General features: G+C 40.3%; 5 protein-coding genes across 8 annotated transcripts; 3 read left to right on the top strand and 2 right to left on the bottom strand.

Annotated features, from left to right (window-relative positions):
• Positions 1–12,089: 12,089 nt before the first annotated feature.
• LOC118225301 (vacuolar protein sorting-associated protein 4B-like) lies at positions 12,090–25,063 on the bottom strand. Its single transcript, XM_035413478.1, has 12 exons — positions 25,058–25,063; positions 24,159–24,185; positions 22,263–22,374; positions 19,636–19,777; positions 19,094–19,146; positions 18,246–18,359; positions 16,955–17,108; positions 16,404–16,552; positions 16,015–16,096; positions 14,788–15,007; positions 14,289–14,429; positions 12,090–13,921 (listed from the first exon to the last, which is right to left on the bottom strand). Exons 1-12 carry the CDS (start codon positions 25,061–25,063, stop codon positions 13,820–13,822), a joined length of 1,302 nt encoding a protein of 433 aa, XP_035269369.1. The 3' UTR covers positions 12,090–13,819.
• A 2,749-nt stretch (positions 25,064–27,812) lies between these two features.
• Positions 27,813–36,420, bottom strand: ankrd29 (ankyrin repeat domain 29). 2 transcript variants are annotated; one of them, XM_035412464.1, is made up of 10 exons: positions 36,127–36,420; positions 34,843–34,953; positions 33,342–33,440; positions 31,677–31,775; positions 31,320–31,418; positions 30,763–30,861; positions 30,322–30,420; positions 29,986–30,081; positions 29,463–29,561; positions 27,813–28,314 (listed from the first exon to the last, which is right to left on the bottom strand). In XM_035412464.1, the coding sequence occupies exons 1-10, from the start codon at positions 36,136–36,138 to the stop codon at positions 28,231–28,233; spliced, it is 897 nt and encodes a 298-aa protein (XP_035268355.1). In that variant the 5' UTR covers positions 36,139–36,420; the 3' UTR covers positions 27,813–28,230. The 2 variants fall into 2 exon arrangements, with proteins under 2 accessions (XP_035268355.1, XP_035268356.1); XM_035412465.1 differs by lacking the exon at positions 36,127–36,420 and adding an exon at positions 35,916–36,076.
• Positions 36,421–36,432: 12 nt separating this feature from the next.
• cts12 (cathepsin 12) lies at positions 36,433–43,430 on the top strand. The gene is made up of 9 exons (XM_035412463.1): positions 36,433–36,526; positions 38,182–38,353; positions 38,967–39,118; positions 39,892–40,014; positions 40,137–40,301; positions 41,030–41,251; positions 41,623–41,791; positions 42,138–42,243; positions 42,769–43,430. Exons 3-9 carry the CDS (start codon positions 38,969–38,971, stop codon positions 42,866–42,868), a joined length of 1,035 nt encoding a protein of 344 aa, XP_035268354.1. The 5' UTR covers positions 36,433–36,526; positions 38,182–38,353; positions 38,967–38,968; the 3' UTR covers positions 42,869–43,430.
• A 3,186-nt stretch (positions 43,431–46,616) lies between these two features.
• On the top strand, positions 46,617–78,817 carry LOC118225654 (laminin subunit alpha-3-like). Of its 3 annotated transcripts, none has more exons than XM_035414418.1 (38): positions 46,617–46,846; positions 47,791–47,901; positions 48,882–49,000; positions 49,753–49,833; positions 50,534–50,637; positions 51,064–51,117; positions 51,499–51,650; positions 52,420–52,530; positions 53,564–53,675; positions 55,151–55,318; positions 55,568–55,764; positions 56,198–56,314; positions 56,591–56,745; positions 57,929–58,070; positions 60,078–60,177; positions 61,942–62,058; positions 62,857–63,027; positions 63,586–63,737; positions 64,438–64,626; positions 65,214–65,362; positions 65,693–65,858; positions 66,476–66,606; positions 66,963–67,107; positions 67,580–67,684; positions 68,155–68,306; positions 68,855–68,972; positions 69,401–69,541; positions 69,746–69,876; positions 70,249–70,383; positions 72,145–72,283; positions 73,403–73,533; positions 73,704–73,884; positions 74,525–74,680; positions 75,004–75,166; positions 75,555–75,691; positions 76,221–76,311; positions 77,437–77,553; positions 78,340–78,817. In XM_035414418.1, the coding sequence occupies exons 1-38, from the start codon at positions 46,670–46,672 to the stop codon at positions 78,483–78,485; spliced, it is 5,163 nt and encodes a 1,720-aa protein (XP_035270309.1). In that variant the 5' UTR covers positions 46,617–46,669; the 3' UTR covers positions 78,486–78,817. The 3 variants fall into 3 exon arrangements, with proteins under 3 accessions (XP_035270309.1, XP_035270307.1, XP_035270310.1); XM_035414416.1 differs by having other exon boundaries at positions 48,882–49,006; XM_035414419.1 differs by lacking the exons at positions 68,155–68,306; positions 68,855–68,972 and having other exon boundaries at positions 48,882–49,006.
• Positions 78,818–81,939: 3,122 nt separating this feature from the next.
• Positions 81,940–118,934, top strand: LOC118225655 (tetratricopeptide repeat protein 39C-like). Its single transcript, XM_035414420.1, has 15 exons — positions 81,940–82,532; positions 82,637–82,784; positions 92,538–92,586; positions 103,835–103,963; positions 104,418–104,532; positions 104,798–105,152; positions 106,872–107,040; positions 108,454–108,547; positions 109,892–109,999; positions 110,586–110,695; positions 111,093–111,216; positions 112,208–112,305; positions 112,964–113,068; positions 113,342–113,380; positions 114,240–118,934. The coding sequence occupies exons 2-15, from the start codon at positions 82,645–82,647 to the stop codon at positions 114,327–114,329; spliced, it is 1,725 nt and encodes a 574-aa protein (XP_035270311.1). The 5' UTR covers positions 81,940–82,532; positions 82,637–82,644; the 3' UTR covers positions 114,330–118,934.
• Positions 118,935–122,439: the final 3,505 nt, after the last annotated feature.

The following is a 122,439-nucleotide window of genomic DNA, read 5'->3' as shown; positions in this document are numbered from 1 at the left end:
ATTTAGAATATGTATCATTTTTGAGGTTTTCTCCTATGTACAGTGGCGCACCCTTACAAACTCAGGGCTCCTGCTATAATGTTCCACATGAAAGGCAGTTTCTCAAACAGAATTCCTCAACTCCCTGAAACACACTTGAACATCAAACCTACCCAAGCTTGCTTATTTATTTATTTATTTATTTATTTATTTATTTATTTAAATGTGGATTATTCTTAGGTCTGTTTATTTGTACTGTACAGGCTGGCAGCCACTTGGTAGAAGCTAGAGGACAAGATTTGCAATTGAAAGGTTGCGGGTTTGAAACATATTGAGTGGGACCTTGCTGTTGTACCCTTAAAAAACATGCATTCTGAATTGTTTCAGTAAAATTTCCAGCTGTATGAATATATTTTGTATTGCTGAATGTAAATAAAATACAGGACTGGTTAATGTGTGTTCAGTTGCCTCAGATAAAGACAAATTACATGCAAATGAATAATAACTAATGACTAAATAATAACTAAATGAATAATTATTGAAGATTTCAGCCTGGCTGCAGTGGCTGGTGTTTCCATTGTGAACATCACTGAAAATTTAATCTCTTATTTAAATAAATGAAATGGCATTGGTGAAACGAGTGCTGACTAAAAACCTGTACACATACATTGAAATAGTTTTTGTCAGCTCCTATATGTTGAGTTCTGGAAAACAAGTGAGGCAAAATGTACAGAAGAGAAGACAATAGCATGCATATGATCCAATCACAGCCCTCCGGTCTCAAGAGTACAAGGATGGTGAGAGGGGGCCCAGGGCATACCCTGAGTCTGTCCAATACAATGAGCACAGGCCAAGCTGGCGGTTATTTTAATAGGTCACCAACAGACACATTTCTCCTTGAAGTGCAGGAGGAATTTTTTGTGTGGAAGTGAAACAATGAAAATCTTGTTAGGACTGAGCACAATGCTGGAAAGGAATGCTCTAAATGTAACCAGAAAGCCAGATGATGATTTGGAATCCTCCACTGAAAATAACAGGGGGAAAACATGTTTAGGACAAAGAAGACTCCTGTGCAGACAGACACTGGAGTATTTCCTGTAGTTTCTGTTTATTTCTCCATTTGAGAAAATTAGTTGATTGTCAATGTCCTATGAGTATGCAATTGTAAAGTCAGTTTAAGATAAGATTTTTTTTTCTCTCCCTTCCCACAATCACTCCCCTCTAAAAAATAAGTTGTCATATGTTCTGCTATGTCACCTTATGGTCTATTCTGTTTGTTATGCATACACACAGACAAACAAACAAACACACACACACACACACACACACACACGCACACACTCCTACACACACACACACACACACACATAGTTTTTCTATTTAAACAGAGCATGGGGAGCTCATATAGCTTCTGTCAGATTAAAGACAAATAAACACAGCCAGAAAGAGATGCTATATGTATGTTTGTGCTGTTGTTCAGTGCAGTCGGTAAGTATTTGAACAGTGACACAATTGTCATTTTGGCTGCTTTGTACTCCTGCACATTGGATTAGAAATGAAATCATGAATATGATGCTAAAGTACAGACCATGGGGAGAATATGCAAACTTCACACAAGAAGGGTCTCACTCATGATTTTAACCGTGACCTATATATACATATAATTTTCCTCAGAGATGATGGACAGATTATGAGCCTGTATGTAATTATAGCAAAGTTGAATTGTGAGTGAAATGAGTTGTCACTCAAAGAAAAAATCATTAGGGTCATTGTCTTAAACATCCAGTTCCAAGAGATAATTTTTTAATTATTTAAACACTAGTTCTGGCCTGCTATGATAGTTCCTCAGCCCAAAAGGTCAAAAGTTTAAATATATATGTCTGGGGAAACTCACTGAGGTATAGGAAACTTCTTACTTCCTTTATGTTATTTAGTTACAATTTATAATCCACCAAAACTGGAACAGGCAATATGACAAAATGACACTCTAAACTGTAGATTAAAAAACCTTCAAGTTTCAGATAATGTAAAAAAAAAATCCATGCTATTCGGACTGGCTTAATGTCATCCCTGATCTATGCCAATGATTCTTTGGACCACTGACACAATATAATGTGTGAAAATATACATAACAACACAATTATATGCCATAGATTTAGCTCTTAACCTCCACCCGGAGACAGAGATTTGCACTAATCACTCCGAAACGTCTGGCAGGAAAGGGCTGTGCCTGTTTCTAAGGCTTTTTGTGTTCACCAATCGAAGCATACCCTGCTTCTGGATATTTCTGTTGGAAAAAGAATGCCTTGATGAGACAAAGGTATTCTGCATGACTCCAGCTGAGGAACATAACCAAAAGGAGCAAATATGAGCATTTCCTAATTAAAAAGTCAGAGCTGGAACAAAAAACAAGAAGAATATGTAAATGAGCATTAAAATATCTCTGTGGATTAAGTAAAACCATTTTGGTGAAAATTACAATTGATAATGACAGTTTTGTGTAATGCATGGGGATTTTATGGTGATTTTCTGAGATACAGAAAACAACATATAATAGAGCATATGCAGGAATAGTCTTAAATACATAATAAAATGCATCTTCTAGGAATGACTACTGTATGTGTGTGTGTGTGTGTGTGTGTGGGTGGGTGGGTGGTTGGATGTATGTGCATGTGTGTGTGTGGGTGGGTGGGTGTGATATAGATGGGTTTCTGATCTCCGGATGTACAGTGAGCTCCATATTGTTTGGCTCTAGAGGTAATACAGTTTGCATGCAGCCCGTAGATATTGTCTAATATTTTTGTACTAGGTGCATAGGGATGAAATTGGTACTGATCTTGTTGACTACTTACAGTATGGGCAAGTACTACTTATAAGCAAATTTTTCAAAAAGTTGGATTACCCCATAACCTTCATTTGGTACACTCACCGCATCATCAGTTTTCCTGAAATGATGCAAAACAAAAACAACAACAACAAAAATGTAAAATATATCCACAAACAATCTGTGAACCATGGGTTATGGCAAAGGACATCATATCTGCAGATTCAATTTTTTGGGGGGAGATTGCCTTATTGGATAATTCAACTTGGCTACAGCAAGAAGGGAGATATATAAATTGTGATTAAGAGATGGGTACAATCTTTCTAATTGTGCGCACGCCAAACCTGGGTCAAATACGTCTTTGTTTTGGATTCAAATACTTTTCTGTGCTCCATTGATTTTGCCTGGCGTAATTGAGCCTGCCAATATGACCAGCAGATGGGGTTTGCACTTTTTGAGAGTATTTCATTGGTTCCAATACACCAGACAAGATCAATAAAGCGTAGAAAAGTATTTGAGCTCCAAAACAAATACGTATTTGACCAAGGTCTGGCGCACACTCCCTGATCAGCTATAATAATACCTGAAATCTACAGAATAACATAAATTATGCAAACTGTTAGCTTGTGTTGATTAGGATTAATCCTCAAAGAAATAGAGTCTTAAAAATAATAATTCCATTCAAGATTTGTGCAAGAGTGTGACGCTGTGTTAAATTCAGTGAATTTCAGAATTCCTTTTCTGACTGGTGGAATAATGGTTAAGAAACCACCATCTAATAATAATAATAATAATAATAATAATAATAATAATAATAAAACACAGTGGATAATGGATAACTGTGAATGTGGACAGCTGATGGGTGAGTGTTTGCATTTCTAAATATCACTAGTTTCCATGGGAAACTCGCATTTGTATCGTAACATAGGGGAGTGTAAGTAATCACGTATGCTGCATGCATAATAAAAATGTACCCTCAGGCTCACAGCACTTAAGAACTTTGCCTCTCCCTCTTATCCTAAATTAATATGCAGGTTATGCACTCTGTCCTCATTCTGACCAAAACATCCATGTACTATGTGGCCTGCAAAACTATAATATTTGACATATAACACACAAACTGTAGCCTTTTTCCTTTAAATGCACCGCTGAAGATGTCTTGTCCTTGAGTAGGTGGATAATGTTCCCTCCAGCCCAAGTTAATAGTCATCTTTATGGATTCATGAAGTATTCACTTCTTCTCCCTGAATTCGGTTTGGCAGCAGATTGGTCACATTCCACACCCAAGCATTCCATTTATTTTTATTTTATTTTATTTCTTTTTTAATTGTATAGCAATTGCCTTTATCGAGGGAAATTCACATACATCAGCTTACATTTGCACAAAGGGCACAACAACCCTGCCCCAGAGCCCTCTGGTTTTGGCAGTACTACACACAGGAGCCTTCCGGTTATGAGCCTAATTCCACAGAAACTCCCCTACACTGGCTACTTCCGTGTTACCTGCCCTTCTCAGCAACCACACCAGACCTTTGCCCTGTTCTCATTTGATGGAGTTGGAGTTTTCCAACCCCCGCCAGGCAGAAATTTCTAGGGGGATCATTCAAAACACCCAAAGCCCTGCTCATCAAACGGCATCATGCCTCTCCCCTCAGTGGAAACCATTGAGCTTGAAACAGGAGTACACCATCAAAACTATAATGACTGAACCTTTTCTGAAATGTTTTTTGTTTTTTTCATATGAACAAAGCGATCAGCAGATGTTTGTTTTTCTTTAATTGTATCCTAATAGTACACGATAGTGTCTTTCACATTACTGTTATGAAACAAGGACTCTGACTGGCATACAAATCAGCATTATGATTATAGCTGAGAGATATAATTTAAACATTCTTTTGTTTTTGGTCCCCACTGATTTAATGTGAGGTGCACCATTGACAGTACTAGATCAAGTAAAAGGGCGAGGTTGATTTAAATGGACAGGTATTGCTAATCACGTGAAACAATCAAAACGGGCAGACAGCAGTTATGAAGTGAAGTAGCGACCACTGCTTCACCTGTTCTTCCAGATGATTTCCTTTCTTCCTTCCTTTGGCTCCAGTCTGAAGCTCACAGTTCAAAATTCCTAACGCACCACACTCTCAACCTCAACTCATGCACCTCCCCTATGGAACCTCTGCCCCTGTTGTTCTGGTCATCTGTCTGTTTTTCATTCTTGCTGTCTGTCCTTCCACACCACTGTCACATGATGGCACATCTAGGTCAAATACATATGTATTTTCCAATACTTACTGAGAATAGATTAATCTGGAATACAATATATTAAATTGCCTGGCATTTGAGTTTAATGAGGTATAAAATTTAGTTACTGTATATGACTTTTAGGGCATCATAAAAAAGCTCATGTACATTTATTTGAATTTGTTCATTAGATAATACAGCAAAGCAGTTGACATTGTTATTAGAAGAGTGACACTTCGTTAGCTGACAATTGTTGGACTACTGTTTGCTATCAGTGATTTGATAGATGAGTAGGTGAGTAGTACAGTGTTTCTCTGTGGAGCCCAAAAGGCATTTGATTGGCTCATCCAGGCAAGTGATTGACTGTGCATTTCCCTCTAGCTTAAAAAAAATTTGTTTGGGAGGTTTAATTAAACCAACAGCCAAAAAAAGAATCCCTATTTTCCTCCCAGTTTGGAAGGTAGCTTATCACTCTGTCAATTTGGGAGGTCAAAAACAAGTACATGTTCCTCTTCCTGAAATGTGATGAGAAGCTGCTGTTTCTTTTCGCACTGTCCATGATTTAAGTCTTCAAAAGATACTGTCTCAGAGAGGACCACTTCAGGTGTAGCTTGTACAGGCAGACTTTGGGAGCGTTTTACCAGACATGGTCAGTGGTGTGCATTAGGCTGTGACACGGACAGGCCCCGTGATGAAATCCTTCCCCAGGCGAAGCTGCAACAAATTACGTGACACCCTGCAGCAACTGGGCTTCTAGCATAGTTTGAATTTGATACTGTGGGACTCATCCACACAAGCGAAAAATATCTACTGGCCAGAAACCCACTGTAAATTACAATAGGATGAGCCACTCAACAAGCCGTTCAGTTGAGCATTTTAACATTTTACACACAAGTGTGTAATTATAATGGCATTCTTTTCCCCTGTACACTGAAATCGCACTCTATTCAAAAATATTTTTAAAATCCCCATAAACTCTATTAGTCCATATAGAATTATTACTAATTCAATAATATAATATTACATTACATTTATTTGGCAGACGCTTTTATCCAAAGCGACGTACAAAAGTGCATGCCAAAGGTCATTGGAATGACTACGAAATAACACAATAAGGTACAATACTAATTTTGTACAGTTATTCATAACCAAGAACACATAAATTCCAGTTCACACAGTGAACATTACTCTGACCTAACCTAAGTCAAACTAGGGGGCAATACAAGCTACAACATTAGGTTGATGAAACAAAGTACAAAAAGTGCTGGTATGGAGGTACATGTAACACGAGTGGCACAGGAGGTACATGTGTAGTATGAAAAAGGGGGATTTAAGTAATATGAATGATCCGCAGAGTGGTGATAGTTAGTTAGTCCAGGTATAGTTTGAAGAGATGCGTCTTCAGACCAAGGCGGAAGATGGGCAATGAGGGTGAGATTCGTAGAGGGACAGGCAGTTCGTTCCACCACTGGGACGTTACCGTGGAGAAGCTCAGAGATAGGGTTGAACGAGAACTCTTTACCCGGATGGCAGGAGATGCAAGGCGCCCTGTTGCTGCAGAGCTGAGTGGTCGAGCAGGCATATAGAAGTGAATCATGTCCTGTAAGTAGATGGGGGCCATCCTGCTGGATGTAGTGTAGGCAAGAGTCAGGGCTTTGAACCTGATCCTGGCAGCGACCGGTAGCCAGTGGAGTGACCTCAGCTGAGGAGTGATGTGGGAGAATGAGTCGGGCAGCGGAATTTTGAATTATCTGTAGTGGCTGTATGGCACAAGCTGGCAGGCTTGCAAGGAGAGAGTTGCAGTAGTCAAGACGGGAGGTCACCATAGCCTGGACAGGTAGCTGGGTGGAGTGCGTAGTCAGGTATGGTCGAATCCTCCTGATGTGGTACAGGAGAAATCTGCAGGACCGTAATATAGTAATAATGAATTAGTATTGGTCCAATACTGCCACCTATGGCTCTTTAGTATTTCTGCAATGCATCTCCCTACCTTTACAATGAAGTTTTATTTATTTTGGATTTATTTATTTTTTATTTACATTTTCAAATGTGTACATGAGTGTGCGTGTCTGTGTGTGCATGTGCGAGTGTGTGTGTGTGTGTGTGTGTGTGTGTGTGTGTGTGTGTGTGTGTGAGAAAAGGAAAGGAATAGAGCCACCACATGACATAAGCTTGACACTGGACAGCACTGATAGTCACAGTTGAATGGGTACCCTCAAGTTATCTGCACCTACTGTCATGCTCTGAGTCTATATAAAGCCATCTATTAAAACCCTAAATAAACAGAAATATCATTTTCTAAATCATTAGATAACTCATAAACCATACACACATAAGCCAAGCATCTTAGGGGAGCTTCACTTACCCTTCTCTTAGAATTAATGAAATTTCTAGTCATCTCTCAAGGCTTAAAATTTAATCCACCTTGGTGCTGAGCCACATTATAACTATTTATTGATGATATGAAAAATATTCAATGCTACATGCCACAAAACTCAAAACAGAAGGCCTACCATTGATTTGTATTTTTCAAAACAATATGTTAGAGGGAAATCATCTAAAAAGCATGAAATAGGAGAGAGACAGGGAGAGTAAGAGAGACAGAGAGCTAAACGAAGAGAGAAAGACAGTGAGAGACTTAACCCAATTCTGTTCAGTTCGTTATTCATAACACAGGAGGTCAAGACACTGAATAAGGGGGAGTAGCAAAGGGTACTCCCTTCCCAATTAAGCAGATATACTTCAGACAGCTCAAGATCGCCTAGCGCTACAGATGGAAAAAGGTAGAGAAACGGGCTGAAACGCTTCATCCACAGACAACATCAGAGACGCATTGTGCTGGCGAGGGGAGGAACAGCACGTTCATGCAGGCAGAGCCTGGAAGCTACACTGTGGAAGGTTTTTGTCCTCCTTACACAAGTCACATCAAACTCAGATATGAAAATAAAGTTATAAAGAGTCAAATGACTGCTTTTACCCCTCGACTCATCCACCACAAATGACTCGAGTAGCTGCAAGGCACTGTCTGAGACAAATTCCCTATCTCCATGGTGCAATTTTCACTTTCTTCAATCGTTTCTGTGACGTGATGTAATGAGCAAGATGAAACGAAAGAGCAGATAAAATAACTGCATTCATATTCTTCACATTTTTTGTTCAGCTTGGCTCAGTGGCTTTGCATCCTTGTGCCTCCATACGCAGTGAGCAAAAGCCAGAATCTAGACATCAAGAGTGGTAGAAATTTAGGTTGAGCGATGTTTTGATATAAATGACAGAAGACTAGGTTAACCTCAATATAGCTCAGGTTTTACCCAGATAAAGCCTGATTACATCCTAGTCGGCTGGAAAACTTTAACTTTTCAACCAAATTTAGCCAGGTTTTTAGCTGAATGCCTAGATGCCTTTTCACCAAAAAATATTCACTGGGTGCTCTCTCTGTTTCTAACTGTTTTCTCGGGATTGCTAGGAAACTACTAACTCTATCCATTGCCTAGGTAGATATAAACAACCAGCAGGAGATGAGAATAAGAAGAGAAAAAAAAGATTCTTGCAGACAATGGAAAGTGTTTTGTAGTCAGCAAAAATGACGTAAAATCATATGAAAAATAATGCAGAGAAAAACATGAACTAATATACAATAAGCTCCGGAACATGGAGTTTAATAAATGCAAAATTATAAGGGTCCCTTTTAAAGCCAGATTTAAAACCTCCATTTGATTGAGGATTGACAGTAAGCACACACCCTGCTTTAGGACTTTAGAAGGCCATCACTCATCTCCAAGGTCCCAGACATTCAGTGGTCCCAGACAGTGGGAATCCATCATACGTGGGGATTACTGTGCGTAGGTGGATGGTCTGATATGTCCCACCAATGGGATTGTTGAAATAATGTGCCCTACCTTTTTACAGCAAGTCTTTCTTTTTTTACTGCTATTATTACTGGAGTTCTTTTGGGCCAGAAATCGCAATGGTATGTGGACTTACAGGACAATGTCTGGGAACCAACTCAGGCATACAACTGACAGGTAACGACAGATAGGCTATAACTGCACCCTCCCCTACATAGGCGACCTTGGACCCAAGTTCGGCTCAGGATTTAACTGCTGTATAACTGTATAATCGCTATAATTTGTGGTTTGGTTTCTATGGTGTTGTAATGGAATTCCTCAGTCTATAGGGCTCACATCCTTGGACTGAATGTGTGACCTGTGGTGGAATAGCACTTCCAACAACAAATCCAGCCAATGAGAAGCAGCTGGAGGAAATTAAATGACGCAGATAAATCAATTAGAGAGATGTGCTCTGGGGGACAGACTAGGAAGTGATGGGATGGGTTTACTGCAGATTCTCATAAAACAGTCTGCCTCTAAAATCTGTACTTACTTAATAGCATCTCTGAACTAAAGTTTTGTGCTTAATCTCAGGTATTTCACCCCATGCTGGCTCTAGTTTGTTAACTAATGAGGAAATCCTTTTTTCTCAGATTCACTACACTTATTGAACTTGCTTGAGGAACAAAATATAAAATTGTTTATTTTTTAGTTCAGTGGTACTTAGTATAAATAAGATACAAAGCATCACCTGTAATTCATAAAAAAAATACTTTGCCTGGGGTATCATCTTTTAAAACCCCTGTATTTGAGCAGGTTGGCCTCAAACTACCCTTCCTACTTGTGTCCGCTCCATATATTAATATGATTTTACGTAAAAGATGCAGCTCCTCTGTAATTATACAGAACACCTGTGCACCTGTAAATAGGAATGAAATCAAAATTGGACCATTTAACTTTTCAATTTAACGGCTATTTTTTATTTTTCCTCCCTCTTCTGAATGATTGATTGTGTTCACTGGCCTGTGTCATTGCTGCATGTTCCCCATCTAGCTTAGGAGAACACGCATGCTTCCTCCTTCTTAGCCAGCCCTGCCAGTTATCGCTTCTCTTCTCTCTGCAGTCCACCAGCTGAGCTGTGCAGTCATTGCACTGCAGGATAGCTTTTGTGCTCTCAAGGGTTCCATATTACAGTAGGTCATGTGACACACCACGCCCAAAAACCCAGAATATTAACAAGTCCAGAGAAATGAGAATTCAAATACTGAGGGCCTCTCATCTGTTGAAATACCCTGCCATTCACTCAGAGACGGTCCACCTCCATGTTCTCTTCCAGGAGATGCTGGTGGAGACAGGATGTCATTCTGCAGCTCCCGATGGACGCAGTTTCTCCTGGGCCCGTAGGTGTGTTTAAAAATAGGACGTTTCCCCTGACTTTTACATTTTAATGAGCCCAGAGATGGTTCAGAGCAGTAAGCCAAATACATCTTGGGTTGCCCTATAAAAGAAGGATCACATACTTGGTGCTTGCACACATATCTGAAAATAACTGGTCTCTTGTTCAAACGTTTACTGACATAGTTAAGAATCATTAAATCTATCACCATGCTGTAATTATACATACGTGTAATGATAACTTTCAGATGAACTAAATAGCAAAAACCCGGAAATGAGCACATCCACCAAAAATTGGCGTGAGCGTGTACAGCTGTATGACAGTCTCCACTTGGAAACAGCCATTGGACATGATCATACGAATGAAGAACCACTTAAACCCATGCAAAGAGCACTGTACCTGCTCTCCCGACCTGGGTCAGATACAAATACGTATTTGTATATGTATTTATAAATGTAGTTAAATACATATTTGAAGTATTCGGAAATACATTTACGCATTAAATACTTTGTATTTCATTTATTTAAAATATTTTCATTTGGGAAAGTATTTGGAAAACCAGTTTTTCAAATAGTATTTAGTGCCGTTTAAAAATACATTAAAATACAAATACAATTTAAAAATATTTTGAAATATTTCTGTGATAGACAACAGAAATGACTGAGCCAGCAACTATTTAGGCTTCATACTGAAGGGGGTATCCCAGAGCTCTTCGTATAATCTTTGTGAGTGGCTCTCGATGTGATGTCAGTGAGTTATAATACTGAGGGAATTCCAGGGGAACTACTAGGGGCTAGGGGTTGAACTTGGATTATGGGCAAGGGCAGCCTACGCTGGCAATTTTAAACAACCCATGCACTGCCAGTACCAGCAGTCTGAATGACCGTACATGCCTTTGCATGGGGGTGATGGCAAACTCGTGATATGCTACTTGGCATCTTATTTGTACCCATGCAATCTTTTTAAAGCCTTTTACTGTATTTCCTCTTTTTTCTGTTGTCAGAGTATTCAACAGCCATTTGTGCAGTTCCATCTTTCACATTTTGTAAGGTTAGACACTGATAAAATAGAATTCAGCCATGCATATTCACTACAATTTAACAATGGAAACCGGTACAATTGGACTGGGGCCATCAGCAATCACTTGACACATTCTCATCAAAATATTAAAAAGTCTTTAAAGGTAATTAAAATACTTTAAATATGTATTTGACCCTGGTCTGCTGCTCTCACCTGTTAGCCAATCAGCGGCACATCCTGCACAGAGAAGCCTACTCCTGATGGGATGAGTGTGATTGTGGGTGTTCCATTGAAAAGTACCAGGCAAAATCAGCAAATAACATAACTGAGGCTTGAACCTGAGCCTGTTCTTATGGTGACTGTCTTCCTAGACAGTGACTCAGAAGCAAATAAAAAGAGATTATGTACCGGGAAAGTATGATCCATAGGTCCCACATTGTTTCTTTGTTCTTTCAGTCATCCAGATAGCTAACATTCTGACATTGCAAGTCAATCCACATACCACAAGGATCAGTACACATGCAAAAAGTACCATCAATGCAGTTCTAACCTTCGTTCCCTATTATGCATCTGCAATGCTGTAAGGGGTGCTGGATGTAATTAGGTCGGGAGTGTGTAGTTGCTTCCCCACAAATGGTGTGCTGTTAATGGATGGATGGATGATGATGATGATGATTATTATTATAATTATCTGCTATAATATTCTAACCCTAAAACTCTTTGTTGATGTTTACTTGTGGACTAAGTTGCTATATACGGACACAAACACACTCTATTTATCTATTTATGGTTTAACCCATTTGCCGGTAGCGATACAATAAATGCTTTTTTATTTCCAGAAAATTACGCACATCACCTGAACAAAATGTCTGGCACATGAATTTTCAATAATCATTTTATATGTGCAATAAAAATAAGAAAAGCCCCAGCCTCAAAGCCAAATGAACCTTTGCATTGTTGTGCTGAGCATGTTCCTTGACACTCACATTTTTCATGGACATTTACAAGCATCAGTGTGCAATATTGCTAACAGCAGATAGCACACCGTGACAAAGGCATACAGAGTTTCATTACTATCGTATAAAAGATAATTACACTCAGGTTTCATATGCCAATTGCACCATCTCCAACTGTTTTAATCCTTCAACTTTTCAAATTTCAAGGCTTCAAACCAAAAATACAGAAGCCTTGGCCAAGACATGTAAATTTATCACAGAAGGGGCATTTCATGGCATTAAAAAGCATGATATGTACAGACATACAGCTACATGCATTCAACACTGGAGTAAGGCAGTAAACGAAATGAGCAAGCTTTAACTCAGGAAGAGCCAACAGTTCAAAGACTGCAGTCCACGTAATGCAGAGACATCTCTCTCCCTATCGCTCTCTCTCATGCATTTTGGTAATATTTTTGCTTTATATTTTAGATTTTTTTTTCCCTTCATGTTTGATGTTGTGATAAAGGGCAGTAAAGGGCCTTATAATGTCAGTCTCACTTCCTCTCTCTGTCTCTCTCTCTCACTCTCTTTCTCCATCTCCTCCCCCAACAGTCCATATTAGTTTTCAGTTCAAAAGGGAACAAAAAAAGTACCATTTTGTGATTCTCCAAGGTCCCCGCTTTGAGTGGGCAACATCACAGGGACGGAGATTCACAAGAGCCCATGAAACAGTCTCCTGCGTGCATTACAACAGTCCATTTTCCCCATCGTGTGTTTTTCCATCTAAATCACTATGCCTCTGGCTGAAACAGTTAATGGATAACAGTCAACATATACATAGGCTACTCTCACTACAACAATCATGTTTCCACCCTCAGTAATGCTATGAACGTCCCATCCAAAAGGAGTACAGTTGGCTTATTTCTTTAAAAACAAATAGGAATGAACGTGGGGTCGCAGACAACCAGTCATGATCTGGTTCCATTTACCGTACTTTGTGACTGTTAAGAAAAATTACAATGCACTGACATGCAATACACTGTTAAAATGACATGCACTCACTTATAGCATCTCTTCTTCAATAGATAAATAAATACAATAATAAATTCAAATGAAATCCTTTGATAAATTTGACACTGAAACCTTACCCTGTGAATCACAGACAACCACTATAATTCTGTTTGCCAGGATGGTTAATTAACGTTAGCGGTTCAGTTACAGTATTTATAACGGCCAAGAGATTACAGATGCATACTTCAGAAGTAAACAGCTTCATAAAATCAACACGCATTGCTCCATCTCTCAAGAACCCATGACGCTAGTCCTGTAGTATTTCAAAGCAATATACAAAAGATACAAAAAATAACAATACACTGAAAGCAGTCTTCGTATTCGTATTCATCATTGTCCTCAAATAACAAAAATATATATTTAATTTAAAAGTAAAGTGAATGAATGTGCAAAAACAACACACTCATAAGCTATATGCAGAGATTGGCTTGTTGGACTTGAGACCAGCGGAAGGAAAGGACAGGCGGGAGAAAGCAGGGCCCAGTCCTTGTGTGCTACATTCGTGACCAAGGCATGCGCGCTAACCCTCCTGGCCAAAGTCTTCCATGAACTCCTTCAGCTTCTCCAGGTCCAGCTCGTCCACCGTCGGCTTGGTGTTGGACAGAGACTTCAGCACGTGCGACTGCGTGCAATCGGGGAAGAAATGGACTAGACGTCAAATTCCAAATTTAGACATCATTCAAAATTATTCAGAGCTCAATAAAGATATTAGATTGTAGTACAGCATGGGAACAGGGAAAAAGAATATTAATCATGGTTATTATTTGTTTTTCCCCCTTTTACCTCATTTTCCCTTTTGCTGCCTTGCGTGCCTTTTTAAACTACATGTCAGGTTAAGTTAGGTCATCATTATAAATCAGTTTGTTCTTAACTTGGATTTACTTAGTTAGGTAATAAAAAAATGAATTGGACTGCTTTTTAGATAAAGTTCTGTGGACTGTGCAGAACCAGCAGAACCATAGGCGAAAGGGCACATTTCCCCTCCTCACCATGCTGACGACTGGCTCATGTAACTTGGAGTCCTGGATGTCCTTCCAGGTCATCTCTACAGCGATGGGATCCTCTGGGGAACATGGGGCCCACAGGTCATCCATCACCTGACCAGGGTCGTTCCACACTGCCCCTCGAACCTGTGAAGGCAGACACGTTCAGTAATGGCAGGGGGAGATGTACCGTCACGACAACATATGCTGTTGTGATTGTATCATTATTTTATACTTACTTATTTTCACTTCTTATCCAGAGAAAAGTACAAGGCAAACATGGCATGTGGTGTTTAAACACACATCACAACAGCAACGTATTGGCTACTGATGTGCACAAATGGCCTAACCATCCATGAATGTCATACAACGGTAGTCCTTACAGTAAAAGATGCCCAACGATGATCCACAAGAAGCGACTAAAGACTGATGGCCGGTTCTGAACTGAACAGCTCAGAACCAGGCCCCACGACTCCTCACCAGCACAATCGCCGAGGAAACGCACCCGTCTGAAGTGCGTGGCATACTGAACCATCCGGACGGGCTGCATCAGGGCATCCCTCGCGATGATGCTGATGTCGGCCCCCGAGTAGCCCTCCGTCTTCTGGCCCAGGGTCACAAAGTCGGACTCGGTCAAGCTGTTTGGGCTGGAGCCCAGGTGCTGCTTGAACATAAAGATGCGGGCCTGCTCTTCAGGGAGGGGGACGTAGATACGCTTCTCAAACCTGATCACAAATAAAAGGGAGGGGTCAGTTGTAACGGTCACTGATTGGCACTGAAGTCTCCTCCCTTCTTTGACCATCCCCTTCTGATTCACCTCTAAATTACCAGACTTGTCTTATCTGTATTAGTGACTTCCATCCTACTGTACTGTAGGAACCCAGAGACTTTATAAGTAAATACAATGCAGGGAGCTGTTTGAAAATACTGAATAATTATATATCAGCACTGAAGATGGTCATATGCGACTGAAAGGTCTATCTTACTATCCTACTATCAATTTTTATCACTTTTTATCACTGTGGCACAATGTCTGCATAATAAATATGTATGTATTTTTCTAAATATCTCGGCATTTGTGTCTTTTTTTGGGGACATGTGCGAGTCCCTTTTCCCCTATGCTGTATTTGGAGTTTTTTGGTTTACTTAAGCACCAGTGATAACCACATTTGAGGACTTGTCTACAAGGCACACTTTCAAAAAGTTTTTTTCCTCAATTATATATCAGCCCTGCAATGTTCCCTGCATACAAATACTTACTGACCTTTTACAAATACTATCAAAATCATTTCCAAGTTATCCAATCAGAGTTACTAAATGATAACAATAAAGAAAGCCTTAGGTGTCTTTAATATCAGATAGGTGCTTTGGGATCAAAGCAAATTACGACGCAACAACCGAACGATCCAAAAACAGATTTGGTTTTGTTACCGGGTTTTCAGTACTGTTTGTGCTAGACATTGACTCAACTCCGCGCCCTCAATTCACTGACAGACTACATGGAAGAGCTCGGCAAAGACTTCAATCATGAATTATTCTCAAAGCTGTAAGTGGGTGTAACCAGAGGGGGTCATTCCAAATTCCTTTTGACTTTAGTTACTCATGGCATGGCACACATTGAGCAAATCGCTCTTTTCCGGGGAAAGTTTGTGTTTAATTGAGCAGTTACAGAAAACGATTAAAGAGCGAAATCCTTTTAATTCTTCTGGAAAATTCCATCGGAAGACATCACCTTCTCCTGATGGCAGGGTCCAGGGTCCAGGGGATGCTGGTGGCTCCCAGCACAAGGATTCCTTCATTATCATTCCCGACACCTGAGGAGAGGCAACGGGAATATTGTGAGAGGTGTGTAACTCACAAAAGTTTTTTTTGGGCTTTTATTCATGCTTTGTGAGATGCAGTTATAAGGTTCTGACTTAACACAGATGACATTATACACTGAACATTTATATTTAAGTTCATCGTTGATATAGACCTGCCTTCTCCCACAAATAATGCACTGCTTCAATGAGCTCTTTCACTACCACCCCCCCCCCCCCCCCCCCCCCACAGCCCCTGAGAGCTGAGGGACCAGCAACAGGGTCATGTGACTGCACCGTGGCAACCCAACCCAGCTCTCACCCTGCATCTGAGCCAGGAACTCTGTCTTGGCCTGCTGGGATGCCTCGCTCTCGTTCTCGCTCCTGGAGCAGCACAGTGAGTCAATATCATCGATGAAGATGATGGAAGGCTTGCGCTTCCGAGCTAGGCTGAAGAGGTTCTTCACCAGCCTGAAGAGAAGGGGAGAGAGGGGGAAAAGGGTAGAGTGTGGGAAAGAGAGACAGAAGAAGGGAGGGGGAGAGAGATGGTGAGGGTTGGGAGGGAAAGATGGAGAAATGAAGGATGGGAGAAGGAAAGAGATAAAGAGATGGAAATAGCTAAGAATGTATTTACAAATTTATGCAGTGGCCTTCCCAAACAACAGTAAAATCATCAAAATTTACACAACACTTAAAAACTGACCTCTCTCACCTCACATTCTACACAGCAAAGGGTACAGGCCTGAATGATTCATCCAAAAAGCATCAGCCATAATCAAGCTGCACAGTGTGTTCTTACACAAGCCCACAATGGAACACCAATGACCACTGAACCTGCCACCCTCTCTCCCCTCCCCCGTGCTGCATACTCACATCCTGTTATCCCCCAGCCACTTGGACACCAGGTCGGACGAGGAGACAGAGAAGGTGGAGCCGTAGGCCTCTGTGGCCACGGCTTTGGCGAGGTAGGTCTTCCCGGTGCCAGGAGCCCCGAAAAGCAAGACGCCCATCCACGGGGTCCTCTTCCCTGAGAATCGCAGGGGAAACACAGTCAAATGCATACAGGCCACAGGAGGGCAGCAAAATCTTTAGGATACACTTGCAGCCTGCCACTGCAGCTGGTGCCCAGACAACTGTCAGATCAAGGCACGGCTGAGCTGATTAAATAATTAAAAGCACAAGTTGTCAGAAAATCCTCAAACGGAATGGCCCTTGTTGTCCACCCCTGGTCTAGTCAAAGAAAATGCAAATATAGAGATAGCGATAAGACGTATTATGTAATAATTCAATGAATTTCCATCCAAGTGCATCAAACAACGCTTACGGTGAGGGTAGCTTAGGTGACAGGACGTCTAAAAAAATACTAATCGTGGACAGGGGAAGACTGAACTGTGTTTAATGCTTTGGGACAGCTAGGAGGGGGCGGATGAGAGGCTCATCCTGTTAAGGCACTGTTCCAGTGTGTGGATGGGCCGCACAGCATGGTATTGAATCCAGACTGTGCCAGTGCTGACTGGGTAGTAGCTCCACAGGGAGATGCACAGTTGGCTCTAGTCTCGCCCAGGGATGGGAGGCTTTCAGACAGCCAGGATTACAGCATGTAACCACTCTCTAGCAAACCAAGCTGGTCAATCAGTCACCCAGTCAGTGACTGATTGACCAGAAGTGTCTTCCTCAAACCCATGTCTGTGCAAGTCTGACGTGTAAACGTCAGTGTGACAAGAAACGGGGGTTGACATCACTGACATCACGGCTTAGAGCAGTGGTTCCCAACCTGATTCCTGGAGATCTATTATCCTCTAGGTTTTCAATTCAACCCTAATTTGGCACACCTGATTCTACTAATTAGCAGCTATCTAGCTGTTGAATGAGGTGAGCTTTGTTAGGGTTGGAGTGTTAACCCACAGGACGGTAGATCTCCAGGAACAGGGTTGAGAACCAGTGGTTTAGAGGACAGGATGTGGTTTTATGCTCTCCCTTGAATCATCAATGGCAGTTGCAGCAGTGAGCATTGATAAATATAATTGGTTACTCCCAATTGGGAGCACAAGAGGGAAAGCATTTAAATTTAGAGAAAGGAATGCCAGAGAACCATCTGCTTTTGACATGTTTGGTTCAGGCCCAGCCCTCAGAGCCAACGTGCTGTCTCTCTTGGGGGCGGTACCTGTGATGAGGTGAGGAAATTTGATTGGATGAATGACTGCTTCTCTCAGCGCCTCCTTCGCTCCCTCCAGCCCGGCCACGTCGCTCCACTTGACGTTCTCCATGACGATAGATCCTGCAAAAAACGAACAAATGCATGCTCATATTAATCCCCCACTGCCTTCTCTTTTACTGCAAACACAGATATTAGGATGTACGCGTAACCATCATCTGCAAACTCCAACTGTGACACCCCCTATCCACCTGCTCCATATAACTGCAACACAGCCTGTTGTGAATAAAATTGACTTCAAAATTATATTTAGCAGATACATTCTTTTTACATATAATGCACGGATACAGCCGAATATTTATAGAAGCAATTGAGGTACCCAGCTCGAAGATTCAACAGCAGTCACCATACCTGGGAATCGAACATTCAACCTTGGAGTTCCAGCTCACTCCCCTAACCATAGAGCCTGGCCTTTTTTAGTCTTTTTTGTATTTTTTTGTGGTGAGACTTTTTTGTGGTAGGAGTGTGGTTACCACAATTTCAAAAACTAAGCAGAAGTCCAGTTCTGTATTTGTATCATCGGAAGGTCTGTCTCAGAAATTGGAGCGGAAAATTAAAAAATGATGCATCCTCTGAATTCAAGGTGTGGAAAAGGATATACCGATGCCAGAGGATGTCCTGCTCTAGAGCACATCCCTCCCGAAAGATTCATAAATTGTAATAGAACACTGGAAAGCCCCATTACAAACTGTAATCTCTTACCATAAGGAGACAGAGAGGCCAGAAGGAATATGGGAACACACACAGTTGACCATCTGGTTACGATAAGAGTCTGCGCTGTTACTAAAAGGACTCACCCTGCAGCAGACTCTGGAACAACTTAGAGTCATCACTTTCATCACCATCATTCCTGTAAAGAATAATGCATATGAATGAATGAAAGAATTAATGAATATATAAGGGTGAAAAAAGAGCAGAGGTGAATCAGAGGTTATTGAAAAGGCCAAACGTGAGCAGAGATGTATTGTCATGGGATTATTTAACCAGTGAATTTGCTCATTAAGCTTATGGAATTTCCTGAGTGCCTGAGATGTTCAGGCTCAACCAATACAACAAGAAATTTAAAATGCACAAACAATGGTAAGTAGATATTGTAGGACACACTAATGAAGAAAATGAAATGCTTGCTTCAGGCTAAAAATCTGAGCATCATCTCACAACAGAGGTTCAAAGGCATTTACAAATATGGTTAACTTCTCTTTACAATTTAATTCCATTCCGGTAACATTGCATATATGGTTACAGGTAAAGTTTAACTTCATATTGACAAATTATACTGCGGTGGAGCCAAGAACTGTACACAAGGCACTTTACAGGCTAATATTCCATTTTTCCTCACTCTCTGTCATCTGACTGGTTCTCCACAGGCTTAGTGGGTGAAGCCTTTTCTTTCTGCTTCCGGTACTCCTTCAGCTTCTCCATCCTGTCCAGGCACTCAGCGTACTTCACGCTGACACTCTGTTCCACTAGGTCTTCCTGAGCTTCAAAAAAAAAATGTATAAAATGCATCACTAATCACATTGCACACACAAGTCTATTGTACAGCAAACATGAAATAACAAATGTACATTAAATGATCTGTCATGCAGAAATCAAATTGCCAGTCATATAAAATGTGTGATGGGTACGGAGTTGGTCAGGTTCGATTCGCCGCTAGGACACTACCGTTGCACCCTTGAGCAAGGTACTTAACCTGCATTGCTTCAGTATATATCCAGCTGTATAACTGGATACAATGTAAACGTCAACAAAAAAAAAAAAACGTCATACAAGTCACTCTAGATAAGAACGTCTGCTAAATGCCTGTAACATAATGCAATTATCAGTATTGGTTGCTATTGTATCAAGTAATACTGTACCAGTTGGCTCAAAGGCTCATTTTCATAAGTAGTCACTGGATATGGATGAAAATACTACATAATCCATATGGCTCCTGTCAAACAATACAGAGCTCCCTTAAAATAACACCCAATGCAAGAAAATTACACTGACTCACTGCCTGTGATTTATAAGACAAACCAGGAAGGACCTGGGCAATAAAGCTTTTTCATTTCAAACCATCCACCTAAAAGCTGTGGGGAACATGTTGTTGGTTAGCCAGTCGATTTCATGACAACCTGTCACCTGTCAGAAACACACATATTTCAAATGTGTCAGACAGCGCATGACACCTGCTAGGGGGCAGGGGGAACCATTGATGTTGAGAAGTGAAATCAACCAGACAGAAGTAGGCTTAGCCACAAATGCTTTGGAGTTCCTGCTTGTTGCTTCAAGAGTAGGAGTAGCAATGAAGGGAACAAGGGATGCGCATCAGTAAAAGCCGGCAGTAAGACTGAGACTCAGGTAAGGTTTCTGGGGCAGTTCCCCTGAGCTAAGTTACCAGTTGGCAGAACGTACCCAATACCTACACGATGCAGTTCAGAAATCTTAAGCGTTATTACAGTCCCAGAACTGATCATAATGACCACAGGCTCACAGTCATTCCAAACATTTTATAAAAACTCATATAAAAACACACGCAATTCCTAATATTCATATAGCCACATGATAAACCCCAAGGCACGAGTTCTTCACTTTCTGTTTCTCCTTCATAATTGTTTCTACCAAATACATGCTCCAGGCCACCAATACCTAATTCCACAGTACAGCTACTTCACACAATAACAACAGTCATTCCTATTTACATCAACCAAGAACAACATTTGTTCATAATTATCCAATTACACAACAAAAACACTTATCTAAAATGTATTTATTATAATTTTAATGTAGCCCTAATATTTTATCTGGCCCATATAACAAGATTGACTACAATACAGGCCATAAAATTGCTAATTAAATTTGCACTGAAAAGAGCAGGTGTGATCAGCTATAATGTTCCGTTACCTACCTACTAGTTGCACAGCATTTCATCAAAACACTTTATATCCTTACATTCTAAAATAAACTACTGATGTCTACATAGCTAGCCATTGCCTCATGCCATTAGTAACCTTTGTCAGATGGCTACCAAATATCATGGTTAAGATAAAAAGATGTTAGCTACTTACATACTGCTAGCCATTTCCTTTCTCTGTTCACATAATTGGCACGATATGGGGTAGCACTGCTAGGTAATATGGCTTGTTTATGTACAAAAACCGCTTAGGAAACATATTGGAGATTTTAATATACAGACAGATTTTAGGAATTATATTTTTACTGGTGGGTTAATGGGTATATGTTTTGTATTAATGACTTTTTGTTGAGTGACAGAATACAGTAAAATATGACTAAATAGGGCTCAAAGTTTCATAATGCGAGACAGCATACTGATTCATGACAGAGTTACATTAGAGTGACTTATCTATTCTGTGCTGTCATTGCCTCTAAAGGAGGAAGTCTCAAAACTGTACATGCAGGATTTGGCTGGACAATAGCTTGCTATTCAAAGCCAGTTAGCCATTTCAAGTTTCAGGTATTCAGGGGTGGACCCCTCCCTAGCGAATGAGGCGTTTGGAATAGCAGAGAAACAGCTGTTGCGTGTATCTAGAGAAGTGCAGGAATCTGAGAAGCCTGCAACGGGCCTATTCAACTGGCAGCCAAACCAAATGTAGCCCGCCTAGATGTGATCTTGGAGTATTTTTAATCATTGAAAATAAATTAATTGTAGATGAATTCTGAATACTGCAGAATTCATCTGCAGTATTCAGATGAATAAAAAATTGTAACTATTACCAGATCTGTATCTGCATGATGTCCGCACATATCTCACATCAGAATAATAAGTAATAGTCAAGCATGTTTTAAGAAGACATTTTATATATCTAAATATACTGTATCTACATGTGTACAATACATCTTATTCATCTTTGTATATTGCTATGTGAACAGTATGTGGAAAATGTTTGGAATGTATGGATGAACCATTTTCAAAAGGATATGGCCCCAGTTAGAGCCACGAGTAGTTGAAAAATCCGGGCTCACACTTCACCACATGAAGAAAGTGCTGCGCGGCATGCTGGTACAGGCGAACAGCCTCCTCATAGTTCTGTGCTTTGTCCTCCTCGGCCGCTTGGCTTGCCAGATTTACAGCTGTCTGTAAGGCAACGTGACAGGTTCATCCCGGCAGGAGAGCAAAGCACCTTCACAATACAATAACCCGGTTGCTTTTGTGTGATATGCACCTAATGGTGAGCGTTTCCAGCTCAGCTGCTGATTATTCTTGTTGGTAGAGCTCAAATAAACAGCTGGCCGTTACCTTAGCTTTGTTTATTCATTTATTTATTATTTTTCTTTTTTACTTTTTTAAAACTTTATTTATAAAGTACCTTTTACACATGAAAATTCAACTCAAAGTGCTGAACAAAATTGCACCAAAGAAAACAATAGTAAAATACAATGTTAAAAATAGAAAAACAAATAGAATATAACAATAAAAATATATTGAAAAATAAAATAAAGCAATACACAAAATATATAAAATGTAATAACAGGACATGAGAGAAAACTTTCAATTAAAAGCCAGAGTAAACAAGGATGGAGGATTTAAGCTGCTTTTCAAAAATGCCAACTGAGCCTGCCTCTCTAATATTTTTTAAAATACTGTTCCATAGTACTGGTGCATATAAACAAGTCAGTTTCTCCACTCCTTGCACATTGCTACCTTAAGAAGCCTAGCAGATCTCTGAGGAGTTCAAGTTGGGACATACAAGGATAGGAGATCAGAAATGTAGGTAGTGATGGATTCTGAGTGTTTCTCCTCTGGAAATAATGATGCCATATGGTATCAGGCAACACTAAGGGCATAAGTTGTTTAGGGAACAAAGAGATAGGCCCTCGCAGATAGGATGGACAATGCGTACCCAGTCAAGGCCCCAGAAGGTATTTAAACCAGGCTAGAAGACCAGTGAGGGGTGGGTTGCTGTACCGTGAACTTGTGTTGTGTTTCAGTGATCTTTCCGCTGGCCATTGTGATTACAATAAACTTTTACTTTCTTCAGTAAAGTGTTTGTTGTCTTGGTGAGCACCTGCATCGTCCTGACTTTGACTCCAAGGGAAGAAGCTGGGTCCTAACAGTAGGTGCTAAGCCATTAATAATAGCCTTTATAAACAAGTAAGGACCTTAGAATCAATTTAAAAAGACACAAGGAGGCAACTTTTTGGATATTTAGTAGTTTCCTCGTTGTTTTCTAAGGCAGACCAGTAAAAAGAGCAGTACTTGATATAGGCTAACAGTTTGTATGAGCTTTTCTGCATTTTGCTGTGTTAACAAGGTTCTCACTTCAGCTATATTTCTCAAATGAAAGAAAGCAGTCTTGGTCACAGTCCCATGTGACAACTAGACTTTTGACAAAAGCTTCTGGTTAACACGTATAAACAATAGCCTATTCACAGCCAAGAGAATTTTCACCTTGAATATACCAGAAAAACAGAGACAATACTAACATACTTTAAAGAAATTATGAAGTACCAACAAAATAAAACGTTCATCTTTTCTAATAACAGTAGTTTAATTTAGTTGTGAAGTTACCAATTAATAGACAGTTATGTATCATGTCTGAATTAGTTATTCTGTAACAACTAGCAAGCTAATTAGCTAAGGAACATAATTGTTGACTTCTTACAAACTAAAAGATATTGCTATAACTATGATAATGAACGCAAATGGTCCGGAACTCTAAAATAAAGAAACACAAAATTAATCAATGTAACAAGCTACCACTCCCACCAACATGACTGGCTATTTTAGCGTTAGCTAACATACCAACATACTCATAGCCAGCTATTAACGTCCGAGGATAGTAAGAATTAATGTTAGTAAGAAGTAACTCATGACTAACTACCTAGGCACCTATCACTCAAGCTGTCACTGAATCTTACCTGAAAATTGTTGTGTGCCAGAACTACCTAAAAGGATGAGACAACAAAAAACACGTGTCGCTGTCGTCACGCCAGAATATTACTGTAAGCTATTATTATTAACTCTAAACTATCTGGTCGTTTGAAATAGTTTTATTAATTGTTTATTTTTATACAGCTAGTTGAGATAATCGTGAGGATAAAAGCCACGGAACTAAATAAAACGACACTCTTCCGCATTGAATGTCACTTTCGCCTATGCAGTTCACGTGATCAGAAAAACAACGGTGACGTCGGTAAAAGTTACGCCCACGCTTGGTAGAACCTCAGTCAGCCGTACAACAGTGCAAAATACACCTGTGCCAAATACAGATACTAATCAAATGAATTGCATTTGAAATATTTGCTGTGTATTTAAGGTATTTTCAAATAAACGTGAGAAGACCAATTCCTTTTGTTTTGTTTGACGTATTCATAAATAATTGGAAAATAGAAGAAATACTCTTTTGAAATAATTGAAATGAAATTTCAATCAAATAATTGATTCAAATACCATTTTAAATGAATACTAAATCAAAATATCAATTTGTTCTGTGTAATTACTTCAAATATTTTAAAAATTATATTTCAAATGAAATTTAAAACATTTTTATTGAAATAAGATATAGCCATATGTATCCAAACTAGCCATTAACTCCCCCCTTTTCTATTGATCATCTGACTCCCACCCCACTCTTGCGAATCTGCAACTTGATGGCCTCCACTCTCTGTCAGTGGACGAAACAGCATGCCTGGTAACTGAGCATACCTGAGATTAATCAGGCAATTAGTAAGGTTACATAAAGGGCCTGCCTGAGTGCACCTGTGTGAAGTGGTAGAAACTGAGGTTGGTCAGGCATTGATGAATGATTGTAGCACACAGTCATTGTAGACATTTTGGGTCTAAGCAGATGAACGGTTTAGGAAAATGGAGTGCAAAGTGGGAGAAGGAGCAAATAAGAAAAGGAAAAAAAGAATTGAAAATGAAAAGAAAGATGAGAAATATGTAGTAAGAATGAAGGTGGAGTCTGGGTGTGGATGGGAAGCTAATGGCGTTTTTAATGATATCCATGAAATAGGGAAAAGAAGGAGATTGGGGAAGTTATGGCAGTGAGGGTAACCGGAGGGGAATTATAATCATAGAGTGTTAGTCAAAAAGACTGAGGGATAAAGCACTTAACTTCTATCAGTCCAAATCTTTTAATTTTATCTGTTTTTTAATGAGGGAAAGAGCGCTACGGAAAGGGGTGATCAGTGGCGTCCCGGAGTCGGTAGATGCTGACTGGTTCTTGGAGGTGGAGGGAGTTTTTGGGGCGAAGAGAATGAAAAGTTATCGAGAGGGGAAAGAACAAGAAAGTGGCTCAATGCTATTAGAATTTGAAGGAGAACTACTGGAGAGGATTTATTTAGATTGTTAGTTACAGGGTGAGGGCATATGAAAGGGTTTCACTGAGGTGTTACTGGTGTCAGGATTATGGACATGTGGCAGCAGTTTGTAGAAGAGATCACAGGTGTAAAAGGTGTGGGAAAGATGGGTGTTCGGACAAGGAGTGCACGGTGTCTAAAGACCAGGCAATATGTTTTCACTGTAGGGGAAATCATGATGTGGGGGCAAAACAGTGTGAAAGAAGGAAGAGGGAAAGTGAGATAGAAAGAACATGAGTGCAGAACAAAATAACATATGCTGAAGCAATGAGGGCAGAAACCGGAACTGAGGAAGGAACAGAATAGAACTGAAACAGAGGGAAAAGACCAAGTGAGATGTGATAGAGAAATGATGTATATGGAGAGAAGAAGGTTCTTGGCATTTATAGCGATGATGATCAATTGTGCAAGTGTGATAGAAACAAAATCAGAGAGGATCAAGATGGTGGTGGATGCAGCAAAACAGATTTTGGGAATAACGGATGTGAAGGGGGACGAAATACAGGAAATTTTGGCAAAAGGGTTTGGAGGGAGTCAGACGCCAGGGATATAGGGAAATAAAGAATCGCGAATCAGATATGGGAGGGTTGGGCTGCTGTTTTATTTATTGTTTGAGAAAACTAAGCTAGATAGTAATGTATACAGTAGGTGGTGGTAATGTACTTATTTAAGTTTTCTAACCGCCAATAAAAACCAAAGAAGAAGAAGAACCTGTGTGGAGTGATATTATTGGAAAGATGTATTTTGCTTTGAAACGAAATAATTTTATTGTATTTTCCACATAAATAATGGAAATAGATATCGGTCAGCTGTGCAATATCATGAAGATGGCACAAAGGTCAATTTACATTTGCTGAGTGTATAACTACCTGAATGAACCAATAATTATTATTGGAGACAAAATAAAACCCCGATACACAGCTATACCTAACAGCACTATGCCTTTTGGTAATGTAAGACGAAAGAAAGTGGAGGGTCTTCAGTCTGCGTCAGACGATGGGCAGGGTTTCTGCTCCCCTGACCACCCTGTGAAGCTCATCCAACCATCTGGGGGCCAGAACAGAAAGAATATGGGACTGGGAAGTATCTGCTTGTAGGGGAGGGGGGCTGGCATCCAAAGGCTGTAGCACAGCGAGGTTTGACTGGTGTTGATGTTGGGGGTGATGATTTTTTGAAGTTATAACAAAGCCTAGATAGTCTAGCACCAGGGCTTTGAATTTTATGCATGAAGATATCAGTAGGTGGTGGAGTGAAGGGAGATGAGAAAGGGTTGGTGAGGTTATAAATCAGGCAAGCTGCAGTAAAATAGTAAAAACATGTATGCATGTAAATGTTGGGAAAAATGGGCTAGTTGCAGATAATATTGCTTGTCTACCACCTAATCCAATTAAATTCACTTCCTTTGTTATGTAGTAACACACACAGTCCCCCACACCTTGTTAAACCAAATGTTTAACATAACTTTTACAAAACTTGTAATCGCCTCACGAAGAATCTACTTAATTTATACAGGGTGGAATTTATTTTGGTGCCATTTGTAGGGATGGTTTTTGGAAACTAAATGAACGGTCATATTACTGTATGTGATGGAAAATAATGGCAAAAAGAAAAATATTATACAGAGTACTTGTGAAGGAGGAAATCGACTTTATTCTAATCTGAAAGTAGATCTAAGGAATGTGCCTAAATTATTCTACTGCCAGATTTTGTGTAAGTACTATATTGCCCCCTAGTGTGTGTTTATTATAACAGTAATCAGAGCGCGATTGGCAATAATTACATTCTTAAACAGAGCCAACAATAATTCTGTTTAATTGCCACCTACACCCATCAAAATTTGATTGCACCCTAATAACCACTTATTAATCAAAATATATTAAAGCATGTAGATATACAAGACCATATACATAGAATAAAAAAGAAAAGAAAAAGTCAAGTTACTTTTCTTACAGAAACACATCAATTGAAAGATTTTTTAAAAGTGTATTGTCAGCCACAACCACAACAGCTGAATTTGTCTCTTTAGAGTCTTCAATTAGCCTATCTGCAAGTCTTTGGCCTGTGGGAGGAAACTGGAGTACCCAGAGGAAACCCACGTGGACACAAAGATTACATGCAAAGAGCCAAGGCTGAGATTCAAACCCAGTATAATGCTTATAACCTATTTAACAATGTTACATTATGAAAAAGAACATTGAAAAGAACACTACATAATTTTTAAATATATTTTATTTCACAAATGTACAGTCTGTGTCACATTTATTACAAATGCTGAAATAAGAATTTGCTAAATATTTAGAAACGTACAGCACCAGGAGAAAACATTATAAGAAAACAGTTTTAAGAACTGCACTTCAACAGAAAAACGACGCAAGGCAAAATCCTCATCCACTGACCGATGTGCAGTATAACACGCAGTAACCACCCTCCTGTCTGGTTCATATTATGGCTGTTAATTAATGCAGGTTAATCTGAAGCCGCAGCTGAAAGCAAACACCGTGTTTTGGGGCAAGATGTGGCCAGGGATTGTTGACTGTGCATATCTGTGACGCTCTTGGACCGGAGCCCAGTATGTTTCTTTAGACTCAGTAGCCATCGTTTGAGAGCTAGAGACTACGGATAGTCATCATCAACTACTCCCGTTCACCGCCTGTGTCTGCAGAAGTCTCAGGATTCGCTCGTTCTGTGTGAGGTCTCTTGGCAGTTCATTGCTCTGGAGGCAAAACAAACACATAAAAATAAAATAAGAAATTAAGTTTTAAAGTAAGAATACCTTTTACTTTGCATTTCATACAACTGTTGCATTACAAACGTCTAGCACATTTATACTGCTTGTGTATTGCTGGGATAAATAACTGCAAGAGTGAACAGCGGTAACTTCAAATGGCATTTGATGGCACAGCCCTTCAGATCTAACCACTGAAGTGTTTTAACTCATTAACACTGTCACATTGTATACAGTATGCTGTGTGCTAATATACAGTTCCAATACTGTGGCAAAAATATCTCATATTTTTCATGCATTTGATTACAATGACCACTGACACCTCCTTGGAAACGATGTAGTTGATGCAGCATGTGATGGGACAGGGCCTATCAGGGCAGAACCCCTGAGGGGGCGGAGCCTAATTTGGGTGGAGACTGAGAGAATCACAGCATCCAACCAGTCACAAGCCTAGCCAAAAAAAAAAGCTTTTGTTGTCACAATGAATGGAGTTTCCATGGCAACACAAATTTCAAATCTTGCCCCACTTGTTTGTGAACCAGACAACCTCTCAGAGCCTCACTCTGACAGCCCCCCACGGCGACAGCATTTAGACTGCTTTCTCTTCTTCTATATTCACCCTGATGAAGCTCCACACTCCTCCTCTTCATTTTCTCCCACTCTCCCTCTCTCTTTCGCTCCAGCATATAGTTACACAGCTTCACTCCCTCCGAGGGGAATATATACAAATGCCAGCACAGGACAGTTCTAATACCCATGTGCCACTCTCCTCTTGGCAGATTTTATCTTTCTAAAGCTAACATTCCAATGTGAATGCCGCAACAGTTAAAACAGCTTTCATCACCCTCAGAACACTATTTCCATAATTCCTGCACTTAAAACCCACACAATATGCCGCAATATTCTGAATGGTTTTTCCTTGGAGGCAAAACAAACCACAACATATTTGCCTGGTCATATGTGGAAATTCACAATGAAGTTAACAATAGTGCTTGCTACTGCAAAATAAATTCCACAGGGAGAAAAGATAGTGTAGCTCTGTCTCTTCCACTCTGGATTGAAAAAAACTCAGTGACCACACTGCAGCCAGGAAATTTAAATGTCTGTGATACTCTGGCTCTGTGGTGATAACCAACCTTGTTAGTTAAAACGGGATCTGCGTTGGCAGCCAGCAGAAGAACCACTGATCGGATGTTCCCACCCATGACTGCAGCGTGGAGAGCAGTGGAACCGTTCTGGGCATTGGGGTTTAAAACAATACCCGTGTGTCATGATTTTACCAAAGTAAGTACACATTTTCCACTGCTGTGTTATATAAGACAAGAAATTTCTTTGAGTGCTGCTTTGCTTCAAATTCATTAATTAACATTAAACTGTATACTGTACCTCTAGCAAATTATTATTGTCATCTTTTGCACTGCCTGTGGGATGTGTGCATGCCATGCATGTTTTTGTGTGTGTGTGTTTGTTTGTGTGGGTGTGTGTGTTTGTATGTGTGCATGTTTTGTGAGTGCGTGTCTGTGTGTGTTAGATATTTAATGGTGTGACAACAAGAGAAACAGGTAAGTAGAATTTGTGATTCTGGTTGTTCTTGGGCTAGTAAAGCTCCATTAACTCACTCCAGCGGCAGAAACCTAGAAGGTCTCCAGTATTCTGTACCTTCAGAACGCCGAGAGAAGGAGAGAACTTGAGCAGCTCCTCGATGACATCGGTGTGCCCTTTGTAAGCAGCCTTGAACAATGCAGTTGAACCATCCTGCATGGGGAGAAACGTGTAACTCGCACCCATTGTTTCGATCAACAGCAGGAGTGCAAGGGGATCACGTCCTATTTACAGGCACAATAACTGAATGCTTTTTAATACACCTTTCCCTCTGAACAGGGGAGCTCATTAATAATGCAAACCTGGTCACAATAGGATATTTGGTGTGCTAATGCTGTGCCTTCAGGGGGAGGGGTTTAGGAAACCTCTGGGGCGCGCGTGCATGCGCCGTACTTTTCTGTGGGCGTCCCGCTCGGCTCCACGTAGCAGCAGGACCTTCACGACCTCGCTGTGTCCCATCTGGGCTGCCATCCAAAGCGGAGCCGTACCATCCTGCAGTGAAGGGGGGGGGGGGGGTAAGGAACTGGGCTTGTAACCGAAAGGTCGCAGGCCCGATTCCCGGGTAAGGACACTGCTGTTGTACCCTTGAGCAAGGTACTTAACCGGAATTGCTTCAGTATATATCCAGCTGTATAAATGGATACAATGCAAAATGCTATGTAAAAGTTGTGTAAGTCGCTCTGGATAAGAGCGCCTGCTAAATGCCTGTAATGTAATGTAATGTAATGGGGAAAACAGGGTTAGAAAATGAAAGGAGCTGAGAAAATGGAAGGAATGGAGAGAGAAGGATGTGACCGTGGCTCAGCTCTGGCCTGTGCGCTGTGGCACGCTCACCTCCCGAGGGTGGTTCACTTTGGCCCCCGACGCCAGGAGGTGCCGTATAACAGTCACGTGACCTTCTTGGGCAGCGAGGAAAAGGGGAGTCGCACCATCCTGAGACGCAATGACACGGGAGCGATCACGTTACACGCGGGCCGAGCGGTTATATGATACAAACAAGCAGCACACAGCATGACACGCATACCAGAACATGCACTTGTAACATGACCTTGTAAGTTCAAAGCACTGGCCATACAAAGGAATGTTTTTTTATGTGGGCATTCATACTTGTCGGCTCAGAATTTACAGTTAGCCCATTTGCAGTTATTTTTTCCTCTTTAAATCACAGGAAGTAATTTCATAGTGAAATTTCATTATGAGTTGTTACATTCTGTTCCCTGACGTTAAAATTTTTTTTAACATGACAGTCAGCTATTATTTAATACACATTATTTTCAGAGTGACTCAGCAAAAGCTGTACATCCAGTCTTTCTACACATCCTCACACCCAAAGCATCATGGGAGGAAAAGCAGTGCATGGTGGGGAACGCAGTGCGTTGGCAGGCACTCACGCTGAGCTGGTCGTGAGCGTTTGCACCGTTCTTCAGCAGGGTCTCCACCACCTTGGCGTGGCCATGCTGGGCGGCGGCCGAGAGCGCCGTACCGCCTTCCTGCCAAAAGACAACAACAGCGGCAAGAGCGGAGAGTCTCATTAATTCAAGCCAGTCTCCCGAAAGGCCCGGGAGTTCTTGGCGCGTACGTTCTTTTGACGCAGCAGACGTTTTCAGACATGTCAGCGTGTTCTGAACGTCCTCTCACCGTCCCCTGAGTCACCACACTGGGGTAGAAAGATTTATTCACACTTCCTTTCTCCTAAAACTGTCAAATCTTTAGCAGCAATGCGAATTGGCCCCAGGCAGGCGGAGTACCTTCGTCTGCAAGTCGGTGGAGGCCCCAAACTCGAAGAGGAGCTTGACGATGTCGTTGTGCCCCTGCTGGGAGGCGAAGAACAGGGCTGTGGAGCCTGTCTGAAAAATAATATTTAGACACATCAGCTCTTCAGGCACAAGGAAATACCAAATAAACACAAATGTAATGCGCTATTCAAGGGCTCCGACAAGTTTGTGGGATTCAATTATTAGTGCACGCCATCTAGTGGTAAAAGGGAGGTCTCATTATGTTGGGGTGTGCGCTGAGTAGTGAGGGAGGGTGAGTAAATGAGGGAGTGAGAGAGTAAGTGAGTGAAGTAGAAACAGTACCTGTGACAACCAAAAAATCCCAATACACATTAGATATTTCTATTTCCATATGTGCAAAGCTAAACGTTTGAATATTTCCCAATTATTCTCATGGAAAATGTACAGAATTAAAAGTTATACCGTGCTTAAACTGAATCATTAAACAAACTATGAGTCCATGATTTTACGCTCTAATATATGGGAACACTCCCAGTGTAACTAAAGACCTCTCGCACAAATGGCGAGCATTGCTGGGCTGAATGACCTGTTCTTGTCATTAATTTATATTATGGCTTAATGTTAAATCTTGTGTTTGAAACCTTGACAGAATTACATGAACATAAGTCAATTGTGAGAGGTACAAGTGTTGCTCACTTTTTTATCCTTTCTTACAGTGTGACACAAACAGCTTCAGAAACATTCTGGAAAGAGCCAATGGAGGATAAAATTAGCGATAAAATTAACGCAGACCACTTAGAGAGCCATCACACTTGCATTTAGTCTCATCTGGTCTCGAGGGCAACGCACACATGCAGCAGTCACATGAATAATGCATCCGCCTCTGTTCCATACTCAATAAGCTGTTGCTGACCACAGCATATTTTCAAAGGGCTTAACTTCCCTCCAGTCTTGGATTCATGCAGGCTAACAGGGCCGGCCTGACAGTCTGGACACAGTGAGGGACAGTCAGCAGGAATCTGGCCAAAACCAGTCAATGTATTGACAACCGAGAAGTCTCATTTCATTCTACTGTTAGTCAACAAACATCTATCACCACTACCACACAACACAGTAGTAGTTACTTATTACATCACGCTTATAGGAATGTTAAAAATGTTTAAAAATAAATATATATATATTTATTTATTTATTTATTTATAAAACTAAACACTTTCATGAACACAAATAAAACTGGTTCACAACTTTGTCAGTCCTTTTCCTGAACTGAATAGCCAGAGGTTATCCTTTAGAAAATATTATAAGCATCCTGTCTCATGCTGGTTCCTTTCATCTAAACTAGCTGTTAACTTTCTTCTATCCGCAGACTGACAGGAATGTGAATCTGTTAAAGTGGGGGGCGGGGCGGGGGTTTGATGTGTTATTCCAGAAGAATCCTACAGAGGCCTATGAAAAACATATTTACCCTTGTAGAGACAGCGAATCATACGCACATTCAGCTAATATGGTGCTGGACTGAGAAGCGCAAAAGAACGGCAGGAAGTCCACACACTGTGCCATACAAACCTTTATTAGAGCCAAAGTTTCAATCCCAGTTATACCTGGCTTTGGTTTGGAAGTCTAGCACTCACATGCAGAGTCATCGTCATTGTGAGCCACACCCCCTCCCCACAGTACCTCTCTCTGTAGGTTAATTTCAGCTCCTTGCATAATCAGCTCTCTCGCACACTCATAGTGGCCGCTGTAAGATGCCACCATCAGCGCTGTGGTGCCGTACTGTAAGGCAGATGACATCACAATCAGGACAGTTCAGAACCACTCCACAACACACACACACAACCAGACAATACACACACACACACACACACACATGCATGCACACACACAACCAGACAACACTCACACACATACACACACACACATGCACACACGTACACATGTGCACACACACACACACACAACCAGACAACACACACACATGCACACACACACACCCCACAGATTTGTCATTAACATCTAACTATAGTATGCATGCAGCAGGGGCCATTCAAAAGATCATACAGGACATCTTGCAGTGGGGAGGGAACATGACATTTAGCCATTATGCTGCAGGTGAGACTCTCAGATTGTGCATTGCCCTAGCACCATCGAATGTAATAAATATCTAACTGTATAAACAGAACTGTTAAAATGTTTAAATCGCTGCTAAATTACCCTGGAGGGCATCCACTACTCAGCAAACGAGCTGAGCACTTGAACATTCTATACACATTGTTTTCAAAGATAACATATGGTGAAGCAGTTCCAATTATCCAGACAAATGAAAGTCTGTCCCGAAGCTAGGCGTGTCAACCTTGAATCAAACTATTGCAGTAGTTATCAGGAGAGCAAAGTCTTTTGATTGGTTCCAAAATGTAAGAGGCTGACAGCACATTGCAGCTTCACAAAGTCTCCCTCCCCCTCCAAAACACAACATTCCATCCTGACACAAATTTTGTTAACACTGTGTATTTCTGCATGTTCCAGTTTTATCTCTTCAAAACACACATTTATGCTAGCTCTACAATTTTATATGAGGAAAAACATCAATTCCTTGCTTGTACCTGAAGGTTTACTATCTGTGATTTGTTTTAATTTGTTTCAGTGGTATTCCTGGATTTCACAAAAAAAAATTATATTTCTTATTCTTTTGATCTGAGGGAAAGATGTTCTGAGGACTCAACAGATGTTCTATTTCAGTAACTGGCTGCAGACCTCCTTTCGATAATTGGAACAGACATCCTTGCCTTTTGAAAGAGATCAAATGAAATCCTGGTTATAGTACCGGTGGTTCTATCACTTCCTTTTCACATGGACACACAGCCACTCACACAGATATTCACACCAAACCACACCCACACATACACACACAACCACATGCACATACGTTTACATGAAATTATTTAGCGGTGCAAATATATCTATACATGAGCATGTGCACGCACACACACACCCACACACACACACACAAAGACGTAAAAGCACCCCCACCCAACAAGTGGAAATACACACATTAACACATGCATATGCGTCACAAACACATAGTCAGATACACATACACACATTTCTCTCTCTCCTACCACAGGTAGTTTATAGGAAAAGTGGGCAGACGTAGTGCCCTGGCATGCATGGTTCGTACACTATCTTTGCAGTCTGCATCCACCCGACCACTGTTGAGTAGCAGCTGAAGCAGGGCCAGGTTCCCCTTCCTCGCTGCCCAAAATACAGCATTGGCTAGAGGAGTTTCCTTCTGGAAAACACACATTTAGCCATTAGAGACTAGAAAAGGGGGATCCGCCCACCCTTCTGCTTCCACTCATTTGCATAACACTTGCTGCTAGGGTATCTACGGAACTATTTTGGCTTATGTCTGCATGCAGAGAGACTGACAGCACATTGGTTACAAGAGAATATAAAGAACAAACAAAAAAGTAGACTACACTCCTGTCATACAACTGGCTAAAAATCTAACATGGGACCATGTCAGCCAATTTAAACATGAAAGCCTGTAAAGGCAATATTATAGGCTAGTGACCAAACCTAAAAGTTGCAATCAGTAGCAACCAAAGCAAAAAAGGCAGACAGACATGTTTCAGGCATCCGTCACAGAATTTACAGAATACAGAATATACAAGCTAAGGAATTTGCCATTAGATACTGCCGTAAATCACGTGCTCCATTTTTCTGCCAAAAGCCATAATCAGTTACATGGAAACATTAATAAGACTGTTGTATTAAGTCGTGTTTTCACTGCAGCTCCCACTGAAGCAATCAGCCACTTGACACGATCGGACTCCTGTGGACAAACCAATACCACCCATAAAATATGAGAACCCCTTGCTTGTCCAACACGCCCTTTTTGTTGTCGTCACGTGTCTTCTTAATTTTAACCGATAAAACTCGAATTGGCATTTTATAAGGGCTAGCATACCATTAGCTAACAGTTCTCAAAACGTTGTTAAGATGGTCCTAAAGAAAATATCGCAATGCAACGCGTCAAATGCTGCAAAAGTCCGCATCTTTAACGTAGATGTAGTCTACTGTCTTTTCTACGTTTCAGGTTTCTAATATTTACCCGTAGCTACTATTATATGCAGCCATTGTAGAAAAGAAAACGGATTGCGCGGTTCCGATTTAAAGTCTATTTCTGCACGAACGACTTCTTGATAACATAACGTTTGCTGCCAGGGTATTGTAGTATCGATAACTCACACTTTCCTTCCTACACTGAAGGTCAGGAGACGGATCCCTTTATGGTCCATAGACAGTTTATGGCGCATATTGCGTCCCAATATACTAGAACATTACATAAGGTTAGACCACCCTTACAAGCAGGTATGTAATAGCCAGCGGGTTAGGTGTTAGAATGCACAGTGGGTGTGAGCGACAAAATTAGAAGAGCGGCAGAGAATACGTCGTTTACCTTGAAAGACATCCTGCAGAACTCATTCGTGACTCATCTCACTTTAACGTGCTAGCAGGGGACGGTGCATCGCCCTTTGCTGCAGTTAGTAGCTAATACCCACTCGTGCGATTTCGATTTGGAGTTCTAGCAGAGGCGCTGTAGGTACTGAGACCGATCCAGAGCTATGCCCTGCAGCCATCCACTGCAGTGCTGCACACGCACACCCACAAGCTGACACAAATGGGAGCACATCAGCAGCGTCGTACTCTGGCCACAGGGCGTGCACGCCCTGCACGGGACATCACAGTCAGGATATGGCTGCGTTATCGGGAGGTACAGCATGCAGTAGCCCATGTCCGATTTGCAACCTGGCCCACTTTTCCCCCGAAAAGAAAGGAGACACGTGAAATAGCGTTTTGTATGTATAAAGAGCTGAATTACTACCATATTATCTAACATTACTATAAAATTTACAAGTAAAGATTTTTGCCTTATTGGGTTTGCAACTTGAGAGTGTAAGTTTTGTTGCAGCCTAGTATGCATTTCGCTATTGGGGAAAAATAAAAAAGAACAGGTATGTGAACAGGTATATAATGTAATATGGGCAATAAAGAACAATCCATATTTCATTAACATGAGTTAGATTGCTTTCACACAAAGGGAATGTTCTATTTAAAACAGTTCGGCCTACATTTCAGAACGGGATAACATTGCTGAAGATGATACGAGCCTATACTTAGGTCATTTGTGAGCGACTCAAGGTGGAAAGCACTTTAGTCTTCTTCACAAATGAAATGACCCCTTATTATGCCACTATTTGTTGTGAAACTTTGTCCTGCGAAATAGCCACTGTCACATGCTTCCCTGCATGGATGACTTGTTGATGGCTTTGACTATTACATATATAAATATGCAGGTACATTCACAACATCAAAACAGGTGCAGCAGTTAGGTTAATGAGTATTTTTACATCCACAGGTGGGGAAGGATCAAGTCATGAAATGTATAATATATATTTTGAAATATCTCTGTGTCACAGTTAAACAGGATGTCTTAACTAATGTTCAAAGTGTGGGATATTAGATGAGTTATGGATTGACATTTTGGATAAACCCCACTATTATGGACTTAAAAAAAAAAAAGAAATACTGCACAAAATGCAGTCAAATGGCAAAACAGCATGAATAAATCACTGGTGAATTATGTATATGTGATTGATAATATGTTTGAAGATGCTCCACGAATACTTATGGATGATATTATCACTACTGTAATTAGCTTTAATATTTAATATTTAGCATTACATGCAAATGCTGAATCAAGTGTTCCTCTATTTTCATGCTTTTTGACTTGCATTATAGCCAAAATAATTGAATCGAATCATTTATATACAAAAAATAAACACAATCTTCAAACCAACTAGCCATTCTGAGGATATACCTGAGTGTGACCTCAGTTTACAAAAAAGGAGCTCACCACCCTGAGGAGTGTAATTTGATAAACATTCTGCCTAACTGCCCCATTGCATCATAGCTCTGATAATCAAGGGTTTGTGAAAACCACAGAAAAGCAAGATAACACACCCATAAAGATTTGATGATACAGTGGCAAGTTACACATTTGAATGCTGTAATAACCATCAATTTTTCAAGGGTGGCCTGTAGTTAAAATGCAGGCGGAGGGTGACACCTCAGAGGAAAACAGCTAATTAGCAGGTTTAGAATACACCAATTACCCAGCAGCTTAGAAAAACTTGTATTTTTATTTTAAATTTTTGCTTCCTCAAGGGTTCTGTGAATGTCAAAAATATACATATTAATGTACAACACGTATACATTTTACATTCCCTCGAGTTGCCCACAGAAAAATGTAAAAACACACCTTAAAAGCAAGTACTCTTGAAGGTGAAAGCATAATGGCACCATTGATATTTCATAATGTAATTCATTCAAGATATTCCACAATGTAGTGAAAATATTTCCACATTTACAGTAACCTGATTGCAGTGTGCAGTAGTGTGTCACTTAATTACTGCCCTCCTTGCTTCATGCCCCCCACGCCCCTTTGGTTAAGATGGCCAGCACTCGTCACAATTCTGCAGGCGCTGCTAAAGCACACCCACCAAAAAGAGGAATAAAAGATGGGCTGATAACACCTTATTATCAGTCTGTGCTGTGAACACACAAACCCAGAAACCAGCGCAACCATAGACTTTGGGAGAAGGGAGAAGTGAACAGCTCGGCAGGTGAGTATCGGCCAACAGATTGGAGGCATGTACCTGTCTGTTATTCAATAAACAAAGTTTTTCCTTTTGTGCTGTGACAATAATAATTTAACAATGCTTTAACTACATGTTTGTTTGTTTGCTTTATATAGTAACTCTGACTTTTTTCCGTACAGGAAAAGTAATTTACTGCTTTTCAACACAAATATTTAAATCAGTCTGTCAGCTATGGGGTGGGTCTTCTGCATATTATTTTAATTTGCAAGTAGAAGCTATAATTGTACAGGTGACATTGGCGTTTGAGTTATAATATTGTCATTTCTGCTGGGAAATCTACAGTACATACAACTATGTACAATAAGATAATTTTAAGCAACATTTTGAATTCTACACCAAGTCACATGTCTCCACAATAAACACAATATTTGGTACATATAAAAGTTTCTAAATCACTATTATTGTATTCCTGACTCGTTTGGATAAATGCACAGATGCATAAAAAGTGTATATGTGCATATGTAAAGACTATTTACACAATTTAAGCCACTCTGGATATGAATGTCTGTGGAACAAGAGAATAATGTAGTGTACTATATTTGTGGTCAATCAATGCTGTTTTAATGCTCTTTTGCAGACATGTCTCTGGAGTGGTTGAGCTCTGCTGTGGGGACTGCCCTTGTGTCCCTGCTCTTGTGTCAGTGTCTCCTCCCTGTGCTGTGTTCGGAGGAGGACATGGACACAGAGTGGAAGGCATGGAAGAGGAGCTTCGGTGTGTCCTACAGTGAGGTGAGACCCTAACCCACCCAAAGCATACTTCTCCCTGTGGTGATAAAAAACAATGTATTGCAATACAGTGTAAACATGGAATGTGTGAGATATGAACCAACCAAACCTCTGCTTTGTCAAAAGAAACCATAACTAGATGGCAACCTGAAATGGTTTATTTGAGTTAATCAATGGAGGTAAAAACCACAGATATTCTCCATGAGAGTACATTTTCATAACACATCCGTGTGTGTTTCCTTAAAATTGTATTACTTATGTGTCTATTTCAATATACATTTTGTGCATCCAGGGCATTGTATTGTACATTATGTGCAATTCAGTGTGGCTGGTGAGCACATAACAGTTTACATAGATAATTATCCTGGACCTGTTTCTCATTGGCTTTGCATGATTAACAAGAACCATTGCATCCATTCAACTAAGAGTCACCCACTGATTCCTTTTTACCATATTATATTGTGCTGCCACCATTTCTGATGAGCCGGCTTGCAAGGCTGGCTGCTTTCTCTGCAGTTTTGGTTTTTGATGACACCAATATCAAAACAAAAACAGTATCTCATCTGTACTAGCAAATCAGTAGCATTAGCTTGTAAGCTGACTACATTAGATAAAACTGACGGTAGAATGTGAACTCCAAAATGGATTAGAATGAAATTATGCCTACATAAATCATTAGAAACTGGTATACAAACTCATTTTATAAACTGTTTTTACAGTTGGGTCATTGCTACGCATCTTAAGCAGATACAGTAAGGTATTCCCTTTCGTTTCAGACTGATGATAATGAACGTAGGGTCATCTGGGAGAGTAACATGAAGCTAATCGAGGAAAACAACGTGCACTTCCTCAGAGGCACCAAGAAATTCAGTATGGCCATGAACAAATATGGGGACCTGGTGAGTGAGCAGTCCTAATGCTGCTCTACATGCCATTTGCACTGTCCTGTGCCATGCTTTTTACCTTCACCCAGAACCGGAACTCAAGCTCAACCTTGTGCTTCTCTGGTTCCCGTCGGCAGAACAGAAATGAGTACGGGAGGCTGCAGGGCACCAAGATCGACGCTCGGAGCATCAGCCGCGGGAAGCAGGTGTCCGCCCGGAAGCTCCGCGTAGCCGGCAAGAAATCAAAGAAATTCAGTTTAGACTACAGGAAAATGGGCTACGTCACCCGTGTCAAGGATCAGGTACGGGGGTGCGCCGAGAAATTATTTTCTGTTGAAGCGGGCAATCAAAATAGGTGCAGCAGAGAGAGAGAGAGAGAGAAGAAGAAGAAGAGAGAGGGAGAGAGAGAGAGTGAGAAAATATCTATTTGTTCTGTTGATCGTTTGAAAAAGAAAAAATATTTGTATATGCCTTTCTGAATTTATTTCACCATTCTTATTGTTATTCTTAATGCAACAAACCGAATATACTGTTAATTAAATTATAGTTTAGTTTCATTCATTGTTGCACCTAATTTGCACATGATGCAGCATGTACACATAAAAACATTCGTACATACATGAACATGTGCACAAGCTAACATACAAAAACAGCAGATACACATTCATACACACACATGCATTCTAAATATATTTGCAGAATTTTTATTCCCTGCTTGTATTCTGTTTGTGTTTATTTTATGTTTGTTGTATTTTGCATGCTTTTGCAATATGTATATATGTATTTCATGATGCCAACAACGTGAATTTGAATTTGAGAGAGACAGAGAAAGAGAAAGAGAATCAAACCCACCCAATCAAAATAGTGGTGGAGCAGCAAGGAACTCTCTTCAAGAACCCTAGATTCAGGGGGTACAACATTGTACAAAAGCAAGAAAATCACACCAGTCTGAAAAGGCTTGCCCCAACAGACTGCCTGCCTCAACTACCAAACCCTCCCAACGGATTTCGCTCTGGGCTCTGTTCCACAGGGCTTCTGCGGCTCGTGCTGGGCCTTCAGCACTACGGGTGCCATTGAGGGCCAAATGTACAAGGAGACGGGACGGCTGGTGCCTCTGAGCGAGCAGAACCTGGTGGACTGCTCCCGGGCCTACGGGACGTTTGGCTGCAGTGGGGCCTGGATGGCCGATGCCTACGAGTATGTGCTGAACAATGGGCTGCAGTCCGAGGCCTCCTACCCCTACACTGCTGAGGTATGCTCTCAGGTGGACATGCATGTGCACATGGCGTCAGGGAGCTGTGTGTGCTCAGGTTGCACACACACACACACACACACACACTCATACACACATACAGACAACATGAGCTTTCAATCTGATGCCTAATATTGATTCCTTATTTCCCAACATTCGCTCAATGTGCACAAATAGCCCTGCACCTCTGTAGATTCATAACAGTAACGATGCTGAACAATATTTTGTTAGGAAACAGTAGATGCCCAGGTAAAATCTGCACCGATGCACAAAAATCCTCCCTAGCTAATGAAGCACAAACTAGCTCTTTGCGATTACATCATATGCAGAAGGGACACAAAGTTCATCCTTGTAATTAAATTTGTCCCTAGGATACCCAGCCCTGTTACTATAACAGCAGAAAATCTGTGGCCAGGATCCGAGATTATAGGTTTATTCCTGCTGGGGATGAGCAGGCCCTGGCTGATGCCGTGGCAACGATAGGCCCAATCACGGTAGCCTTGGACGCAGACCACCCCAGCTTCATGTTCTACAGCTCAGGTATGTTTGTATGTAGGAAATAGAAATCATAGTGAGGGTGGATCATTTGGGCTGTGTTGTTTTTTGCCCCTCATGAAAAGAAAAAGGTTTGTCTCATAATTTTTTGATGGTACAGGTAGAAGCCAAGCGTAAATACAGGTTAGAGACAGAGTGTCTGTGTCCCCGTCTGGAGTGAGTTCATGCTTATGGCGTTCCTGAAGCATGCAATTTTCCAGACAGATCTGCTTAGACCTCAACCCTTAGGTAGCCATAAGTAGCAATGATCAGGCTCAGTTCTGGGAAGAACGCTTTATCCACATTAAGACCGGGCTGAAAACAAAAACAGTGCAATGCATTTGTCTCACAGGAATCTATGAGGAACCCAACTGTAACCCTAACAGCCTGAGCCATGCTGTCCTGCTGGTGGGATATGGAACTGAGGGGGGAAAGGACTATTGGCTGATCAAGAACAGGTTGGTGATTCCGTGAGCATGGTAACAGGCCCTTGCCCCCAGTCGTTACCTGCATAAGGATGCAAAAAAATAATGCAATACAGATCACATTTTAGTATACAGTTGAATCGTTGTTTATGCAATTTGGATGTAGATGAAATCAAACCTACGACCATCACATTACTGGGCTACCACCAAACAGGCTTAAATTTACAGGGCTCTGTCTGACATTTTTGTGTTACCTCATTTTGTTATGTGACAGGATAAACACCACCTATTGTCTTTTGAAGTGATCATATGTATGGAATATAAATCTGCTATAATATGGGATTTACAAAGGCTTAGCATACAGCTGCATTCATGATAACTGCCACAGTCTGTTGACCCTGATTAATTTATTTTATATAAACATTGACGCAGCAATCAAAGCACGTTAGGCCTTGTAAAAGTGTTTAGCTAAAATAAGCCTTTTGGGGAATTGAACCTAGAACCATGATACCATGTTCCCAAACCTACCACACACTAAGCGCTCCTTCTGCTCCCCAGCTGGGGTACTGGATGGGGAGAAGGTGGCTACATGCGAATGATCAGGAATGAAAACAATGCCTGCGGCATCGCCAGCTACGCTCTCTACCCCATCGTTTGATGGCTGCTACTGCTGCAGGCACTGGAACCTACTGCTCCTCTCAGGGACTCCTGATGCTTTTAGTGGTGGATCAGCTATCAGGGAAACGCATTACAGTATAAATCAATCAGATCATGTCCAGTGGATGAATTAATTGGCCACTGCCTACCTAAAACACCATGTTGCAAAGTCCTGGTAACCTATTGACTTATTTATACCCAATTCCATCAGTGTCACAAGGGGAGAAAAAAAAAAAATTCTTTTATATTTAGTTATTGTTTATCACAACATATTGTCCCCAGCAAAAAAAAAAAAAAAAAAAATTGGCTTATCTTGGCTGTTGTGCAAACAAGCAGGAAATGTGCTGGTGAAACAAAATAGATCATTTGGATTTCTTGTTATCTTGTCTTTATTCTTTTTTAACAATTGTCTCCCTATGGTAAAGACTTGGCTTAGTTTCATCATTAATATACAACTATTGTTACAAAACCAACCATAATTTCACATCCCATTATTGTTATCACATAAACACCAAGCCTGGTTATTAAATGGTTCTTATTTAAGGGAGAATTGTCACCTATTTCTTAAAATCTATGTAAATAAATACAAACTAAAAATTGATGTGTTCTTTTTTTTTTTAGATTATTAGCACTGCAGGTACCGACAGAGTTGTTAGATGTGTCAGTAGGATTATTATGGATAAAAAACTGAACTAGTTTTATAGTACCAAAGCACGCAGAACTGGTTTTTAGTTGGAGCCCGCTCTTCTTGATCCACTGTACCTGAGTGCCATTTATGAGGCAGGAAAGGGGGTGCAGTGACTGAAAGGGCATGACCAAAGAACTGAACCATAGTAAGTTTTCCAGCCTTTCACAGAAGACGTGAGGTTATAATAAGGGTTCCGAGTTTGGTGAAACTACCTGGAGATGGGAGAAGATAGCAGAATTCATACATGACTGCAATGATAATGATTGTCCAGCAGGGGGACACCTGTCCACATGTTCACGCAGACTGCAACCAGAGTCTGCAAACAAGAGCAAACGGATGATCATTTCTATTTGTTCCAGAACTCGCCGGTATCTTCCCCTCTGTCTATTAACACATATACCATTATCACAATGACATGTAATAAACTAAAAAAGGAAGCATCAATGTCACTTATCTGTTATTTCATTAGAGGTCTTCCTCATCTAAAATTTTAATTTCTCCATTTCGTCTATGCATATATTTTCCTAAATACAGGGGGAGCTTTCCAAAATAACAATGCTCTCATGTCATGTGTAATCGAACGGTTGCTTGAGGAATATGACACTGACAGAATATTTCCAAAACTTCACCAGACCTGAATCCAATCAAGCATATCTGAATGCCTTTCATCAACTAAGCCTTTCTTGTGGACAATCTTTTGATCAATAATGGTTTCTGAAAACTGTCATGTTTAAGTTATTTCTCAATTTAAAAAATAATAACCTGATGTAGGGTTGGCTCATTACCATTTGCTCTGTATTTCACCAATTTTATCTTCCACAACTGATTTAGTTTCAAAGACTAGACACCCTTTCAACATTTAGGACAATGTGACCTCTTTCAAAAGGTTTCATTTGCCACAGTACATTTCAACATTGAAAACATCAGCTGTTTGAGGACTGATCTAATGAAAAGTCTTTCAATTAATGTTTGTTTCTGACATGGTGTGACATTAGGACAAGTCTTAAAACCTTTATATAAAACTTCTTGGAATGATAGTGACTTTAGTATGGGGTATGTTTGAGTGGGTTTTGAATAACAGTTCTAGTTTAGTTTTGCGAGAAAACATAAGCCTAGATTTTGAAACCAGACAGATTGTTCCTCTTGTTTTAAAATGGTAATACAAAACAGTTTTGCTACATTTAAGTATCCGCATATAACTTTGTGTGTTGAGGTGTGTGCCAAACTGTGGCCTAAACCAAGGTGTCTCTGCATCCTGAAGGATCTCCTGAACTGTTACACACACCCCTGCTTTGTATTAACAATGTTTAACATCAGGCTGGTTAAAGTAAAACAGTGGCTTCTTTGCATTTTCACTTTCTTGCCTAAACTCTTATTTTGAGAGGTGGGCGTGGGGGCTAGGTGGGCAGTGCTCATTACACACTTATACCGCATGTCAGAATCGCAGTGTCTGACTACTTCATATGTGTTTATTGTAAAGCATGAACCCATGGCTCTCTCTTGTTTGTCTCCCTGCAGCAACTTTTATGAAGATTGAAATCTCTGAAGGAATGTTGTGAGAGAACATTGTTTTGGTTCAGCAGTTATGGTTCAGCTGTTTTTGTCTTTTCTGGTCCTGGATGTTTGAACCTTGAATGTTTGTAGCTGTACCTAGTCCAAGGGATTCATAAAAGGCATTTGATTTCATTCAGCTGTGGTTAGGAGTGAACAATTTTTGGAGTTTCACACACACGTATAGATAATTACTATAGTCATACAGATATCAATTAAATAATGTGTTCTGCTATATGCATATTAATCGAATACAGTCTGGATGCACTTCCTGTAGTTAGATGTGAGTGTTGTTTATTAATTAAAGTTATGTTCTCAGAATACTGACCTTTATGGTTCCTATAATTTCAAAAACAGTCACTTATCTACAAGAGAATTCTCATTCTCTACAGAGAATTCTGGATTAATTATTAACTTTCACTTGAAATTATATATTATAATTATAAACCCTAACATTTTCATCACTCCTTTCAGGTAATGTTTCATAATATATTATGTTTCAAAATATATGTCACTGTATGAAGCCGGTGTTACTGTATATTCAAGCATGAACATATAAAAAAAGCTATATGTTTGATTCTACTATATGCAATGATACACTGTAAATAGTTTTCACAGCAATATTACTGTATAATGAACAAATCTCAAGTATTTTGTTGCTGAAGAGAGAAGCTAATGCTAGCCTAATATAACTTCTCGTTAGTCTGCCAGGGATACCATTTCTATTCAGTCAATATCATGCAGTATATGTAATACTTAACCAGTTTCTGTGAACTAATGTACTGATAAGTTAAAGCACACCTTGATTCAATAATTACAGTATTTGCACTGTGGAAATAATTGATGAAAACGTTTTTAGATATTGAAAGAGGGCAGTAAAGAACTTCTAGCACTCATAAAAATAACTTTTGGGTTATCATAGCATGTTTTACAGTTATTTACTGTATTCATCATGCTTTTAATGAAGGCCTGTGGACCAGAGTGCCAATTTTTTGCAATGTTTTCAAAAACAGTGCATTGAGAAAGGCACACAGTGTGTGTGTGAGCTGTGCCCTTTAATTTATCAAGAATCTGAGGTGAAATTGGTCGATATATTCCTCAGAATCCGTGTCCTTATTTTTCTGCATGCTATATGCCAGCATGCCGTACAACAAGTCTAAGCAACATGCCACCATACATAATGGTTCCCTCTGATCTAATGAATGAAAAATCACAAACAAAATAAACAAGAGAACACAGCCCTGGTGGAAGAGTCTGTATGGTGTGATTCACGGCTGAATTCTGCCGAAAAATAAAATAAAACTACAGGATGGAGCAGCATGTGGAGGCAAAGACACAGCCCAGTGACCTTTGCTCATTGGCTCTTACTCAAGCCAGCACTGCGGAACTGCATGGCCTTCCACACCTCCATACTATACATATTCCCCTGCTACCGGCCTAACAGGAAGCAGTGGGCGGAGCCAGCTTCATTCTGAGTGGGAGTGCTTTAAGAAGCTGGGCCAGGTGAGGACTGAGTTGCTTTTCTTCCATATCCTGCCTGCATACTTGAGAAGAAGAAAAGGAATGGGGTGGCTGTTTCTCTTGTGTGCTATGTGGGGTCTCTGTCCCACCGGGGCCCAAACACCACAGCCTGACCAGCAGTCCGATTGGGGAGGCTACGACAACCACCCGGCCCAGGTTCAAATCCCCAGGATCCACACTCACAGAGGACTGAGGGTTTGTGTCCCTAAAGCAGGACAGGTAATGAGGAGGAATTTCACCTAACATATCAACAGCATATTCAGGAATGTTTGTCTGTCCTTTTAGAAGCTTGTATTTTCAGAAGTTTTTCTGTTGGCATATATTGCTCCATATATCTTTTCCCCTCATTTGTGATTGTATAGTTGCATGGCACCATTATTATACTAGACTGCTGACAGCAGGTTTGCAGCATAGTGTAAAGGTTACAGAACTGAGCTCCCAACTTGCATGTTGCAGATCTGATTCCCTGATTGGTTACTGATTTTTTATTTTCCTTGAACAAGGTATTTGTTCTGAATTTAATTGTTTCCCTAAATAATCATCTCATAAATTGACTGAATGTAATAAATTGATTGAATGGTTCGTAAGGCACTCCGGACAAGTGCATCTGGCACATGTATAATTGTAATGCAATGCTTTTAAGGACAGGACAACAGAACCTCGACAGAGCTGTGCATTATGCTGTCTCAGAGGGTAACACACCTCTATTTACACCTGCACTTTGCCTGTAACAGCTTCTTATCACCTCACTCTCGTTGGGTGTAGCCCAGCAGCAGGCCTAATTATTAGGGGTCAAGGTCGGTGGAGCGCAGAGTGTGAGGACTGGGGTGTGGGTGGAAGGAGGCTTTTGGCGCGAAAGACTACAGATTCTGGATTCAGTCCTCGTCTATTTTTCAGCTCATTTAGATTCTCTCAAGAGTTTGGATTGCGCATATATCTGCATTTTCTGCTTCTTCACCTCTTGCCTTGTTTCATGTGAAAAGTGCGTTCACAAGGACATACACATAAACACCTTCAAGATGTTTGAGATTATCTATGCAGTAAGCGGCATGTTTCTTTTGAGTGTGTGTGTTTGGATAGACATGAAATAGAAGGTAAATGCTGTCCCAGGCCTGTGTTGAAGACATGAGCTGCAGTAATAGCATCTCTCTTCACTTCTGCAGGACTGTGGCCCTGGCTTCTACAGAGTGAGGAGGGGGTTGCACTATAGCGACTGTGCGCCTTGCAAATGCAACGGTCTTTCTGAGTGCGAGGATGGCACAGGGCGATGCCTGGTATTTCTCTCTCTCTGTCACTCTTACACTATCTACTCTCCTTAAGGCTAAGCCTGATTTCAGTAATGTAACCACACATGAATGAAAGAGCTGGAGACAAGAAATACTCGTTTTCACTGAGAGCTAAAGTAGAACAAAAACAAAGCCGAACAAGACTTTTTTCAGGCTGTATCATTAAATACCGGTTTTTATTCTTTCTCCCATGAGTGCTATGATTTTGAGGACTTCATTAAGATAACAAGTGGCAGTCCCAAATGACACAAAAAAAGTTAAAATAATGAGTTCAGTTGGGGCTGGTTCAATTTTTGATGAGTACATGAAGCCTGTATTTTCCTGCCTAACAATAACAGAAAAGTTGAGGATTATATCTGCCAAAGGCATAGATTTAGGCCATTAAGTTTTCCTCTTTCACATTTTGCCACTGTTCTTAGTTTCCTCCCACACAAGTTCCTAACATGAAAGGCACTACACACGCATTTTTGTAAGGATGTATTATGTACAGCAAGTATGGAGGGGAAGGGGTAGTTACAGAGAGTTAAAAAGAGTTTGCACTGATATAACTTTAAATATGCCAAAGTCTTTCCACAAGCAACACCACTAAAAAACAACCGGATTAGGAAATGTTTTGTTTCATTCCAGTTTTTAGATTGGTACCTACAAATTTCCTAAAATGTTTTCTTTATAGGGAAGCACACCTATATTTATATTTATGCCTATAAATATTTAATTATATATAAGATGTTCAACTTGTTGCAATGAAAAATTGGAAATATAGAGCATATCAAAGACTGAGATACTAGCTCTGGTTAAAAACTGGATAAAAAAGTAAAATGAATCTGAACATGTTTCATTCTTGTACTGTATTTAAATAAAATGAAATCATGAAATTAAACATTGATATCAATAAATATTTAGTTGATAAAACTGTCCGTTCATACGGTCCAATTCTGGGCTCTAATGTACATCTTCTGTGTTACTAGAACTGCCAATATAACACAGCTGGTGACCATTGTGAGCACTGCAAAGAAGGTTACTATGGAAACGCCATTCAGAGGACCTGTCGAGTCTGTCCATGTCCCTACACTGTGTTGTCCAACAGGTCAGTGTAAGACATTATTTACTATATATACCAGTCAAAGTCGCACTTGGGTTGGACTGACTTCAGTTTTGATCCCACTTTTTTTTTTCCCATTTTCCTATTTTTAAATTCCCTGATCATGCACAAATGCCATCCCATAGTTGTAACTGAGAGCTGCATTGCCTTACGCCTTAGTCCACCAGCAGAGCTTCCTGGCCATTGCCATGAAGAGCAGACTTTGTGGTTGGCACAGAGCTTTCAAGTGCCTGATTGATCAATGGAGTCCCTCTTGCATAATGCCACAGAGATTACACTGCTAACATGATCCCTCCCTGTTTACTATGCGCAATGACATGCTGTTCTGTTGGGCAGTCAACCACAGTCGGCTCCGGTACAGTCAGAATTCAATATTGAACTATGTGTGGCGCATCACTAAACTGGAAACCAGTATTTTAGAAGGACCACTCAACAGGCCAGCAAGTCTTTTTTTGTATATCTTTCTCATAACAGCCAACATCATTTCAATAGTGTGTGCTAAGTATGCAATGATTTAATTGTTATCGTTGTTTTCAAATGTGTAATTTATTATAGTAATCCAGAAATTGTATCAAATATTAAACTGGGATTCAAGATTGAGTAATTTGTTATGCTTTGTTACTGTAGCCTGCTGAGTGCTGCAGCTTCATTGTTATCTGTGAAGGTGTGTTGAATTTTTACATTGGGGAATTCTGCTGTATTTCTGTTTGAATAAAAGGCTTGTCTTGTGTTTACAGTTTTGCTACTAGCTGTATGGAACTTAATGAAGGCTTTAGGTGTGTGTGCAGACCAGGCTATGCTGGACCGAGATGTGAAAGGTTTGTCTTCCACCGAACAACAAACAAGACCTGAGCACTTTCCATAAATGTGGGGATTTATACTTAATACACCACATTGGGTGTGGAGCATCATTTGCTCTAGCTCCAGTCTGTTGACAAAGCAGAATTAAAGTCAGAATATCTAATTGCATACAAAATCTAGAGTACAATTATGGACAATGATGCATCAAATGTAAATGGAACATTTCAGGATTAAAGCATAACAGGGTGTGGAGATATTCTCAGGCTACAAAATAAATTTTATGTTTACTTGTTAAATTTTTATTACTTTTTTCTATGATGGGTAAAGCAAAGCTGCCATTTTGTGTCATAATGCTCATAACAAATCAGTTGAGGTGAAGAGGGAAGGATGGTGGCTGATTACATGGCCAGATGGGGAATTAGTCCATTTTTTCTTAACACTCCTGTTGCCTCAGCACTGAGGCTTTTTTGAATACGGACACAGGACTTCTGCTTAAGTATTGTTCTGGTCCAACTGACGAGTTTTCACAGCCAGGTAGCACTGTGGTAAAAAGCTATTAAGCTATTAATGTGCTTAAATCTGACTCCACGAGGAAAAGAATACACATGACAATAAACTAGCTTTATACTAAATGGTAACAGTCAGAACAAAAGGTACTTTGCAAAAACAAGTATTGTAGTTGTTTCTCACAAAGCCATATCACTTCCTGTCCTGCAGATGTGCTCCCGGTTTCTATGGTGACCCTTTAGCATTCAGGGACAGCTGTGAGCCCTGTAACTGTGACAATGGCAACCCCAGCGCCTGTGACTCGAGGACTGGGGGTGAATCTAGAATGCACACCTGGAATGTGCTCATGCACTTGCGTGCACGCACACCCCTCACAAACACACGCACACACACACAATACAACAAAATGCAAGCATATGCAAACAAATGAAACTGAATTATGATAAGTCATAAGAATTATGTTGTACTTCGTCAGAAATTTTTTTTTCAAAAATCCACAAATTACCCAATGCCAATGTACATTTAATACACTCTTAGTCCAGATTCAATCTAACAAAGACTTATTTTGTCCTTGAAATCGAGCTCTGTATGTTCATGTTTCTTACTCATCAGCACACATCCAATAATTTGTCACTTTGTAAGTTTAAAATAAGGTCAGAGCATGTAGCAGTTGGATTGAACACAAAGCCACAACTGAATGCAAAGAAAATTATTATGCTCTATTTATAATTCTACTGTAGAGTGCATACATTCTCTGGAACCTAGTGACCCTGATCCTGGAGACCAATGCCAAGGTCTGTGATGTTCCTTTTCTTACTGATATTTTGTATTGTGCCATAAAACAACTCCGTACAAGGTCAGAAATCAGCAAAAGAGAATTTCACACAGTAGAGACGTGCAGTGTAGATTACGAAATAACAATCTGTGCCTCAAAGAACTGAAAATGTATTGTAATTGGAAGGCATGTTAAATGTAAGTGTGAAAATTGCAAAAAGATGCAACTGTTTCAATCTGTAAAATATTCTTACCACACACAGGCATAATTTAAAAATCTGTACTAGATATAGTATATTCTTGTGCACTAATGTTCCTGTCAGAGTGAACTGTTCCAGATCATATTATAAACTGCACTGGATGTGCTGTAGTGTGCCCTTACATACTGTTGTCACCATCAGAGTGCGATAGCTGCATTCAAGCCTTACTGGATGCTCTGGAGAGGATGGACATAGAGCTTGCGAGGCTGAAGACCCAACTGAAGAACCCCAGCATTGGTCCCATTGCCCAGGGGAGACTGGAAAAGCTGGAGGAGGCCATCACCACCACACAGGTACCAAGGTCCTAAAGTACTCTTTATAGGATTGACCCAATGGTAGCATGAATGCAATGCACAGTACAACTCTTTGAAGTTCACCAGAAGCAGAGTATTCCAACATTTTATAATAGACTGTCACTAAATTGCTTTCAAAGAATACACAGCTTTTACATAAAGCATTTAATTATGAGTGCACATAAGGCACATGTGCAGTACCACAGCAACTCACACAATCTGAGCCTTGGCTGAAGGGGATATAAAAGTAAAGTAATAAGCCTGATAATTATGCCCTGCTATGCCTACCACTGCATAAGTCTATCAATGACCAATACACTGTGCTGACCTCCCAGAAGTCCAAATGAGTACTAAGTAAATACATTAGCTACTGTTTTGTATGGAAGCTTTCAAGAATAGGGGAATTCTTCAAGCAAATAAATTGTGATAATTAATCAGGTCCAGGTTTTCAACCATAAAGTGAGACAGACGTGTGCAGTTCAGTCTTTTTTTCTAATTATTAAGAAAAAAAAAAAGATTTGGTAGAGCATCTTAAAGCTTTTCAAGCTAAGGTATGGGACAAGTCATTTGAGCTGTGAGCCACAGATGCGCGACAGATCTGCGACAAGCATATAGATGGTGTCAAAAATGACTATTTCATAAAATAGTAATATTTCTACATGTAACAGCTTATAAACAGCAGAGAAGAAATGTAGAAGTAATCTAAGAGCAAACGTAACAGGTGGCAATCGCATTACAGATTAATTAAAATTATCTTTTTTTGTTGCAGGACCTAGTCAGGAAATACAAACACTCCATCAAAATCCAAGGGTCAAAGGTCAAGGAGCTGCAGGCAGATGTCAACACTCTCCATGCAGATATCAGCCAGCTCGGGGACAAGGTTTCTGCTTCTCTTTATCGGGGTGTGCCTTGGGAAATTAGTCTGTTGATATTAGCCTTAAGTCAAATACAGTACTGTGGGTTTGATTTTGATTTTTACTGCTGTAAGCACGATGTCCATTTTTTTAGGGGTGATCTCGCCAAACTGGAAATATAATGTCTTTATATGTGTTTACATATTGGCTGATTTATTATGGGGTTATTATTGCCTGAAAAATAAATACGTAAATGTAACTGATCCACAAATAAATGTAACTGATGAACAAAACAAAATGCAGCGGATCCACAAATAAACATAACTGGTTTACAAATGAATGTGGCCAATCCACAAATAAATGTAGCTGACACACAAATAAATGCAGGGGATCCACAAATAAACATAACTTAAGCACAGATAAATTTATCCAAACCACAAATGAATGTAGCCGATCCACAAAGAAATGCAGCTGGTTCACGTTTGAATGTAGTCTGTTGCTTGCATTTATTTCTGTATTTTTGAGACAATTCTCATGGCATGATTTGGAAAGAAATCCACAAATAGCAAACTGCAGATTGATGTCAGGATTGTTTACCATTTTACAGGATCATGCTCAAGTGTTGAAAGTTGCTCCTTACAACTTCTTATATTTAACTAGTTAGCTTGCTAATTAGTGCACTTATTGAATACAATCCTAGATGAAGTTACATCCCACAATGAAGTAGCTACTGAAAATAACATTTTGCTGACATACTTAGCCAGCAGTAGCTAGCCAGCTAATGTTAGTGTTAGTCAAGCTGTAGTTTACTAACTTTCCTTCAGCACTATAATGAAACTCACCCCGTTCAGTTACATTTATTTGTGCAGCAGCTGCATTTATTTGTGGATCAGTTCCATTTATCTATTTTTTTTTGAGACAATAATACCCCAATGCTTTATTGTCTAAAAAATAAAGGTAAGCTGTTAATGTGTTTAAAAAAGGTTCCCACTGCATTCATTCAAGAAACATTGATAAAATGTCCATGGCTAAGGCTCACATCAATGTGTTTCTGTTCAGGCAAACAGGATTTTATTGAATGCACAGAGGGGGCGTGAGAAGACCAGAAAGACCTATCAGAGAGCTGAGCACCTGGTATCCGATGCTCGCCTTCTGTTCCTGAGTGTACAAGGTCCAAACAGAATTGTAAATTACAATAACTTATAAATGTAGCTGGTCAAGCTGGTGTACGAGACTGGTCGAGCTTGACTGAGCTGGTATACTAGCCTTGTCAAGCTGGGCCGGGCTGGTGTACCAATCTGGTCACGTTGGTTTTAGCTGGTGAACCAGCCTGGTTGAACCGGGATGAGCTGGTGTACCAGCCTGGTCGAGCTGAACCAGACTGATGCAGCAGCCTGGTCAAGCTTGTTATACCTGGTGTACCAATCTGGTCAAGCTGTACTGAGCTGGTGTGCCAGCCTGGTTGAGCTGGTTTTAGCTGGTAGACAAGCTTTATCATACTGAAGAACCAGCTTGGTCAATTTGGTTCGTACCAAAAAAGGTGGACGCAGAAAAAGCTGAGCCAGCTCAGGGTAAACGTCCAGAATCCGGGAGAGCCTATGACACAACAACACTTCCAAGCTGCTCTATGTGAGGGTCTGCCATCAGATACCCTGATGATGTTGAGGCACATTGGAACTTTCTTAAATCTGCCAGGGTTAATTCTAGCAATATAATCCTTAGCCTTAAAACAAGGAAACATTAAGACTGAAATTCTGGGATAAGGAGGAAATACAGAAAGAGATGCCGTGATTTGTTACCTTCTAAAAAAGGGGACAAGGCTGACAGGCAACTACAGGGGCACCTCCGTCCTGTTGACTACTGGGAAGACTATTTCCCATGTCCTTTCAAACCGACTCCTTACCCTATCCAAAGATATCCTCCCAGGATCTCAGTGTGGCTTCCGTCTAGGCAGATGCACAACTGACATGATCTTTGCAGAATGCCGAGCAAAGCATCCATTATACATAGCCTTCATTGATCTCACCAAAGCTTTTAACGCCCTAAACCAACAAGCTCTCTGGTTAATTCTGTCAAGAATTGAATGCACTGAGAAATATATCAGAATGTTGCAACTGCTTCATGACCACATGTCAGCTGCTGTTCTTGGTAGCAGTGGCAACGAAAGAGCCTTTTAGCGTTGAAAAGGGTGTCAGACAGCGATGCATCATTGCACCCATCCCATTTGCCATCTTCATTGCAACCATTATCTAAATCACCAGCTAAAACCTGCCACCTAGTGAGACAAGCGGCAATCAAATATAGGAAGGCCAAACCACCTTCCACCCCCAACACTACATATCCATTCCCACACTGCAGTAAAGTCTGTGGTTCCAGGATTGGCCTTATCAACCATATCAAGACCGACTTAAAGGGCCTCCCATGAGGAACATCACATTTGATTCTGAGTGATCGCCGATGATGATGATGATGATGGTGTGTGCATGCACATGTGTTGTACTTCTTGGGAATGTTCCTGCTTCTGTCTCTGTGGTGTGTGTGTGTGTGGGGGGGGGGGGCATGAGTGTGTGATATGGGGCATACTCAGCAATGAAGCACTGGATTAACTCCTTTCTAAAGCAAACACCTGCCTTCGACTCCCGCTAGACCTCCTGGAGCAACTGAAAAGGGCTAATGCCAGCAGCAGCATGGTGGACACAGAGGAGCTGTCCCGCATGGTGAGGGAAGCCCAGAAGATGGTGCAGGAGATGAAGCAGCATGATTGCTCTGCTCAGAAGGAGGCAGCTGACAGAGAGTGGGAGGAGTCAAGCAAATGTAGGGCTTTGTACCCCCCCAAAATCATTGACTTTCTTTGTCTCAACAGCACTGTTGGGACTCTCTCTCTCCTCCCTTCCTATCCCCTGTCTATCTTTCTCCCTGTCACTCACTTGATTTCAAAATCCTTTTTTTTAAAATATGAAATGCAAAATACAAATAAGAAAATAGAAGTTGTTTAACTGCTTTTTAACTGTGCATAATTATGTCATAAATGGTCACTTTCTCTGTTGACTGTTGGTATTTTAGTGTTGCGCTACATCAAAAACAACATCACCAAGCCGCTGGTCAGTAACCAGGGTGAGGTTGACAGAATTGCTGACTTGCTGAATTGGTCTATGTCCAAGCTGATGGATCTGGAGGTAGCCCTGAAAGAAGCAAATGACATCGTGGGGAGGGCAACCCTACAGAACAGCCAAAACGTTCCCATGTTGGAGGACATTCAGGTGTTTGCATTGCGTCTTATACTGGTGATGCAGTCAGCACTCCAGATATTTCCAGATGTTTCTGGAACCTCCCTTGTTTAATGCTCCTGCATTTAAATGAAATAAAATTACCAAATGGCTTGTATTTTGCAAACTTTCACTGTCTCTCCCCCACCCCTCCAACTCTACCCCTACTCGGCTCCTCATTCTGCCAAAATGTCTTCTAGACAAAGTTTGATAATTTAACACAAAGATTCAGATTAATGTCAACTAACGTCAATGCACTATTTCTTAATATTCTTTCATGTGTATACTATAGGAAAGGACAGAGGACACTAGAGTTTGGTTGGGACTAAACTTCACAAAGAATCTGACTTTTCACCTATTTGGGATGAAGCACTGTGTAAATCAAATCAGAAAGCTAACAATAATCATTTCTGTATGTCTTTCTCAGCACCGTTCAAAGGAATTGGGAGAGGTGCATAATTTGGTTACTGGGCAGATTGCAATGGCCGCGGATCAGCTGAAAGGCACAGCAGGCCTTCTGAAAATGCTGAGGGACTTAAAAATGGTAAAAAAAGAAAAAAGACAGAGACCAAAATAATGACACTGCAGACTGGTACAAAGTACAAACTTTGTAGTAATGTTGCAAACTTTCATCATTACTGAATAAGCCTAATGTATTTGTTGTAGTTTCTATTTCTTTTTTTTTTATTAAGCTCTGAACTGAATTCAGCCAAAACAGTAACTTTGGGTGGTTTTGGATTTTGTAGTGTTTAAAGAGTCAAGTGTTGATATTCTCACTACTGCACTTAAACAACATTTCCTGTCTTGTTGTTTATGAAAGGGATATGAAAGACTTGTTGCACAGTTTGATGGGGCCAGAACTGAACTCATCAAGAAGGTCAACACCATCTCCCAGGCAGCGTCCAAAGAGCCCATTGTTGTGAGGGCAGAAGAGCATGCCAAGGAGCTTGACAAGCTTGCCAGGGAATTGCAAGAGTGAGTCCACCTGCAGTCCTTCTGTTGGCTTTGAAGAGCATGCAGTAGGAATGACCAAGGCATTGATTGTCCCATCTCCATGGTTTTTCAGTGCTTCAATGGGTTTTTTTTTTTTTACATATTTCTATGTTTCAAATATTTGTTTACTTATGAAATACAATTAACATATTTCAGAGCTAATAATAATAATCTGCAAGCTAATAAAGTAGACTGAAGAGACACATGAGCTGGAGTTGGTAGTGTCTGCTAATAAATTCAGCCAATTGGCTTTATAAGATCATTTTATGTTTGATCAATTTTCTAGATAATCTACTGGTGCATTAGCTGTGCATAATATAAAATTCCTTCCACCTAGCTAATGATTTGTATAACAAAATTCTGCCTTCATTCCATCTTTAAAATTAGCCTAGCTGTCATACTATTACCTAGTAATTATTTATAACTCTCCGGATTATTTCACCTCACGTCAGTTTGAACATTTACTTACTAATTCATAACATTTACCTTGAACAAAATGTTTGTAGCAAACAACAGTTCTGTCTCATTGTTCCTTAAAAAGACTGGACTTGTTAACCTGAAGCCTACTACGTTTGTTTCCTCTCCTCACTTTTATGTTTCTTTGCTTTTAAAAGATTTTGGGAATTTTATAAAATCTTATGTTTTTGCCAGTACCAAACCTTTACAAACAAGCATCACACAAATTGACATTAAAAAAACCATCTAGCTTGGCTGGTACTGGCAACCTTATGTTGTGTTAATGGTGAATGAGAAACATGAAGGAAGGAAAATGGCACCAGAACCTTTGCTTACATAAATGGCGGCATCAATGAAAACAACCCAAAGTATTTCTATTCTCAAGTCTATCGGTGTGCGGCAGCGGAGGGTCACAGGTTCTGTTATCCTTAGTGGGTCACTGTTATGGTACTCTTCATTAAGTTTCTTAATCTCAAGGAAATTATTTTAATCACCCCTCAGTTAATAAATTGTTTTGATTTGCATGTGTCATGTCACAATGTAATGGAGGCATTTATTTTGCATTGAACCTGATGCAACAGAGAGATCACTGGCAAATTGAAGAAACCCATTTTTGTGCTGGAGAAAGTTCCACAAATTCACCAATTGGAGCAGTGTGCATACCCACCACCTGGAGCGAAAGTTCACCAGCATTTTTTTAAATTCATAGGCTCGTGAAGAACACTACCAACAGTTCAGATGTGCGGCACGCCATCAATGCCACTGGGATCTACAAGAACATCACTGATGCAGTCGCTGCGGCGAAGGAGGCAGCCAGACAGGCAAAGGAGGCAGCTGACAAAGCCCTGAGTGTAAGATATCTGAGATGTGACCATTTTTTCCCTGAACAAGTTAATTACATCTGGTCTCAGGGACCCACCCAGTGCTCTGGTATTCACTCCAAGTAACAAGCTTATCTTTCAGTAGAGCTATTTATTGATTTATATCCTTGATCTGTCTTGGCATTTCCAGTCATAGGACAGGTGAAGGGCTGGATGGCTCATCCTGTTAAGGCAGTGTTCTATTGCATGGATTGGCCCCACAACCTGACAGTGAATATGTACTGTGCCAGTGCTAACTAGGCAGCAACTATGAATCTCCACAGGGAGATGCACAGTTGGCTCTAGTCTCACCCTGGGATGGGAGGCTTTTAGCCTGCCAGAATTACAGCATGTAAAACCTGCAAACAGCATGTTACAGCAAACCCCACTGTTCAATCGGCGACCTGCATGTCTACCTGTTAAGCTGCACATGAAGTGTCTTCTTGTGACTTATGTCTGTGCAAGGCTGACTGGTGTACTGTGGTATGATGAGAAATGACGGCAACATCATATTCTTTGGAGTTGCCTATATGAGGTTAAAGTGCAAATTATCAGCTTTTAGTAAAGGGTATTTTAATACATTTTGGTTTCATACATAGCCCCCACCCTCCCCCTCCCCACTCATTTTTGAAGGGGGCCATAACATTTGGGACAAATGGATTCACATATGTTTCTGATTGGTCAGCTGTGTTCAATTGCTTCTTTAGTACACGTATAAGATAGCTTTCAGCATGTATTCTTGATTCTAGGCTTTTGAATGCCTTTGGAGTCTGTTTTTTGTGTTTGTCAACATAAGAACCAGAGTTGTGCTAATGAAAGTTAAGGAAGCCATTATGATGCTGAGAAATAAGAAATAATTTGTAAGAGACATAGGCCAAAATTTAGGCTTACCACAATCAACTGTTCGGAACATCATTAAGAAGAAAGAGCCCAGGTAAACCCAGCAATATCAAAGTGCCTTGTAGGCTAAGGAAGACCTCTGCAATTGGTCTCTGACAACACTTTTACTTTCTTTTCATTGACACAAACACACCACCAGCCTCCCAATAATTATTAGAACTATATTTCAACAGGTAGCATTCAATGGATCCAATCCAGTGTATCATTAATTTCCCTAATCTAACTGAGTAAGAGGAGCCTGAATTAATGCATCTATGTTTGGGAAGCATTGCTGTGCAATACAGTGTCATTAATTGTATTGTGGTTAGTCCATGTAAACCTGAGGTTGGCCTGTATGGTTAACTGTCACCCTGGCTGTCAGTTCAAATTCCAGCTGATATAGCCTATAGACGTGTGGGTATAGAGAACCACAGGAATTTCCTTGAATAGGGGAGTCATTTAAGCATACAAAACTTTAACTCTTTTGAAGCCAGTGAAATTTGAAAGTACTTCTGCACATCAGTGAGAGAACTGTCGAAGAAACATGTTACTTACTGCAATGCGGAATTTAGTTTTTCTGTAGTTTATTCAGTACCTGAAAGGGTAAAATCTAATCCCAGTGTAATATCTGTGCTGAAGCATAGCCTCCAGTATAGGCATCAGAAGACATTATGAGCAGTGTCACACCTATATTTTGACACCCTAATGCAGTACCAGCTAACACCAAATGTTCTCACAATTTTGCCTCCATGTATTGGCAATGTTATAACATTGACAAAACATTCAAGCAACATTGTGAGCATATATGTTTCCTGGGGTGGTGGCCAATTGTGTGTCATAAAGGGTCAAGAGTTTGCTGGTTTTCATTCCAAACATTCACGTCGACTGTTGATTTCACTAATCAGTTCCCTCCTCTCTGGTTGAAGGTGTGAAATTCACAGGTGTACTGATCTGTTGCATTGAAAACCTGCATACTCTTGGCTCTCCATGGCATGGCAAATGATCGGGTGCCACTGCACATATGAATACTGAGTGTTCTTTTCATAATGTATCATTATTGTGCAGTCTGGGCTTTTTCTTTCACTTCCTGTAAAGTGTATATTGGGATCATTTCTGCAGGATGTGAAGGGGGAAGACTTTCCCAAGAAAGCCAAGGGCCTGAAAGACCAGGCGGAAGGACTCCTGACCAAGGCCAATGATGCTCAGAATGAACATGAAAGTATGTTTATGCAAAATTATTTGATATTCCATTGATTTGATTTTTTAAAATTATTTTTTAGCAACAGTTTATGTTAAGGTCCCATTACATCACCATTTATCAATAGTAATAAATAATAATATAAATAATAAAACAAATAATCATTAACTGATATATTAATGTATTTTATTTGGCTTCTATTTCATGATGTTAAGTGCCCTGAGAATAAGAAAACATTGGACACGTTTTTAAGACAGCGGTTGAGTCAGGAGTTCAGGATGCGCCTTTACAACCACAGGTCCAAGCTTGGGCTATGCTCATTGTTGGACTATTATCACAAATCCACAAAACTGGACATAACTGCCAGGGGTAGGGTAGGTATAAGTGAAAGGTAATTTCTTTGGGTTCAGCAGCATTAGTTCCTCCAATGACATGCCAGCTGCCCACAGCCTACTAGTTGTCATCATGTGTTTCTTCTTCAGTGCTCTGCTACAGTATATGACTGTGTGGGCAATAGTCCAGTGTGGGAAATAGTCACGGCTCTGCTCTAAGACTGTGTGGGCTCTAGAGTGTAGTTGTTCCAATGACCTTGAAATTCACTTTTATACGTTGCTTTGGATAAAATTGTCTGCTAAATAAATGTAATGTAGTCATGCCTCTGCTATGGGACTGTGTGGGCTCTAGAGTGGGAGATAGTCACGGCTCTGCTATAGGACTGTGTGGGCTCTAGAGTGGGAAATAGTCATGACTCTACTATAGGACTGTGTGGGCTCTAGAGTGGGAAATAGTCACGACTCTGCTATAGGACTGCGTGGGCTCTAGAGTGGGAAATAGTCACGACTCTGCTATAGGACTGCGTGGGCTCTAGAGTGGGAAATAGTCACGACTCTGCTATAGGACTGCGTGGGCTCTAGAGTGGGAAATAGTTGTGGCTTTGCTATGAGACTGTGTGGACAATAGTCCAGCGTGGAAAATAGCCACGACTCTGCTATAGGACTGTGTGGGCACTAGAGTGGGAGATAGTCACGGCTCTGCTATAGGACTGTGTGGGCACTAGAGTGGGAGATAGTCACGGCTCTGCTATAGGACTGTGTGAACTCTAGAGTGGGAAATAGTCATGGCTCTGCTATAGGACTGTGTGGGCTCTAGAGTGGGAAATAGGCACAGGGGTGTTTGCACCAGACTGAGTGCAGTGTCTCAGGTGCAGAGCTACTGTACCTGTGTGAGGTGTGGTTGAACCAAATGAGGTTCAGGTACAACTGTCAAGAGATTCCAATAGGGATAAAAAAGAGAAAACAAAATACAGGGATGGTTGGAACCATGCATTTGAATGCTGTATTATCTGTGCTTTATCTGTAAAATCCAAAAAAGAAAGCTGATTTTTATGGTACTGACTGAAGTTTGCACCGTAAAACATGCTTCTGTCAATAAAAACAACCACTTTAACATTTCACTGAAAACTGTAAAGGTAAGTGATTCATATCAATGAGTTGCAACATAATCCCTTCTCTATGTATTTTTATTTGATTTATCTTAACCTTTATTTTACCAGGAAGTCCTCCTGAGATAAGAAAGCTGTTTTTTCAATGGAGGTGTGGCCAAGCATATCTCAGAGATATAAATGAATCATTCAGATTGGTCTTTGGCCTTAAGATTTAGGCTATGATTTCAACCAAGTGTGGAGAGTCATCTCTACACTTAAGTGCCCTGCTCTACAGTGCCCATGTGTACCTGTCCCCTCACTGTAACACTACAGTAACAGTCTCTCCTCGTTTTACGGTGCAGAGTCCGCAGATGAGCAGGCTACTCAGAGTAACCAACTGACCCAGGCCCAGAGAAAGACAGAGATGCTGCAACAAGAGCTTCTGCTAGCCCAGAACAAACTGGTCAAGATTGGAAGAGGCAAGTGTACTTATTCAGTGCAATGGAGTGGGTCTGGCGATTGATATTTCAGAATGCCTGGATCTCCTTCAACACTTCCTTTTACTGTCCTCTATGTTCTAGATATTTACCAGGTAAATGTGTGGTAAGAATGGCACATAACTGGGTAAATACTGGTAAAAAGGTAAATACTATGAAACTAAAACTGAAATACTTCCTCCACTATTACCTATTCTAACGTCTATCTTGCAATTATCAAAGGTTTAGCATGATTATAGCCTGTGTGTAATTGTGTACTCCCTAGGGAATTAGACAATGATTACATTCTAATAGAGCTGTTTTCATGAAAGTGTTATCTAAATTCCAAGGATGTACACAATTTAACTCAGGCTCTAACAACCTAAATCTCAACTACAACAGTTACTTGAATTGACAGGTAATAAAGAAGGTGTTTTTAAGTATTTCAGTTCAAGTGTCATAGTGTTTACCTTTTTTTTACCAGTGGCAATGACCCAATTATGTGATATTCTTACCATATATTTACCTGGCAAATACCTAGTACTTAGGTGACTGTAGAAGGAAGCAATTCCAAGACAACATTCAGTAATAACACATTTGAATTTATCACAACATTCAGGTTGAAAGCATTATATCAAACAGTCATCAGGTCCTTTAAGAGCAGACAATCCAGGCACGATGGTACATTTTACCTATAGAGTCATCAGTGAAACAATTAAGGCCAAACTGGCCTTTTGTCTGTGAAATGTTGTGTGTTATCATTGTCACAAGACCCTTATCCTTTGCCCTTGTTTTAATTAGATGACATTGGTGCCATCTTAGACGCCGCAAAGGCAAATGTGGCTTCTGCCAACAACAGCATCAATACCGCGACGGACAAGATTGATTCTATCAGAGATGACTTGGAGAAGATGAATGTATCTGTTCCTGATTTGAATTTTGTCAATTTTTTAGAAGATCTGAATAAAACAGGTCAGTCCAGACTTAGACATTGTCTTTACCAGCCCCACATTGGCACACACACTTTGACCCACAGCACAAACACCTCACTCGGTGTCTTAGACCTTGACCACGGCCATGCAAGGTATTGTGTTCCATACCTGGAACGATTTCTCTTTTAACCGAAAGAAGAACAGACAATCCACCCTCCTTATGCATGTCCTCATTTTGTGCTAATAGGGGGAAACAGAGAAAGATATAGGTATAGATGGGCTCACACCATAGAGAGATGGAAGATGGAACCCCCAGCCAATCAAGGGAATTTGTAAGGATTTGTAGTTGAGAGACTACGGACTTGACCATGTGATGTCCCCATGCCTTCAGTGATGTTAATGAGCACTCAGCACTAGATCATCGGAGACACCAGTAACCACCTCTAACACATTTCTTTAATTGTCTATCAGCATACTGCAGTCTATTTCCTCCATCCAAAAACATGGGATTCGATCCATGTAGGGTAGCCAAAGCGAAGTGCAGGGCGTCATGCAGAGGAAGCTACATTTTTAATCCTTTTCCTGCTCGTTTGCTCAGTCAGTAACCTGACGGCCAGCATCCCCTCGCTCCGAAGCCTACTGAACAGCACAGAGGCCGATAGCCATCTGCTGCCTCCGAAGAACAACGTTTCCCAGAGCATCAGGAGGATAAAGGAGTTGATCTGGCAGGCCAGGGACGCCGCCAACAGAGTGAGCCTCTGACACAGGACATGCAGTACATCACCTTATACTGACCCAGAACAAGAAGTACACCACATTATACTGACCCAGGACAAACTCTACATCACATTATACTGACCCAGAACAAGCAGTACATCACATTATACAGACCCAGGACAAATACTACATACTGACTCAGGACCAACACTATTTCACATTTTACTGATACAGGAGAAACATCACCACATTATTCTGATCCAGGAAAAAACAAGAGCACCATACTGACCCAGGACAAACCACACCATCTATTATTATTATACTGACCCAACAAAAACTTACAATATGTGCCATTGACGCATGACAAACAATTACGTACATCTATTATATATAGAAGGACACTGGGTTCTCCTAATCCTATGTATTTCAGCAATACACTTTTCCAGAGTATTCCTATACACAGCTGCCTTGCTACATGCTTGTTTATAAGCAAACAACAGATAGATTTGTGAAAGTCCAGTTCTCTAACCACTCCACCACTCCACTAAGTGAACCAATCTGGTTCATGATAATAATTATAGAACTACCTGTATATCTAGAGTGGTACAGATAATTATTAATTTTTGTTTTAAACTTCGTAGGCCAGCACTACTCAAATTCACCCCTGATTTTGGGGAACTGCACCTGTTAAAATAGTTTTCTGTATGTATTTCTCGCCTTTGTGTGTCCGCAGATCTCGGTCCCTGTGGACTTTTCAGGCGATGGGTTTGTGGAGCTGAGGCCCCCTTCTGACCTGGAAGACCTGAAGGCCTACACCAACCTTGCCTTTTCCCTGCAGAGACCTGTCCTCCCAACACGCATCCCCCGACAGAAACCTGCTGGCTCTGGAAACATGTTTGTGCTTTACCTCGGCAACAGAAACGTGAGTGGCCACCTCAAAAAGCCCCCAGAAATGACTTAGCAGGCATCCTTATCCAGAGAATCTTATGCAACATATGAATGTATATATGTGTGTATATGTATTTCTTATGTGTTATCCATCAAAAACTGACAGATACAGAAGTACACCAATATGACAGTGAAGATGTCAAGTGTGCTTGAACCTGTAACCTTTCAAACCCTGTTTTACTTTATTATGCTGCCACCCCTTTTATTGGTCTCAGAAACATCACAGATTTCAGGTTTTTAACAAAATATACTTTTTTATCAGTCATAGTTCAATTACTTCAATGAAAGTAGGTACATTGTTTTCTTAGTGAGTAGTATGTTGTGCGTGGCTGATTTCAGTGTGTTACACATAAGCACATATTTGAAAGCACAACAACACATTTTATGTTCATACTGTGAGTCTGGGAGAGACTTGAGCAGGTACTGTCTGGTAGTAACAATAGCGCCTATTTTTTGTTGCCAAACTCTGAGCCATAATCTGCTTAGTAACCTGTTGTAGCATTTAGCTTTCGCAGTAATGGTGGGTAATGATGACCTGACTGGCTTGTGTTTTCCTGTCAGTCGTCCAAAGACTACATTGGAATGGCCCTGAGGGACAATGTGCTGTACTGCGTTTACATGCTGGGTGGAGCCGAGCACCAGATCAAGTCCAGCTCCATCACAGAGTCCCCTGCAGAGGCGGCATTTTTCGACAGGGTGAACTTCCATAGGTGCATGAAAACCTTTTTCACAAAGCTTCGGGGGTTTTGATATCGATGGGGCTTCCTGTACTGTTTTTGAATGTTGCAAGTTATTGCATCCCTCCTTTTTAAAATCACTTATGGTCTCATGGTCAAAGGTGAAAATGTTACAAAATGTAAATATAAAGTCCTGATTTCTTGTTTGAGAAACAGATTGAAAACACTCAGGTCACAAATCAGTCCATCCAAACCTTTTTCTTCTTTTTTATTTTTTGTTCTGAATTTGAAATGAATTTAAATCCAAGCTTCAGACCTGTTGGGAAATAACCCTATCCTTAACCAATCTTTTGATCCCATCAGAATCTACCAGGATGTAGAAGTGAATCTCACAAAATCCTTCACATCATCCAACCCCCACCCTCCGCAATCCAGCAGTTCACAGGGGGATTCTACTGGAACACTTCTGGACTTGGATCCTGGAGATGTGGTCTTCTACGTCGGTGGATATCCAGATAAGATCTTCACTGTAATGAAGCTATTTCCATTATTTTTTTTTCAATAATTGTAGTAATAAAGGATTGGATGTATGTGGCACTGTTCATCTCATGATCTTAATGTGCTTTAAATCACCTAAACCACCTCTAATAGAATGTATAGCATCTACTTAGATGATGCACAATAATGAACTTTCTTCAAAATGCTCATCATAGATCAGCTGAGTCCATCAATCAATCACTCAGTCAGTCAGATCAATACAAATCATTAAATATATTTCAGATGCAAAGCCTTTAAGACATAAAGTTTTGTAGAACACTTCAGAATTCACATTTGGAAATACAATATAATTTTTGCAAATATCACTCTAATAAGACGACCTGAAATAGTACTGTACAGTTGTTCACAGAAGTTATGTGATTTAAAATGTATTTTTATAATTATTTATATTTTTATATTTATATTTTTATTTATATTTATTATTTGATTATTTATGTAATTTATGTATGTATGTATGTTTTACAATTTATGTAAGTAATGTTACTTAGTATGAGCAAACTATTTTGTTTTGTATGAAACAACAAAGCAGTCTTTTACTGTTCTGTCACCGCAGTCACCTTAAACAAGATCTTATTCTTTACCCTCCAGCCTCCAGCATCACTACGTGACCATGAGAAGTACACAGGGTGTATCGAATTCTCCACTTTCAATGATCGATTCATCAGCCTGTACAACTTTAAGAATGTCAGCAACATAAACAGAAAGCCACCTTGTGGAAGGTACAGTTTTTAATGAACAGAAGCATATAATCTCAAAAGCCTAAATGCCATTTGATGTACCTTTTGAAGAAAAACAGAAAAAAACATGGGTATTTTCATTTTGAAAAGCTTTCACATTGGACTGCTAAGCTTGTTGTGCATGTGAGTCCAGTGTGGACAGTGAAGATAAAACCTGGAGCAAAGATAAAAGCGACTGAAATCCCTAAGTTAATTGCATCTCTTGCTGTGGTGCTGCAGTTGCGCGTACCAGTTTCATTCCCACATGGACTGCAGAAGCTACACAAGCCTGAGGCAATATTACACAAACATACAAACCAAGAGTGCTGCCGAGATCCATTTCTTACTTTCTTTTACAGATATTCCCAAGGACATATCTCTAGGTACTTTGAAGGAACTGGGTATGCAAGGGGAACCATCAAAAAACAACAGGATTTATATGTATTTTTCCAACTCGTCCTTAGCCACTCAGAAAATGCAATGATATTTTACATTGGAAATGAGGTATGTCACATCCCTATATACTGTATCTTAAAAAGTACCTTCATCAGTTGTTATTGGTGCAATAAATTGTGTATTCAGGTGTGTATTCATATAAGCACACATACTTTCAATTTATATCATACAGTCTTTTTAAAATAGTAAATACACATTTGATGTGGCTGACCAACCATCAGCAGGCTGCAGGTTATCTCTCCTCTTTTTACACACAGAAAAGATGAGTTAACAAAGATAGTTTATTACTCAAGAATATTGCTGGAACAAATTACTGGAAAGAAGGTGGTACTTATATGAATAGCCACAGGGTGGTGCTAAATGAAACATGCTAGAGAAGGACTTGGTGGAATTCTACTGCAATAATGAGATCTTATATTTCATTTATTTAATAGGCACTTTACTAGCTTTGCTGCTTGAAATGCACTATTCTAAACTCACAAAAGCTATAATTAATCAGCTTTCTCTTCTTTTCAAACAGGACTCTTACTATAGTGTGATTGTGGAAAAGGGGTACATTGTATTGCGATGGAAAGTAGGTAACAATGTGATGGAACAAAAAAGTCCAGAGAAAGAGTTTCCTATGGTAAGATCACTTACTCCATTCATTTGCGATGTTTGCTCTGAACGGATTTAATTTGAACAAGGATGTCTCGTAAATCATCTTTATTACAATGATGTCTACCCTTACCAAACCCATTTCTAAAATTGACTGTGACCATACGTACCAGTCCGAAGGGGGACTTTTGTTCTAAGGGGTGTTCTGTTGTAAGGGATTGTACTGTTGTAGATGGCTGTCACAAATAGCATTCTTTCAGGCAATTGAGAATGAAGATATATTTGGGTATATTAGGTAGCTGCCTGGATTTTGGCATGGTAGTGCATTGTAATGTTGATTTTGTTACCTGTTGAGAGAGGAGATGAATAGAGACAATGAAAGTGTTGATGCAGCTAATTACGAAATAGTTTTATGATGTTATTTGACTTGAAAATCCAAAGTGATAGAGTTTCTATGTACAATGTTTGATAAATTTGCTTGGTTTACTTATTCTGCAGACTAAAAGTAAAGAGATTCAAGTTGTGCTTCTTGGCAACCAAAAGAAAATCTTGGTTCGGGTAACAGGGCGGGATGTGATCACTTCAAAATACACCCAGGGAGTGTATAATAGTTATTATATTGGAGGTCTCGCACCCTCATTGAGAGAGAGGTATGCATCTTTCCTTTCATAGTGCGCTTCAACCTCTGATACAGGCCTTCTCTAAAATAGTCAGATGTCAGAAGGTGTGGTCAAATCCAGCCTATTAGGAATATTTTCTGATCAGTATTTACACAATTTCCGGTACATGTTGGGTGCTTTCAATTATAATAGAATTGTTATGATGCTGGCCAATGATTTAGGTAATAAAAAGAAGTAAATTTAAAAAAAGACGAGAAAGCTAAAAAGTAAGTGCATCAATAAAAGTATAATCGTTGTTGCACTGCAGGTGTCAGCATACAGTATATCATACAATAAAATTAATTTCTGACCAGTACACCTAATTTCAAATGGCTCCTGGCAAGTATCCAACAGTTTGACCCTGGGACATTCTAATAAATTAATGAATCAATTAATGATAATCACTCATGATTACCTATAAGATTCTTAAAATATGATTCCACACTCCTATACTTGATCATCGTCAGTGTGTGCATTATTGGAATAAAGCTTTTCAATGGTTTGATTTCACAAAAGAATATGCATTTATTTTTATTCAGATACAACATTACTGCCACACCATTTAAAGGATGCATGACAAACATCAAGTTGGATAACATTGTTGTCAAGTTTGAGGATGAAATCGGTGTTGGTCTGGGGTGTTCCAGTGAATTCCTGGTATGTCACAGCGCACAGGAATTTAAATGGCCCTACTGTAAACAGAAATAAGAAATAAAAATAAAGTATTTGTTTTATGCTGTAATATGACCCTCCAAATTTTATATGCGTAGTGCAGTGGTGACAAATCAGTTCTATCAACAATTTATCAACAACAATATCAACTATCAGCAAATGTTTACTATCCAAAAAGTAAATATTCTCTGGAGTACTGTCAGCATTGTAACTTCGCTTTTCAGAACTAATATTGTCCCTATATGCTGTATAGTGTTGTTATCATCTCATTAGTAAATGCTGTATAATACTTTTAATCATGATACTATACTGTTGCCCATCAGTAAGTATGGAGCGCAGTGGTGCTAATAGCTCATCAGTAGGTCAGTGTTGTAGGGGGAGCCCTTTATCCGTGGCCCTCTGTTTAACCTCAGGCAGTCCGTGAGTCCACATTTGGCCTGGGTGGCTTCCTCTCTGCTCCACCGAGGGGCTTCAAGCTGACCGCTGATGTGACCGTCTCCCTGGGGTTCAGGAGCATGGAGAAGGGGGGTATTCTGCTGAAAAACAGCCAGGAGGTACATTTCTCACCGCTAAACTACCCCTCCCACCAGGCAAAATTTAAGCATTTGATTTGACAAATAAATTTGATTGTTAGTCTGTCGTATTGAAGGTGAAAGATGTGCAGTTTTGCTTTTTTTAACATTTTAAATGATCAGCGTCTATCAAAAGATGCAAATGCTGTACCTCAGTTGAAATTGTGCATATTTTTTTCCTGATAGAGCACTGACATTGAACTTTCCCTGGTTGATGGGTTTGTAGTATTCAAATTGAACAACAAGGCTTTGAAGTCAAATAGACTGTACAACGATGGTAAATGGCACTACCTGACAGTAGAAAAGCGTGGTTCAAGGTAGGAAAAAACCCTTTAATTATTCCACAGTATATTGAAGTATTTGTGTGTGTGCCTCATCCAAATCTTTGAACAAGGACGTTAAAAAGCATCAGGATATTTGAGTATTTACTCGCAAGATTATGATTTTAATAAGTTCCCATTTTGATAGTCTGGGAAAAATCTGGCCTTTTTCTGGCATTTCGTTTGTGAACTAAGCTGGCTGTTGATGAATGTGACTCAAACAGGAAAATTGCAACATTTCTATATATATGCACAGTAAAATATCCAGTGTTAATTCAACTAATTCATTTGACATTTTACTGTGTAACTATGTGAATGATTTACTTTGAGATATGATGGGTAATCAGTATTTGTCTATGCCTTCCTCAGGATAGAAATGAGGGTTGACAAAGAGGATTCGGGACAGGTGCAGCCTCTCTCCTCTTCAGTCCCTGCTAAAGGACAGGACGTCCTGCTGGGGAATGGCACCTTCCAGGGCTGCCTCACCAATCTTTACATGAGGAGGTCCTTTACCAGTTTCTACATTTTTTAGACAGCTCACTATTATATTGGATTACAAAATGAAGCACCTTTCAGAACATACTTCTAAATGTATCCACATTTATGGCATAAACAACACTTAGCTAATATTCTGCAAATAGAATAATATCATATAATAATATACAATAATAATATTCTTTTAAGATTGCTTTTAATACATTATTTTCAGAAGTGTTTTAAAACCAGAGCTGGGTGAATAAATGAAATATATGTTCAGTAAAACAAGAAAATAAAAGAATACATTTTCATATATTATTTCATAAATATACATTGTATAAGTAATTATAAGAAAGCATTATGGGGTTTCATATGGGAGCCATGTGTGAAAAACACTGGCTGAACAATAAATGAGTGCAAAATATCAAGAAGAATATAAACCAAAATATGCCAAAGTAGACTACATACACACCAGCATTCATGTTGTGCATATTGCTTATATTGAAATTAATATGAATACAATATACATGTATTGAAAGGGTAAATAGGGCGGCATAGTGGTGCAGTGGGTAGCACTGTCACCTCACAGAAAGAAGTTCGTGGGTTCGAATTTCGGCTTGGGGCCCCTCTGTGTGGAGTTTGCATGTTCTCCCCGTGTTCATGTGGGTCCGGGTACTCCGGTTTCCTCCCACAGTCCAAAGACACGCAGGAAGGCTAATCTCTAAATTGCCCATAGGTATGAGTGTGTGAGTGAATGGTGTGTGTGCCCTTTGATAGATTGGCGGTCTGTCTAAGGCAGTGGTTCTCAACCTCAGTCCTGGGGGCCCACTGTGTATGCTGGTTTTCGCTCCAACCACAGTTGCAATCTCAGTCTTTTAACAAGCTGTTCATTTTTTTTTCATGTTAAGAGGAATTATTTGCCCTCTTAAGTCACATTATGTCAGAAATTGCTATGCATGGCGTGAAGAATAATATTCCATTGTGTTATTGTGTTGCTTTTTAAGTTTAGGAAACAATCACTTAAAAAGAGGTAGCATTTTTTTAACAGATCAAATTAACGAGGGAAATTAATAGGCTCCTAATTAGGTTGCTGAACACGTGTTTAATTGCTTTAAGTGCATAATATATCCTTTAAACTAATTAGCACAGTACACATTTGACTTATCATTTTCTTTGTTTTAGAATATTTTCGTTATCTATCAAACGATTAGATTTAGTGGCCAGGTGTCCACACTTTAGGAATTAGGAACCTGTTGATTTGCCTCAGTCTTTATTTTGATTAGTTAAAAAGTTATATTTAACCTCTTTATGTAATCGTCTACAATATAGCACAATGTGAATATGGGACTTTTATTCTTCATGGCATGCATAGCTATTTCTGACACAAGGTGGTGTAAGTGGGCAAATAATCCCTCTGACATGAAAAGCACCTAATTAAGGAAAAATAATAGCTTGTTACAATTCCAGGATTGCAATTGTGGTTGGAACGAATACCAGCATACACAGTAGGCCCCCAGGACCCCCCGTGATAGTGCTCAGGATAAGCGGGTATAGATAATGGATGGATGGATGGACGGATGGTTAAATATGGACATTTACAAAGGAAGTATATCAAGTATATCATGGATGACATATAACAGTTTCTGCAAAACAAGTATTTAATCAGTGTTGCATGATCATGCAATCGTAGCTCAGAATAAATAATGAATTAAAAATAAATAAAAATGAATGAATTGAAACACTGCCAGCCCCCACACTGAAAGCCCACTCTGACTGGTCCTGTCCTAGGCCCAGTGCCCTGTACAAGCCGGAGGACTTGAGTGCCTTCAACTCCAGCGGGGATGTATTTGTGGGTTTCTGTGCACCAGAGCGCCCCTCGCAGTTCATTCTCGCCAACGGCGACCAGAAACGTGCCCGCTCTGCTCGGGTAAGTGTCATTTCTGCACAGAGAAGCTAGCCATGGTTGGGGGCACAAAGCAGCCACCAACAGTAGAAAACATGGCAGTGTTGGCACTGTCAGCACCATCAGTTATCTTTTCTTTACCCAATGAGCCCCACTGAGGTAGATAAAACAGAAAGAATCTTAATCATTTTACTGGCCAACAGTACCTTGTATGTCAAAACAATATCAGATTTTATGGTGTGTAGTAAACTTGTAAAACCACATGAAGAGGTGTAGTATTCCCGATGAACTTGTTTCTGGAGAAAGTTCTAACAGCATGAAGCACAGTGACTTAAAGCCATCTTTCCAAATTAAGAAAAAGGACAAGGATCTGTAAAAAAGTGTAGTATAATGGGTAAGGAATTGGTCTGGTGACCTAAAGGTCACAGGTTTGATTCCTAAGTAAGACACTGCTGTTATACCCATCCAGCCAAGTTAATAGCAATAATTTTGAATTAAAAATATAAGTGATCTGATAGTGTCGGCGGTGTGAACATCACAAGTATAATATGTGTAAATATTCATACACATTTATACTTGTCCATCTTGCTACAGCAAAGCAATAGGGAGTACAGAAGCTTTTCAAGTCACAGTCTATTGCTTAAATGCAGGAGAAAAAGGTGTTGCATTGACCAAGTGATCTGCACGTGTTTCTGTTGAATAAATCTGCCTAGTTCACAGTGAGCCGTGTTCACCTCTATCGCCCTTATCTGTATTGGTGACCTTGTGCAACACTAAAATGAATACTGTCTGAAATTAATACTGTTTGTAAAGTAGGTGTGTGAAAGAGCAGTCACACAACAATGAAAAACCATTGATCTTACATGTCTCCATAAGCACAAATTCACAAAGTTAGCATATACCTGTGGGAAACTGTGTGTTACAGTAATGTACTTTAGGGGTCCCCAGTCCTGGTCCTGGAGAGCCACAGGGCGTACATCATTGTCTGTCATTATCAGTTAACCAATCAGTTGTCTTGCTCGAATTTGTTACTGATTTTACAGGATCAGGGTTGGGGACACCTTAGCTTCTGTATCATCACACAAAACAGTGCTACGGTTCATAGTAGCTCTCCCTCTATGTTTATCTCTCTGCACTGGGCAGAAGAGAGAAGTTTGGCGGGGTGCCAGCACTGCTAAGTGCAGTCTTCCCTCTGCCGTCAAGCGTGCTTACCGCCTTGGAGGTCCCACCAGCCACCTGAGCTACAACATCACTCCACAGGTGCTCAATCACAGGTAGGCAGCATCTCTCTCTCTCTCTCTCTCTCTCTCTCTCTCCAACAGAAATGTACTTAAAGAAAGTACTTTGCCTCTCTGAATAAATTCCTCTGTCGTATAACATAAAGATAGCATAACACAACAAAAACATAACATAACAAAACATGTGATGTCACATTCGTCCTTAGGCATCATTTCTCACTAGCCTTCAGGACCAGGTCAGCGGAGGGGCTGTTGCTTTTTGTCGGCAGTAAACGAGGTCACTGTCACGTGGCCCTGTACATGACTAAAGGCAGAGTCAAGCTATCTGTCGGGGGGAATCGGCCAATCGTCCACAAGGAAAAGTGCAATGATGGGAAGTGGCACACGGTAAGTCATTTACATTGTTATTAAACAAAACGTAAATCACCTTACTTAGCTGAACTATGTGTGCCGTATGTATTGTGTAATGTGATGTGCCAGAACGATGCTTCAGTGAGGGAAAGCAAAGCAGAGGCATATGTGTGAGTATGTTTCACAGACCGGGCTGTGGGAGATGCTATTCTATAGCTGATATTTAGGTTTGTTAAGTATGTCCTTTAATTATATGCTGCAAACACAACATTCTGGCCATTACCATGCCAAAGCCAAAGGAAGTCATGACACAAAAATGATTAGCCATGTGCAAGAGGTTTCTGATGTAGCGTGCTATCATTAAATTCATACTGCAAGACACGGGACATGAGTCTTTCATGCCACAGCTACAGTACAAACTACATTTTAAAATATAATTCTGAACAATATTTTCCACCGGTGGTAAAATATATAAAACACAATAAAATTAATTAATTTTACAACTTTTTCTTGCTTCAAATCACTACAGATGAACTCAAATGTAATCGTGATTACGGTTTCATATTATGTCAAGTGCTTACACAGGAATACCTCGCTTAAGATAAACATAATTATGTTACAGCTGTTATGTTTCTTGCTGATGATGTAATCATCATGCTAACCTCTCTACGAACAGGTCATGTTTAGCTTAGAGATGTACACATTCCACCTGGTAGTGGATCACCGTCGTGCAATGGATGGGGTCTTATCTCGCACTAACGGCTCCTCTCTGGAGTTGCAACCACCAGTTTTCCTGGGTTCTCTGCCTCAGTCCACTTACACTGGGAGTCAGGTAAAGAGTCTTATTTCTTACATACTTTTCGCACCTAGATACCATGCATAAAAACAGACTCACAATCATAGTACATGTCCAAGCGCTATGTACATACATTTACCACACATTCAGACAGACGCACACATGCACTCACACACTTTCTGCAGGTGCATGCATCTAACTCTGTAGCACTTGGCTCTCATACACCATGGTGATTTCAGAAATCCAGTGTACGTATCAGAATTTATTAGCTTCCCACCAAGATATGCTTCTTTGTGGATTTTATTGTACACAGCAGACTGATGACAGCAAAAGACTCATAGTTGTGTTTATTCCTGCAGATGCTTTTCCCTAGGGACAGTGTGGTGGGGTGCATTCGAAATTTTAAGATGAACAGCCAGTGGATTGAGGAGCTCCCAGCCAATCACGGAGCCCCCCTATGTTTTGATGGAAATACAGAGAGAGGCACCTATTTCTCGGGAAATGGGGCATATGCTGCTTTAGGTTGTAAATATTTCCAATTTAAACCAATTTTCCTCATGTTAAGTGCCACATCACTGTTAAATTAAGACAGCAGGAACCCTACATGCACGACATCTGAAATAAACCCCTGGTCCACAGCAATAGGGAAATTCGCTTTTTACCAGAAGGTCTAGAAATTCAAAAATGCTGTTGTATCTATGAGTGAGATTCTTAACCTGAATTGTTTAGTCAAATACCCAGCTAAATAAATGGACAACGTAAAAAAAAAAAAAAAGTTGTACACCTTTTTTAATTGACAAAGTGTATTGCAATAATCGCACAAATTATGATTATCCATTTAAAATTTGATTGCAAAGAATACAAATGAATTTTTAAAAATCAATTTTGTGATAGTGTTTCTGTTTTTCAGACTGCCCAAACTCCATTTTTATGGGTGTTGATTTTCACCTGGAGTTTGAGGTTCGTCCCAGAAACCTGACAGGCATCCTCCTTCACATCAGGGATCAGCATCACCCCCGCCTTGCTTTGTTCATGAAGAAAGGGGAGGTGAGTCCAGGACTTGGCTTCTCTGAAGCATGACGTCATTGGTAACCCCTCCTTTGTTGACACCTAATTGCAGGACGAGCATTACCTGCTGTCCACTTCTTGCACATATAACAACAAATGACTTGTGCACTGATTGAGCGGATGAATCAACTGCTGCTGTTTATTGCATATGCTCTCTCAGTTCAAAGCATGGCTGTCACTAGTTTTCCACATGGGAGGAAAGCAAACCAAGACCACTGGCTCAAATCAACGTTCTTATGATTAATCCTGCTGTGTATTGAAGGAATACTGAGCCTCTTAGAGGAATACTGATCCTCTTAGAAAGGCTTAAGCCTTTTGTTCTGCCCTAAATATTGTATCCATCTCTGTTCATATCCACAAATGACTGGGGCTGCATCCATACCTACCTCCCCCACCATGCTGATGGTCACCATTGACAAAACGAATCATGACTGACTCACTACTCTTGCCCAAAACGCTATGGTACCCACCAGCACCACTGATGCCAGTATGTCCTTTTCTCTTGTAGGTTGTGCTCCAGGTGAGTGGTGCAGCAGGTGAATCCAACGTGTCTGTGACACAGGATGGCCTGTGTGACGCCCTGTTCCACCGTGTGACAGGTACAGTGCAGCTCAGCCACCTTGCTCTGCTCCCCAGTGTGTCCTTAACTTCTACAGCTAATCTACAATAGTTAACAGGTTTTAGTTTATAAACAAGTCATGCATTGCATTTGAGTCTGAGCTAGCTGCTGCTACTTTTTTTTTTTACCTTTACTTGACTTTGCTGATCTGTTGTATATTAATACATCAGCTCAGTGTTTTTATGTTAGATACTGTTCATCATAGAGCTTTGAGATTTGTTTCAAGCTGTAAAGCCCTTACTCACCATTGCACACTGTGTTCCAGGGCTGGTTAGCCATCACTGTTCATGTGGGAGCTCAGCCACTGGAACCTATTTAGATTATTCTGGGAGAGCTTTCTTATTATTTATATATCTACTTTACTCATAAACTTGAAGGAGAACATAGCCTGAGGTCCCAAGGTCCCCTTCTGCCAACTGTCCCCAAAGCTTGGATGGAGATGGACAAGAAAGCTTTTATGATCTCTGCCCCTCCCCCCACCCCACCCCCCTGCATGGAATAGCCTGCAGAAAGATTTGAAGCTTAAGGCACTAATTCTTCTCAGTGAGTTCAAATCAGTTATTAGGGCAATGGTAGCAAATTCAATAGGAAATTATCATTGCTTTTGATTGTACTTTTGTTCCTGTTTTTCTCTTGCTCTCTCACACCTTCTCTCATGTGCTTACTTGCACACTTGCTTCAAATATATAATATGTTTTATTTCACGTTTTATATCATCTGAAATTTTGTGTGGCAGCCTTCTTGTTCAGGTCTCCCTTATAAAAGATATTGTGGATTTCAGCAGTTAATACATAATGTGCCAAATGTCTCATAACAAAATTAAAACCAAGAGACAGTGTTCAGTCTTACTAAGCATTTACAGCACAACCTTCTGAAAGGCCTCGAGTTCTTTTGCTTTGCGACACCGATACATTCTCCCTAGGGTTCATTTACAGATTATTACAGTACAACCATTTTCAGAAAAAGAAATGTTTAAATAAATTTCATTTATGCACCCATATTAAGTGACAAATGCATGGCAAGCCACCCAGAATTCCATAATATGTTTTCAGAGAACAGCCCATAAGGTCTTCTCAGATCTAAATGCACTGTATGATTTTTTAAGTTTCCAGAAAGAAGACTGGGGTTCAGCTCACAGTGGACCAGAAATCTGGGAGCACAAGAGTTTCCTCCTTCTCTGGCACAACCAATGAATGTCATCTCTATGCCGGTGGTGTTCCAGGTATTGTCACACATCTCCAGATCATTTTCTGGCCAGAGGTGGATTACCAAAAGGTCAGAAAGTAAAAGCCCTGCTATGTGTTTCTCCCATGAACTCAGCCAGCTGATTTCACTCATTAGTTCTACCGCCTGGCTGAAGAATTGCGCTCAGTAGTAAATCCTGATGCTTGGAGCAAAATACTGGGGAGGACTTACTTTATGAACCTGGATTTTCCACGTCTGCTTCTGGCAAATTGGTTTGTTTCTGGAAGGCTATGATAAGCTTTAAGGCACTGCATATACAGATTGCACAAATACAGATCTGAGATATACAGTAAGAAGCCATAGACCATTCACTGTGAATTAGTGATGGACCGTCACTGTTACAGTGCTTAAATGACCTTGGCTAAGAGATCATTGAGCTGTTAGAATGAGCCACTTGTCATTTCAACACACTTCCAGACTCTCTCTAAGAGACATTTACTGCATGAAAAGGCTATAGCCCTGAAGCAAACGTGAAGTGGCAAACTGTCCGTGATTACAATGAATAATTATAATTCTCAAAATAAATGGTATTGTTATTTACTGGCAGATTGCCACATACTCTGTAACACCCTGGGAACGAGATGCAGCAGTTCAGGGTTTTCACCATAATTTTTTACATGGAGAGAGTGCGCCCAGAGAAACCATTTCAATGCCACACAGTTGAAAATAAATAAAATTTTGTGCCTTATTCTGGGAGATACAGGTTAACTTTCATGTAAAAACACAAAACGTGCTTTTAAAATACTTGTATCCCCTTGTCCAGACACCCTGCAATACCACAAACTTCCAGTCAAGTCGTCTTTTATTGGCTGCATACGCAACCTGCGGATAAACGGGAAGTCCATCTCCCTTGGTGAAACATCTCAAGTGTTCGGCCCAGTAAATCTCCAAGAGTGTCCTTCAAGCTGAGGACAGCACTGAACACTGATGGAACACTGAATACTGATGGATCACTGTGCACCAATGGAACAATGACATCATATTGACAGCTGACAGAACATTGGTCACTAACGCTGACACAACGATCGCTGGGAAGAAGTGGTGGGCGGTCACACATGGTATCCTTCTCACTCAAGTGATGGGACAAGCTTACACTTGTAATAAAACATTTCTAATTGTTGAATAAAGAATAGAAATTATGGAAAAAGTTGTTTTAAAGTGTCTTGAATAATTCTCTATGAAAAAAAAGGAAAATACCATTTTATGCCTAGGAATATTTCTTATTTCTTCTTTAAACGTCACATAAAACTATATGCAAATGAATACAGTATGTTAAAAATTGCATATGCAACAGGCTCCTGAGCATAGACTTGGTGTCATCGGATTTAATGTGGTATACTGGTTATGCATTTATTCGGCAGAAGCTCCTGGTTCACAGCATAAGAAAAACAAAACTGAAATGGAACATTTCATTTTTTAAATTAACATCATCACGAGTGACTTATGCAATCACATGCAAAAACCTCACCCTCAGCCATTTCATTTTCATTTGGCAGCGCCTCAAATTATGACATCATAAATATCTACAAGGAAAAGCTGGGTCTTACATTACTGCAAGAGGCCTGTTCGAATAGGATTAGAATCAGAATCAGTCAATGCTTGACTGATTTATAAAAGTTTTATTGAGTATCTTAGGTGCATATGTAACGAGGCTGTGTTGGACTGTTTTTACTGTGTAAATATACATAGTTTAGTGTGGTCATATGACACTATGCAACCTATGTATACGGCAGACATGCTTATCGGGAGCTGGTGATGACGTTACTCTAAAATGCCAGGCCGTATGCTGGCTGCTTCCCCCCGCATTCATTGATTGATTGATGTTTCCCCTTGATTGATGAATTGATCATCTTCTGTTTCGTGTCCCGGACGAGGGGTGGGTCCGATACCCAGCCGCTATCCATCAGGCCAATTACAAGGGCAGCGGAGAGCCGTCTTGATGTCCTTTTAGAAGGAAGTTTTGCAGTCATGCGACAGAGATCTCTCCAGGGCGAGCAAGCTGGGAACAGCAAAAGAGCACATTGTTTGGTATCTGGCATGTAGAACATTAATTATCGCAGTAGTTCGCCTCGCAGTTAGCCGCCTTGGCCGTGTACGTTATTTCATTTCCCAGTCCTGGCCGCCCTGTGCAGACACGGTGCACCTGTTCATGTTTTAACTGATATCGTTGGTTTTATATTGTAACAAAATTATTTTACTGTGGTTTGTATCCTTGTAATACCCTGCCTTGGAACAGTATTGATGTACTTTTATTATTTTCGTTCCTTTGGGGGAGGGCTAGGCTGTGTCCATGTAAAATAATCACTGGTAGCAGGTTAAAGTGCCCTGTAGGGGTGTGGGGTTTATAGTGTGTATCTGCCCAAACTCTTCTGATTGCTGTGTAGGGCCTAAAGCTATTTAGTGTGTGGGAATTAGTGTGCATTCCCCCTAACTCTTCTGGTGTGCTGGGCCGTGCTAGTGGCAGGCACCACGAGACAGCATCTACAGAAGAGCAAAGATATAAAAAAAATATGTATATGCACCTGAAACTCCATACAAAACTATTAATAAAAATAATTTTAAAAAGTCAAGTATGCACTGTGAGTCTGATTCATATCTTTTTAGAATAGACCTCTTGCAGTATGCTAAAACCCAGGTTTTTCTTGGAAATATATGTCATATTTTGAGGTGGCGGCAAATCATAAATTAAATTTTGTCCCATTTCCAAAAATGCTCTTGCTTAAAAGCAACAGTGTGCATTCTTCTGAACAATGAAAAAGAAAACCTATAGAGTTCTGCTTTCCAGTCTCATTAGCAACCACAACAGTACAGGAGCACATTATTATTAATAATCATAATAATAATTAATAATAATAATATTAATATTAACAACAACAATAATAATAATAGCAACAATATCTGCTTTACAGAGATTAAAAACTGTTTTAAGAGGACACACATTTAGTGAAAACAAATACAGTAAAATAAAGTAACAAAGGCATTCATGAAAGCAGCACTATAAAAATGAGTTCTAAGACATAGCGTAAAAAAGACACTAACTCAGACACTAACTTGAACCATAGCAGGAAGGCTGATCCAGAGCCTATAGGGGCCCTAACAGAGAAGGCACGATTACCTTTGGTTTTTAGCCTAAATTCTTGAACAGCCAGGGGTGCCTGAACAAATGACCTAAATAGCCTCAGTGACTGGCAGTGAACTAAGAGTTTGTTAATTAATTCAGGTGCCAGGCCATCCAAAGCTTCCGTAGTGATTAGCAGAATTTTTAAATCAACTCTAAAAGTCATTAGAAGCCAGTGCAGTGAAGCCAGAACTGGGGTAATATGTGACATCTGTTTTGTCCTAGTCTGCAATCTTGTTAAGGAATGTTGTACTGCGTGAACATGCGCCGAATAAGACATACACAAAGCACTGCAATGATCTAATCTAGAAGAACTAAAAGCAAGAACAACTTTCTCAGTGTCCAAAAAACAAAACAAAAACAGGGCAGATCTTATTTTTGCAATATTTTGGAGTTGGCAATTGCAAGATTGAAATAGATTTTTGTGTGTTGTTCTAAACTTAGGTCTGAACAATTTTTTTGAGGTTTGAAGGAATTTTTCAAAAATATTTCTATTTTCTATCACTGTTAACAGTTGCTTAGTTACAGCTTTCTATTATATCTTAGGAATGCAAGGTAGCTTTGAAATAGTTATTTAATACAGAGGCATCAAGGTTAGGCTTCTTTATAAGGGCTGGATAATAGCCGATTTGAAGTAGGCTAATCAGACACACATCCAGTGCAAGGAGAACAATATAAAATGAATAGCAAGTCAGGGCCAATTGGCCAAAAGTCTTGTATGTATGATGTCTAGGATGCCCGCTGCGTGTTGATGGCAACCATCACACTACATACTGTGGATTGTCTGAATCTGCTTGGCCACAATTCCCAAGAGATCTCAAAAAGCCTTCATCCTGCAGTGGACAATTAAAGAGTGAGCCATTGTGCGTTCCAAACACACGTTGCTTTTCTGAAAAGAAACTATACGGTCTTTTAGGGGGCTTCTTTGCAGATGAAATTGCTCACAACTCGGCAGGTCCTATGAATGGGTTGTTACGGATTCAAACGGTTTCTCCAACAGCTTTAAATAGCCTACCGTCTTCAGAGGCATTGTGCAACTACAAACGTGTGGATTAAAGACTAATGACATAGACTGTACTGTGCGTGTTATGCAATTACCCTGTGAATAATGAACTGACAACACATTTTGAATTGTCCTTCCTTGTTCAGATAACTGTCGGTTACACAAACCTGTTCTACCCTACCCTACACATTCTGTAGTAAATTACCAGAACTTTAAATTACAGTAGCTTCTGACGGCAGCCGCGAGGCTAATCGCTGATTGGCCAGTTTGTGTGTCGTTGGGGTGAGAGGTTGCTGCTGTCACCACAGCTGCTCTCGCTTTTGCCTGCGCTGTTGCAAAGGGTGAGGAAAAGAAACTCATCTGGGGGTCCGATAGGGAAGTGCCGTCTTTGACATCTCTCTTTGCATTAAATGAGTGTAGAATGTTTTGGAATTAGAATAACAAGAAGCAAACACAGCGCACAGAAAACAATCTTTAAATATGTTACCTTGCGTATTGCACAATTAGCTACATAAAGGTAACCGGCAAACAAATCATAGCGAGAATGAAACGAAACCCGAAATTTGTGTAGCCTAAATACGATAGCCTCGATGTCCTGCTTTTGAAAGTGCCATGGGGAGAAGCTATGATCAAAGCTCTTCAAAACGAATGTAACATTAATGATGAAAGATCTTTTTAAAAAATATCTCACTTGACGCAGATTTTTGTTTGAGTGTGTCTTCAGTCTACAATCTAGCAAGCTAATCGTGAAGCTTCGGAAAGGGGCTGGCGTCTGCGGCTTCTACTTGCAAGTGAGACTGGGCACGCATTACCCACCCATAGCCTAGTGCACAAGGTAATACCACGGTTCTCCTGTTGCATATTTGGCTAGTTTCTGTTTAAACACGGGGTGTGGATACCGGTTCATCTGTTTGTTTCCCACATTTGTGATTATTGTAGGGTACGCAATGGCGGGTCCCGAACAGACACAACAGGAGGTCGAGGCAAGAGGGGAGCGGATAGACGATGCGGAGCTGGCTCTCCAGGGCATAAACATGCTACTCAACAACGGGTTCAGGGAGAGCGACGAATTGTTCAGGAAATACAGGTAAGAATATCCAATAGTGTTGTATTGCCTCGCCGATTAATCAGCTACCGGCATGCGTTGCCGTTCTACTGCTCTATTACATCGGATATGCGTACTGTCTTGTTTCTACCAGTTGCTTTTTAGCTTAGCTTTGACTAGGTACTGTGGGCCTGGTTCAGTCAATAAGGTATTGCAACTGACTAAAATAATATCTTCTAGTTTGTACTTATTTTCTTCGCCTGTATGCAAATCAAAATATCAGTTATAAACGAAATGCTAAATAATTGCTTGAGTCTCTTTGTGTACCGCGACGTTCGCTATGAAGTGTTGCACGTTACTGTAAATTGCACCGATGTAGCCTGTCCACCTGCTAGCCGCCTACCTGAAAATCTTATATTTGGTGTATCTTTCACATTACCTCGCACTCACTCGTAGACAGAAACACCAGTTGGTCCTGGTTGAGAGTGAGACGCACTCAGGAATATTGCACCTGAGCTCCCAGGTGAGGAAGCAGCTCATGTCATCGCTGGAGGTGTGGAGCGAGTGGGCAAGGGCATTCTGCTGTTGCCAACGAACAGAGCCTAGGCTGCTGCAGGAGGGCTCAGATTCTCTTGTCTTCTGCTCAGAGTCGTGTAGCTAGCTCGGGAAGTCAAACGGTGTATTTCTGCTCTAGAGCATTGGGCCTCATTCACCAATATCTTCCTAAGTTTTTTCTTAAATTTGTTCTTGAGAAAATTCCTAAGAAAATTCAACGTCAGATTCACGACGTGTTCTTAAACCGCAGAATTGTTCGCACGTGTTCTTAAAATGATTAATCCCATTGTCCTCGTAAGTGTAAAGTGCGTGCCAGTTGTTCCTAATTAGCAAAGGTAAACGCCCCGCCAATGCCCATAAAAGGGCATGAGACTGCAGGGCCGTGTGCGCGCACAGAAATCGAAAAGAAAAGTTGAGAGCGAACGAAGTCAATAATGCCCAAACGAAAATCTAAAAACGGTGGAGCACCGGACTCCAAACGTAAGAAAAAATTCAGTAGTTCTGAAGTGGAGGTTTTGCTGCGGGAAGTGCACAGCAAATGACGTGTCATATTTAGTAGCGTCAGTAGTGGATATAAAATAACACAAAAAATATGCATGGGATGATATTACTCGTTCAGTGAAGGCTGTATCCGGAGAAGGGCACACAACTGATGAAGTAAAAAAAAAAAAAAAAAGGTTTGATGTCAAATCTGAGGCAAAAAAAAAAAATTAAATAAATAAATAAATACTGGTGGGAGTGGGCGCAAGGAATTGCGTGTTATGCATTCAAACGACAAAGCGCTTCTCGTCACATTAATACCGCTAATTAAATCAACCGGCAGTAAACTGCATCGGAGTAAACCCGTCGCTGCACAAAACACTGCACAAAAAATGTATTGCCAGTCATTTTGGTGTCACCCCCCTAGTGACGTTCTCTTCTTCAACATGTCCATGTGTATAAAGTGTTACTTAAGTGCTTAGTTTGTATTCAAAATTTAAACATTTGCTTTTGCAGTATAGACCAAACATTGCATAATTGAAACCCCCCAAAATAAAAGGTCACTACAATGGTTTGATTTTTATCATTTACTCCCGCTGAGGCAACCACCCTCTGAGGCGGAACCTAGCACCTTAATGCTTTGTAAAATAATGAAAATAAATATTAAAAAATATTATAAATGATAATTTAAATCCTATAATATTATACAACTGTAGAATTGAAGAAAACGCAATAACCAATTGTTTTGCACAAACATGTCAGCACTCAAATGTGCGTAAGTGTGCTCTTGAGTGTGCGTAGATTCTGTTCTTACCTAAGAACAAATCCCAAATAAGAAAACATTGGTGAATGGTAGAATCTTCGTGAAAGATAGATAGATAGATTCCTGTATTGTCATTGTACAACAAAATTAAGTAGCAATCCTGACGGTGCATTCACACATAACAAACGGCAATTAAAAAAAAGAACAGAGTTCAAACTAAACTAATTTAGAGTGCTAAATATATAAATAAAATATGAAATACAACATGCATGCACAACATGTATAAAATGTATATATTTGCAGTAACCTATAAAACAATAAGATATAAAACAATACAATATGGTATGATTAGCAGCTGAGATATTGCACATTTCTGAACTGGCCCTATGTACAAGTAGTGCAATTAGGAATATATACATACAAGGTGCAGTTGAAATATAAACATCTGTGCAGTGTTCTATAAATGTAACTGCAAGTATGTAGTGCTGATAGTCACACAGGTCCCAAATAGTCAGGGTCGGTGTTTGGCAGTGTTCAGTTCTCGTATGGCTCTGGGGTAGAAGCTGTTCTTAAGTCTGTTTGTCCGTGATATGATGGACCTGAAGCGTCTGCCAGAGGGCAGCAGGTTAAATAGATGATGTCCAGGGTGGGATAGGTCAGTATTTCAGTATGTTGGCTGCTCTACTGAGGCAACGAGAGCTGAATAAGTCCTCCAAAGAGGGCAGTGAGCAGCCGATGATCTTCTGGGCAGTATTTATGACCCTCTGAAGGGCTCTCCTGTCTGCTGCAGAGCAGCTGGCATACCACGCAGAGATACAGTATGTCAGCACACTCTCGATGGAGCAGCGGTAGTAGGACACCAGCAGCTTCTCTTGCAGGTTGTTTTTCCTGAGGATCCTCAGGAAGTAGAGTCGCTGCTGTGCCTTCTTGACTACTGCGGTGGTGCTGGTAGTCCGAAGCTGTGTAAGTGGGTTTTAAGAAGAAAATTCTTCTTAAGAATGGTTGGTGAATGAGGCCCATTGCTCTTAAGGTCACAGGTTTGGACTGTGGAGTGACTACATGTCCAGTCTGAAACCATTGTAATAATGTATGAAAATCCACAGATAGCCCTACTGCCAAAGCCACAGATTTCTCAAGTTCCTTTTGTCCCTTGAATCACATCATTTTCAGAAGATATTCTTTGTTGCTTATGCTATCTGTATTTGTTTATGTGAGCTTATATGCATTGTCTATACACTGGGCAGTGCTGACTTGCATGCTTTAAGTCTTGCAATTCACACATTATTAATGGCATTTATGTGCACAGCACAGCTTGTAACTATCATTACAATATGACATTAGTACATGACAAAGCATTTCAGACTGTTGATGACATAATTTGTGCCCATACTTCCGAGGCATCATTATGACTCCACTTGACTTGCAGATGGTCACATGCTTATGTTGCTTTACATGACATAATCACTCACGGAAGTAAGCTGAACAAATAGTTTCATTTTTCGTTTAGAATACAGAAGTTATTCTGACACTCTGCTTTTAATTTGGCTGCTAATGGTAATGAATGCAGGCCTTTGCCATTTTAAATGGGAACCAGAGTGACATTCCCACAATATAGTTTTGGACTTAATAAGAGTTTTCATTGGCTGACTTTGTGTCACATGTTAATGAGAGGAGTTGAGATTGCTATGAGTTTGACATGCTAAAATGTCTAATCAGGGAAACCCAGTGTGTGTGTATTTAAACAAGCACGAAACCGTCCAGACCCATGGCACACCTGTACTAACTAGAGCTAGCTACAGTGAGAGCACCTATTATCGACCACCCGGGGGGGGGGCACGTGTATATACCACCTTAACCACTGCGGACAAGCCAGCCGCCACTTCGGAAATCACAGTCAAGCCAGCCGCCACGTTATTTCTTTCTGCATGCACACTTGTGTTATTATTACGGTAATGAATTGAATAATCCGTCGAAAAACGCGGTTTGCCAACGCTTTCATTTTGCCTACTTTACAGTCGACTAATAATATTAGGGTATGATTCAGAAAGTGAAATGAAAAAAATACACTATTTATCGTTCTAAACGCCAAATCAATTTCACTGGCTCACCAAGGAGGTTATGACTCGGGAGAATTCACTGTGGAATTTTAATATTCAGAGCCTTGACGTCTCTTATACATATATCATATTCAGCATATTATGAAAAGGAAATTGTCTGTTTCCAATCACTAATTCCACTTCAGATTCTAGAAGACCCCAGGTAGCTGCACAAAAAGTTCAAGAACGATTCACTGTAATTTCAGAATAAAGACATTTCAAATATGTTATACACCAAAACAAGATGTTGTACTCAGAATTTATTTAAAGAAAACAGTCTGTTTCCAATCACTAATTCGACTTCTGACACATTCTTGAGGACCCCAGGTAGCTGCATAAAAGGTTCCAGAACGATTCACTGTGGAATTTCAGAGTAAAAGTCCTCCAAATAGGCCTATATTATACACTAACAAAGGATATTCTACTCAGAATAATGTAAAAAGGAAACTGTATGTTTCCAATCACTAATTCCACTTCTGGCACAATCTAGAGGGCCCCAGGTCACTGCACAAACATTTCCACAACTTTTCACTGTGGAATTTCAGAATAAAGGCCCTTTGAGAATATACTATACACTAAAACAAGATGTTCTACTCATAATACTATTAATAGGAAACTGTCAGAATTTCAGCTACGAATTTGTGCACGTGCATGTCTTTTCCATAAAACATTGGCCAAACACAGCTGCATATTGCATATCTGATAAACTCTGAGGCCAGCATGTGATCAGATGACACATTTTGATTGCTGGTCTGAAAAGTAAAGAAAGAAACTGGCCAGTTTGCAGTTTTTTCCTTAGACTTCTCCATTTGTTTCAGGCATCAAACAAGGGTAGTCTCAGATCCCCTCGTGACATCATTACCTCACTCACCCATGTTATCCAGCCATGAGCGATTCCCATGCTAATGTGAGGGTCATAGTAGCAACCTACATTCCCAGTGCCACTGACAAAATGGGGCACAGTATCAGGTTCGTATGTAGACAGTGTGGTTGTGTTTCTGTGCTAAAGAACTCTGTAGCTGAAGGTTGAGGTAGTGCACTGATCAGCTGCACCTGCTTTTCCCACTTCCCTGTACTAATTAGGACCTATTTGATAGTGGAGTGCATAAATATATTCATGAAGTTTCTTTGAGCATACATGTTGCAGAGATATTCTCTCTCTCTCTTTCTCACACACACACACACACACACTTACACATTCTCTCTCCCCTGTGTGAGAGAGTGAGTCAGTTTGTACCATGATGTAATGGTAATGAGCATGGACTAGAGGACGTGAGATAACTGCTTAGAAGAGTGTGTGTGAGGAATATGTGTGTGTGTGAATGGATGAGAGTGGGGTAGGGAGAATGTGGCATGGTGCCTCAGTAATGACAAGAGGTGGAGTCCATGATGCATTTTGGGTATTATCTTACAGTAGCTCTAAAACAACACACACTGTATTCCTGTCTCATTCGCATGTTGCCACAAGGCAATACAATCCCTAATAGTCCATTATTTAATGCTGTGTTTAGCTAGCTTTCTCAACCAGAGCAATAATCATTTTCAGGAATGAGTCATCTAGTCTAGTGTTGTGCATAATATTGTACTAAGATGTTGTCTGATTTTAGCTAAGTGATGGTGATCCATTCCAGAGTAAACATTGGGATTCTCTCAGATTTGTCTAACTGGTGACTTGTGCGGAAATGGATGAAGTGTTATTTAGGCTCCTAGTGCTGCTCCAGACTTCAAGCACAGTTTATATATCATTGATTGTATATGTATATTGTATATATATGTATATTCTATGTTGATTGTATAAGCATTTTGCTTGTATTAGGAATAAGAGGTCAGACAGAGAGAATACAGGGAAGAAAAGTGGTATTGATGACTTGATGATAATTGGTGTTAAATTTATTGTCAGTGTAAGCTAAAAGCGTATATTCTCAGGATAGTAAATCAGAAATATACAATTTATATGCATGTTTAAATTTTTAAATCAACATTCAGATGAAGTAGGGCCTATTGATTTTTGCCCCAGAATATGACGAGTTGGAGAAGAAAAGTTCCATTTAAACATATTTATTTATTTATTTATTTTGATTTCTTTTAGTTCTGGAAATAGGGCAATAAACTCTGTTCTTTAGCCAGTACTCTGGTACAAAATGCCTTTTTCAACATGTCACCTCCTGCTTATTCCCTGTCTGAGTGTAACAAAAGGCTCTGTCTTTTTCAAGGGCCTTGCCTTTCTCATTAAAGGCCGCATTGTCACTTCTAGACACGTGTGTCTAAGTGAGATTCATAGGATCCTTCCAACTACAGCTGACGACAATAAAGAACCTTTTCTTTTTGCAGAGGTTATTGCTGAAGCCAATTAAAAAGTATTTTGGTGAACTGAACAAATTAGCATTAGCTTGTTAGAAATCTTTGTCGTTCTTGGAGCAGAATTCGTTTTTTATATAATTTTTGTGCATTATGCTTTAGACATAAATCATACCCGGGCTGTAGAACATAACATATAGAATATATTAATATTAGTGCCAACAGCATAATCTTTAACAACGTGGCATTAAATACCAATATTCATGCACATTATGTATATTACAAGTCAGAGTGTTTCTGTTAATGTTTTACCATCATTACTTTAGCATAGGATACTTGGCTTGCTGTAATTTAAAAGTACCATATTTTTATAATTCAAGGTGTAATATCATAGCTTTCAGCTTCTTAGAAAACAGGCTCTAGGCTCCATGAAAAGAGTGTTCCTGTGTTGTTGTTTTTTGCATCATTCAGTTACCAAGCTTAGTAATCTGTATATTTCTTTACTAAAAAGGTGCATGGGTTGTTGGACAGTGCAGTCAGAATTCTTGATTTTACACTCATTTGAAAGTTTAAAATGTGCCTCTGAGTGTCATTGTTTTGCCATGGAATTGCCTAGTTATTAATATGAAGAGGGCTAGGGAAAAATCAAAGACCAAACAGTATTTAACTGAAAAGGTGATCTATTTATAAAGCTAATCAGACCTGGGTCAAATTACATTACATTACATTACATTACAGGCATTTGGCAGACGCTCTTATCCAGAGCGACGTACAACAAAGTGTATAACCATAACCAGGAACAAGTATGACAAAACCCCTAGAGAGAAGTACCGGTCCAAGTGCAGGGAACAACTGCATAGTTCAACTTGGACCCTGAAGGTTAAACTGATTAACACTAACACAACGAGAACGGCAACAACGCAGTCTATGGAAAAAATACAAGCAGTAGTTAAGACAGTTAATGCACCTAAGTCACCTACGAAACAGCTGCCTAGTTACAACCCTAAGCTTACAGTCATTTACAGGGGGGTAGGGAGGGATGGGGAGAGGTGCAGCCTGATTTGTTTTGGCTTCAAATAGCCTACTTTTCTGTGCTCTATTGATCATGCCTGGTGTAACTGAGCCTGCCAATATGACCAGAAGGCAGGGTTTGCACTTTTTGAGAGTATTTCATTGGTTCCAATACACCAGACAAGATCAGTAAAGTGTAGAAAAGTATTTGAATTCAAAACAAATATGTATTTGACCCAGGTCTGAAGCCAATCAAACATATTAATGTTTTAGCAAGGTCCTTTTGACTTATTTGAGGTAAGGTTCCTAGCTACACATTGAGTGTAGCCAATAAAAATAAGGCTACAATAATATAAATAATGACTCCATAATTAAAAGTTAAAAATGTGAAACTTTTAATTTAATTAAATTGTATTTTTATATCATTTTCAAAGTTAGGAACATTTCAGAGTTCCAAAGAACCTCCATTCCCAGTGCATTTGTATCTCTGAGTTTCTACAGCAATTTGCCTTATAATATGCCTGTCAAATATAACAGAGGTACATAAATCACAAATCACAAATCACAAATTAACTGTGACAGTTTGTCACAGTTAATGACATTAAAGGAGCAGTTCACCAAAATATGAACATTTAGGTATGATTCCTCTTACCCAGTGTAGTATCTGTCCATCCAGATAGTTTCACAAAGTCTCGTGCAGGCGGACTAGTATGAAACTTGAGTGGTGGTGACGTGGTGAAACGTGACTGTTTGTTGTAGTTTCAATATAGCAACGTGCGAGCAACTTACTATATTAAAGCACATAACAGCAAAGTAATTTGCAAACAAGTTGCTATAGTGAAACTACAAAAAGTCGCATTCCACCAATGTCACATCTCCACCACTCAAGTTATGTACTAATCTGCCTGTATAAGACGTTGTGCATATACAGGTTACACAGTTGGCATGCTTCGGTTGAAGATCAATGAAACTGTACAGAACTTAAGCTCTGTGGATGCTTTTGAGTAATCATGGGATAATGTTAGCAAAGACATGTTACTGTTGAATTTTTCAAATGTTAGGCTAATTTTTGGAGTTTTAAAGCCACACGAAGGTGGGCCCGTGAGATCCATTTTGTCAGGGTGAACTGCAGCAAATGAAAAACTTGTCACATATCTGGATGGACAGACCCTACTCCGGTTAAGTGGAAGCATACCTTAATTTAATTAATGGGTGAACTGCCCCTTTAACTATGACAAACTGGTAGGTGAGGCCGGGCTGCAGGATTGCTCCCAGCCCCCTGAATACAAAAGCCCAATACTCCATGTTCTCGTCAATGTAAGTATATCCACATTAGGCCATTCCCTTCCCACTGGTCGGGTAAATGTCACTGTAGCACTAATTGCAGTTGAAGATGGGGTCGACTTGGGGGGACACAGCATGATCAGGCGACATTGTGCCAAGGCACTGAATTTAGTTCAGGCATTAACAAGCAATTCCCTTCTGTAGTAAATTGAAGGATTCCGATATGATAGGCTGTAAAAAATAAATGAATAAATGTTTATTTAAATATTTATTTTTAATAAATGTTTAAAAGTGTTTCATTGGTACCTCTACTGTTTGAAGGTTGATAAATGTATTGTTTTGAGGTTGTGGTTGTGGAAATTATACTTGCTGCATCCTGTATTCGAAAAACCCCTATTTGACTCACATTTATTTGCTGAGTTTACCCGCATATTTGGTGTAATTACATTTAAAGTTATCCTTCTTGTATCCTTGAAGTCCAGGAATTAGCTTATGTGAAATTAATACAGTTGAATGACAGTTTGTGTTCCTGCTTCATGAAATGCTCAACCAAGTGCCTCAGAGAACAGTACACCCAAATGAATGAGTTCTGTAAGCTGACCTGGATCTTCGTGAGAATAGTGTTTACTTAAGTTTCACCTTTCTGACAAGCATTGCATTCTGTCAAGTCAATCATTTATATATGGAGTAACATGCAGTATTATTCTCGAAGGAGCAGCCATGTACTGTACTTGGATTCAAACTTGCATCTGTCAGGGTCGGTAATCAGACATGATGTTAACTTTCCCATTCCCAGAGTGATCATTTAAGCCTAAAGCATGTAGTTTGGCTCTTGTGAGTGGTTCAAACATGTCGATTCAAGAAAACTGAGGATCTAGGCTCAGAACATGCATACCGAGAAAAGGTAGTTGTTTTAATCTTATGTAATTGTATCACTACCTTTCACCTTCTTTCTTTCCCTCCCATATCTCTCCTCAATTATTCTCTGCCTTGCTGTCCTCATGTATTCTCCATTTCCCCTTTTCCTCCCTTGTTTTTATCCCTTTTCCCACCCTCTCTTTTCACTCCCTGTCCCCTCCATTCACTGTCTTTCCTTCTCTTGGTATTGCTCTTTCAGGTTCTCTCTCCCTACCTAAGGCAGCTGTACATACTGTTGATGGGGAGAATATGAATCACTGCAGTTATGAAACTGTGCCAGTTCCCTTCAAGTGGTGTGGGTGGCACTCTTGACACTGACCCTAGCCCATGCTGTAATGAGGCCTTTAAGATGACATACTCTTCATTCTCTCTCTATCCCCCCCCCCCCAGGAACTACAGCCCGCTGATGAGTTTCGGAGCCAGCTTTGTCAGCTTCCTAGTGAGTAACCCCCCAGTTCTCTACCCTGACCCTATCATTTCACGCACAGGGGATTTCATTCCATCAAAAGCAGTGCCGTCTTGCAGAAAAGACTGACGTAGCACAACCCTAGTTAATGAGAGGTCCTTTTGCCATGCAATTTACATAGCTGGCATTTTTTGCACATTATGCACTTAAGTGAGCATCTAATGCATAACTAAATTTAAATGTATTGACACATTATTCACATATAACTACAGATTGCGCTTGATTTTATTGATAAATAATAGCCATGAGAAGTTTATTGTGCAAGCCTACAGTTGAGGCCAAAAGTTTACATACACCTAGGCTAAAGATATTCAAACTCAGTTTTTCACAACTCCGTTACCATACATTTCTTTTGGCAAGTCAATTAGGACATCTACTTTGTTCACAACAGAGGTCATTTTAAAACAATCGATTACAGACATATTTATTTCAGCTTTAATTCACTATATCAGAATTCCAGTGGGTAAAAAGTTTACATACACTAAGTTGACTGTCTCTTTAAACAGTCTGGAAAATTCCAGAAATTGATGTAGCTTAATGACTTTGTAGAAGCTTCTGATTGGCCAATTGTCATAATTAGGAGTTAATCGTGAGCTAATTGGCACCTGTGGCTGTATTTAAGGGCCTACCTTTAGAGCCACTGCCTTTTTGCCCTTGATATAACATGGGAAAATCCAAGCAACTCAGCCAAGACCTCAGAAAAAAATTGTGGACTTCCACAAGTCTGGTTCCTCCTTAGGAGCAATTTCAAAACAACTGAAGGTACCACGAGCATCTGTACAAACAATTGTATGCAAATATAAAAATCTTGGGACCACACAGAAACTGCATCATTCAGGAAGGAGGCACAAATTAACTCCCAGGGCTGAACGAACTTTGGTCCGACAGGTTCAACTGAACCCCAAGACAACAACAAAGGAACTGATGAAGGATTTGGCAGCATCAGGTACAAAAGTATGTAGGCTACATCCACCATTAAGAGAATCCTACATCGCCATGGCCTGCAAGGAAGAAGTCCCTACTCCAAGTATATGGCATAAAAAAAGCCAGAATGAAGTTTGCGGCCTTAATGATCAGCGCTATGTATGGAGAAAAAAAGGGTGAGGCTTTAAATCCGAAGAACACCATCCCAGCTGTGAAGCATAGGGGTGGCAGCATCATGTTGTGGGGGTGTTTTGCTGGAAAAGGGACTGGTGCACTACAGAAAATAGATGGCATCATGAGGCAGGAGGAACACTTGAAGCAACAGCTCAAGACATCAGCTAGAAAGATAAAGCTTGGTCACAACTGGGTCTTCCAGCAGGACAGTGATCCTAAGCATAGCTCCAAAGTTGTAACAAAATGGCTTAAAGACAACAAAGTGAAAGTATTGGAGTGGCCATCACAAAGCTCTAACCTGAATCCCATAGAAATTTGGCGACTGAACTGAAAAAGTGTGTCCGAGCAAGGAGGCCCACAAACCTGACTGAGTTACCCCAGTTCTGTCAGGAGGAATGGGCAAAAATTCCATCAAAGTAATGTGATAAGCTTGTGGAAGGCTAACCCAAGCCTTTGATTCAAGTTAAGCAATTAAAAGGCAATGCCACCAAATACTAACAAAGTGTATATCAACTTTTGACCCACTGAAAATCTGATATAGTGCGTAAAAGCTAAAATAAGTCTTTTAGCTATTATTTTGAAATGACCTGTTATGGAAATAAAGTAGATCCCCTAATTGACTTAACACAGGAAATGTATGGTAACATGAAAAGTGTGGAGTTGTGAAAAATTGAGTTTGAATGTCTTTAGCTTAGGTGTATGCAAACTCTTGTCCTCAACTGTAATATAGGCTAATGGACATGAAAAAAACAAGAGAAAAGTGTATTGTCTTCCAATCTCTTAAGGTCTTTGGAATAAAGTTTGATTAATTACAAGTTTGTCATGCTTCAGCTCCCTAGACATCATTGCTGACAATGCACAATATTCCAGTTCTTGCGGCAGCCTTGTTTTTTTCACAAAACAATGTTTCTGTTGCAAATTCAGTTAAAACATTATTTTGTAGAAAGAAAAAAAACTTTTTGAGAAACTTAGCTAATTGATGGGATGCAAATCAAACACTTTGATTTCACAGGATTCATATAGCCTAATATTCATTAATAATATAGTTCCCAATGTCCAATTTAGACCAAACATCGTGTTCAAAACTAGTACACATTGTGTCATAGGACTGCTTTTTGGCCTGCCTGAGAATGATTAGCATAACGATGACTGACATAGCCTCATTTGCATTGTTTTGTTATTGATGTTGAAACTTTTCCTTTTCAAACTTGTTAGGGACTGTTATGAACATGCTGCATCGCAACAAATGTCTGAAAGACTTGTAACCATTTTCTGGTAAAAGGAAGAAGGCTGAATAGTAATAGAAATGACAATAACAGTAGGCTTGCACCCTAATGTATCTTCGGTAACTTGCTCAGATGCGCACAGGTGCACATCATACTTGGTTCAAAAAAAAAAAAAAAAACGAAAAACTGCTGGATGCGTTTTGTGCCAGAGCAGTTTTCGAAAAGGAGAGCAGAGGTAAGGGATGTTGCTCAATGGGGGCGTGCAGCAGCAGTGCTCTCTGGCCCTATCACCGAGGGCTCTCGTCTGTAGTCACTGTAATCACTCACCAGCCATCAAAGCTGGAACTGGAGCTGCCCCCATCACAACAGCCCACGCTTATTTGCCATTTCCGTTGCATTACAGCAAATTATTTTGTACAGCTGTTTGGAAGCTCATGTTACTGGTTTCAGAAGGGACCGTATTGTTCAACTTTTCTCTGTATAATATGTACTCTCCATGAAGCAGAAAGTTATTATGTGGTGACATGCCATTGCCTTCCTTTACAGATTAGGGTTGAAAAATTATTTTGTAATTTTTGTAGGTGCTCCTATCCAAATTTTCTAAGCATGTAACACACTCGTAAGTAGTATATGGATTGAAAAACTTATAAACAGAAAGCTGAATATGTTTTTTCACATATTAGCCTATGTTGTAACTGGTTGAATGGATGTAATGGGAAGTGTATGATATACTGTAAATACTTTTCCCCAGCACACAGTTTAGGAACCTTTGCATTCGGGTACACATTTTCCATTGCACTCAGACCTGGGGGGAGGAGTTGGACAGTATGACATAATGCCATGCATCCAAGCCTGACCTTTCTGAGCCCCAGTCCCCCTTTGAAGTTTTCCTTAATTGGGATCGAAAGGGCCCTTGCAATGCTGAACTAGGTCCTACTGCCTCATGTTGCCAGGACAACCTTGACGAGAACAATTCATTAATTCATCAGGCGTGAATTATTAAATACACTGTTGACTCAGTCCTGTTTGCTATCATGGTGGGTGGGTTTGCTGTGGGGGGGGGGGGCTTGCAGAGAGCTTGTCTTTATTTCATGATTATGCCGTAGGCATCAAGTTGTTTTTTTTACGTTCGTTCAGGTTTTAGACTGATTAATAGGTGTGTTGAAATAGTTCACACATCAGCAACAAATAGACTTCTTTTTTCTGTTTCCTTCTGCAGACACTTTGGTCTGTCTGCTTCTCAAAACTTGCCCTGTAGTGGATTGCCATGGAGGGGGGGGGGGCAATACACCCATTGTCTACAAACTAGAGATGTTGAAAGACAGGCTGTAGCAAATTTGTTTACGTAATAATAAAAAAAAACAATTTAAATATGATGTAATGAGTGTGATTCCCATGTTTTCATTTTTATGCTTATTTAGTTTTTAGTTTCTATTTTGTTTATTTTTTTATATAATTATAAGTGATTTCACTCAGTAGTTTTTGAAATTGAAATTCCTTTCAAATTGCTTCAATATTAATTGTATGCAGAAGCCTGGCCATATAGCTACAATCATGAGCTATAGGTTAAAAAAAGGTATAGTTGACTGAAAATAACTTGCTTGACTTGCTTTTCTTAACTGACTTCCGATTGGACACACGCAGTCATGGTGGAGACTAAGGCTGTCAAAAGTGCCATGAAATTGAGTTCGAATATTAGCTTTTGTAATTAGTTAGAGTTCGAATATCATTTGCATATAATTAACAAAAATAAGCTGCTTAATGTCGGGCGCAATATGCACGTGACGCTCCCTCTAAACTGGCCTACACGTTATTTTTCACAATCGGGCAGGAGAATAGAGGACATCGGTGAACTTTAATACTAGGTTACTACATCTGGGGCCTCATTTATAAAACGTATTTTACATCAACTGTGTGGCGCGTGCGTAGAAAATCACGTCAAAGTAGTGATTTATAAAAATTTCAACATGACTCGATTTGACCGTGGAAACGGTCGTGGCTCTACGTCAGGTCTTCACTTGACGTATGCACTCAAGTTCATTTCATATATGAGCCCCCTGCACTATAGCCTAACGTGCAAATGAATAAATCACTTTATCGTTGATGTAATTTGCCACAAATCAGCATTTAATAATCATAAGGAAATGATTGTTTATAGTAAATTGCTGTTTATTTCTAACTATTCAAACGGCTAATGGCCTACCTGTAGCCTAAAACAACATAAATTATTTACTCTGTTTAGTTTGTTTAACTTCTTTCATCATCCAATTTTATCAAAATCTTCAGAAAAGAAAGGAAACATAGCCTGCCATGGGAACATTATTTATCCTAAATTGTTAGCTGACCAGATCTGTTGAACGAATTGAAAAAAAAGCCTGGCTCGTGAGGCTAGCTGACCAGTAACGTTAGGTGTCCATGGAGCTGAGTATCACCGGAGGTTATTGGTAAGGAAAACCAGACGATCCACTTGCTCTGGGTACAGGGCGGAACGTTTTTTGTTGACAGAGGAAGTAACGTTAGCACAGGAAATGAACTTTGTGTGCATGAACATGATTCACCGCATGAAATTAAAGCCTGCGTGTTAAGTACAATACACGGGATCCAAAACTAATATTCGAATGCTCAAATTTAGGTTCGAACTTTAAAAAAAGAAAGATTTTCGAATAGTTTTCAAACTTAAAATATTTTTTGACAGCCCTAGTGGAGACAGAGCTCAGCCTGTTTCTGGCCTACACTTTGCACACTGCCTAGGCACACTGCCTGCATTGAGTTGTCTTTTCATTTCCAGTTGGGTCTGCTTGCCTGTTCAGGAACTTGAAGGCATACTATGCAGGATTTTTACCTTTAAAATATTATGAAATAACCATGCTAAGGCATATTTATGATGCACTAGCAATCTCTGCCTTTATGCACTTTAATCTAATTTGAGCACCTTTACCTGTATTTGTTATTCTAAAATGTGTTTGGGACGTTTCTGGGCAAGGCACTCTTTTCTGTGTGGGGAGGGTTGGGAGTGGCTACACAGCAGCGGAATGTTTGTTGCTAGCTACCGTAGCTAGATGCTTAATGGCCCAGACACAGCAAAGCAAAACGGCAAGCTGACAGCGCTTGCTCAAAAACTATAGCTAACCTTGGAATTGCTTTTCCTCGGTGGCGTCAGCTGTAGTTTGCCAAGGATATGAAAAGCGATGTGGAGTTAGCTTGTTTCGGTTGGACCTGTAAGTAATATTACCTGTAGCCATTCAGCTAGGGTTGCTAGATGTTTAGAATTTTGACTGGAATGTCTGGTTTTTAAATTACAATGTGATATCCAGTTGGAGTAATTGATTGGAAAAATTTACCAGGTAGTTTTTAATGAATTTGCATGTTGATTTGGAACTCGGGGGCGAGTCGGCAGGGTTTAAGATGGAAGAGGAGACTTATTTTATTCTAAATACATGGCCATAGCAAGGCTGAAAAAATCCTGCTTAGTATGCCTTTAAAGGACCATACCGGTATTTTGGATACTAAAGCCTATTTACTATCAATTTTGTATTTACGTTATATTGCTGCAAAGCAAACAATAGCTTTTTAGATTGTTGAAGTTGTTTCTTCTACCTTCCATGCAACCATTGTTTTCCATTAATTTCCGTACGGTATGAAAATCTACTTGCAGAGTTTCTTTTTCTGTGGGGAGTTTGCATGATCTCCCTGTGTCTGTCCAAAGACATGCAGGTTAAGTTCATTTGAGACTCTAAATTTCCCATAGGTATGAATGGGTGAGTGAATAGTGTGCCCTGTGATAGATTTGCGGCCTGTTCAGGGTGTATTCCTGCCTCTTGTCCAATGCACACTGGGATAGGCTCCAGCACGCCCTGCGACCCTGTCCAGGAAAAGCTGGTACAGATAATGGATGGATGGATGTCTGTCTGCAGAATGTAATGACTGAAAATAAGGTTAAGGGCGCGGTCACACATGTGCGAATGCAGGCAAATGACCATCGCCTGCCGAGGCGAAATTCGTATCTTGTCGTGCTAGGTGTGGGCAGTGCAGGATGTGATGCACATGGTAATCGGTTTGCTGGTTTGTAGTCTGTTTGAGTGGTTGTGGTTGTTGGTCACACATGAGCGGTTGTGATATCACATGAGCGGTTGTTGGTTTTGCGACGGGAAAATGTACACTGAAGATTGCACAATACCGGCTGGTTAGACACATGCAACAATCAAAGTCTCCTCCATCCTGGCTCACTAAGAAAACTACAGCCAATTACAGCAAAGTGGGGTTAACCACACACACTTTGCTATTGGTTGAGGCTGTGAATTCACCGGTCAAAGTTCACCAAAGTTGAACTCCACGCGAATCGAAGATGCAAATTTGCTTCACCACCGGAAGCGAATGTTTTATTCGCTCCTTCGCTCGCACAGAATGGAAGTGAACAAGAGGCGAATATTCGCCAATGTTAATTTTGCGTATGTGTGACCGCGCCCTAACACACCTGGCTGTCTTACATGTGCACAGACAGTGACATTCTGGACAGATTGAACATTAAACCCTTTAGTAGAATTATTCGCAACACACCAGAGTGCAAGGCCCGAAACATACGGGACGCAAAAATGCGGATGCTTTCAAGCTACGGAAAGTCAATTTCACGTGTTGTTGTGTTCTAAACTGTCACTTGAAATTGTTAATGCAACACTAGTGCAAGCTGCAGTGTCAACCGTCAAGGCGAGTAGGCAACAGCAGGATGAAGCTGTCTACTTTGATTTATGCATTCTTCCATTCAGTCTTTTGTAGCTGTCCTGGATCGCCCCCTTGATGACTTGGGTTTATTACCTACACAGGGACATAAGAACGTACATTGAGTATGTACACCCAGGCCGTGCGTTTGCAGTGTGTCGGCCTGGTGTTGTCATTTGCATTCCTGTACATACGTTGGGTTTGTTTTGGGCCTAAGTGTAGGTAAGACATTTGTTTTCATTACTGCACTACACTGCCTACCTACAGATGTGATTGGTCTATTGTTGTGAAACTGGTCACTTGTTGTGAAGCAGGGCTTAGCACTATGATATTGTGGCGTTTTCGCGAGGAAGCAGAGACGGAGACTGGCTTGGCTATTTTCGAATCGCTCCCGGGGAGCTTCGCTTTATTTGTGACATCTCCTCAAAACGGTAATTCGTAGACTGACCATCATAGCTGGGCGAAGCCTGCTTTTGTCAAACCCCGTTTGCCGTGATTGGCTGCCCCGGCGCAACGGAAACTAACCAATCACACAGCCTTAACGGCACATCACACAAAGGTCGGATTTACATACAGCGGGAAACAGCAGCACGAGACACGCAAAACAGAGACAGGCAGGGAATACAACAACAGTATTGGCTAATTGACTAATGACAGAAACATGACGGTGAAAATCATAAACCCGAGGGCTGCTAGCGCTACGGAAGCGATTCCTAGCAGGCTACACACATTCAAAATAACGAGTATTTACACGATCGCGGAGCGGGACAAGTTAACCGCTAACAAGCTAACAATTATTTAGTTACACACAGGCAAGATCGCCACAATATTGTTATCAAAATAATATCCTTCAGGCTAAATATTTTCCATGTAAGAAAACCAAATTGCACTGCGTTGGTTTTCCCTTGAAACTTAAACCGCTTCTAAAAATGTAAAAATAAATTCTATCAGGCCATTATCATTATCAAAAACCATTATCTGTATAGACATTAAGATTTTCAATGATTGCAAGTAGGCTAAATGTCACAGATTGCTTTAAAATTTTTAATCAAAATCTTTGAAATGTGTTCTCTAGTAGAGATCTCTGGCCCCCAAGAGTTTGTGTTCTATGTTCCCGCCAGAAGATAAAAGTAGCCTATAACTTTCAAAGGAGAGAAAACCCCAGGACACTATGTGTGTGATTTTAATTGCACCAAAGATGATTCCTTTGTGGAGGGGAGAGCAGGGATAAAGAGCATTTCTATGGTCAAAACAGAGCTAGATCAGATTATATTGGTCTGTTTCTCAAAAGTGATAATATAAAAACTAGATATACATCTCTGCTAACTAAAAGTCTTTGAATTTTGAGTCAGATAAACGCATATCAGATAACTATGTAGGTGGCCGTGAGGCCATTCTGACCTAAAACCAAGAATTTTAATATTGGCTAGGTGACAAGTGACGGCGAGCCTGTCATAAAGCTAGCTGGCATTTAAAACCCGTTTCAGAGGGTCTTAGAAAAACGTTAGCCTATGTAGGCTACATTGCGACCACACCATTTAAAAATTAAGACAGTGCTAGGGAGATGAATTTGATTGACTTATGGTTTCATGCAGTTTTATTAAATAATGTAATGACAAAAATGACCAAAATTGGTGCTATACTGTATGGTACAAAACGAAAAGGAACTATTTTTTCTTGATAGAATCATTGTTTTCATACAATTAACGACCTGAGGTTTTTTGTTTAACAACGCCGGTGCAAATGGAACTAACCGATTTTGCTTGACAACGGTAAAATAATATGCCCAAACGCCCGCGGAAGAATATTTCACTTGCAGCTGATTAAATCGATAAAAATCGATAAATATAAAAGTAACCATGTATAGTCATTGTTGGTAACCCGTTGAATAAGTGGAGTAAACCCATCCGGGCTGTCCCGTTATTGGAAAATAACGTAGCCTACTTCGGGGGTGATTAAACGACCCTATATTATTTTCCAATAACGGGACAGTCCGTCGTGGTTTATTCCTCATATTACAACACAAGGATGAATATAAAAAAGGGGCCAGGTGAACGAGAGGGAAAGACACATATAATTACTACTGGCTCTGGAACCTCGGGGTGTCACTAGAATTAGAATTTTTGACCATGGTTATCTGTGGAGCTGGTCGTCCAGCAGTCTTGATCCTCACCTGCTACGTAATCCAAATTGTGGAATGGCTGTGACAACAAATAATCCACAAGATGTTCTTCCCCATCCCACGTTCTGCGTCTGCGTCCATGTCTCTCTGTGACCCCCTCACTCACGCTGACGTTAATTGCCTCGTTAGCAATAGCAGCACCCCTCCTCAAAATCCATTCTCGCCGTTAGCTCAGTCCTTCAGGGCTGCTACAACAAGCTAACTGTTGCATTGGCTAACGCAAGTAGGTAGCTACTGCTCGATAAAAAAGGGAAACGTAAATCTGAAAAAAAGGAAATTTGGACAACCTCCTCTGCCTCTGTGGACCAACCTCCTCTGGTTGAAAAGGCTTAAATAAAATCTAATTTTTTAGTGATGTGTTTTAAAAAGTAGTTGCAATGTGCACGTGATAATACAATACAATGGTAGAGAATTGAAGATGAAATTTGGAAATTATCATTGGACCAACGCGATGTCAATATTGTACTCTGGTTGTTGATTGGTTAAGGAGGATGTCCTCCCTTGGAGCATCATTTTACGTGTTTTGGCCAATAACAGATTAGCATGAAAAAAATGAAGTACATTAAATTATTTTAATTTTTACAGTCTCTGATTAAATTGATATAGGAGATCCCGCCCTAAGGAGGACAGCAGGCGCCCGTCCTCCTCTGCCCCCGCCCCCCCCCCCCCCCCACCACTTCACACAGACTGCCCTTTTCCCTCTTGCCTGCCCTGCAGGTGTCACTGTTGAAGCATTTTAATAAGAATTTCAATAATAGATTTTTTTCCAAAGAAGAGATTAAAAATATTTTATAAATGATACTGAGATTTGGTAATGGTTTATTTCAACCAATTACTCTTTTTTTATATTTTGATCTCAATCTTGCCTCTCAAAAATAGAGGAGGAGCAACCTCCTCTGCCTCTATGGACCAGGCTCCTCTGATATACATGAAGGTAAAATAAAACTAACCCAATAGATATGACATTTTTTAAAAGTACACGGCCATTATATGTAGTGAGGCAATTGTATGTATTGGTGTGAAAACACCATCAGTTTTTGTACAGCCCAGAGGAATTTTGTGGTTCCCCTTTTTTTTTCTTTTTTACAAATTCATTAGAGGTTAGGTTTTAAATATTCCTAATTATGAAAAATTTTGAATGATAAGAAAATGGCTTCAGCAGTTAAAAATGACTGTGTTTGCTAATCCCTGTGAAAACAGAAGCTGTACACTCTTGCGTACAGTGCCTGTGTTATTGCTGTTCTACTGTACTGTGCAGGAGAAAGAACCTTTTGTTACAGGTCTAAGAGCCACAGATCTGTGACATTACAGGCTTAACTCCATTCCTCCAAACGCATTATTGCGTTGCATCTACTGTTCAAGGTTTTTCCACATCTCCCCCCCGCCCACAGGCAGCAAATCTATTCAAGTGAAAAACAGGAAAATTACGGCTGAAGCAAAATTGGTGGTTTGAGAGATGTTTAGTGCGTAAAAGAACACAGGAGTGAATGGCCTCTGGAATTTTTTGCATTCTCTCCAGTAAATTTTTATTGTCGTTGCCAGTGAAATAACTGTCCTTGAACATCCTGCTTCATTGTTCCCTGTTCAGCGTAATGGCACTCGCCCAGCAATGGATTTGATTGTTTATTTTTTTCCATTGACATGATTGTCCATTACCGCAGTCCCCGGAAAAGGCTGGCTCATGCTTTTCTTTCCTGACAGGGGCCTAAATTGCAGGCTTTAATGCTGTTGGGGAGGTACTGTAGGGCGGCTGGGGTCGATGTTGACATATCACATTATCTCATATGACATTCATATAACATTCTGCTAATCATTGTTAGCTGGTCAAATTGTAATGTAGGCATTGCTTAACAAAACTGGGCATTTATGAAAATGCTGTAGAGAGGTCCATTCTGCAGTTCTATTCCCTGTACAAACTGCTCAGTGAAATGTGGGTCCACAGGCTGCAGCGGGATGCTGCTGCGGGATGACTGAAATGTGCCGTGTTTGTGTTTCGCAGAACGCCATGATGACCTTTGAGGAGGAGAAGATGCAAACCGCCTGCGAGGACCTGCGGGCCACGGAGAAGCTTTGTGAGAGCGACAACGCTGGGGTCATCGAGACCATCAAGAACAAGATCAAAAAGAACGTGAGTGCCTGGGCAGGGGGCCATTTCCCTTTTCTGACTGGGAACTGTGGGGTCTCACGTCTCAGAGACGACAAAGGGACAGTTGAATCTGAAGTCTTTAAAAAAAAATAAAAGTAAAAAATAAAAACCTTTGTTGTTTCCAGTCCGGTTCTCATAAGGCCCTGTAATCCTTTTGACTCTTTCTGTGTGTTTTTGTCGTGACGGCACAGACTATGTGATAAGTGCTTAGAGCTGTGGTTGTAGCATAATGCATCCCCCTTTCCACCTCACTGTAAGTCCTGGCGTTCGTGCATGAGCGTTTGTTTATGGAAAGCATGCAAATTGAAAGCAGGCGCCTGCGGCAATTTAGTTGAACGCTGCCGGATGGCGCCTTTGTTGAACGGCACCCAGCTGCTCTGTCTGAATGTCCTGTACCCACGATGCTGTGCGTTTCTCTCTCTCTCTGACTCCTCAGGTGGACTCCCCGAGGCCTGGCGTGACAGTTGTGGATCGCCTGCAGAGACAGATCATCGTAGCGGACTGTCAGGTATACCTGGCCGTGCTCTCCTTCGTCAAGCAGGAGCTCTCAGGTGCGTCTCTGCTCTACACCAATACCCTCCTGAGTTTTCTTTTTTCTTTAGTATTGAACACAAATGATTATAAGGTTTCTCATCAGAGGAGTGACCAAAGCTTTGAGTTCAATTTACTGAAAAGGAAAGTGATTACTTTGAACCGTTTTAGTAGTGCAACTGAACAGTTAAGCATGATTAATAAAATGCATATTTATAATTAAAAATATATATGCTTTTAATGATGGCAGGTCCTTTGTTTCCTTTTGGCTCTGAACCACTCCAGCGTACATCAAAGGCGGCTGGATCCTGCGCAAGGCTTGGAAGATGTATAACAAGTGCCACAGCGATATTGTCCTGCTGCAGGAGGCGTACCAGAGGCGGGCTTCCCAAGAAGCTCCGCCTCCTGGCCCCGTGAATGACAACGCATCCCCGAGGGAGGAGGTGACGGCCGAGGCCCTAGGACGCCTCAAGGGCTCGGTCAGCTTTGGCTACGGCCTCTTCCACCTGTGCATCTCCATGGTGCCGCCGCACCTGCTGAAGATAATTAACCTGCTGGGTTTCCCCGGCGACCGGCACGAGGGTCTCTCCTCCCTCACGTATGCCAGTGAAAGCAAGGACATGAAGGCCCCCCTAGCTACGTGAGTAGGTGCGCCAGAGGGAAATGAGGGTTTTTCCACAGAAATTCAGGTTCTTTCCCTTTCATAATTAATTCTTGCATAAAAACGTGGGGCGGTGGGGATTACGTATGTAAGATATAAACCATGATATGCTGTGCATATACAAGAATATACACACAACTGGGTGGTGATCCGTTTACCACCCTGAAGTGCCATATATTCTTGTGTATATACTGGCATGGAATGGTTTATATCTCTTATACTGTGGCTACAACTAAAATTCATGGAAAACATATTATAAATTGTATTATAAAAACATTTTACATGTTTATTATTGCCAATAACCAAATATAATGCACACCAGTCAACCACTCAGAATTTAGTATTTATCCAAGCCTCGGTATAAATGTAATAATTATAGAATTTTTCCCTTTTTATAGTCAATTTGTGAGTAATAAGGTGAGGGGAATGGTTTCTTATTTAACAGTGTAATTGTGCTTTTTTAAAATTAAAACAGTAAGATATGAAGTTCAGGACTTCACTAGCCCATTCCATAACTTTATTACATCCAGTTCTAATACTCCCAGACAATGGAGTATGCAGTTGAACTAGCTCAACTGCCCCATTTTTAGCTTTTGGGTGAATTAACTTGGAATGCAGTAGCAGGCCTAGAGCGCCCTGTGACTGTCAGATCTAAGAATAGAGATGAGCTTGGGGGTTGCTAACTGAATATCCAGGGCTTAAAAGCCAAGAGACTTTAAACCTTCAAAAGAACTAAAAATCATTGCTGATGTAGATCTGTGACTACCAAACATTGTAATGCCAAGGTTTCTTAAAATGGCCTCCCTCTTTCTAAGGATCTACCAAATTAAATAATTGATGACTTTTCACACAGTTGGTGACTCGCACGCATACGTGGAAGTATCTCCAAAATGTGATTTTATATGCTGTAGATTGATATCATACATTGAGTACAAAATTGTCATGAATGGCAATGTTCATAATATAACCAAGGATGGTTATTTCAGACACAATTCATTTTATTAATGTGTGTACTTCATTCTATTTTGCTGAGAATATCAGATCCAGATTAAGTTCCTTTTTTAAAGCACGTCCAATACCCTCCTGATGGGTATTTTATGAAAATTGTATCACATTTGAATGTCTACAGCACATTTTAGCAGAACATTCAGTTGAACGTGCATGTAACAGTAGTGTACAATGTATAGCAATCAGATGCACTCTGGTGGTAGAATATGGCAACTGCATCCATGTGATGCATACAGATGGGGAGAGTCTACAGATTAGATTCAGGGAAAACCAGAAGACTTTGCATCTTTCCTCCCCTGCTATATGTTTCTGCATGTCCTGTGAGCCCTCTGATTGGTGGCGGGGGAGGTGAGTTCCCACTCATCACTAAAGCACTTTGAGCATTTAGAAAAGTGCTATATAAATGCAGTGATTCATTCATTCTGATGGTGACGGTCCTTACTCCCTTCCTTGACTCCTCCCCTTTTCATCTTTCCTTCCGTCTTATCCCCCACCTTCATTTCATACCTCCCTATGCCTCCCTCTGCAATTCTTGCACGTTCTCACCCTTTCTCCCTCCCTCCCCCTCTCTTCCCTCTCTCTTTTTCTCCCTCCCTCCCCCTCTCTTCCCCCTTTCTTTTTCTCCCTCCCTCTCTCTCTTTCCCTCTCTCTTTCTCTCTTTCTACCTCCCTCCCCCCCTTTCTCTTTCAGGCTGGCCCTGCTGTGGTACCACACGGTGGTTCTCCCCTTCTTTGCGCTGGATGGCTCTGACACACAGGGAGGTCTGCTGGAGGCCAAATCCATCCTGCAGAGAAAGGAGGCAGAGTACCCGCACTCGTCCCTCTTCATGTTCTTCAAAGGCAGGATCCAGAGGTTAGAGGTGTGTGTGCTGTCACTGCCACTGGGGAACTGACCCACACCTATCCCGACTCATACACTTACTGCCTCTGCCACAGGGGAACTGACCCACACCTATCCTGACTCATACACATACTGCCTCTGACACAGCGGAACTGACCCACACCTATCCTGCCTCATACACATACTGCCTCTGACACAGCGGAACTGACCCGCACCTATCCTGCCTCATACATATACTGCCTCTGACACAGCGGAACTGACCTGCACCTATCCTGCCTCATACACATACTGCCTCTGACACAGCGGAACTGACCCGCACCTATCCTGCCTCATACACATACTGCCTCTGACACAGCGGAACTGACCTGAACCTATCCTGACTCATACACATACTGCCTCTGACACAGGGGAACTGACCCGCACCTATCCTGCCTCATACACATACTGCCTCTGACACAGGGGAACTGACCCGCACCTATCCTGCCTCATACACATACTGCCTCTGACACAGCAGAACTGACCCACACCTATCCTGCCTCATACACATACTGCCTCTGCCATAGGGGAACTGACCCGCACCTAGAGATTGTTTTACCACAGTTTCAGCAAAGACCTGAAGGTCAAAAATTGTATATGTAATTTTGGCAAACATTATGAATCTGTGTATATGTAGCATGCACACCATGACAACATGACCTTGCACAGCCAGGTGTGTTTATGGGGACCCAGCTTCAGATAATATTAATTAATATTAAGAGGGGGCTGAGATATACTGTACATACAATAAATCAATTTTCCATTATTGAGTCAGCTGAATAGGGCTTACTGAACATTTCACTTTTTCCCAATTTTTTTGACTCTTTAAGAGGATTTTTCTCTAATTGTAACTTTGGCATCCAATGTGGGGCTGAAAACATCAAATCCCCTCCCTAATTTTCTGTAACCACAGCCCCTCACTGTGTGCAAACCCCACTGTGGATTTGAGAGAGCGTAAACATCCACAGTTCTCCGAAGAAGCACGTGGTGTAGCTAGCTGCTTCTTTTCACATTGTGGACTACAGCTAAGCTTGCTTAGAGTGGAGTAGGAGGAAGACCTTTCATATGCTGCTTTCAACACAATCTATGAGATCTAAGAGCAAGCTTTAGCCAGTGTATAATTTAATGGTACAGTAAGTGTATTGCTGATTCCATGTTTTTATTTTCACATTCTGGACGTAAATGTATTATTGAATTATTTGTGATGTGATATAAATGTATGTCAGAAAGGTGTATGTAAAGGTCAAGATGGTAAAAATGGGCCTTTTGGAGAATTGTGACTTATCTGCTCACTTTTTGTTATGTGAATTATTTGCTTATAGCTAACAAAATTCTGTATTTACTTGTAGAGAAACAAGAAGTGCTTTTGTTTACATTTTTCCCCATGATCGTCTAGTGCCAGATCAATAGTGCCTTGACTTCTTTCCATGATGCATTGGAACTTGCTACTGATCAAAGAGAAATCCAGCATGTGTGCCTCTATGAAATCGGTAGGTGGAAGATCATCATTTCAGTATTACGAACAGCATGAACCAATGGAAACTTCCAATATAAACTTTGTGACATTTTTCTGAAGCCCTGAATGTTTAATAGGTTTTATTCTAACAGTATGAAATCATACAATATGCCTTTTCTTAGCCATGCAACTTTTATCAGACGTCACTTGAAGCTGAAATTTCAATGCCAATTTCTGTGCCAGTTTTAGAATGATATAAGATTGCAATTTTACATTTCATATACTTTACAATCATTTGGCTGATGCGCTTATCCAGATCGATGAACAGTATTGGAGAACCTCAGTGTTTTTCTCAGTAATACAAAAATGCAGTATCTCCAAAAAGGCACAGAGACCCAGCTGTAGTCACTAAGGGCCAGATGTACATGCATATAACTTGCAGTGCCTGATGTGGGTATTCTGGTGCATTTGCAGTCTGCCTGAAATTACATCTCATTTATTAGCATGCTTTTTGCCTACTGTTAAAGACAAAAAGCTCATGCTCTTTCCATGTTGGGCTCAAACAATTAAATGCACAACCTTATCAATGCATTTACTCATATTTTTTACTAGTGGCACTTGCCCTCTGAGTTTTTTAAACTTCAAGCACCTATTTCAGTCATTCCCAACTGCTACGCATGAGATCCTTTGGTTAATTTGATAAATTGTTATTTTTTAAACACTCCATGATTTCTCCTTCAGTTTTCTGTGATTTTAACAAATTTTCCATGACTGCTCTGTGACTTTAGCCAATATTTGCTAATCTGTGTTGTTTGGTGATTTCTTGCTCAAGTTGTTGAAAAAGCGTTGTTGCAAAGATTCTCTCAGTGCACTGTAAAAAATGTATTCTTACAGTAAAATGTTTGAAAAAATTTACAGTAATGTTGAATCACGGTAATAACTAAATATGTAATGGCCATCCCATAAATAGCAGGATTTCATTGTTTTTTCCTTCACTAAATGGTTTTTCATTGGTGGTAGTCTTTTGATCATTTCCTTATGCCATGTTTTTACGATGTGCATCTTCAAGGCCTATACCTGTGCCTCAGTCTTGCTTGCATCTCGATTCACTGTATATCTGCTCTTTAGAGACAGAGAAATTTCACACAAGTTGACGCTTGTTAATTGTGTGAACGTTAGTAAATACAACAGGATACATAATCAGCCATACTTAGTGTATAATACTCTATCTCAGCCTGTTATTTACGTGATCCTCAGTTAAATGCATATCTGTAAAACAGCAGGTCACCAGCAAACGTTTTTAGTATGTTTCTTCAACCAAGCATTGTTTTGTAGTAGGAAGGACCCCCATTAAAAAGCCTTTTGTCTGTACTTTCAGGGTGGTGCAGCATGATTGAAATGAACTTCGAAGATGCGTACAAGTCCTTTGAGAGACTAAAGGACGAGTCACGGTGGTCCCAGTGCTACTATGCCTACCTGACCGGAGGTTAGCATGACTGCCCCCGGTGGGCTGGGGGTCTGTTTTCCTTTCTGGACCTTATAACATCCCATGTTCGTGCAGGATTCTCCCATACTCACACCAAAAATTAGACTGAGGGAAGGAACTAATTTATCCACTTTATGTGAAGTGCAATTTACTTATGTTGCTCCATTTATTTCAATTTCATTATACTGGAAAATGTTTTAAATGGATCAAGCGCAGAGAGGGGGCTTGTGTACTGTGGGTTTCCTGTACTGCAGAAAGGGTAAATATAAACCAGTTGTAAAAAGGGAAAAAGGTTTATCTAGGAAAGATATGTGAAATGTAAGTGAGAAAGCAGACTAGATGACAGTGGTGGAAGATTACAGGAAAGAAAGATGCAAGGAAATAGTGGGGATTTGGTGTGTGTGTGTGTTCATGTGTTTAAAGGATGTGAGAATGGTATTTCTTCTGAGAGTGTGGTATTTTATCACTGAACATTAAAGCACTGATGGCCCTTTAAGGTATGCAAGCTATAGTTTTCAGTGTAGTTTTAAACCCACCAGTGGAAATACTCAAAAAAAACTCTACCCTCTTCCCACTCTGTTCAAAGTGTGCCAGGGAGCCACAGGAGACCTGGATGGGGCGAAGACCATCTTCAAAGACGTCCAGAAGCTCTTCAAGAGGAAGAACAACCAGATTGAACAGTTCTCTCTGAAGAAGGTGGGCTTGTGCGCTAGTTTTTCAGCTTTGCTCTGTGTCCTGAAGAGTTCTTAAAAAGTCTTTAACGGTTTAGCGTGATTTCAACATTTTGGGAAACCCCCGTCTTTTGGAATTAATGAGGTGCTAGGTGCCCGTGCCCTCTAGCAGAGAGGTGCTTTAGCCCAGTTTGTACTGCTTGACTGTCTTTCCTGTTGTGTGTGCGCGCGTGCATGTACGTGTGCATGTGTGTGGGCATGCGTGCGTGCACGTGCACATGTGCATGCACATGTGTATTTATGGCCGCACATGTATCTCTCTTTGTGTGTGGCCGTCTTTTTGTGCGTGTACATGTGCTTGTACTTTTGCATGTGTGTATGATTGGGTACATGTATGGATTGGCATCTATTTGTGTATTCAGGCAGAGAGACTACGGAAGACTTCTCCCTCAGTGGAGCTGTGTACACTGGCTGCCATTGAGGTTCTGTACCTGTGGAAGGCTTTGCCCAACTGCTCCATCTCCAAACTGCAGCTCATGAGCCAAGGTGACTTCACTGATCCTCACCACATACTATGGGGGGCCCCCAGAAAGAGCTGTACCACATTTATTTGTGTCATTCTGTGGCTTTAGTAAACGGAGATGCTGCTGCAACTGTGTGCCCGAGCCAAGTATAGTCTGTCTCTGCTTGCTGCGTAATGTAATGTGATAAAATAAGATTTATCTGTATTCAATTCATTGGCATCTAATAAAACATTAAGTAGATTTTTTTTTCTTCAGAATGGGCTTGGCTTTTATCGCCAGTCACACTTTAAAGTAGTTTTAAGTCGCCTTTTTGTGTCCTCAACACTGCCATATGTTTTTTTCAGTAACATACAGAAATCCACAAAGTTATTATGTTCCCTAAAAATAAGTTTTTGGGAATTAAATGAACCCGCGTCACTCTACAGCAATCTGTTGTGTAATACGGCACCGTGCAATCCAAGAACTCTTTCCGGAATTTAATTCTTGACATGAAACATGATTAAGGGGCATACTAGTTCTTGATTTCATGGTTTTCAGATTTGTTTTGCAGAACATTAATTTTATAGTCAGGGCTCTCACCTTGCAGCTGTGACCACCCTGAAACCTGCAAAGCAGACGGAAAAGGTTTTATGCTGATGGGGACACAAAGCAAATGATGGTCAAGCTCATTAGCAAGGACCAGAGTCAGAGGGGTGTGTACTAGGACGGAGTGTAGCACAGTGGGTAAGGAAGTGGGCTTGTAACCAAAAGGTCGCAGGTTTGATTCCCGGGTAGGACACTGCCGTTGTACCCTTGAGCAAGGTACTTAACCAAAATTGCTTCAGTATATATCCAGCTGTATAAATGGATACAATGTAAAAATGCTATGTAAAAAGTTGTGTAAGTCGCTCTGGATAAGAGCGTCTGCTAAATGCCTGTAATGTAATGTATATAATACTATACGCCTTCTGTGGAGCTGTCACTAGGTTTCCATATTAACACCTGGCACCTCCACTTTCTTACTTCTCCTTCAGTATTACAGGACGTGGATGACCCCTCACACACAGGCCTAAAAAACCTGCTTCTCGGTGCCATTCACAAATGTTTAGGAAATACAAAGGATGCCATACAGGTAATAAAAAAATGGTTTGATTTTGGCCAGATTCATACAAAAGACCAACCACTCTATTTGTATTATTTTAAATTCTGCGTATTTTAAACCTGCAAAGTTTAATTGAATCGTATATAGAACTGTGCCCTCAGGACAGTCCAATTTGGGAAACACCAATACACTGTTTGGGCACATGGTGTCACTGTCCACTTAACTGAACCACAGATTTTCAGATGTGTTTTCTTAGCTCATTTATTGTACTGAAAAGCATGGAATAATAATATTGACTTGGCATTTGGCATTTTGTGAATATTTAATATCTTTTGACTGAGCTGAAAAATATTTTTATGCATGAGGTGCTTTTTAAACTGCATTTGAATTGGAAATTCAGTATTCCCTACCACGGATTTTCCTCTCTACATCCGGGTTATTCTTGTACCCGATATGCTTATAGGGGGTTGCGCTACACTGGCATTGATGCTGTGCTGATTCTGACTGCGCTGCTTCTGACTGTGCTGATTCTGACTGCGCTGATTCCGACTGCGCTGCTACTGACTGCGCTGATTCTGACTGCACTGCTTCTGACTGTGCTGATTCTGACTGCGCTGCTTCTGACTGCGCTGCTTCTGACTGTGCTGATTCTGACCGCGCTGATTCTGACTGCGCTGCTTGTATGCAGTCTTTTCAGCTGGCGGTGAGAGACGAGGCAGGCCGACAGAGCAATTCCTACGTCCAGCCATACTCCTGCTATGAGCTGGGCTGCATCCTACTGGAGAGTCCTGAGGTGAGGCTGGCTCACCCAGAGCTGTGACACGCACTGTCAGGGGAAGGAGCCGAGTCAGTGTGTGCGGCTCTACAAATTTGTATCCAAGAGAATTTAACAAAGTTGTGTGTGGTGCATGCTTCTGTGGTGCAAATAGAATATTTAATTTGGTCATATATAAATATGCAATGACATATAATATGTATGTATATATAATACATAATTGATACAGAGTGTCATTTCTTGGATAATGACTGTGAGTTTTCCCTGTGCTATTTCTGTTTGTTCTTGCAGTCAGTGGGGAAAGGAAGAGCGCTGTTACTTCAGGCTAAGGTAAGAGTTTGTGCAGAATTATAGCTGCTGTCCTGGGTTTTGTTTCCCAATGGCAGGTCCCCAAATTGGCACCATTAAAACCTGAGATGTTAAGCCATTTGTAGGCTCTTTCTATATTTAACAAGTAGTCTGGGTTGCCCTGAGAGACGTCTTCTGGGAAATTACATGATTTTTCACAGTCAGCCACAATCAGTTGTGAGAGACTTGATTCAGATTTTAGTGAATTTGTTCTTGAGAAATGGGGCCCAGAATACACTTAAATGTGAAATCTATCCTTCAGCGGTTTTAAGATGTACACACCATTGTTTTGCATTGTTTAAATACTAACAGTTAAATATTAAAAATTAACAGTTAAATTGTTTAAATATTAAGTGGGGTTCCATGTCCAGATGGCTCTCTTTGCAGCAGTGTACTTCACGGCTTCAAATTTCATTCTGACCATGCCTGTGCTGACTGTGGGATTTCTCACCCAGGGAGGAAGGGTTTGATTTGGGAAGGTGTTCCCTGACCTCGTAGTGCAACCGCAACTTGTCTGGCCAATCGGTTGCCCACAGTGTCTCCCTCTCCCAAGCTTATAGTTGAGAAAATCTGAAGCTTGTGGAACGAAAGAAAAATTGGGAATCAAAAGCTGTTCAGTTGTTACTTACTTGTTTTGTGTGCTTTACCCAGCGGTGCTTTCATCCGGAGTTGACAGGTGCATTTCATAAAGCACAGTGCATGTGTTGTGTCACTTCCTGTCTGTGTAGATCAGAGAATACGGTCAGTTCCTGGCTGATGATCCAACACTGCTGTATTGTGTGTGTGTGTGTGTGTGTGTGTGTGTGTGTGTGTGTGTGTGTGTGTATGTTTTCTGATACAGGAGGATTATGCCGGCTATGATTTTGAGAACAGACTCCATGTGCGCATTCACTCAGCTCTGGCCTCTCTGAAGGAGGTAGTCCCACAGTGACTCTGCCGAATATCCCTGACCATGTCCTCCACCCCAAATGTGCACCACCACCCCCCCATGTCTGCACTGTGCAACAACATAACGACATACAGGGAGCCTGGCTTTATTCACCAAAGCCATCCAAACAGCAGCATAAAAACGCCCTTCACCCATTTTTGTGCTGTTTACCATATAGTTGTCTTACTTGTACTAGTATGGCATATTATATTGTTTACCACATCTTAAATCCTCTTTATGATTGGTTTCATTACATATTTCGGTAATTACTGAATCAGTTGCTTCTGTTTTAAGTTTATTAATCAGTGGCTTGGTGCAGCTGTAGAGACCAAGACACCATACATTCTTTTGTCCTGTTTCTTCTAACACGGTAATCCTCCCTGTTGTTTTGTACAACTGTAGTTATAATGTATTTCCATGAATGAAAAGAGCAGTGGTGATGTGTTCTGATTGGCTACCACCCACTCTCCTCCTTCCCCAAGCTGTACGTGAGAGTGGCAGTGGCAAATACTGAATATGGTCTTAGATGTCCTCATCATGGTTATACATTAGCTGAACTAATGCATGTATGTGGTACAAACCTCATTTGTCCTTTTTTTGCCAAATTTAACGTTGGCAATGGAAGGAGTGGACAGGAAGTGGCTTAGAAAGAGTAAAATTGAATTTAATGTCCAGCAACAAGAAGTAAAGGGCACAGGTCATGCTTTTAGAGTTTCTAGTTTTTCTCAGTTTTTTCTCATAAAGCAAAAAAGATTTAGCAATTGATTATCTGATGCTAGTATTTGTTGTGCTGTGGTAAAATATATCCATAGGTAAGTGCCAAATGTAAATCATGAGTGAGCCGTCGCTTTTGGCTCCTGAATATCTTCCCCTCTTTTTTACTATATAACCAAATTGTTCCCGCTAGCACTTTGAAAAACCCAGTATGAGGGATTAAATAGACCACTTAGCAATATCAGTGTCAATAACAGTGTAAAAAACAAACTGTTTACATAATATCTCATCACATTTTTGCGGTTTGGATGTCCAATCCATAACCTTTTTAGTTAGGTTGTGTTACATGATTGTCCTTTCCCCTAATTTTGAAGCTTCTCATGGTCTTCCCATGATCTGCCAGTTAGATAGTGAACTCAAACACCCTTATGTCGGTGCTTTAGTAAGAAGAGCAGTGATAGTCTTCTCAATCTTGTTTTGGTTTTCTGTTATTTTTGGAACCACAGTTGTGGTCTGTTTATCTGGTGAAAATGGTTTCCCAGCTTTACAGTAGATCACTCTGAGAGCAGTTGTTATTAACCCTGTAATACACCCAAAAACCCATCAGATTCCTTTGCATCGCTTCAAACTAACTGGTTTTCATTGTCTGCACCACAGTACAGTGTTTAACTTTTTATACACTAAGAAACTACGTTTTTTTCTGTTTTTTTAGAACTCATTTTACAGAATCTGGTGCAGACACAAAGCACTGGGCAGACATCCCAGTCTTTGTGTCACGCATGGAATACACCAGAGAAAATAAACATGTCTGACTTCAAACTCTCTTAATCTCTGTAAGATAAAGTTCTTTGGGGGAATATTGTCCATGGGTCACCTGTTGTTGACGTCATCAAGTATTGTCATACATCATCAAGCCATATTCTTGTAGACTGCCTGTATTTTTACCAAAACTATTCTTTCTACTCTTTTATCTGTCTCTAATGTCACAGTAGAATACATAAACCATGCAGTGTGAACAATATAATTTCATAGTTTTGACCAGGAAGGGTACTGTATTGTGGGATATACTGTATTTTAAAAAATGGCTCCTCTGCTGTTTGGTCAGTATGAAGTGTTGTAAAAAAAAAACAGTTTCAGGACTTCTCACATACTCTTATATATTAGATGATCTCCTATTCCGCTGCAGCAGGTAGTTGAAATGTGAAACAAACACTTTAAACACCAATGGCTAATACATAACTGGGCATTGATAACTCAGCTATGCATGTTCTTCATAATAATAGTATTTCCTCAGAGAATTTGTTTCTGCTGCACTTCATTTAACAGTACAGTATGAATAATGTGAATAATTGTGATTGGTTTAAACAGATTATGGAAAGTCCCTGGTAATTTTTGTGAAACATTCATCTTACAGACCATAATATGGTTAATGTCCTGAGTTTCTTACCTGAAAGATGCAAGTACAGTTCCTCAGCTTCACAATGCCACCGTACCTTTGCGTTGGATAATCTGAATTGTTTAAAATTATCCACCTGTATAAGCAGACAACAAAATCATAAGCTACACATTTTCCCCTGCAAAATGTTGTCTGTCAAGTAAAAAATAACACATAAAAAACTGGTGAGTACCTTTGCTTAACTGCAATGCCAGATCATGCCATAGGTGGTTGTTCGTGGAACCAGTCATAGAATTTCCACATGGCAACGCATCACCAATATGCCGAAATTATAGCGGGTGGTATATAATAGTTTGTACTGTAAAATAAAGTGCAGTGTTTTTCTACTGATGCTAGTCCACATGAATATTCTTCTCACTTTCAACTACTGTGCATTAACTGGAATGTTTATTGTATTCATTTTGGGGTGGGTTTGTACAGTTTGTACTGTGCACCTGTATGGCTCCATATTTATGGGGATCTTTTCTGTGTTAAATTACTATGATCCCTTTTAATCAGGTGTGGCCTCAGCTTCCTCTTTTTGTGGAGCGTAATTCATACACTTTTACTTTTTAAGGATGAATGAATATTCATTTTGGAAATTTTCTCCCCTTTCTTTTCCTGAAGACATTGTTATATTTTTGGTAAAATGTGGCTTTTCATATCAGACCATGCTGGTGAAGAGTGCTGTATGTTACCACAAAAAAAAGAAAGACAAAAAAAATAAACAGGGTATACCTTCACTGTTTTAAAAAGGCACTTGGAGGTATGGCTACTGAGCAATAAATTCAGGGTAAAAATAAAACTTCTGTGTTGGGACTGGTGTTTTCTGAGGAACACTGGTTACAGCTGCATCATTGAGAAATGTGTTAGTGTACAGCAGCATTTCCCAAACTATTTTATCATAAGCCCCCCCAAGCAAAGCAAAGGGGGCGTCGAGTCGCACGCCCCCCCCCCCCCCCGTTATTGTTATTATTATTATTATTATTATTATTACTATTATTATGGATAAAGGCCTAATAATTAATTTAAATCACTATACGTGGAACATATGACGCATGAGACATAGGGCTTACTTTCTCGTGTTTTTTAGTGACTTGGGTGGGCCCGATGCGTCGAGAAATTGTGTTATTCGGGATCATTTTCAATTGTTCGGCGCTTGCTTCACCAAGCATAGTGGAGACCATGTCAACAGCAGCTGGAAGAATGAATTCCTCAGCGATGCTGTGTGGCTTCTTACACCTAGCTACATGATACGCAACCTGGTAGGAAGCTAACAAGGCTTTGGATGGAATTGATGCGATTTTCACGAAACGACTTTGCTGACCACGATACTCTTGCAGTTGTTTGGTGAAAAACTCCAGAGGCTTGCCAACATGGTCATTATGTTTAGTTTCTAAATGTCGTCTCATTTTGTTTGGTTTTAAACTGTCTGCTGACAGAGTTTTTAAGCATAGTGCACACACAGGCCTCCCCTCTCCCCCTACCACGGTGCACGTGAACCCAAAAGCCAGGTACGAATCATCATATTTTCTCGTTTTTTGTTTCGTCGCTTCTTCCTTTCCACTTGTTGATCGTGTTGCGTTGTTTCCTTTTGTTCTTCTTTTTGGCCCTATTAAAAACTTGTCCATTCTGTTTTTCTTCCGTTCTGCTTTGCAAATGGAACTGCACCACGACGCATTTAATTTTGCCACTTGACGCAGTTTCGATATTAATTTAAATAGGTCTAATCATTCGATGGTGGTCGGAATTGACCATTGATGTCATTTTCCCACCGTTCTCCTTCTCATTGACAGTGAAAATATACCCATTCATCAAATTAGATTTGAAAATAATTGTATGACATTATGTATATAAATATTTTTTTAAATTCTATCAGTCCCAATTCTTTTGCACCCCCCGTGTATCCTTGGCGCCTACTAAGGGGGACGCACCCCACAGTTTGCGAAATGCTGGTGTACAGTTTCACTTGTTAACAAATATATTGGGTGAATGTAGCTGTTTTAGGCCTCTCAATTCAAAACCATCCTCCTTCAGTCTTACTTAAGGCTGGTATATTTGGACCTGTGTTGCAGTGTGTAACAACCTTCACCCTATTCTGTACAACTATATGGTCCTTATGCTGCTATACAGTCTATTTGGCAACATACTGTATGTAATATTGTATGGACAGCGGTACCAGTACTTAAAAATGAAAGATCATCTGTTTTTTTAAAATGATCTTGCTCTTGGTTCGATGAGATGGTGGTGGAATAGAAAGAGGTGAAGACAGCATTTTGACTGGCAAATGTATAGAATTCGTTTTTACAGGAACTGGATTTCCTGGGATAAGCAGCGGTTTCCTATAAGAGTTGTACACAAAGAATAAAGGATCAATGTTATGAATCCACCTTGCTGTTGCTTGTGTTGTCTGTGAGGCCCTCAGTCTCCTAACATTCAATAAAGTACTAAATTGACACCTGAGCCCATTTTAAGTTTTCTTAAATATTTATTGGTTGATTGATGTTCCAACTGCAGATAGGTTGGTCAGGGAGTATAATATCATTACCTGGCATCTTTTATTACTTTCTTGAAAGAACATGAACCTGAAATAACATTACTTCTGAGGTGACAGCTGCCTATTTCCAAAAGAACTTAATGACACATGAATATTTTTATCCACCCTTTCAAAAGGCATTTAACAAGGAGTCACTATGCTTCGGTGTGGGGAAAGCTAAAACAGGTGGTGGTGGTGGTGGTGGTGAAGCTCAACAGTAGCATCCAGAAAAGAGCTTTTAGAATCTTGTTACAACAGCTGCCAGAAAGCATATTTAGGTCGGACTTGAACAACGTTTCCTGAAGGGGCTTCAAGCTTGACACTGGCCTGACACATAAAAAAAGAAAAAATACTGAATACACAGTGCAAAATTTCAAACTACAATGACATCTTTGTACATGATCAGCCTCTATAGCATCCATGGCATCACCAGCAAGCATACAAAAGGGTGGAGGGAATCCAATGCCCCCAGTGCTCTGAATCAGCTAAGTGGGAAATGGCGTCAAGCTAGTTCCAAAGGGCGGTGAGTGGGTTGGCAGGGTATGGTAGTACAGTGGGTGTTTCTCGGAGACGCTTACACGTCTTACAAATAAGTTGAAATTTAATTTGCAGTGAGGACCTGGGGACTCAAAATGGGTAAGGAATGCAAGCGGTTGTGCAGTCAGTGAGATGTGGATGGGATGATTAAGGCAGTAAGATTTAGGTGATCATATGGTCAGATGATTAGCTTTCTCATATGAAATTATGTACCTTCTAAAGCACAGCTCCCCAGTCACCATGGCTGGCTATTCTATTTATTTATTTATTTTTGGTGGTCCAGAGAGATTGCCTCCTGCTCATCCTCAAGAGGACAGCCCATCACTTCTCTTGGTGTCCCAAAGAAAAAACTTAAGTGACCATAGACTCAACTCTTCATAAACATTAACTTTTGTACCTTCTGTCCTCATGTGAACATCATTTCAATAAATAATTTGGCACATTCTTATTAATTATGTGTTTGTATAGAAAGTTAATCCTTTTATGTGACTTTCACAGTGAAAACATCTTTCGTTAGATTTCTATTTGCCTCTGATACTGATTACTATGTGAGACAACACTTGTTACATTGTCTTTATGTTGGCTGTAGTTGGTACATCAAAAATGAATGAGATGTTTGCTTAAAATAATGACCAGTGTTTTGTGAATACATTATATTTGATTGCAGATTTTACCAGTGATGATTTCAGTGTTGAAAATGTGAACTTATTTTGGTTAATTGGCAAAAGAGAAGTGTGAAAATAAAAAATAGGTTGCCCAAACAGTTATTGCGCCTGTTTTTTCAAAAGGTCATAAGCCCATCAATATACTCAAGCCATCAATATTAGACCAAAATAACTTGTATGGCTGATGGATCACTGGGCTATATATTGTTTGTCAGAACCAACATTAAACCAAGAATTGTTTAAATGTCAGTTCTTCCCACAGCTGAATGGGTAAAAACATTTTGTGTGCTGTTGTACCCCTTAATATTTTATGAAGTTCATTTCACTTTGATTCTGAATGTTATGTAAAGTCCAATAAACCACTTAAGGAAATAAAAATCTGTTCATATGATAAATGCGGGAGTAAACTTCAGGGTCACGTAAGAAGAAATAAATAAGGAGCCACTGGGTTGATTTCATTTAAAAACGTGTGATCATTTAAAATTAATAGGTATTCAAAAGGCATGTTTCATCACATGTAAGAATACAATGAGATAATACAAAATTAAGATAAATAACTAGAAAAATGGTCCATGTTTTGGCATTTAGTTTCTTTGCATGAATGTGAGAAAAGAAATATATATTTGAAAATTCCAGGCCAATATAGTTGTTTGGGTGATTACGGCGATTTCTATTAGAAATCCTGAAAGGGGTCATTTTCCTAATGCTTTTTTGGTATGCGGTAAGGCTTGATGTATATATAAATACCATTGAAGGTATGACCAAAATAAGACTGGCATAAATAAAAGGTTTCCTTAACCTTATCATATAAATATAGGGGAGGGCAACAACAAGGTAAATAACAGGCTACAATAGCAATTTCAGTTTGTACATGTGTGCAATCAATAGTCCCAATCCCCCTCCATTTCAGGGTACCATAATGTTTGCTACAAATGTCTTCACAGGTGGTTCTAATTAGTCAGGTGTGTTCAATTGCTGCCTTAGTGCAGGTATAAGTATCTAGTTTTGATTCTAGGCTTTTGATTACCTTTGGAGTCTGTTATTGGTGGTTGTCAATATGAGGACTAGACTTATTATTATGAGGATGAGAAATAAAAAAAATACACTCAGAGACATAAGCCAAACTGTAGTCTTATCAAAATCTACTGTTTGGAACACCACTGAGCTCAGTAATCGCAAAGGGCCTGGTAAGCCAAGGAAGACCTTTGATGGTCAGAGAATTCTCACTAATGAAGAAAAAACTCCCACTTACCTGCCTGATAGATCAGACACACTGTTCAGGAGTCTGGCTTGGATGTGTCAGTGACTAAATGTGCTAAATAAAATATGCTGATTTTTACATGGTGAAACCAAAATGTATTTTTAAAAAACCCTTTAATTAATTTATATATATATATATATAAATTAGGTACTAGCCACTTCATTAGGTACACCTGTTCAACTGCAAACTGCACCCGTTAACGCAAATATCTAATCACCCAATCACATGGCAGCAGCTCAGTGCATTTAGGCATGTAGAGATGGTCAAGACGATCTGCTGAAGTTCAAACCAAGCATCAGAATGGAGAAGAAAGGTGATTTAACTGACTTTGAACGTGGCATGGTTGTTGATGCCCGGCGGGCTGGCTTGAGTATTTCAGAAACTGCTGATCTACTGGGATTTTCATGCACAACCATCTCTAGGGTTTACAGAGAATGGTCCGAAAAAGAGAAAATATCCAGTGAGCGGCAGTTCTCTTAGCAAAAATGCCTTGTTGATGGCAGAGGTCAGAGGAGAATGGCCAGGCTGGTTCGAGCTGATAAAAAGGCAACAGTAACTCAAATAACCACTCGTTACAACCGAGGTATGCAGAAGAGCATCTCTGAACGCACGCCATGTCAAACCTTGAAGCAGATGGGCTACAGCAGCAGAAGACCACATCGGGTGCCACTCCTGTCACCTAATGAAGTGGCCGGTGGGTGTATATATACACACACACACGCACACTTTTTATTTATTGCAATTTTGATGCCAATTTTCTTTTTTATTGAGCTTAGGGAGGGGACATTTAGTGTCACAACTATTTTTTGTTAGTTTGTTTTTTAAAACATTTGAACCCTCACAGTCCTTCCTTACTTACATTTAGTATTAGCAATACTGTGGTATTTGTAAACACTTATTAAATGCAAAACAACACAACATTAGTGGAATAATACTAAATGGCAAAAAAATATTGCTAACTAAAC

The sequence above is a fragment of the Anguilla anguilla genome, chromosome 4, assembly GCF_013347855.1.
Source record: "Anguilla anguilla isolate fAngAng1 chromosome 4, fAngAng1.pri, whole genome shotgun sequence".
Classification (NCBI taxonomy): Eukaryota; Metazoa; Chordata; class Actinopteri; order Anguilliformes; family Anguillidae; genus Anguilla; species Anguilla anguilla.
This window is presented reverse-complemented; position numbering and strand designations above follow the sequence as displayed.

Bases quoted from the DNA above. Each gene is read 5' to 3' on its own strand.
- LOC118225301 (XM_035413478.1), bottom strand. The intron at 19,778-22,262 runs GTGAGCCCGGAT...TTTTTTTTGAAG, and splicing joins CTTTCTTCATGTGGTGAAGT to CTCAGGAAGACCTAGTGGAA. The intron at 16,097-16,403 runs GTGAGAGCTGGG...GCCTCTCCTCAG, and splicing joins GTTCCTGGCTCAGATGCAGG to GTGTCGGGAATGATAATGAA.
- cts12 (XM_035412463.1), top strand. From the start codon at position 38,969: ATGTCTCTGGAGTGGTTGAGCTCTGCTGTGGGGACTGCCCTTGTGTCC. The intron at 39,119-39,891 runs GTGAGACCCTAA...CTTTCGTTTCAG, and splicing joins TCGGTGTGTCCTACAGTGAG to ACTGATGATAATGAACGTAG. The intron at 41,252-41,622 runs GTATGCTCTCAG...ATTTGTCCCTAG, and splicing joins CCTACCCCTACACTGCTGAG to GATACCCAGCCCTGTTACTA.
- ankrd29 (XM_035412464.1), bottom strand. The intron at 31,776-33,341 runs GTACTGTGGGGA...ATTATTTTTCAG, and splicing joins AAATTAACCTACAGAGAGAG to ACAGGCTCCACAGCCCTGTT. The intron at 30,862-31,319 runs GTGAGTGCCTGC...ATTGCGTCTCAG, and splicing joins ACGCTCACGACCAGCTCAGC to GATGGTGCGACTCCCCTTTT.
- LOC118225654 (XM_035414416.1), top strand. From the start codon at position 46,670: ATGGGGTGGCTGTTTCTCTTGTGTGCTATGTGGGGTCTCTGTCCCACC. The intron at 51,118-51,498 runs GTCTGTGATGTT...TGTCACCATCAG, and splicing joins TCCTGGAGACCAATGCCAAG to AGTGCGATAGCTGCATTCAA. The intron at 64,627-65,213 runs GTGAGTGGCCAC...TTTTCCTGTCAG, and splicing joins TTTACCTCGGCAACAGAAAC to TCGTCCAAAGACTACATTGG.
- LOC118225655 (XM_035414420.1), top strand. From the start codon at position 82,645: ATGGCGGGTCCCGAACAGACACAACAGGAGGTCGAGGCAAGAGGGGAG. The intron at 103,964-104,417 runs GTGAGTGCCTGG...CTGACTCCTCAG, and splicing joins AGAACAAGATCAAAAAGAAC to GTGGACTCCCCGAGGCCTGG. The intron at 104,533-104,797 runs GTGCGTCTCTGC...GAACCACTCCAG, and splicing joins CGTCAAGCAGGAGCTCTCAG to CGTACATCAAAGGCGGCTGG.